The sequence below is a fragment of the Dendrobates tinctorius genome, unplaced genomic scaffold, assembly GCF_039654945.1.
Source record: "Dendrobates tinctorius isolate UK_male_01 unplaced genomic scaffold, ASM3965494v1 ptg000483l, whole genome shotgun sequence".
Taxonomy (NCBI): domain Eukaryota; kingdom Metazoa; phylum Chordata; class Amphibia; order Anura; family Dendrobatidae; genus Dendrobates; species Dendrobates tinctorius.
Genome location: NW_027362144.1, coordinates 25,268 through 169,446, shown reverse-complemented (window position 1 = coordinate 169,446; position 144,179 = coordinate 25,268).

Here is a 144,179-nt window from a genome sequence, read left to right as displayed (position 1 = left end):
TTGCTGTGTGTTACCCTAGTTATTGACACCAGATATTAGGTACAGGCCAGATATTTTACAGTGTGGTATCTCCGTCAGACGCCTCACCTGTCTGTGGGCTACAAATTGTGTCATATCAGGCCTACATTCCACTGTATTTGCTGTGTGTTACCCTAGTTATTGACACCAGATATTAGCTACAGGCCAGATATTTTACAGTGTGGTATCTCCGTCAGACGCCTCACCTGTCTGTGGGCTACAAATTGTGTCATATCAGGCCTACATTCCACTGTATTTGCTGTGTGTTACCCTAGTTATTGACACCAGATATTAGGTACAGGCCAGATATTTTACAGTGTGGTATCTCCGTCAGACGCCTCACCTGTCTGTGGGCTACAAATTGTGACATATCAGGCCTACATTCCACTGTATTTGCTGTGTGTTACCCTAGTTATTGACACCAGATATTAGCTACAGGCCAGATATTTTACAGTGCGGTATCTCCGTCAGACGCCTCACCTGTCTGTGGGCTACAAATTGTGACATATCAGGCCTACATTCCACTGTATTTGCTGCGTGTTATCCTAGTTATTGACACCAGATATTAGCTACAGGCCATATATTTTACAGTGTGGTATCTCTGTCAGACGCCTCACATGTCTGTGGGCTACAAATTGTGTCATATCAGGCCTACATTCCACTGTATTTGCTGCGTGTTATCCTAGTTATTGACACCAGATATTAGCTACAGGCCAGATATTTTACAGTGTGGTATCTCCGTCAGATGCCTCACCTGTCTGTGGGCTACAAATTGTGACATATCAGGCCTACATTCCACTGTATTTGCTGCGTGTTATCCTAGTTATTGACACCAGATATTAGCTACAAGCCAGATATTTTACAGTGTGGTATCTCTGTCAGACGCCTCACCTGTCTGTGGGCTACAAATTGTGATATATCAGGCCTACATTCCACTGTATTTGCTGCGTGTTATCCTAGTTATTGACACCAGATATTAGCTACAGGCCATATATTTTACAGTGTGGTATCTCTGTCAGACGCCTCACCTGTCTGTGGGCTACAAATTGTGTCATATCAGGCCTACATTCCACTGTATTTGCTGCGTGTTATCCTAGTTATTGACACCAGATATTAGCTACAGGCCAGATATTTTACAGTGTGGTATCTCCGTCAGATGCCTCACCTGTCTGTGGGCTACAAATTGTGACATATCAGGCCTACATTCCACTGTATTTGCTGCGTGTTATCCTAGTTATTGACACCAGATATTAGCTACAGGCCATATATTTTACAGTGTGGTATCTCTGTCAGACGCCTCACCTGTCTGTGGGCTACAAATTGTGATATATCAGGCCTACATTCCACTGTATTTGCTGCGTGTTATCCTAGTTATTGACACCAGATATTAGGTACAGGCCAGATATTTTACAGTGTGGTATCTCCGTCAGATGCCTCACCTGTCTGTGGGCTACAAATTGTGACATATCAGGCCTACATTCCACTGTATTTGCTGCGTGTTATCCTAGTTATGGACACCAGATATTAGCTACAAGCCAGATATTTTACAGTGTGGTATCTCCGTCAGACGCCTCACCTGTCTGTGGACTACAAATTGTGTCATATCAGGCCTACATTCCACTGTATTTGCTGTGTGTTACCCTAGTTATTCACACCAGATATTAGCTACAGGCCAGATATTTTACAGTGTGGTATCTCCGTCAGACGCCTCACCTATCTGTGGGCTACAAATTGTGACATATCAGGCCTACATTCCACTGTATTTGCTGTGTGTTACCCTAGTTATTGACACCAGAAATTAGATACAGGCCAGATATTTTACAGTGTGGTATCTCCGTCAGACGCCTCACCTGTCTGTGGGCTACAAATTGTGTCATATCAGGCCTACATTCCACTGTATTTGCTGTGTGTTATCCCAGTTATTGACACCAGATATTAGCTACAGGCCAGATATTTTACAGTGTGGTATCTCTGTCAGACGCCTCACCTGTCTGTGGGCTACAAATTGTGACATATCAGGCCTACATTCCACTGTATTTGCTGTGTGTTACCCTAGTTATTGACACCAGATATTAGGTACAGGCCAGATATTTTACAGTGCGGTATCTCCGTCAGACGCCTCACCTGTCTGTGGGCTACAAATTGTGACATATCAGGCCTACATTCCACTGTATTTGCTGCGTGTTATCCTAGTTATTGACACCAGATATTAGGTACAGGCCAGATATTTTACAGTGCGGTATCTCCGTCAGACGCCTCACCTGTCTGTGGGCTACAAATTGTGACATATCAGGCCTACATTCCACTGTATTTGCTGTGTGTTACCCTAGTTATTGACACCAGATATTAGATACAGGCCAGATATTTTACAGTGTGGTATCTCTGTCAGACGCCTCACCTGTCTGTGGGCTACAAATTGTGACATATCAGGCCTACATTCCACTGTATTTGCTGTGTGTTACCCTAGTTATTGACACCAGATATTAGATACAGTCCAGATATTTTACAGTGTGGTATCTCCGTCAGACGCCTCACCTGTCTGTGGGCTACAAATTGTGACATATCAGGCCTACATTCCACTGTATTTGCTGTGTGTTACCCTAGTTATTGACACCAGATATTAGATACAGGCCAGATATTTTACAGTGTGGTATCTCTGTCAGACGCCTCACTTGTCTGTGGGCTACAAATTGTGACATATCAGGCCTACATTCCACTGTATTTGCTGCGTGTTATCCTAGTTATTGACACCAGATATTAGCTACAGGCCAGATATTTTACAGTGTGGTATCTCCGTCAGACACCTCACCTGTCTGTGGGCTACAAATTGTGACATATCAGGCCTACATTCCACTGTATTTGCTGTGTGTTACCCTAGTTATTGACACCAGATATTAGATACAGTCCAGATATTTTACAGTGTGGTATCTCCGTCAGACGCCTCACCTGTCTGTGGGCTACAAATTGTGACATATCAGGCCTACATTCCACTGTATTTGCTGTGTGTTACCCTAGTTATTGACACCAGATATTAGATACAGTCCAGATATTTTACAGTGTGGTATCTCCGTCAGACGCCTCACCTGTCTGTGGGCTACAAATTGTGACATATCAGGCCTACATTCCACTGTATTTGCTGTGTGTTACCCTAGTTATTGACACCAGATATTAGATACAGGCCAGATATTTTACAGTGTGGTATCTCTGTCAGACGCCTCACTTGTCTGTGGGCTACAAATTGTGTCATATCAGGCCTACATTCCACTGTATTTGCTGCGTGTTATCCTAGTTATTGACACCAGATATTAGCTACAGGCCAGATATTTTACAGTGTGGTATCTCCGTCAGACACCTCACCTGTCTGTGGGCTACAAATTGTGACATATCAGGCCTACATTCCACTGTATTTGCTGTGTGTTACCCTAGTTATTGACACCAGATATTAGATACAGGCCAGATATTTTACAGTGTGGTATCTCTGTCAGACGCCTCACTTGTCTGTGGGCTACAAATTGTGACATATCAGGCCTACATTCCACTGTATTTGCTGTGTGTTACCCTAGCTATTGACACCAGATATTAGATACAGGCCAGATATTTTACAGTGTGGTATCTCCGTCAGACGCCTCACCTGTCTGTGGGCTACAAATTGTGTCATATCAGACCTACATTCCACTGTATTTGCTGCGTGTTACCCTAGTTATTGACACCAGATATTAGCTACAGGCCAGATATTTTACAGTGTGGTATCTCCGTCAGACGCCTCACCTGTCTGTGGGCTACAAATTGTGTCATATCAGGCCTACATTCCACTGTATTTGCTGAGCGTTACCCTAGTTATTGACACCAGATATTAGCTACAGGCCAGATATTTTACAGTGTGGTATCTCTGTCAGATGCCTCACCTGTCTGTGGGCTACAAATTGTGTCATATCAGGCCTACATTCCACTGTATTTGCTGAGCGTTACCCTAGTTATTGACACCAGATATTAGCTACAGGCCAGATATTTTACAGTGTGGTATCTCTGTCAGACGCCTCACCTGTCTGTGGGCTACAAATTGTGTCATATCAGGCCTACATTCCACTGTATTTGCTGAGTGTTACCCTAGTTATTGACACCAGATATTAGCTACAGGCCAGATATTTTACAGTGTGGTATCTCCGTCAGATGCCTCACCTGTCTGTGGGCTACAAATTGTGACATATCAGGCCTACATTCCACTGTATTTGCTGTGTGTTACCCTAGTTATTGACACCAGATATTAGCTACAGGCCAGATATTTTACAGTGTGGTATCTCTGTCAGACGCCTCACCTGTCTGTGGGCTACAAATTGTGTCATATCAGGCCTACATTCCACTGTATTTGCTGTGTGTTACCCTAGCTATTGACACCAGATATTAGGTACAGGCCAGATATTTTACAGTGTGGTATCTCCGTCAGACGCCTCACCTGTCTGTGGGCTACAAATTGTGTCATATCAGGCCTACATTCCACTGTATTTGCTGTGTGTTACCCTAGTTATTGACACCAGATATTAGCTACAGGCCAGATATTTTACAGTGTGGTATCTCCGTCAGACGCCTCACCTGTCTGTGGGCTACAAATTGTGACATATCAGGCCTACATTCCACTGTATTTGCTGTGTGTTACCCTAGTTATTGACACAAGATATTAGCTACAGGCCAGATATTTTACAGTGTGGTATCTCTGTCAGACGCCTCACCTGTCTGTGGGCTACAAATTGTGACATATCAGGCCTACATTCCACTGTATTTGCTGTGTGTTACCCTAGTTATTGACACCAGATATTAGCTACAGGCCAGATATTTTACAGTGTGGTATCTCCGTCAGACGCCTCACCTGTCTGTGGGCTACAAATTGTGTCATATCAGGCCTACATTCCACTGTATTTGCTGTGTGTTACCCTAGTTATTGACACCAGATATTAGCTACAGGCCAGATATTTTACAGTGTGGTATCTCCGTCAGATGCCTCACCTGTCTGTGGGCTACAAATTGTGTCATATCAGGCCTACATTCCACTGTATTTGCTGTGTGTTACCCTAGTTATTGACACCTGATATTAGCTACAGGCCAAATATTTTACAGTGTGGTATCTCCGTCAGACGCCTCACCTGTCTGTGGGCTACAAATTGTGACATATCAGGCCTACATTCCACTGTATTTGCTGTGTGTTATCCTAGTTATTGACACCTGATATTAGCTACAGGCCAAATATTTTACAGTGTGGTATCTCCGTCAGACGCCTCACCTGTCTGTGGGCTACAAATTGTGACATATCAGGCCTACATTCCACTGTATTTGCTGTGTGTTACCCTAGTTATTGACACCAGATATTAGCTACAGGTCAGATATTTTACAGTGTGGTATCTCTGTCAGACGCCTCACCTGTCTGTGGGCTACAAATTGTGACATATCAGTCCTACATTCCACTGTATTTGCTGTGTGTTACCCTAGTTATTGACACCAGATATTAGCTACAGGCCAGATATTTTACAGTGTGGTATCTCCGTCAGACGCCTCACCTGTCTGTGGGCTACAAATTGTGACATATCAGGCCTACATTCCACTGTATTTGTTGTGTGTTACCCTAGTTATTGACACCAGATATCAGCTACAGGCCAGATATTTTACAGTGTGGTATCTCTGTCAGACGCCTCACCTGTCTGTGGGCTACAAATTGTGACATATCAGGCCTACATTCCACTGTATTTGCTGTGTGTTACCCTAGTTATTGACACCAGATATCAGCTACAGGCCAGATATTTTACAGTGTGGTATCTCCGTCAGACGCCTCACCTGTCTGTAGACAACAAATTGTGACATATCAGGCCTGCATTCCACTGTATTTGCTGTGTGTTACCCTAGTTATTGACACCAGATATTAGCTACAGGCCAGATATTTTACAGTGTGGTATCTCCGTCAGACGCCTCACCTGTCTGTAGACTACAAATTGTGACATATCAGGCCTACATTCCACTGTATTTGCTGTGTGTTATCCTAGTTATTGACACCAGATATTAGCTACAGGCCAGATATTTTACAGTGTGGTATCTCTGTCAGACGCCTCACCTGTCTGTGGGCTACAAATTGTGACATATCAGGCCTACATTCCACTGTATTTGCTGTGTGTTACCCTAGTTATTAACACCAGATATTAGCTACAGGCCAGATATTTTACAGTGTAGTATCTCTGTCAGACACCTCACCTATCTGTGGGCTACAAATTGTGACATATCAGGCCTACATTCCACTGTATTTGCTGTGTGTTACCCTAGTTATTGACACCAGATATTAGCTACAGGCCAGATATTTTACAGTGTGGTATCTCCGTCAGACACCTCACCTGTCTGTGGGCTGCAAATTGTGACATATCAGGCCTACATTCCACTGTATTTGCTGTGTGTTACCCTCGATATTGACACCAGATATTAGCTACAGACCAGATACTTTACAGTGTGGTATCTCTGTCAGACGCCTCACCTGTCTGTGGGCTACAAATTGTGACATATCAGGCCTACATTCCACTGTATTTGCTGTGTGTTACCCTAGTTATTGACACCAGATATTAGCTACAGGCCAGATATTTTACAGTGTGGTATCTCTGTCAGACGCCTCACCTGTCTGTGGGCTGCAAATTGTGACATATCAGGCCTATATTCCACTGTATTTGCTGTGTGTTACCCTCGATATTGACACCAGATATTAGCTACAGACCAGATACTTTACAGTGTGGTATCTCTGTCAGACGCCTCACCTGTCTGTGGGCTACAAATTGTGACATATCAGGCCTACATTCCACTGTATTTGCTGTGTGTTACCCTAGTTATTGACACCAGATATTAGCTACAGGCCAGATATTTTACAGTGTGGTATCTCCGTCAGACGCCTCACCTGTCTGTGGGCTACAAATTGTGACATATCAGGCCTACATTCCACTGTATTTGCTGTGTGTTACCCTAGTTATTGACACCAGATATTAGCTACAGCCCAGATATTTTACAGTGTGGTATCTCTGTCAGACGCCTCACCTGTCTGTGGGCTACAAATTGTGACATATCAGGCCTACATTCCACTGTATTTGCTGTGTGTTACCCTAGTTACTGACACCAGATATTAGCTACAGCCCAGATATTTTACAGTGTGGTATCTCTGTCAGACGCCTCACCTGTCTGTGGGCTACAAATTGTGACATATCAGGCCTACATTCCACTGTATTTGCTGTGTGTTACCCTAGTTATTGACACCAGATATTAGCTACAGGCCAGATATTTTACAGTGTGGTATCTCCGTCAGACGCCTCACCTGTCTGTGGGCTACAAATTGTGACATATCAGGCCTACATTCCACTGTATTTGCTGTGTGTTACCCTAGTTATTGACACCAGATATTAGCTACAGCCCAGATATTTTACAGTGTGGTATCTCTGTCAGACGCCTCACCTGTCTGTGGGCTACAAATTGTGACATATCAGGCCTACATTCCACTGTATTTGCTGTGTGTTACCCTAGTTACTGACACCAGATATTACCTACAGGCCAGATATTTTACAGTGTGGTATCTCCGTCAGACGCCTCACCTGTCTGTGGGCTACAAATTGTGACATATCAGGCCTACATTCCACTGTATTTGCTGTGTGTTACCCTAGTTACTGACACCAGATATTAGCTACAGGCCAGATATTTTACAGTGCGGTATCTTCGTCAGACGCCTCACGTGTCTGTGGGCTACAAATTGTGACATATCAGGCCTACATTCCACTGTATTTGCTGTGTGTTACCCTAGTTACTGACACCAGATATTAGCTACATGCCAGATATTTTACAGTGTGGTATCTCTGTCAGACGCCTCACCTGTCTGTGGGCTACAAATTGTGACATATCAGGCCTACATTCCACTGTATTTGCTGTGTGTTACCCTAGTTATTGACACCAGATATTAGCTACAGCCCAGATATTTTACAGTGTGGTATCTCTGTCAGACGCCTCACCTGTCTGTGGGCTACAAATTGTGACATATCAGGCCTACATTCCACTGTATTTGCTGTGTGTTACCCTAGTTACTGACACCAGATATTAGCTACAGGCCAGATATTTTACAGTGCGGTATCTTCGTCAGACGCCTCACGTGTCTGTGGGCTACAAATTGTGACATATCAGGCCTACATTCCACTGTATTTGCTGTGTGTTACCCTAGTTACTGACACCAGATATTAGCTACAGGCCAGATATTTTACAGTGTGGTATCTCCATCAGATGCCTCACCTGTCTGTGGGCTACAAATTGTGACATATCAGGCCTACATTCCACTGTATTTGCTGTTTGTTACCCTAGTTACTGACACCAGATATTAGCTACAGGCCAGATATTTTAGAGTGTGGTATCTCTATCAGACGCCTCACCTGTCTGTAGACTACAAATTGTGACATATCAGGCCTACATTCCACTGTATTTGCTGTGTGTTACCCTAGTTATTGACACCAGATATTAGCTACAGGCCAGATATTTTACAGTGTGGTATCTCCGTCAGACGCCTCACCTGTCTGTGGGCTACAAATTGTGTCATATCAGGCCTACATTCCACTGTATTTGCTGTGTGTTTCCCTAGTTATTAACACCAGATATTAGCTACAGGCCAGATATTTTACAGTGTAGTATCTCCGTCAGACGCCTCACCTGTCTGTGGGCTACAAATTGTGTCATATCAGGCCTACATTCCACTGTATTTGCTGTGTGTTTCCCTAGTTATTAACACCAGATATTAGCTACAGGCCAGATATTTTACAGTGTGGTATCTCTGTCAGACGCCTCACCTGTCTGTGGGCTACAAATTGTGACATATCAGGTCTACATTCCACTGAATTTGCTGTGTGTTACCCTAGTTATTGACACCAGATATTAGCTACAGGCCAGATATTTTACAGTGTGGTATCTCCGTCAGATGCCTCACCTGTCTGTGGGCTACAAATTGTGTCATATCAGGTCTACATTCCACTGTATTTGCTGTGTGTTACCCTAGTTATTGACACCAGATATTAGCTACAGGCCAGATATTTTACAGTGTGGTATCTCCGTCAGACGCCTCACCTGTCTGTGGGCTACAAATTGTGACATATCAGGCCTACATTCCACTGTATTTGCTGTGTGTTATCCTAGTTATTGACACCAGATATTAGCTACAGGCCAGATATTTTACAGTGTGGTATCTCCGTCAGATGCCTCACCTGTCTGTGGGCTACAAATTGTGACATATCAGGCCTACATTCCACTGTATTTGCTGTGTGTTATCCTAGTTATTCACACCAGATATTAGCTACAGGCCAGATATTTTACAGTGTGGTATCTCTGTCAGACGCCTCACCTGTCTGTGGGCTACAAATTGTGACATATCAGGCCTACATTCCACTGTATTTGCTGTGTGTTACCCTAGTTATTGACACCAGATATCAGCTACAGGCCAGATATTTTACAGTGTGGTATCTCCGTCAGACGCCTCACCTGCCTGTAGACTACAAATTGTGACATATCAGGCCTACATTCCACTGTATTTGCTGTGTGTTACCCTAGTTATTGACACCAGATATTAGCTACAGGCCAGATATTTTACAGTGTGGTATCTCCGTCAGACGCCTCACCTGTCTGTGGGCTACAAATTGTGACACATCAGGCCTACATTCCACTGTATTTGCTGTGTGTTACCCTAGTTATTGACACCAGATATCAGCTACAGGCCAGATATTTTACAGTGTGGTATCTCCATCAGACGCCTCACCTGCCTGTAGACTACAAATTGTGACATATCAGGCCTACATTCCACTGTATTTGCTGTGTGTTACCCTAGTTATTGACACCAGATATTAGCTACAGCCCAGATATTTTACAGTGTGGTATCTCCATCAGACGCCTCACCTGCCTGTAGACTACAAATTGTGACATATCAGGCCTACATTCCACTGTATTTGCTGTGTGTTACCCTAGTTATTGACACCAGATATTAGCTACAGCCCAGATATTTTACAGTGTGGTATCTCCGTCAGACGCCTCACCTGTCTGTGGGCTACAAATTGTGACACATCAGGCCTACATTCCACTGTATTTGCTGTGTGTTACCCTAGTTATTGACACCAGATATCAGCTACAGGCCAGATATTTTACAGTGTGGTATCTCCATCAGACGCCTCACCTGCCTGTAGACTACAAATTGTGACATATCAGGCCTACATTCCACTGTATTTGCTGTGTGTTACCCTAGTTATTGACACCAGATATTAGCTACAGCCCAGATATTTTACAGTGTGGTTTCTCCGTCAGACGCCTCACCTGCCTGTAGACTACAAATTGTCACATATCAGGCCTACATTCCACTGTATTTGCTGTGTGTTACCCTAGTTATTGACACCAGATATTAGCTACAGCCCAGATATTTTACAGTGTGGTTTCTCCGTCAGACGCCTCACCTGTCTGTAGACTACAAATTGTGACATATCAGGCCTACATTCCACTGTATTTGCTGTGTGTTATCCTAGTTATTGACACCAGATATTAGCTACAGGCCAGATATTTTACAGTGTGGTATCTCTGTCAGACGCCTCACCTGTCTGTGGGCTACAAATTGTGACATATCAGGCCTACATTCCACTGTATTTGCTGTGTGTTACCCTAGTTATTAACACCAGATATTAGCTACAGGCCAGATATTTTACAGTGTAGTATCTCTGTCAGACACCTCACCTGTCTGTGGGCTACAAATTGTGACATATCAGGCCTACATTCCACTGTATTTGCTGTGTGTTACCCTAGTTACTGACACCAGATATTAGCTACATGCCAGATATTTTACAGTGTGGTATCTCTGTCAGACGCCTCACCTGTCTGTAGACTACAAATTGTGTCATATCAGGCCTACATTCCACTGTATTTGCTGTGTGTTACCCTAGTTATTGACACCAGATATTAGCTACAGGCCAGATATTTTACAGTGTGGTATCTCCGTCAGATGCCTCACCTGTCTGTGGGCTACAAATTGTGTCATATCAGGCCTACATTCCACTGTATTTGCTGTGTGTTACCCTAGTTATTGACACCAGATATTAGCTACAGGCCAGATATTTTACAGTGTGATATCTCCGTCAGACGCCTCACCTGTCTGTGGGCTACAAATTGTGACATATCAGGCCTACATTCCACTGTATTTGCTGTTTGTTACCATAGTTACTGACACCAGATATTAGCTACAGGCCAGATATTTTACAGTGTGGTATCTCTATCAGACGCCTTACCTGTCTGTAGACTACAAATTGTGACATATCAGGCCTACATTCCACTGTATTTGCTGTGTGTTACCCTAGTTATTGACACCAGATATTAGCTACAGGCCAGATATTTTACAGTGTGGTATTTCCGTCAGACGCCTCACCTGTCTGTGGGCTACAAATTGTGACATATCAGGTCTACATTCCACTGTATTTGCTGTGTGTTACCCTAGTTATTGACACCGGATATTAGCTACAGGCCAGATATTTTACAGTGTGGTATCTCCGTCAGATGCCTCACCTGTCTGTGGGCTACAAATTGTGTCATATCAGGTCTACATTCCACTGTATTTGCTGTGTGTTACCCTAGTTATTGACACCAGATATTAGCTACAGGCCAGATATTTTACAGTGTGGTATCTCCGTCAGATGCCTCACCTGTCTGTGGGCTACAAATTGTGACATATCAGGCCTACATTCCACTGTATTTGCTGTGTGTTATCCTAGTTATTGACACCAGATATTAGCTACAGGCCAGATATTTTACAGTGTGGTATCTCCGTCAGATGCCTCACCTGTCTGTGGGCTACAAATTGTGACATATCAGGCCTACATTCCACTGTATTTGCTGTGTGTTACCCTAGTTATTGACACCAGATATTAGCTACAGGCCAGATATTTTACAGTGTGGTATCTCCGTCAGACGCCTCACCTGTCTGTGGGCTACAAATTGTGACATATCAGGTCTACATTCCACTGTATTTGCTGTGTGTTACCCTAGTTATTGACACCGGATATTAGCTACAGGCCAGATATTTTACAGTGTGGTATCTCCGTCAGATGCCTCACCTGTCTGTGGGCTACAAATTGTGTCATATCAGGTCTACATTCCACTGTATTTGCTGTGTGTTACCCTAGTTATTGACACCAGATATTAGCTACAGGCCAGATATTTTACAGTGTGGTATCTCCGTCAGATGCCTCACCTGTCTGTGGGCTACAAATTGTGACATATCAGGCCTACATTCCACTGTATTTGCTGTGTGTTATCCTAGTTATTGACACCAGATATTAGCTACAGGCCAGATATTTTACAGTGTGGTATCTCCGTCAGATGCCTCACCTGTCTGTGGGCTACCAATTGTGACATATCAGGCCTACATTCCACTGTATTTGCTATGTTTTATCCTAGTTATTGACACCAGATATTAGCTAGAGGCCAGATATTTTACAGTGTGGTATCTCTGTCAGACGCCTCACCTGTCTGTGGGCTACAAATTGTGACATATCAGGCCTACATTCCACTGTATTTGCTGTGTGTTACCCTAGTTATTGACACCAGATATCAGCTACAGGCCAGATATTTTACAGTGTGGTATCTCCGTCAGACGCCTCACCTGTCTGTAGACTACAAATTGTGACATATCAGGCCTGCATTCCACTGTATTTGCTGTGTGTTACCCTAGTTATTGACACCAGATATTAGCTACAGGCCAGATATTTTACAGTGTGGTATCTCCGTCAGACGCCTCACCTGTCTGTGGGCTACAAATTGTGACATATCAGGCCTACATTCCACTGTATTTGCTGTGTGTTACCCTAGTTATTGACACCAGATATCAGCTACAGGCCAGATATTTTACAGTGTGGTATCTCCGTCAGACGCCTCACCTGTCTGTAGACAACAAATTGTGACATATCAGGCCTGCATTCCACTGTATTTGCTGTGTGTTACCCTAGTTATTGACACCAGATATTAGCTACAGGCCAGATATTTTACAGTGTGGTATCTCCGTCAGACGCCTCACCTGTCTGTAGACTACAAATTGTGACATATCAGGCCTACATTCCACTGTATTTGCTGTGTGTTATCCTAGTTATTGACACCAGATATTAGCTACAGGCCAGATATTTTACAGTGTGGTATCTCTGTCAGACGCCTCACCTGTCTGTGGGCTACAAATTGTGACATATCAGGCCTACATTCCACTGTATTTGCTGTGTGTTACCCTAGTTATTAACACCAGATATTAGCTACAGGCCAGATATTTTACAGTGTAGTATCTCTGTCAGACACCTAACCTGTCTGTGGGCTACAAATTGTGACATATCAGGCCTACATTCCACTGTATTTGCTGTGTGTTACCCTAGTTATTGACACCAGATATTAGGTACAGGCCAGATATTTTACAGTTTGGTATTTCCGTCAGACACCTCACCTGTCTGTGGGCTGCAAATTGTGACATATCAGGCCTATATTCCACTGTATTTGCTCTGTGTTACCCTCGATATTGACACCAGATATTAGCTACAGACCAGATACTTTACAGTGTGGTATCTCTGTCAGACGCCTCACCTGTCTGTGGGCTACAAATTGTGACATATCAGGCCTACATTCCACTGTATTTGCTGTGTGTTACCCTAGTTATTGACACCAGATATTAGCTACAGGCCAGATATTTTACAGTGTGGTATCTCCGTCAGACGCCTCACCTGTCTGTGGGCTACAAATTGTGACATATCAGGCCTACATTCCACTGTATTTGCTGTGTGTTACCCTAGTTATTGACACCAGATATTAGCTACAGCCCAGATATTTTACAGTGTGGTATCTCTGTCAGACGCCTCACCTGTCTGTGGGCTACAAATTGTGACATATCAGGCCTACATTCCACTGTATTTGCTGCGTGTTATCCTAGTTATTGACACCAGATATTAGCTACAGGCCGGATATTTTACAGTGCGGTATCTGCGTCAGACGCCTCACCTGTCTGTGGGCTACAAATTGTGACATATCAGGCCTACATTCCACTGTATTTGCTGTGTGTTACCCTAGTTACTGACACCAGATATTAGCTACAGGCCAGATATTTTACAGTGCGGTATCTTCGTCAGACGCCTCACCTGTCTGTGGGCTACAAATTGTGACATATCAGGCCTACATTCCACTGTATTTGCTGTGTTTTACCCTAGTTACTGACACCAGATATTAGCTACATGCCAGATATTTTACAGTGTGGTATCTCTGTCAGACGCCTCACCTGTCTGTAGACTACAAATTGTGTCATATCAGGCCTACATTCCACTGTATTTGCTGTGTGTTACCCTAGTTATTGACACCAGATATTAGCTACAGGCCAGATATTTTACAGTGTGGTATCTCCGTCAGACGCCTCACCTGTCTGTGGGCTACAAATTGTGTCATATCAGGCCTACATTCCACTGTATTTGCTGTGTGTTACCCTAGTTATTGACACCAGATATTAGCTACAGCCCAGATATTTTACAGTGTGGTATCTCCGTCAGACGCCTCACCTGTCTGTAGACTACAAATTGTGTCATATCAGGCCTACATTCCACTGTATTTGCTGTGTGTTACCCTAGTTATTGACACCAGATATTAGCTACAGGCCGGATATTTTACAGTGTGGTATCTCCGTCAGATGCCTCACCTGTCTGTGGGCTACAAATTGTGTCATATCAGGTCTACATTCCACTGTATTTGCTGTGTGTTACCCTAGTTATTGACACCAGATATTAGCTACAGCCCAGATATTTTACAGTGTGGTATCTCCGTCAGACGCCTCACCTGTCTGTAGACTACAAATTGTGACATATCAGGCCTACATTCCACTGTATTTGCTGTGTGTTATCCTAGTTATTGACACCAGATATTAGCTACAGGCCAGATATTTTACAGTGTGGTATCTCTGTCAGACGCCTCACCTGTCTGTGGGCTACAAATTGTGACATATCAGGACTACATTCCACTGTATTTGCTGTGTGTTACCCTAGTTATTAACACCAGATATTAGCTACAGGCCAGATATTTTACAGTGTAGTATCTCTGTCAGACACCTCACCTGTCTGTGGGCTACAAATTGTGACATATCAGGCCTACATTCCACTGTATTTGCTGTGTGTTACCCTAGTTACTGACACCAGATATTAGCTACATGCCAGATATTTTACAGTGTGGTATCTCTGTCAGACGCCTCACCTGTCTGTAGACTACAAATTGTGTCATATCAGGCCTACATTCCACTGTATTTGCTGTGTGTTACCCTAGTTATTGACACCAGATATTAGATACAGTCCAGATATTTTACAGTGTGGTATCTCTGTCAGACGCCTCACCTGTCTGTGGGCTACAAATTGTGACATATCAGGCCTACATTCCACTGTATTTGCTGTGTGTTACCCTAGTTATTGACACCAGATATTAGCTACAGGCCAGATATTTTACAGTGTGGTATCTCCGTCAGACGCCTCACCTGTCTGTGGGCTACAAATTGTGTCATATCAGGCCTACATTCCACTGTATTTGCTGTGTGTTACCCTAGTTATTGACACCAGATATTAGCTACAGGCCAGATATTTTACAGTGTGGTATCTCCGTCAGACGCCTCACCTGTCTGTGGGCTACAAATTGTGTCATATCAGGCCTACATTCCACTGTATTTGCTGTGTGTTACCCTAGTTATTGACACCAGATATTAGATACAGTCCAGATATTTTACAGTGTGGTATCTCTGTCAGACGCCTCACCTGTCTGTGGGCTACAAATTGTGACATATCAGGCCTACATTCCACTGTATTTGCTGTGTGTTACCCTAGTTATTGACACCAGATATTAGCTACAGGCCAGATATTTTACAGTGTGGTATCTCTGTCAGACGCCTCACCTGTCTGTGGGCTACAAATTGTGACATATCAGGCCTACATTCCACTGTATTTGCTGTGTGTTACCCTAGTTATTGACACCAGATATTAGCTACAGGCCAGATATTTTACAGTGTGGTATCTCCGTCAGATGCCTCACCTGTCTGTGGGCTACAAATTGTGACATATCAGGCCTACATTCCACTGTATTTGCTGTTTGTTACCATAGTTACTGACACCAGATATTAGCTACAGGCCAGATATTTTACAGTGTGGTATCTCTATCAGACGCCTTACCTGTCTGTAGACTACAAATTGTGACATATCAGGCCTACATTCCACTGTATTTGCTGTGTGTTACCCTAGTTATTGACACCAGATATTAGCTACAGGCCAGATATTTTACAGTGTGGTATCTCCGTCAGACGCCTCACCTGTCTGTGGGCTACAAATTGTGACATATCAGGTGTACATTCCACTGTATTTGCTGTGTGTTACACTAGTTATTGACACCGGATATTAGCTACAGGCCAGATATTTTACAGTGTGGTATCTCCGTCAGATGCCTCACCTGTCTGTGGGCTACAAATTGTGTCATATCAGGTCTACATTCCACTGTATTTGCTGTGTGTTACCCTAGTTATTGACACCAGATATTAGCTACAGGCCAGATATTTTACAGTGTGGTATCTCCGTCAGATGCCTCACCTGTCTGTGGGCTACAAATTGTGACATATCAGGCCTACATTCCACTGTATTTGCTGTGTGTTATCCTAGTTATTGACACCAGATATTAGCTACAGGCCAGATATTTTACAGTGTGGTATCTCCGTCAGATGCCTCACCTGTCTGTGGGCTACAAATTGTGACATATCAGGCCTACATTCCACTGTATTTGCTGTGTGTTACCCTAGTTATTGACACCAGATATTAGCTACAGGCCAGATATTTTACAGTGTGGTATCTCCGTCAGACGCCTCACCTGTCTGTGGGCTACAAATTGTGACATATCAGGTCTACATTCCACTGTATTTGCTGTGTGTTACCCTAGTTATTGACACCGGATATTAGCTACAGGCCAGATATTTTACAGTGTGGTATCTCCGTCAGATGCCTCACCTGTCTGTGGGCTACAAATTGTGTCATATCAGGTCTACATTCCACTGTATTTGCTGTGTGTTACCCTAGTTATTGACACCAGATATTAGCTACAGGCCAGATATTTTACAGTGTGGTATCTCCATCAGATGCCTCACCTGTCTGTGGGCTACAAATTGTGACATATCAGGCCTACATTCCACTGTATTTGCTGTGTGTTATCCTAGTTATTGACACCAGATATTAGCTACAGGCCAGATATTTTACAGTGTGGTATCTCCGTCAGATGCCTCACCTGTCTGTGGGCTACCAATTGTGACATATCAGGCCTACATTCCACTGTATTTGCTATGTTTTATCCTAGTTATTGAAACCAGATATTAGCTACAGGCCAGATATTTTACAGTGTGGTATCTCTGTCAGACGCCTCACCTGTCTGTGGGCTACAAATTGTGACATATCAGGCCTACATTCCACTGTATTTGCTGTGTGTTACCCTAGTTATTGACACCAGATATCAGCTACAGGCCAGATATTTTACAGTGTGGTATCTCCGTCAGACGCCTCACCTGTCTGTAGACTACAAATTGTGACATATCAGGCCTGCATTCCACTGTATTTGCTGTGTGTTACCCTAGTTATTGACACCAGATATTAGCTACAGGCCAGATATTTTACAGTGTGGTATCTCCGTCAGACGCCTCACCTGTCTGTAGACTACAAATTGTGACATATCAGGCCTACATTCCACTGTATTTGCTGTGTGTTATCCTAGTTATTGACACCAGATATTAGCTACAGGCCAGATATTTTACAGTGTGGTATCTCTGTCAGACGCCTCACCTGTCTGTGGGCTACAAATTGTGACATATCAGGCCTACATTCCACTGTATTTGCTGTGTGTTACCCTAGTTATTAACACCAGATATTAGCTACAGGCCAGATATTTTACAGTGTAGTATCTCTGTCAGACACCTAACCTGTCTGTGGGCTACAAATTGTGACATATCAGGCCTACATTCCACTGTATTTGCTGTGTGTTACCCTAGTTATTGACACCAGATATTAGCTACAGGCCAGATATTTTACAGTTTGGTATCTCCGTCAGACACCTCACCTGTCTGTGGGCTGCAAATTGTGACATATCAGGCCTATATTCCACTGTATTTGCTCTGTGTTACCCTCGATATTGACACCAGATATTAGCTACAGACCAGATACTTTACAGTGTGGTATCTCTGTCAGACGCCTCACCTGTCTGTGGGCTACAAATTGTGACATATCAGGCCTACATTCCACTGTATTTGCTGTGTGTTACCCTAGTTATTGACACCAGATATTAGCTACAGGCCAGATATTTTACAGTGTGGTATCTCCGTCAGACGCCTCACCTGTCTGTGGGCTACAAATTGTGACATATCAGGCCTACATTCCACTGTATTTGCTGTGTGTTACCCTAGTTATTGACACCAGATATTAGCTACAGCCCAGATATTTTACAGTGTGGTATCTCTGTCAGACGCCTCACCTGTCTGTGGGCTACAAATTGTGACATATCAGGCCTACATTCCACTGTATTTGCTGCGTGTTATCCTAGTTATTGACACCAGATATTAGCTACAGGCCGGATATTTTACAGTGCGGTATCTGCGTCAGACGCCTCACCTGTCTGTGGGCTACAAATTGTGACATATCAGGCCTACATTCCACTGTATTTGCTGTGTGTTACCCTAGTTACTGACACCAGATATTAGCTACAGGCCAGATATTTTACAGTGCGGCATCTTCGTCAGACGCCTCACCTGTCTGTGGGCTACAAATTGTGACATATCAGGCCTACATTCCACTGTATTTGCTGTGTTTTACCCTAGTTACTGACACCAGATATTAGCTACATGCCAGATATTTTACAGTGTGGTATCTCTGTCAGACGCCTCACCTGTCTGTAGACTACAAATTGTGTCATATCAGGCCTACATTCCACTGTATTTGCTGTGTGTTACCCTAGTTATTGACACCAGATATTAGCTACAGGCCAGATATTTTACAGTGTGGTATCTCCGTCAGACGCCTCACCTGTCTGTGGGCTACAAATTGTGTCATATCAGGCCTACATTCCACAGTATTTGCTGTGTGTTATCCTAGTATCCTAGTTATTGACACCAGATATTAGCTACAGGCCAGATATTTTACAGTGTGGTATCTCCGTCAGACGCCTCAACTGTCTGTGGGCTACAAATTGTGACATATCAGACCTACATTCCACTGTATTTGCTGTGTGTTACCCTAGTTATTGACACCAAATATTAGCTACAGGCCAGATATTTTACAGTGTGGTATCTCTGTCAGACGCCTCACCTGTCTGTGGGCTACAAATTGTGACATATCAGGCCTACATTCCACTGTATTTGCTGTGTGTTATCCTAGTTATTGACACCAAATATTAGCTACAGGCCAGATATTTTACAGTGTGGTATCTCTGTCAGACGCCTCACCTGTCTGTGGGCTACAAATTGTGACATATCAGGCCTACATTCCACTGTATTTGCTGTGTGTTACCGTAGTTATTGACACCAGATATTAGATACAGGCCAGATATTTTACAGTGTGGTATCTCCGTCAGACACCTCACCTGTCTGTGGGCTACAAAATGTGTCATATCAGGCCTACATTCCACTGTATTTACTACGTGTTATCCTAGTTGTGGACACCAGATATTAGCTACAGGCCAGATATTTTACAGTGTGGTGTCTCCGTCAGATGCCTCACCTATCTGTGGGCTACAAATTGTGTCATATCAGGCCTACATTCCACTGTATTTGCTGTGTGTTACCCTAGTTATTGACACCAGATATTAGCTACAGGCCAGATATTTTACAGTGTGGTATCTATGTCAGATGCCTCACCTATCTGTGGGCTACAAATTGTGTCATATCAGGCCTACATTCCACTGTATTTGCTGTGTGTTACCCTAGTTATTGACACCAGACATTAGCTACAGGCCAGATATTTTACAGTGTGGTATCTATGTCAGATGCCTCTCCTATCTGTGGGATACAAATTGTGTCATATCAGGCCTACATTCCACTGTATTTGCTGTGTGTTACCCTAGTTATTGACACCAGATATTAGCTACAGGCCAGATATTTTACAGTGTGGTATCTCCGTCAGATGCCTCACCTATCTGTGGGCTACAAATTGTGACATATCAGGCCTACATTCCACTGTATTTGCTGTGTGTTACCCTAGTTATTGACACCAGATATTAGCTACAGGCCAGATATTTTACAGTGTGGTATCTATGTCAGACGCCTCACCTGTCTGTGGGCTACAAATTGTGACATATCAGGCCTACATTCCACTGTATTTGCTGTGTGTTATCCTAGTTTTTGACACCAGATATTAGCTACAGGCCAGATATTTTACAGTGTGGTATCTATGTCAGACGCCTCACCTGTCTGTGGGCTACAAATTGTGACATATCAGGCCTACATTCCACTGTATTTGCTGTGTGTTACCCTAGTTATTGACACCAGATATTAGCTACAGGCCAGATATTTTACAGTGTGGTATCTCCGTCAGACGCCTCACCTGTCTGTGGGCTACAAATTGTGACATATCAGGCCTACATTCCACTGTATTTGCTGTGTGTTACCCTAGTTATTGACACCAGATATTAGCTACAGGCCAGATATTTTACAGTGTGGTATCTCCGTCAGACGCCTCACCTGTCTGTGGGCTACAAATTGTGACATATCAGGCCTACATTCCACTGTATTTGCTGTGTGTTATCCTAGTTATTGACACCAGATATTAGCTACAGCCCAGATATTTTACAGTGTGGTATCTCTGTCAGACGCCTCACCTGTCTGTAGACTACAAATTGTGACATATCAGGCCTACATTCCACTGTATTTGCTGTGTGTTACCCTAGTTATTGACACCAGATATTAGCTACAGGCCAGATATTTTACAGTGTGGTATCTCCGTCAGACGCCTCACCTGTCTGTGGGCTACAAATTGTGTCATATCAGGCCTACATTCCACAGTATTTGCTGTGTGTTATCCTAGTATCCTAGTTATTGACACCAGATATTAGCTACAGGCCAGATATTTTACAGTGTGGTATCTCCGTCAGACGCCTCAACTGTCTGTGGGCTACAAATTGTGACATATCAGACCTACATTCCACTGTATTTGCTGTGTGTTACCCTAGTTATTGACACCAAATATTAGCTACAGGCCAGATATTTTACAGTGTGGTATCTCTGTCAGACGCCTCACCTGTCTGTGGGCTACAAATTGTGACATATCAGGCCTACATTCCACTGTATTTGCTGTGTGTTATCCTAGTTATTGACACCAAATATTAGCTACAGGCCAGATATTTTACAGTGTGGTATCTCTGTCAGACGCCTCACCTGTCTGTGGGCTACAAATTGTGACATATCAGGCCTACATTCCACTGTATTTGCTGTGTGTTACCGTAGTTATTGACACCAGATATTAGATACAGGCCAGATATTTTACAGTGTGGTATCTCCGTCAGACACCTCACCTGTCTGTGGGCTACAAAATGTGTCATATCAGGCCTACATTCCACTGTATTTACTACGTGTTATCCTAGTTGTGGACACCAGATATTAGCTACAGGCCAGATATTTTACAGTGTGGTGTCTCCGTCAGATGCCTCACCTATCTGTGGGCTACAAATTGTGTCATATCAGGCCTACATTCCACTGTATTTGCTGTGTGTTACCCTAGTTATTGACACCAGATATTAGCTACAGGCCAGATATTTTACAGTGTGGTATCTATGTCAGATGCCTCACCTATCTGTGGGCTACAAATTGTGTCATATCAGGCCTACATTCCACTGTATTTGCTGTGTGTTACCCTAGTTATTGACACCAGATATTAGCTACAGGCCAGATATTTTACAGTGTGGTATCTATGTCAGATGCCTCTCCTATCTGTGGGATACGAATTGTGTCATATCAGGCCTACATTCCACTGTATTTGCTGTGTGTTACCCTAGTTATTGACACCAGATATTAGCTACAGGCCAGATATTTTACAGTGTGGTATCTCCATCAGATGCCTCACCTATCTGTGGGCTACAAATTGTGACATATCAGGCCTACATTCCACTGTATTTGCTGTGTGTTACCCTAGTTATTGACACCAGATATTAGCTACAGGCCAGATATTTTACAGTGTGGTATCTATGTCAGACGCCTCACCTGTCTGTGGGCTACAAATTGTGACATATCAGGCCTACATTCCACTGTATTTGCTGTGTGTTATCCTAGTTATTGACACCAGATATTAGCTACAGGCCAGATATTTTACAGTGTGGTATCTATGTCAGACGCCTCACCTGTCTGTGGGCTACAAATTGTGACATATCAGGCCTACATTCCACTGTATTTGCTGTGTGTTACCCTAGTTATTGACACCAGATATTAGCTACAGGCCAGATATTTTACAGTGTGGTATCTCCGTCAGACGCCTCACCTGTCTGTGGGCTACAAATTGTGACATATCAGGCCTACATTCCACTGTATTTGCTGTGTGTTACCCTAGTTATTGACACCAGATATTAGCTACAGGCCAGATATTTTACAGTGTGGTATCTCCGTCAGACGCCTCACCTGTCTGTGGGCTACAAATTGTGACATATCAGGCCTACATTCCACTGTATTTGCTGTGTGTTATCCTAGTTATTGACACCAGATATTAGCTACAGCCCAGATATTTTACAGTGTGGTATCTCTGTCAGACGCCTCACCTGTCTGTAGACTACAAATTGTGACATATCAGGCCTACATTCCACTGTATTTGCTGTGTGTTACCCTAGTTATTGACACCAGATATTAGCTACAGGCCGGATATTTTACATTGTGGTATCTCCGTCAGACGCCTCACCTATCTGTGGGCTACAAATTGTGTCATATCAGGCATACATTCCACTGTATTTGCTGTGTGTTATCCTAGTTATTGACACCAGATATTAGCTACAGGCCAGATATTTTACAGTGTGGTATCTCCGTCAGACGCCTCACCTGTCTGTGGGCTACAAATTGTGACATATCAGGCCTACATTCCACTGTATTTGCTGTGTGTTACCCTAGTTATTAACACCAGATATTAGCTACAGGCCAGATATTTTACAGTTTAGTATCTCTGTCAGACACCTCACCTGTCTGTGGGCTACAAATTGTGACATATCAGGCCTACATTCCACTGTATTTGCTGTGTGTTACACTAGTGATTGACACCAGATATTAGCTACAGGCCAGATATTTTACAGTGTGGTATCTCTGTCAGACACCTCACCTGTCTGTGGGCTACAAATTGTGACATATCAGGCCTACATTCCACTGTATTTGCTGTGTGTTACCCTAGTTATTGACACCAGATATTAGCTACAGGCCAGATATTTTACAGTGTGGTATCTCTGTCAGACGCCTCACCTGTCTGTGGGCTACAAATTGTGACATATCAGGCCTACATTCCACTGTATTTGCTGTGTGTTACACTAGTTATTGACACCAGATATTAGCTACAGGCCAGATATTTTACAGTGTGGTATCTCTGTCAGACACCTCACCTGTCTGTGGGCTACAAATTGTGACATATCAGGCCTACATTCCACTGTATTTGCTGTGTGTTACCCTAGTTATTGACACCAGATATTAGCTACAGGCCAGATATTTTACAGTGTGGTATCTCTGTCAGACACCTCACCTGTCTGTGGGCTACAAATTGTGACATATCAGGCCTACATTCCACTGTATTTGCTGTGTGTTACCCTAGTTATTGACACCAGATATTAGCTACAGGCCAGATATTTTACAGTTTAGTATCTCTGTCAGACGCCTCACCGGTCTGTGGGCTACAAATTGTGACATATCAGGCCTACATTCCACTGTATTTGCTGTGTGTTACACTAGTTATTGACACCAGATATTAGCTACAGGCCAGATATTTTACAGTGTGGTATCTCTGTCAGACACCTCACCTGTCTGTGGGCTACAAATTGTGACATATCAGGCCTACATTCCACTGTATTTGCTGTGTGTTACCCTAGTTATTGACACCAGATATTAGCTACAGGCCAGATATTTTACAGTGTGGTATCTCTGTCAGACGCCTCACCTGTCTGTGGGCTACAAATTGTGACATATCAAGCCTACATTCCACTGTATTTGCTGTGTGTTACCCTAGTTATTGACACCAGATATTAGCTACAGGCCAGATATTTTACAGTGTGGTATCTCCGTCAGACACCTCACCTGTCTGTGGGCTACAAATTGTGACATATCAGGCCTACATTCCACTGTATTTGCTGTGTGTTACCCTAGTTATTGACACCAGATATTAGCTACAGGCCAGATATTTTACAGTGTGGTATCTCCGTCAGACGCCTCACCTGTCTGTGGGCTACAAATTGTGTCATATCTGGCCTACATTCTACTGTATTTGCTGTGTGTTACCCTAGTTATTGACACCAGATATTAGCTACAGGCCAGATATTTTACAGTGTGGTATCTCCGTCAGACGCCTCACCTGTCTGTGGGCTACAAATTGTGTCATATCAGGCCTACATTCCACTGTATTTGCTGTGTGTTACCCTAGTTATTGACACCAGATATTAGGTACAGGCCAGATATTTTACAGTGTGGTATCTCCGTCAGACGCCTCACCTGTCTGTGGGCTACAAATTGTGACATATCAGGCCTACATTCCACTGTATTTGCTGTGTGTTACCCTAGTTATTGACACCAGATATTAGGTACAGGCCAGATATTTTACAGTGTGGTATCTCCGTCAGACGCCTCACCTGTCTGTGGGCTACAAATTGTGACTTATCAGGTCTACATTCCGCTGTATTTGCTGTGTGTTACCCTAGTTATTGACACCAGATATTAGCTACAGGCCAGATATTTTACAGTGCGGTATCTCCGTCAGACGCCTCACCTGTCTGTGGGCTACAAATTGTGACTTATCAGGTCTACATTCTGCTGTATTTGCTGTGTGTTACCCTAGTTATTGACACCAGATATTAGCTACAGGCCAGATATTTTACAGTGTGGTATCTCCGTCAGACGACTCACCTGTCTGTGGGCTACAAATTGTGACTTATCAGGTCTACATTCCGCTGCATTTGCTGTGTGTTACCCTAGTTATTGACACCAGATATTAGCTACAGGCCAGATATTTTACAGTGTGGTATCTCCGTCAGACGCCTCACCTGTCTGTGGGCTACAAATTGTGTCATATCAGGCCTACATTCCACTGTATTTGCTGCGTGTTATCCTAGTTATTGACACCAGATATTAGCTACAGGCCAGACATTTTACTGTGTGGTATCTCTGTCAGACGCCTCACCTGTCTGTGGGCTACAAATTGTGTCATATCAGGCCTACATTCCACTGTATTTGCTGCGTGTTATCCTAGTTGTGGACACCAGATATTAGCTACAGGCCAGATATTTTACAGTGTGGTATCTCCGTCAGATGCCTCACCTGTCTGAGGGCTACAAATTGTGTCATATCAGGCCTACATTCCACTGTATTTGATGTGTGTTACCCTAGTTATTGACACCAGATATTAGCTACAGGCCAGATATTTTACAGTGTCGTATCTCTGTCAGACGCCTCACCTGTCTGTGGGCTACAAATTGTGACATATCAGGCCTACATTCCACTGTATTTGCTGTGTGTTACCCTAGTTATTGACACCAGATATTAGCTACAGGCCAGATATTTTACAGTGTGGTATCTCCGTCAGATGCCTCACCTGTCTGTGGGCTACAAATTGTGACATATCAGGCCTACATTCCACTGTATTTGCTGCGTGTTATCCTAGTTATGGACACCAGATATTAGCTACAGGCCGGATATTTTACAATGTGGTATCTCCGTCAGACGCCTCACCTGTCTGTGGGCTACAAATTGTGACATATCAGGCCTACATTCCACTGTATTTGCTGTGTGTTACCCTAGTTATTGACACCAGATATTAGCTACAGGCCAGATATTTTACAGTGTGGTATCTCTGTCAGACGCCTCACCTGTCTGTGGGCTACAAATTGTGACATATCAGGCCTACATTCCACTGTATTTGCTGTGTGTTACCGTAGTTATTGACACCAGATATTAGATACAGGCCAGATATTTTACAGTGTGGTATCTCCGTCAGACACCTCACCTGTCTGTGGGCTACAAAATGTGTCATATCAGGCCTACATTCCACTGTATTTACTACGTGTTATCCTAGTTGTGGACACCAGATATTAGCTACAGGCCAGATATTTTACAGTGTGGTGTCTCCGTCAGATGCCTCACCTATCTGTGGGCTACAAATTGTGTCATATCAGGCCTACATTCCACTGTATTTGCTGTGTGTTACCCTAGTTATTGACACCAGATATTAGCTACAGGCCAGATATTTTACAGTGTGGTATCTATGTCAGATGCCTCACCTATCTGTGGGCTACAAATTGTGTCATATCAGGCCTACATTCCACTGTATTTGCTGTGTGTTACCCTAGTTATTGACACCAGATATTAGCTACAGGCCAGATATTTTACAGTGTGGTATCTATGTCAGATGCCTCTCCTATCTGTGGGATACAAATTGTGTCATATCAGGCCTACATTCCACTGTATTTGCTGTGTGTTACCCTAGTTATTGACACCAGATATTAGCTACAGGCCAGATATTTTACAGTGTGGTATCTCCGTCAGATGCCTCACCTATCTGTGGGCTACAAATTGTGACATATCAGGCCTACATTCCACTGTATTTGCTGTGTGTTACCCTAGTTATTGACACCAGATATTAGCTACAGGCCAGATATTTTACAGTGTGGTATCTATGTCAGACGCCTCACCTGTCTGTGGGCTACAAATTGTGACATATCAGGCCTACATTCCACTGTATTTGCTGTGTGTTATCCTAGTTATTGACACCAGATATTAGCTACAGGCCAGATATTTTACAGTGTGGTATCTATGTCAGACGCCTCACCTGTCTGTGGGCTACAAATTGTGACATATCAGGCCTACATTCCACTGTATTTGCTGTGTGTTACCCTAGTTATTGACACCAGATATTAGCTACAGGCCAGATATTTTACAGTGTGGTATCTCCGTCAGACGCCTCACCTGTCTGTGGGCTACAAATTGTGACATATCAGGCCTACATTCCACTGTATTTGCTGTGTGTTACCCTAGTTATTGACACCAGATATTAGCTACAGGCCAGATATTTTACAGTGTGGTATCTCCGTCAGACGCCTCACCTGTCTGTGGGCTACAAATTGTGACATATCAGGCCTACATTCCACTGTATTTGCTGTGTGTTATCCTAGTTATTGACACCAGATATTAGCTACAGCCCAGATATTTTACAGTGTGGTATCTCTGTCAGACGCCTCACCTGTCTGTAGACTACAAATTGTGACATATCAGGCCTACATTCCACTGTATTTGCTGTGTGTTACCCTAGTTATTGACACCAGATATTAGCTACAGGCCAGATATTTTACATTGTGGTATCTCCGTCAGACGCCTCACCTATCTGTGGGCTACAAATTGTGTCATATCAGGCCTACATTCCACTGTATTTGCTGTGTGTTATCCTAGTTATTGACACCAGATATTAGCTACAGGCCAGATATTTTACAGTGTGGTATCTCCGTCAGACGCCTCACCTGTCTGTGGGCTACAAATTGTGACATATCAGGCCTACATTCCACTGTATTTGCTGTGTGTTACCCTAGTTATTAACACCAGATATTAGCTACAGGCCAGATATTTTACAGTTTAGTATCTCTGTCAGACACCTCACCTGTCTGTGGGCTACAAATTGTGACATATCAGGCCTACATTCCACTGTATTTGCTGTGTGTTACACTAGTGATTGACACCAGATATTAGCTACAGGCCAGATATTTTACAGTGTGGTATCTCTGTCAGACACCTCACCTGTCTGTGGGCTACAAATTGTGACATATCAGGCCTACATTCCACTGTATTTGCTGTGTGTTACCCTAGTTATTGACACCAGATATTAGCTACAGGCCAGATATTTTACAGTGTGGTATCTCTGTCAGACGCCTCACCTGTCTGTGGGCTACAAATTGTGACATATCAGGCCTACATTCCACTGTATTTGCTGTGTGTTACACTAGTTATTGACACCAGATATTAGCTACAGGCCAGATATTTTACAGTGTGGTATCTCTGTCAGACACCTCACCTGTCTGTGGGCTACAAATTGTGACATATCAGGCCTACATTCCACTGTATTTGCTGTGTGTTACCCTAGTTATTGACACCAGATATTAGCTACAGGCCAGATATTTTACAGTGTGGTATCTCTGTCAGACACCTCACCTGTCTGTGGGCTACAAATTGTGACATATCAGGCCTACATTCCACTGTATTTGCTGTGTGTTACCCTAGTTATTGACACCAGATATTAGCTACAGGCCAGATATTTTACAGTTTAGTATCTCTGTCAGACGCCTCACCGGTCTGTGGGCTACAAATTGTGACATATCAGGCCTACATTCCACTGTATTTGCTGTGTGTTACACTAGTTATTGACACCAGATATTAGCTACAGGCCAGATATTTTACAGTGTGGTATCTCTGTCAGACACCTCACCTGTCTGTGGGCTACAAATTGTGACATATCAGGCCTACATTCCACTGTATTTGCTGTGTGTTACCCTAGTTATTGACACCAGATATTAGCTACAGGCCAGATATTTTACAGTGTGGTATCTCTGTCAGACGCCTCACCTGTCTGTGGGCTACAAATTGTGACATATCAGGCCTACATTCCACTGTATTTGCTGTGTGTTACCCTAGTTATTGACACCAGATATTAGCTACAGGCCAGATATTTTACAGTGTGGTATCTCTGTCAGACACCTCACCTGTCTGTGGGCTACAAATTGTGACATATCAGGCCTACATTCCACTGTATTTGCTGTGTGTTACCCTAGTTATTGACACCAGATATTAGCTACAGGCCAGATATTTTACAGTTTAGTATCTCTGTCAGACGCCTCACCGGTCTGTGGGCTACAAATTGTGACATATCAGGCCTACATTCCACTGTATTTGCTGTGTGTTACACTAGTTATTGACACCAGATATTAGCTACAGGCCAGATATTTTACAGTGTGGTATCTCTGTCAGACACCTCACCTGTCTGTGGGCTACAAATTGTGACATATCAGGCCTACATTCCACTGTATTTGCTGTGTGTTACCCTAGTTATTGACACCAGATATTAGCTACAGGCCAGATATTTTACAGTGTGGTATCTCTGTCAGACGCCTCACCTGTCTGTGGGCTACAAATTGTGACATATCAAGCCTACATTCCACTGTATTTGCTGTGTGTTACCCTAGTTATTGACACCAGATATTAGCTACAGACCAGATATTTTACAGCGTGGTATCTCTGTCAGACACCTCACCTGTCTGTGGGCTACAAATTGTGACATATCAGGCCTACATTCCACTGTATTTGCTGTGTGTTACCCTAGTTATTGACACCAGATATTAGCTACAGGCCAGATATTTTACAGTGTGGTATCTCCGTCAGACGCCTCACCTGTCTGTGGGCTACAAATTGTGTCATATCTGGCCTACATTCTACTGTATTTGCTGTGTGTTACCCTAGTTATTGACACCAGATATTAGCTACAGGCCAGATATTTTACAGTGTGGTATCTCCGTCAGACGCCTCACCTGTCTGTGGGCTACAAATTGTGTCATATCAGGCCTACATTCCACTGTATTTGCTGTGTGTTACCCTAGTTATTGACACCAGATATTAGGTACAGGCCAGATATTTTACAGTGTGGTATCTCCGTCAGACGCCTCACCTGTCTGTGGGCTACAAATTGTGACATATCAGGCCTACATTCCACTGTATTTGCTGTGTGTTACCCTAGTTATTGACACCAGATATTAGGTACAGGCCAGATATTTTACAGTGTGGTATCTCCGTCAGACGCCTCACCTGTCTGTGGGCTACAAATTGTGACTTATCAGGTCTACATTCCGCTGTATTTGCTGTGTGTTACCCTAGTTATTGACACCAGATATTAGCTACAGGCCAGATATTTTACAGTGCGGTATCTCCGTCAGACGCCTCACCTGTCTGTGGGCTACAAATTGTGACTTATCAGGTCTACATTCTGCTGTATTTGCTGTGTGTTACCCTAGTTATTGACACCAGATATTAGCTACAGGCCAGATATTTTACAGTGTGGTATCTCCGTCAGACGACTCACCTGTCTGTGGGCTACAAATTGTGACTTATCAGGTCTACATTCCGCTGCATTTGCTGTGTGTTACCCTAGTTATTGACACCAGATATTAGCTACAGGCCAGATATTTTACAGTGTGGTATCTCCGTCAGACGCCTCACCTGTCTGTGGGCTACAAATTGTGTCATATCAGGCCTACATTCCACTGTATTTGCTGCGTGTTATCCTAGTTATTGACACCAGATATTAGCTACAGGCCAGACATTTTACTGTGTGGTATCTCTGTCAGACGCCTCTCCTGTCTGTGGGCTACAAATTGTGTCATATCAGGCCTACATTCCACTGTATTTGCTGCGTGTTATCCTAGTTGTGGACACCAGATATTAGCTACAGGCCAGATATTTTACAGTGTGGTATCTCCGTCAGATGCCTCACCTGTCTGTGGGCTACAAATTGTGTCATATCAGGCCTACATTCCACTGTATTTGATGTGTGTTACCCTAGTTATTGACACCAGATATTAGCTACAGGCCAGATATTTTACAGTGTCGTATCTCTGTCAGACGCCTCACCTGTCTGTGGGCTACAAATTGTGACATATCAGGCCTACATTCCACTGTATTTGCTGTGTGTTACCCTAGTTATTGACACCAGATATTAGCTACAGGCCAGATATTTTACAGTGTGGTATCTCCGTCAGATGCCTCACCTGTCTGTGGGCTACAAATTGTGACATATCAGGCCTACATTCCACTGTATTTGCTGCGTGTTATCCTAGTTATGGACACCAGATATTAGCTACAGGCCGGATATTTTACAATGTGGTATCTCCGTCAGACGCCTCACCTGTCTGTGGGCTACAAATTGTGACATATCAGACCTACATTCCACTGTATTTGCTGTGTGTTACTCTAGTTATTGACACCAGATATTAGCTACAGGCCAGATATTTTACAGTGTGGTATCTCCGTCAGACGCCTCACCTGTCTGTGGGCTACAAATTGTGACATATCAGACCTACATTCCACTGTATTTGCTGTGTGTTACCCTCGTTATTGACACCAGATATTAGCTACAGGCCAGATATTTTACAGTGTGGTATCTCTGTCAGACGCCTCACCTGTCTGTGGGCTACAAATTGTGACATATCAGGCCTACATTCCACTGTATTTGCTGTGTGTTACTCTAGTTATTGACACCAAATATTAGCTACAGGCCAGATATTTTACAGTGTGGTATCTCTGTCAGACGCCTCACCTGTCTGTGGGCTACAAATTGTGACATATCAGGCCTACATTCCACTGTATTTGCTGTGTGTTACCGTAGTTATTGACACCAGATATTAGATACAGGCCAGATATTTTACAGTGTGGTATCTCCGTCAGACGCCTCACCTGTCTGTGGGCTACAAATTGTGTCATATCAGGCACACATTCCACTGTATTTGCTGTGTGTTACCCTAGTTATTGACACCAGATATTAGCTACAGGCCAGATATTTTACAGTGTGGTATCTCTGTCAGACGCCTCACCTGTCTGTGGGCTACAAATTGTGACATATCAGGCCTACATTCCACTGTATTTGCTGTGTGTTACCCTAGTTATTGACACCAGATATTAGCTACAGGCCAGATATTTTACAGTGTGGTATCTCCGTCAGACGCCTCACCTGTCTGTGGGCTACAAATTGTGACATATCAGTCCTACATTCCACTGTATTTGCTGTGTGTTACCCTAGTTATTGACACCAGATTTTAGCTACAGGCCAGATATTTTACAGTGTGGTATCTCTGTCAGACGCCTCTCCTGTCTGTGGGCTACAAATTGTGACATATCAGGCCTACATTCTACTGTATTTGCTGTGTGTTACCCTCGTTATTGACACCAGATTTTAGCTACAGGCTGGATATTTTACAGTGTGGTATCTCCGTCAGACGCCTCACCTGTCTGTGGGCTACAAATTGTGACATATCAGGCCTACATTCCACTGTATTTGCTGTGTGTTATCCTAGTTATTGACACCAGATATTAGCTACAGGCCAGATATTTTACAGTGTGGTATCTCCGTCAGACGCCTCACCTGTCTGTGGGCTACAAATTGTGACATATCAGGCCTACATTCCACTCTATTTGCTGTGTGTTATCCTAGTTATTGACACCAGATATTAGCTACAGGCCAGATATTTTACAGTGTGGTATCTCCGTCAGATGCCTCACCTGTCTGTGGGCTACAAATTGTGACATATCAGGCCTACATTCCACTGTATTTGCTGTGTGTTACCCTAGTTATTGACACCAGATATTAGCTACAGGCCGGATATTTTACTGTGTGGTATCTCCGTCAGACGCCTCACCTGTCTGTGGGCTACAAATTGTGACATATCAGGCCTACATTCCACTGTATTTGCTGTGTGTTACCCTAGTTATTAACACCAGATATTAGCTACAGGCCAGATATTTTACAGTGTAGTATCTCTGTCAGACACCTAACCTGTCTGTGGGCTACAAATTGTGACATATCAGGCCTACATTCCACTGTATTTGCTGTGTGTTACCCTAGTTATTGACACCAGATATTAGCTACAGGCCAGATATTTTACAGTTTGGTATCTCCGTCAGACACCTCACCTGTCTGTGGGCTGCAAATTGTGACATATCAGGCCTATATTCCACTGTATTTGCTCTGTGTTACCCTCGATATTGACACCAGATATTAGCTACAGACCAGATACTTTACAGTGTGGTATCTCTGTCAGACGCCTCACCTGTCTGTGGGCTACAAATTGTGACATATCAGGCCTACATTCCACTGTATTTGCTGTGTGTTACCCTAGTTATTGACACCAGATATTAGCTACAGGCCAGATATTTTACAGTGTGGTATCTCCGTCAGACGCCTCACCTGTCTGTGGGCTACAAATTGTGACATATCAGGCCTACATTCCACTGTATTTGCTGTGTGTTACCCTAGTTATTGACACCAGATATTAGCTACAGCCCAGATATTTTACAGTGTGGTATCTCTGTCAGACGCCTCACCTGTCTGTGGGCTACAAATTGTGACATATCAGGCCTACATTCCACTGTATTTGCTGCGTGTTATCCTAGTTATTGACACCAGATATTAGCTACAGGCCGGATATTTTACAGTGCGGTATCTGCGTCAGACGCCTCACCTGTCTGTGGGCTACAAATTGTGACATATCAGGCCTACATTCCACTGTATTTGCTGTGTGTTACCCTAGTTACTGACACCAGATATTAGCTACAGGCCAGATATTTTACAGTGCGGCATCTTCGTCAGACGCCTCACCTGTCTGTGGGCTACAAATTGTGACATATCAGGCCTACATTCCACTGTATTTGCTGTGTTTTACCCTAGTTACTGACACCAGATATTAGCTACAGGCCAGATATTTTACAGTGTGGTATCTCCGTCAGACGCCTCACCTGTCTGTAGACTACAAATTGTGTCATATCAGGCCTACATTCCACTGTATTTGCTGTGTGTTACCCTAGTTATTGACACCAGATATTAGCTACAGGCCAGATATTTTACAGTGTGGTATCTCCGTCAGACGCCTCACCTGTCTGTGGGCTACAAATTGTGTCATATCAGGCCTACATTCCACAGTATTTGCTGTGTGTTATCCTAGTATCCTAGTTATTGACACCAGATATTAGCTACAGGCCAGATATTTTACAGTGTGGTATCTCCGTCAGACGCCTCAACTGTCTGTGGGCTACAAATTGTGACATATCAGACCTACATTCCACTGTATTTGCTGTGTGTTACCCTAGTTATTGACACCAAATATTAGCTACAGGCCAGATATTTTACAGTGTGGTATCTCTGTCAGACGCCTCACCTGTCTGTGGGCTACAAATTGTGACATATCAGGCCTACATTCCACTGTATTTGCTGTGTGTTATCCTAGTTATTGACACCAAATATTAGCTACAGGCCAGATATTTTACAGTGTGGTATCTCTGTCAGACGCCTCACCTGTCTGTGGGCTACAAATTGTGACATATCAGGCCTACATTCCACTGTATTTGCTGCGTGTTATCCTAGTTATTGACACCAGATATTAGCTACAGGCCGGATATTTTACAGTGCGGTATCTGCGTCAGACGCCTCACCTGTCTGTGGGCTACAAATTGTGACATATCAGGCCTACATTCCACTGTATTTGCTGTGTGTTACCCTAGTTACTGACACCAGATATTAGCTACAGGCCAGATATTTTACAGTGCGGCATCTTCGTCAGACGCCTCACCTGTCTGTGGGCTACAAATTGTGACATATCAGGCCTACATTCCACTGTATTTGCTGTGGTTTACCCTAGTTACTGACACCAGATATTAGCTACAGGCCAGATATTTTACAGTGTGGTATCTCCGTCAGACGCCTCACCTGTCTGTAGACTACAAATTGTGTCATATCAGGCCTACATTCCACTGTATTTGCTGTGTGTTACCCTAGTTATTGACACCAGATATTAGCTACAGGCCAGATATTTTACAGTGTGGTATCTCCGTCAGACGCCTCACCTGTCTGTGGGCTACAAATTGTGTCATATCAGGCCTACATTCCACAGTATTTGCTGTGTGTTATCCTAGTATCCTAGTTATTGACACCAGATATTAGCTACAGGCCAGATATTTTACAGTGTGGTATCTCCGTCAGACGCCTCAACTGTCTGTGGGCTACAAATTGTGACATATCAGACCTACATTCCACTGTATTTGCTGTGTGTTACCCTAGTTATTGACACCAAATATTAGCTACAGGCCAGATATTTTACAGTGTGGTATCTCTGTCAGACGCCTCACCTGTCTGTGGGCTACAAATTGTGACATATCAGGCCTACATTCCACTGTATTTGCTGTGTGTTATCCTAGTTATTGACACCAAATATTAGCTACAGGCCAGATATTTTACAGTGTGGTATCTCTGTCAGACGCCTCACCTGTCTGTGGGCTACAAATTGTGACATATCAGGCCTACATTCCACTGTATTTGCTGTGTGTTACCGTAGTTATTGACACCAGATATTAGATACAGGCCAGATATTTTACAGTGTGGTATCTCCGTCAGACACCTCACCTGTCTGTGGGCTACAAAATGTGTCATATCAGGCCTACATTCCACTGTATTTACTACGTGTTATCCTAGTTGTGGACACCAGATATTAGCTACAGGCCAGATATTTTACAGTGTGGTGTCTCCGTCAGATGCCTCACCTATCTGTGGGCTACAAATTGTGTCATATCAGGCCTACATTCCACTGTATTTGCTGTGTGTTACCCTAGTTATTGACACCAGATATTAGCTACAGGCCAGATATTTTACAGTGTGGTATCTATGTCAGATGCCTCACCTATCTGTGGGCTACAAATTGTGTCATATCAGGCCTACATTCCACTGTATTTGCTGTGTGTTACCCTAGTTATTGACACCAGATATTAGCTACAGGCCAGATATTTTACAGTGTGGTATCTATGTCAGATGCCTCTCCTATCTGTGGGATACAAATTGTGTCATATCAGGCCTACATTCCACTGTATTTGCTGTGTGTTACCCTAGTTATTGACACCAGATATTAGCTACAGGCCAGATATTTTACAGTGTGGTATCTATGTCAGACACCTCACCTATCTGTGGGCTACAAATTGTGTCATATCAGGCCTACATTCCACTGTATTTGCTGTGTGTTACCCTAGTTATTGACACCAGATATTAGCTACAGGCCAGATATTTTACAGTGTGGTATCTATGTCAGATGCCTCTCCTATCTGTGGGATACAAATTGTGTCATATCAGGCCTACATTCCACTGTATTTGCTGTGTGTTACCCTAGTTATTGACACCAGATATTAGCTACAGGCCAGATATTTTACAGTGTGGTATCTCCGTCAGATGCCTCTCCTATCTGTGGGCTACAAATTGTGACATATCAGGCCTACATTCCACTGTATTTGCTGTGTGTTACCCTAGTTATTGACACCAGATATTAGCTACAGGCCAGATATTTTACAGTGTGGTATCTATGTCAGACGCCTCACCTGTCTGTGGGCTACAAATTGTGACATATCAGGCCTACATTCCACTGTATTTGCTGTGTGTTATCCTAGTTATTGACACCAGATATTAGCTACAGGCCAGATATTTTACAGTGTGGTATCTATGTCAGACGCCTCACCTGTCTGTGGGCTACAAATTGTGACATATCAGGCCTACATTCCACTGTATTTGCTGTGTGTTACCCTAGTTATTGACACCAGATATTAGCTACAGGCCAGATATTTTACAGTGTGGTATCTCCGTCAGACGCCTCACCTGTCTGTGGGCTACAAATTGTGACATATCAGGCCTACATTCCACTGTATTTGCTGTGTGTTACCCTAGTTATTGACACCAGATATTAGCTACAGGCCAGATATTTTACAGTGTGGTATCTCCGTCAGACGCCTCACCTGTCTGTGGGCTACAAATTGTGACATATCAGGCCTACATTCCACTGTATTTGCTGTGTGTTATCCTAGTTATTGACAGCAGATATTAGCTACAGCCCAGATATTTTACAGTGTGGTATCTCTGTCAGACGCCTCACCTGTCTGTAGACTACAAATTGTGACATATCAGGCCTACATTCCACTGTATTTGCTGTGTGTTACCCTAGTTATTGACACCAGATATTAGCTACAGGCCAGATATTTTACATTGTGGTATCTCCGTCAGACGCCTCACCTATCTGTGGGCTACAAATTGTGTCATATCAGGCCTACATTCCACTGTATTTGCTGTGTGTTATCCTAGTTATTGACACCAGATATTAGCTACAGGCCAGATATTTTACAGTGTGGTATCTATGTCAGATGCCTCTCCTATCTGTGGGATACAAATTGTGTCATATCAGGCCTACATTCCACTGTATTTGCTGTGTGTTACCCTAGTTATTGACACCAGATATTAGCTACAGGCCAGATATTTTACAGTGTGGTATCTCCGTCAGATGCCTCACCTATCTGTGGGCTACAAATTGTGACATATCAGGCCTACATTCCACTGTATTTGCTGTGTGTTACCCTAGTTATTGACACCAGATATTAGCTACAGGCCAGATATTTTACAGTGTGGTATCTATGTCAGACGCCTCACCTGTCTGTGGGCTACAAATTGTGACATATCAGGCCTACATTCCACTGTATTTGCTGTGTGTTATCCTAGTTATTGACACCAGATATTAGCTACAGGCCAGATATTTTACAGTGTGGTATCTATGTCAGACGCCTCACCTGTCTGTGGGCTACAAATTGTGACATATCAGGCCTACATTCCACTGTATTTGCTGTGTGTTACCCTAGTTATTGACACCAGATATTAGCTACAGGCCAGATATTTTACAGTGTGGTATCTCCGTCAGACGCCTCACCTGTCTGTGGGCTACAAATTGTGACATATCAGGCCTACATTCCACTGTATTTGCTGTGTGTTACCCTAGTTATTGACACCAGATATTAGCTACAGGCCAGATATTTTACAGTGTGGTATCTCCGTCAGACGCCTCACCTGTCTGTGGGCTACAAATTGTGACATATCAGGCCTACATTCCACTGTATTTGCTGTGTGTTATCCTAGTTATTGACACCAGATATTAGCTACAGCCCAGATATTTTACAGTGTGGTATCTCTGTCAGACGCCTCACCTGTCTGTAGACTACAAATTGTGACATATCAGGCCTACATTCCACTGTATTTGCTGTGTGTTACCCTAGTTATTGACACCAGATATTAGCTACAGGCCAGATATTTTACATTGTGGTATCTCTGTCAGACGCCTCACCTATCTGTGGGCTACAAATTGTGTCATATCAGGCCTACATTCCACTGTATTTGCTGTGTGTTATCCTAGTTATTGACACCAGATATTAGCTACAGGCCAGATATTTTACAGTGTGGTATCTCCGTCAGACGCCTCACCTGTCTGTGGGCTACAAATTGTGACATATCAGGCCTACATTCCACTGTATTTGCTGTGTGTTACCCTAGTTATTAACACCAGATATTAGCTACAGGCCAGATATTTTACAGTTTAGTATCTCTGTCAGACGCCTCACCTGTCTGTGGGCTACAAATTGTGACATATCAGGCCTACATTCCACTGTATTTGCTGTGTGTTACACTAGTGATTGACACCAGATATTAGCTACAGGCCAGATATTTTACAGTGTGGTATCTCTGTCAGACACCTCACCTGTCTGTGGGCTACAAATTGTGACATATCAGGCCTACATTCCACTGTATTTGCTGTGTGTTACCCTAGTTATTGACACCAGATATTAGCTACAGGCCAGATATTTTACAGTGTGGTATCTCTGTCAGACGCCTCACCTGTCTGTGGGCTACAAATTGTGACATATCAGGCCTACATTCCACTGTATTTGCTGTGTGTTACACTAGTTATTGACACCAGATATTAGCTACAGGCCAGATATTTTACAGTGTGGTATCTCTGTCAGACACCTCACCTGTCTGTGGGCTACAAATTGTGACATATCAGGCCTACATTCCACTGTATTTGCTGTGTGTTACCCTAGTTATTGACACCAGATATTAGCTACAGGCCAGATATTTTACAGTGTGGTATCTCTGTCAGACGCCTCACCTGTCTGTGGGCTACAAATTGTGACATATCAAGCCTACATTCCACTGTATTTGCTGTGTGTTACCCTAGTTATTGACACCAGATATTAGCTACAGGCCAGATATTTTACAGTGTGGTATCTCCGTCAGACACCTCACCTGTCTGTGGGCTACAAATTGTGACATATCAGGCCTACATTCCACTGTATTTGCTGTGTGTTACCCTAGTTATTGACACCAGATATTAGCTACAGGCCAGATATTTTACAGTGTGGTATCTCCGTCAGACGCCTCACCTGTCTGTGGGCTACAAATTGTGTCATATCTGGCCTACATTCTACTGTATTTGCTGTGTGTTACCCTAGTTATTGACACCAGATATTAGCTACAGGCCAGATATTTTACAGTGTGGTATCTCCGTCAGACGCCTCACCTGTCTGTGGGCTACAAATTGTGTCATATCAGGCCTACATTCCACTGTATTTGCTGTGTGTTACCCTAGTTATTGACACCAGATATTAGCTACAGGCCAGATATTTTACAGTGTGGTATCTCCGTCAGACGCCTCACCTGTCTGTGGGCTACAAATTGTGACATATCAGGCCTACATTCCACTGTATTTGCTGTGTGTTACCCTAGTTATTGACACCAGATATTAGGTACAGGCCAGATATTTTACAGTGTGGTATCTCCGTCAGACGCCTCACCTGTCTGTGGGCTACAAATTGTGACTTATCAGGTCTACATTCCGCTGTATTTGCTGTGTGTTACCCTAGTTATTGACACCAGATATTAGCTACAGGCCAGATATTTTACAGTGCGGTATCTCCGTCAGACGCCTCACCTGTCTGTGGGCTACAAATTGTGACTTATCAGGTCTACATTCTGCTGTATTTGCTGTGTGTTACCCTAGTTATTGACACCAGATATTAGCTACAGGCCAGATATTTTACAGTGTGGTATCTCCGTCAGACGACTCACCTGTCTGTGGGCTACAAATTGTGACTTATCAGGTCTACATTCTGCTGTATTTGCTGTGTGTTACCCTAGTTATTGACACCAGATATTAGCTACAGGCCAGATATTTTACAGTGTGGTATCTCCGTCAGACGACTCACCTGTCTGTGGGCTACAAATTGTGACTTATCAGGTCTACATTCCGCTGCATTTGCTGTGTGTTACCCTAGTTATTGACACCAGATATTAGCTACAGGCCAGATATTTTACAGTGTGGTATCTCCGTCAGACGCCTCACCTGTCTGTGGGCTACAAATTGTGTCATATCAGGCCTACATTCCACTGTATTTGCTGCGTGTTATCCTAGTTATTGACACCAGATATTAGCTACAGGCCAGATATTTTACAGTGCGGTATCTCCGTCAGACGCCTCACCTGTCTGTGGGCTACAAATTGTGACTTATCAGGTCTACATTCTGCTGTATTTGCTGTGTGTTACCCTAGTTATTGACACCAGATATTAGCTACAGGCCAGATATTTTACAGTGTGGTATCTCCGTCAGACGACTCACCTGTCTGTGGGCTACAAATTGTGACTTATCAGGTCTACATTCTGCTGTATTTGCTGTGTGTTACCCTAGTTATTGACACCAGATATTAGCTACAGGCCAGATATTTTACAGTGTGGTATCTCCGTCAGACGACTCACCTGTCTGTGGGCTACAAATTGTGACTTATCAGGTCTACATTCCGCTGCATTTGCTGTGTGTTACCCTAGTTATTGACACCAGATATTAGCTACAGGCCAGATATTTTACAGTGTGGTATCTCCGTCAGACGCCTCACCTGTCTGTGGGCTACAAATTGTGTCATATCAGGCCTACATTCCACTGTATTTGCTGTGTGTTACCCTAGTTATTGACACCAGATATTAGCTACAGGCCAGATATTTTACAGTGTGGTATCTCCGTCAGACGCCTCACCTGTCTGTGGGCTACAAATTGTGTCATATCTGGCCTACATTCTACTGTATTTGCTGTGTGTTACCCTAGTTATTGACACCAGATATTAGCTACAGGCCAGATATTTTACAGTGTGGTATCTCCGTCAGACGCCTCACCTGTCTGTGGGCTACAAATTGTGTCATATCAGGCCTACATTCCACTGTATTTGCTGTGTGTTACCCTAGTTATTGACACCAGATATTAGGTACAGGCCAGATATTTTACAGTGTGGTATCTCCGTCAGACGCCTCACCTGTCTGTGGGCTACAAATTGTGACATATCAGGCCTACATTCCACTGTATTTGCTGTGTGTTACCCTAGTTATTGACACCAGATATTAGGTACAGGCCAGATATTTTACAGTGTGGTATCTCCGTCAGACGCCTCACCTGTCTGTGGGCTACAAATTGTGACTTATCAGGTCTACATTCCGCTGTATTTGCTGTGTGTTACCCTAGTTATTGACACCAGATATTAGCTACAGGCCAGATATTTTACAGTGCGGTATCTCCGTCAGACGCCTCACCTGTCTGTGGGCTACAAATTGTGACTTATCAGGTCTACATTCTGCTGTATTTGCTGTGTGTTACCCTAGTTATTGACACCAGATATTAGCTACAGGCCAGATATTTTACAGTGTGGTATCTCCGTCAGACGACTCACCTGTCTGTGGGCTACAAATTGTGACTTATCAGGTCTACATTCTGCTGTATTTGCTGTGTGTTACCCTAGTTATTGACACCAGATATTAGCTACAGGCCAGATATTTTACAGTGTGGTATCTCCGTCAGACGACTCACCTGTCTGTGGGCTACAAATTGTGACTTATCAGGTCTACATTCCGCTGCATTTGCTGTGTGTTACCCTAGTTATTGACACCAGATATTAGCTACAGGCCAGATATTTTACAGTGTGGTATCTCCGTCAGACGCCTCACCTGTCTGTGGGCTACAAATTGTGTCATATCAGGCCTACATTCCACTGTATTTGCTGCGTGTTATCCTAGTTATTGACACCAGATATTAGCTACAGGCCAGACATTTTACTGTGTGGTATCTCTGTCAGACGCCTCACCTGTCTGTGGGCTACAAATTGTGTCATATCAGGCCTACATTCCACTGTATTTGCTGCGTGTTACCCTAGTTATTGACACCAGATATTAGCTACAGGCCAGATATTTTACAGTGTGGTATCTCCGTCAGATGCCTCACCTGTCTGTGGGCTACAAATTGTGACATATCAGGCCTACATTCCACTGTATTTGCTGCGTGTTATCCTAGTTATGGACACCAGATATTAGCTACAGGCCGGATATTTTACAGTGTGGTATCTCCGTCAGACGCCTCACCTGTCTGTGGGCTACAAATTGTGTCATATCAGGCCTACATTCCACTGTATTTGCTGTGTGTTACTCTAGTTATTGACACCAGATATTAGCTACAGGCCAGATATTTTACAGTGTGGTATCTCCGTCAGACGCCTCACCTGTCTGTGGGCTACAAATTGTGACATATCAGACCTACATTCCACTGTATTTGCTGTGTGTTACCCTCGTTATTGACACCAGATATTAGCTACAGGCCAGATATTTTACAGTGTGGTATCTCTGTCAGACGCCTCACCTGTCTGTGGGCTACAAATTGTGACATATCAGGCCTACATTCCACTGTATTTGCTGTGTGTTACTCTAGTTATTGACACCAAATATTAGCTACAGGCCAGATATTTTACAGTGTGGTATCTCTGTCAGACGCCTCACCTGTCTGTGGGCTACAAATTGTGACATATCAGGCCTACATTCCACTGTATTTGCTGTGTGTTACCGTAGTTATTGACACCAGATATTAGATACAGGCCAGATATTTTACAGTGTGGTATCTCCGTCAGACGCCTCACCTGTCTGTGGGCTACAAATTGTGTCATATCAGGCACACATTCCACTGTATTTGCTGTGTGTTACCCTAGTTATTGACACCAGATATTAGCTACAGGCCAGATATTTTACAGTGTGGTATCTCTGTCAGACGCCTCACCTGTCTGTGGGCTACAAATTGTGACATATCAGGCCTACATTCCACTGTATTTGCTGTGTTTTACCCTAGTTATTGACACCAGATATTAGCTACAGGCCAGATATTTTACAGTGTGGTATCTCCGTCAGACGCCTCACCTGTCTGTGGGCTACAAATTGTGACATATCAGTCCTACATTCCACTGTATTTGCTGTGTGTTACCCTAGTTATTGACACCAGATTTTAGCTACAGGCCAGATATTTTACAGTGTGGTATCTCTGTCAGACGCCTCTCCTGTCTGTGGGCTACAAATTGTGACATATCAGGCCTACATTCTACTGTATTTGCTGTGTGTTACCCTCGTTATTGACACCAGATTTTAGCTACAGGCTGGATATTTTACAGTGTGGTATCTCCGTCAGACGCCTCACCTGTCTGTGGGCTACAAATTGTGACATATCAGGCCTACATTCCACTGTATTTGCTGTGTGTTATCCTAGTTATTGACACCAGATATTAGCTACAGGCCAGATATTTTACAGTGTGGTATCTCCGTCAGACGCCTCACCTGTCTGTGGGCTACAAATTGTGACATATCAGGCCTACATTCCACTCTATTTGCTGTGTGTTATCCTAGTTATTGACACCAGATATTAGCTACAGGCCAGATATTTTACAGTGTGGTATCTCCGTCAGATGCCTCACCTGTCTGTGGGCTACAAATTGTGACATATCAGGCCTACATTCCACTGTATTTGCTGTGTGTTACCCTAGTTATTGACACCAGATATTAGCTACAGGCCGGATATTTTACTGTGTGGTATCTCCGTCAGACGCCTCACCTGTCTGTGGGCTACAAATTGTGACATATCAGGCCTACATTCCACTGTATTTGCTGTGTGTTATCCTACTTATTGACAACTGATATTAGCTACAGGCCAGATATTTTACAGTGTGCTATCTCCGTCAGACGCCTCACCTGTCTGTGGGCTACAAATTGTGACATATCAGGCCTACATTCCACTGTATTTGCTGTGTGTTACCCTAGTTATTGACACCAGATATTAGCTACAGGCCAGATATTTTACAGTGTGGTATCTCCGTCAGACGCCTCACCTGTCTGTGGGCTACAAATTGTGACATATCAGGCCTACATTCCACTGTATTTGCTGTGTGTTACCCTAGTTATTGACACCAGATATTAGCTACAGGCCAGATATTTTACAGTGTGGTATCTCTGTCAGACGCCTCTCCTGTCTGTTGGCTACAAATTGTGACATATCAGGCCTATATTCCACTGTATTTGCTGTGTGTTACCCTAGTTATTGACACCAGATATTAGCTACAGGCCAGATATTTTACAGTGTGGTATCTCTGTCAGACGCCTCACCTGTCTGTGGGCTACAAATTGTGACATATCAGGCCTACATTCCACTGTATTTGCTGTATGTTACCCTAGTTATTGACACCAGATATTAGCTACAGGCCAGATATTTTACAGTGTGGTATCTCTGTCAGACACCTCACCTGTCTGTGGGCTACAAATTGTGTCATATCAGGCCTACATTCCACTGTATTTGCTGTGTGTTACCCTAGTTATTGACACCAGATATTAGCTACAGCCCAGATATTTTACAGTGTGGTATCTCTGTCAGACGCCTCACCTGTCTGTAGACTACAAATTGTGACATATCAGGCCTACATTCCACTGTATTTGCTGTGTGTTAAACTAGTTATTGACACCAGATATTAGCTACAGCCCAGATATTTTACAGTGTGGTATCTCTGTCAGACACCTCACCTGTCTGTGGGCTACAAATTGTGTCATATCAGGCCTACATTCCACTGTATTTGCAGTGTGTTACCCTAGTTATTGACACCAGATATTAGCTACAGGCCAGATATTTTACATTGTGGTATCTGCGTCAGACGCCTCACCTATCTGTGGGCTACAAATTGTGTCATATCAGGCCTACATTCCACTGTATTTGCTGTGTGTTACCCTAGTTATTAACACCAGATATTAGCTACAGGCCAGATATTTTACATTGTGGTATCTGCGTCAGACGCCTCACCTATCTGTGGGCTACAAATTGTGTCATATCAGGCCTACATTCCACTGTATTTGCTGTGTGTTACCCTAGTTATTGACACCAGATATTAGCTACAGGCCAGATATTTTACAGTGTGGTATCTCCGTCAGACGCCTCACCTGTCTGTGGGCTAGAAATTGTGACATATAAGGCCTACATTCCACTGTATTTGCTGTGTGTTACCCTAGTTATTAACACCAGATATTAGCTACAGGCCAGATATTTTACAGTTTAGTATCTCTGTCAGACACCTCACCTGTCTGTGGGCTACAAATTGTGACATATCAGGCCTACATTCCACTGTATTTGCTGTGTGTTACACTAGTTATTGACACCAGATATTAGCTACAGGCCAGATATTTTACAGTGTGGTATCTCTGTCAGGCACCTCACCTGTCTGTGGGCTACAAATTGTGACATATCAGGCCTACATTCCACTGTATTTGCTGTGTGTTACCCTAGTTATTGACACCAGATATTAGCTACAGGCCAGATATTTTACAGTGTGGTATCTCTGTCAGACGCCTCACCTGTCTGTGGGCTACAAATTGTGACATATCAAGCCTACATTCCACTGTATTTGCTGTGTGTTACCCTAGTTATTGACACCAGATATTAGCTACAGGCCAGATATTTTACAGTGTGGTATCTCCGTCAGACACCTCACCTGTCTGTGGGCTACAAATTGTGACATATCAGGCCTACATTCCACTATATTTGCTGTGTGTTACCCTAGTTATTGACACCAGATATTAGCTACAGGCCAGATATTTTACAGTGTGGTATCTCCGTCAGACGCCTCACCTGTCTGTGGGCTACAAATTGTGTCATATCAGGCCTACATTCCACAGTATTTGCTGTGTGTTACCCTAGTTATTGACACCAGATATTAGGTACAGGCCAGATATTTTACAGTGTGGTATCTCCGTCAGACGCCTCACCTGTCTGTGGGCTACAAATTGTGACATATCAGGCCTACATTCCACTGTATTTGCTGTGTGTTACCCTAGTTATTGACACCAGATATTAGGTACAGGCCAGATATTTTACAGTGTGGTATCTCCGTCAGACGCCTCACCTGTCTGTGGGCTACAAATTGTGACTTATCAGGTCTACAGTCCACTGTATTTGCTGTGTGTTACCCTAGTTATTGACACCAGATATTAGCTACAGGCCAGATATTTTACAGTGCGGTATCTTCGTCAGAAGCCTCACCTGTCTGTGGGCTACAAATTGTGACTTATCAGGTCTACATTCTGCTGTATTTGCTGTGTGTTACCCTAGTTATTGACACCAGATATTAGCTACAGGCCAGATATTTTACAGTGCGGTATCTTCGTCAGAAGCCTCACCTGTCTGTGGGCTACAAATTGTGACATATCAGGCCTACATTCCACTGTATTTGCTGTGTGTTACCCTAGTTATTGACACCAGATATTAGCTACAGGCCAGATATTTTACAGTGTGGTATCTCCGTCAGACGCCTCACCTGTCTGTGGGCTACAAATTGTGACTTATCAGGTCTACATTCCGCTGTATTTGCTGTGTGTTACCCTAGTTATTGACACCAGATATTAGCTACAGGCCAGATATTTTACAGTGTGGTATCTCCGTCAGACGCCTCACCTGTCTGTGGGCTACAAATTGTGTCATATCAGGCCTACATTCCACTGTATTTGCTGCGTGTTATCCTAGTTATTGACACCACATATTAGCTACAGGCCAGATATTTTACAGTGTGGTATCTCTGTCAGACGCCTCACCTGTCTGTGGGCTACAAATTGTGTCATATCAGGCCTACATTCCACTGTATTTGCTGCGTGTTATCCTAGTTGTGGACACCAGATATTAGCTACAGGCCAGATATTTTACAGTGTGGTATCTCCGTCAGATGCCTCACCTGTCTGTGGGCTACAAATTGTGTCATATCAGGCCTACATTCCACTGTATTTGCTGCGTGTTATCCTAGTTGTGGACACCAGATATTAGCTACAGGCCAGATATTTTACAGTGTGGTATCTCCGTCAGACACCTCACCTGTCTGTGGGCTACAAATTGTGTCATATCAGGCCTACATTCCACTGTATTTGATGTGTGTTACCCTAGTTATTGACACCAGATATTAGCTACAGGCCAGATATTTTACAGTGTCGTATCTCTGTCAGACGCCTCACCTGTCTGTGGGCTACAAATTGTGACATATCAGGCCTACATTCCACTGTATTTGCTGTGTGTTACCCTAGTTATTGACACCAGATATTAGCTACAGGCCAGATATTTTACAGTGTGGTATCTCCGTCAGATGCCTCACCTGTCTGTGGGCTACAAATTGTGACATATCAGGCCTACATTCCACTGTATTTGCTGCGTGTTATCCTAGTTATGGACACCAGATATTAGCTACAGGCCGGATATTTTACAGTGTGGTATCTCCGTCAGACGCCTCACCTGTCTGTGGGCTACAAATTGTGTCATATCAGGCCTACATTCCACTGTATTTGCTGTGTGTTACCCTAGTTATTGACACCAGATATTAGCTACAGGCCAGATATTTTACAGTGTGGTATCTCCGTCAGACGCCTCACCTGTCTGTGGGCTACAAATTGTGACATATCAGACCTACATTCCACTGTATTTGCTGTGTGTTACCCTAGTTATTGACACCAAATATTAGCTACAGGCCAGATATTTTACAGTGTGGTATCTCTGTCAGACGCCTCACCTGTCTGTGGGCTACAAATTGTGACATATCAGGCCTACATTCCACTGTATTTGCTGTGTGTTACCGTAGTTATTGACACCAGATATTAGATACAGGCCAGATATTTTACAGTGTGGTATCTCCGTCAGACGCCTCACCTGTCTGTGGGCTACAAATTGTGTCATATCAGGCCTACATTCCACTGTATTTGCTGTGTGTTACCCTAGTTATTGACACCAGATATTAGCTACAGGCCAGATATTTTACAGTGTGGTATCTCTGTCAGACGCCTCACCTGTCTGTGGGCTACAAATTGTGACATATCAGGCCTACATTCCACTGTATTTGCTGTGTGTTACCCTAGTTATTGACACCGGATATTAGCTACAGGCCAGATATTTTACAGTGTGGTATCTCTGTCAGACGCCTCACCTGTCTGTGGGCTACAAATTGTGACATATCAGGCCTACATTCCACTGTATTTGCTGTGTGTTACCGTAGTTATTGACACCAAATATTAGCTACAGGCCAGATATTTTACAGTGTGGTATCTCTGTCAGACGCCTCACCTGTCTGTGGGCTACAAATTGTGACATATCAGGCCTACATTCCACTGTATTTGCTGTGTGTTACCGTAGTTATTGACACCAGATATTAGATACAGGCCAGATATTTTACAGTGTGGTATCTCCGTCAGACGCCTCACCTGTCTGTGGGCTACAAATTGTGTCATATCAGGCACACATTCCACTGTATTTGCTGTGTGTTACCCTAGTTATTGACACCAGATATTAGCTACAGGCCAGATATTTTACAGTGTGGTATCTCTGTCAGACGCCTCACCTGTCTGTGGGCTACAAATTGTGACATATCAGGCCTACATTCCACTGTATTTGCTGTGTGTTACCCTAGTTATTGACACCAGATATTAGCTACAGGCCAGATATTTTACAGTGTGGTATCTCCGTCAGACGCCTCACCTGTCTGTGGGCTATAAATTGTGACATATCAGTCCTACATTCCACTGTATTTGCTGTGTGTTACCCTAGTTATTGACACCAGATATTAGCTACAGGCCAGATATTTTACAGTGTGGTATCTCTGTCAGACGCCTCTCCTGTCTGTGGGCTACAAATTGTGACATATCAGGTCTACATTCCACTGTATTTGCTGTGTGTTACCCTCGTTATTGACACCAGATTTTAGCTACAGGCTGGATATTTTACAGTGTGGTATCTCCGTCAGACGCCTCACCTGTCTGTGGGCTACAAATTGTGACATATCAGGCCTACATTCTACTGTATTTGCTGTGTGTTACCCTCGTTATTGACACCAGATTTTAGCTACAGGCTGGATATTTTACAGTGTGGTATCTCCGTCAGACGCCTCACCTGTCTGTGGGCTACAAATTGTGACATATCAGGCCTAAATTCCACTCTATTTGCTGTGTGTTATCCTAGTTATTGACACCAGATATTAGCTACAGGCCAGATATTTTACAGTGTGGTATCTCCGTCAGATGCCTCACCTGTCTGTGGGCTACAAATTGTGACATATCAGGCCTACATTCCACTGTATTTGCTGTGTGTTACCCTAGTTATTGACACCAGATATTAGCTACAGGCCGGATATTTTACTGTGTGGTATGTCCGTCAGACGCCTCACCTGTCTGTGGGCTACAAATTGTGACATATCAGGCCTACATTCCACTGTATTTGCTGTGTGTTATCCTACTTATTGACACCTGATATTAGCTACAGGCCAGATATTTTACAGTGTGCTATCTCCGTCAGACGCCTCACCTGTCTGTGGGCTACAAATTGTGACATATCAGGCCTACATTCCACTGTATTTGCTGTGTGTTACCCTAGTTATTGACACCAGATATTAGCTACAGGCCAGATATTTTACAGTGTGGTATCTCCGTCAGACGCCTCACCTGTCTGTGGGCTACAAATTGTGACATATCAGGCCTACATTCCACTGTATTTGCTGTGTGTTACCCTAGTTATTGACACCAGATATTAGCTACAGGCCAGATATTTTACAGTGTGGTATCTCTGTCAGACGCCTCTCCTGTCTGTTGGCTACAAATTGTGACATATCAGGCCTATATTCCACTGTATTTGCTGTGTGTTACCCTAGTTATTGACACCAGATATTAGCTACAGGCCAGATATTTTACAGTGTGGTATCTCTGTCAGACGCCTCACCTGTCTGTGGGCTACAAATTGTGACATATCAGGCCTACATTCCACTGCATTTGCTGTGTGTTATCCTAGTTATTGACACCAGATATTAGCTACAGGCCAGATATTTTACAGTGTGGTATCTCCGTCAGACGCCTCACCTGTCTGTGGGCTACAAATTGTGACATATCAGGCCTACATTCCACTGTATTTGCTGTGTGTTACCCTAGTTATTGACACCAGATATTAGCTACAGGCCAGATATTTTACAGTGTGGTATCTCCGTCAGACGCCTCACCTGTCTGTGGGCTACAAATTGTGTCATATCAGGCCTACATTCCACTGTATTTGCTGTGTGTTACCCTAGTTATTGACACCAGATATTAGCTACAGGCCGGATATTTTACAGTGTGGCATCTCCGTCAGATGCCTCACCTGTCTGTGGGCTACAAATTGTGTCATATCAGGCACACATTCCACTGTATTTGCTGTGTGTTACCCTAGTTATTGACACCAGATATTAGCTACAGGCCGGATATTTTACAGTGTGGTATCTCCGTCAGACGCCTCACCTGTCTGAGGGCTACAAATTGTGACATATCAGGCCCACATTCCACTGTATTTGCTGTGTGTTATCCTAGTTATTGACACCAGATATTAGCTACAGGCCAGATATTTTACAGTGTGGTATCTCCGTCAGACGCCTCACCTGTCTGTGGGCTACAAATTGTGTCATATCAGGCCTACATTCCACTGTATTTGCTGTGTGTTACCCTAGTTATTGACACCAGATATTAGCTACAGGCCAGATAGTTTACAGTGTGGTATCTCTGTCAGATGCTTCACCTGTCTGTGGGCTACAAATTGTGTCATATCAGGCCTACATTCCACTGTATTTGCTGTGTGTTATCCTAGTTATTGACACCTGATATTAGCTACAGGCCAGATATTTTACAGTGTGGTATCTCCGTCAGACGCCTCACCTGTCTGTGGGCTACAAATTGTGACATATCAGGCCTACATTCCACTGTATTTGCTGTGTGTTACCCTAGTTATTGACACCAGATATTAGCTACAGGCCAGATATTTTACAGTGTGGTATCTCCGTCAGACGCCTCACCTGTCTGTGGGCTACAAATTGTGTCATATCAGGCCTACATTCCACTGTATTTGCTGTGTGTTACCCTAGTTATTGACACCAGATATTAGCTACAGGCCAGATATTTTACAGTGTGGTATCTCCGTCAGACGCCTCACCTGTCTGTGGGCTACAAATTGTGACATATCAGGCCTACATTCCACTGTATTTGCTGTGTGTTACCCTAGTTATTGACACCTGATATTAGCTACAGGCCAGATATTTTACAGTGTGGTATCTCCGTCAGACGCCTCACCTGTCTGTGGGCTACTAATTGTGACATATCAGGCCTACATTCCACTGTATTTGCTGTGTGTTACCCTAGTTATTGACACCAGATATTAGCTACAGGCCAGATATTTTACAGTGTGGTATCTCCGTCAGACGCCTCACCTGTCTGTGGGCTACAAATTGTGTCATATCAGGCCTACATTCCACTGTATTTGCTGTGTGTTACCCTAGTTATTGACACCAGATATTAGCTACAGGCTGGATATTTTACAGTGTGGTATCTCCGTCAGACGCCTCACCTGTCTGTGGGCTACAAATTGTGACATATCAGGCCTACATTCCACTGTATTTGCTGTGTGTTACCCTAGTTATTGACACCAGATATTAGCTACAGGCCAGATAGTTTACAGTGTGGTATCTCTGTCAGACGCTTCACCTGTCTGTGGGCTACAAATTGTGTCATATCAGGCCTACATTCCACTGTATTTGCTGTGTGTTATCCTAGTTATTGACACCTGATATTAGCTACAGGCCAGATATTTTACAGTGTGGTATCTCCGTCAGATGCCTCACCTGTCTGTGGGCTACAAATTGTGACACATCAGGCCTACATTCCACTGTATTTGGTGTGTTACCCTAGTTATTGACACCAGATATTAGCTACAGGCCAGATATTTTACAGTGTGGTATCTCCGTCAGACGCCTCACCTGTCTGTGGGCTACAAATTGTGACATATCAGGCCTACATTCCACTGTATTTGCTGTGTGTTACCCTAGTTATTGACACCAGATATTAGCTACAGGCCAGATATTTTACAGTGTGGTATCTCCGTCAGACACCTCACCTGTCTGTGGGCTACAAATTGTGACATATCAGGCCTACATTCCACTGTATTTGCTGTGTGTTACCCTAGTTATTGACACCAGATATTAGCTACAGGCCAGATATTTTACAGTGTGGTATCTCCGTCAGACGCCTCACCTGTCTGTGGGCTACAAATTGTGTCATATCAGGCCTACATTCCACTGTATTTGCTGTGTGTTACCGTAGTTATTGACACCAGATATTAGCTACATGCCAGATATTTTACAGTGTGGTATCTCCGTCAGACGCCTCACCTGTCTGAGGGCTACAAATTGTGACATATCAGGCCTACATTCCACTGTATTTGCTGTGTGTTACCCTAGTTATTGACACCAGATATTAGCTACAGGCCAGATATTTTACAGTGTGGTATCTCTGTCAGACGCCTCACCTGTCTGTGGGCTACAAATTGTGACATATCAGGCCTACATTCCACTGTATTTGCTGTGTGTTACCGTAGTTATTGACACCAGATATTAGCTACAGGCCAGATATTTTACAGTGTGGTATCTCTGTCAGACGCCTCACCTGTCTGTGGGCTACAAATTGTGACATATCAGGCCTACATTCCACTGTATTTGCTGTGTGTTACCCTAGTTACTGACACCAGATATTAGCTACAGGCCAGATATTTTACAGTGTGGTATCTCCGTCAGACACCTCACCTGTCTGTGGGCTACAAATTGTGACATATCAGGCCTACTTTCCACTGTATTTGCTGTGTGTTACCCTAGTTACTGACACCAGATATTAGCTACATGCCAGATATTTTACAGTGTGGTATCTCCGTCAGACGCCTCACCTGTCTGTGGGCTACAAATTGTGACATATCAGGTCTACATTCCACTGTATTTGCTGTGTGTTACCCTAGTTATTGACACCAGATATTAGCTACAGGCCAGATATTTTACAGTGTGGTATCTCCGTCAGACGCCTCACCTGTCTGTGGGCTACAAATTGTGACATATCAGGCCTACATTCCACTGTATTTGCTGTGTGTTACCCTAGTTATTGACACCTGATATTAGCTACAGGCCAGATATTTTACAGTGTGGTATCTCCGTCAGACGCCTCACCTGTCTGTGGGCTACAAATTGTGACATATCAGGCCTACATTCCACTGTATTTGCTGTGTGTTACCCTAGTTATTGACACCAGATATTAGCTACAGGCCAGATATTTTACAGTGTGGTATCTCCGTCAGACGCCTCACCTGTCTGTGGGCTACAAATTGTGTCATATCAGGCCTACATTCCACTGTATTTGCTGTGTGTTACCCTAGTTATTGACACCAGATATTAGCTACAGGCTGGATATTTTACAGTGTGGTATCTCCGTCAGACGCCTCACCTGTCTGTGGGCTACAAATTGTGACATATCAGGCCTACATTCCACTGTATTTGCTGTGTGTTACCCTAGTTATTGACACCAGATATTAGCTACAGGCCAGATAGTTTACAGTGTGGTATCTCTGTCAGACGCTTCACCTGTCTGTGGGCTACAAATTGTGTCATATCAGGCCTACATTCCACTGTATTTGCTGTGTGTTATCCTAGTTATTGACACCTGATATTAGCTACAGGCCAGATATTTTACAGTGTGGTATCTCCGTCAGATGCCTCACCTGTCTGTGGGCTACAAATTGTGACACATAAGGCCTACATTCCACTGTATTTGGTGTGTTACCCTAGTTATTGACACCAGATATTAGCTACAGGCCAGATATTTTACAGTGTGGTATCTCCGTCAGACGCCTCACCTGTCTGTGGGCTACAAATTGTGACATATCAGGCCTACATTCCACTGTATTTGCTGTGTGTTACCCTAGTTATTGACACCAGATATTAGCTACAGGCCAGATATTTTACAGTGTGGTATCTCCGTCAGACACCTCACCTGTCTGTGGGCTACAAATTGTGACATATCAGGCCTACATTCCACTGTATTTGCTGTGTGTTACCCTAGTTATTGACACCAGATATTAGCTACAGGCCAGATATTTTACAGTGTGGTATCTCCGTCAGACGCCTCACCTGTCTGTGGGCTACAAATTGTGTCATATCAGGCCTACATTCCACTGTATTTGCTGTGTGTTACCGTAGTTATTGACACCAGATATTAGCTACATGCCAGATATTTTACAGTGTGGTATCTCCGTCAGACGCCTCACCTGTCTGAGGGCTACAAATTGTGACATATCAGGCCTACATTCCACTGTATTTGCTGTGTGTTACCCTAGTTATTGACACCAGATATTAGCTACAGGCCAGATATTTTACAGTGTGGTATCTCTGTCAGACGCCTCACCTGTCTGTGGGCTACAAATTGTGACATATCAGGCCTACATTCCACTGTATTTGCTGTGTGTTACCGTAGTTATTGACACCAGATATTAGCTACAGGCCAGATATTTTACAGTGTGGTATCTCTGTCAGACGCCTCACCTGTCTGTGGGCTACAAATTGTGACATATCAGGCCTACATTCCACTGTATTTGCTGTGTGTTACCCTAGTTACTGACACCAGATATTAGCTACAGGCCAGATATTTTACAGTGTGGTATCTCCGTCAGACACCTCACCTGTCTGTGGGCTACAAATTGTGACATATCAGGCCTACTTTCCACTGTATTTGCTGTGTGTTACCCTAGTTACTGACACCAGATATTAGCTACATGCCAGATATTTTACAGTGTGGTATCTCTGTCAGACGCCTCACCTGTCTGTAGACTACAAATTGTGTCATATCAGGCCTACATTCCACTGTATTTGCTGTGTGTTACCCTAGTTATTGACACCAGATATTAGCTACAGGCCAGATATTTTACAGTGTGGTATCTCCGTCAGATGCCTCACCTGTCTGTGGGCTACAAATTGTGACATATCAGGCCTACATTCCACTGTATTTGCTGTGTGTTACCCTAGTTATTGACACCAGATATTAGCTACAGGCCAGATATTTTACAGTGTGGTATCTCTATCAGACGCCTCACCTGTCTGTGGGCTACAAATTGTGACATATCAGGCCTACATTCCACTGTATTTGCTGTGTGTTACCCTAGTTATTGACACCAGATATTAGCTACAGGCCAGATATTTTACAGTGTGGTATCTCCGTCAGATGCCTCACCTGTCTGTGGGCTACAAATTGTGACATATCAGGCCTACATTCCACTGTATTTGCTGTTTGTTACCCAAGTTACTGACACCAGATATTAGCTACAGGCCAGATATTTTACAGTGTGGTATCTCTATCAGACGCCTCACCTGTCTGTAGACTACAAATTGTGACATATCAGGCCTACATTCCACTGTATTTGCTGTGTGTTACCCTAGTTATTGACACCAGATATTAGCTACAGGCCAGATATTTTACAGTGTGGTATCTCCGTCAGACACCTCACCTGTCTGTGGGCTGCAAATTGTGACATATCAGGCCTATATTCCACTGTATTTTCTGTGTGTTACCCTCGATATTGACACCAGATATTAGCTACAGACCAGATACTTTACAGTGTGGTATCTCTGTCAGACGCCTCACCTGTCTGTGGGCTACAAATTGTGACATATCAGGCCTACATTCCACTGTATTTGCTGTGTGTTACCCTAGTTATTGACACCAGATATTAGCTACAGGCCAGATATTTTACAATGTGGTATCTCCGTCAGACGCCTCACCTGTCTGTGGTTTACAAATTGTGACATATGAGGCCTACATTCCACTGTATTTGCTGTGTGTTACCCTTGTTATTGACACCAGATATTAGCTACAGCCCAGATATTTTACAGTGTGGTATCTCTGTCAGACGCCTCACCTGTCTGTGGGCTACAAATTGTGAAATATCAGGCCTACATTCCACTGTATTTGCTGTGTGTTACCCTAGTTATTGACACCAGATATTAGCTACAGGCCAGATATTTTACAGTGTGGCATCTCCGTCAGATGCCTCACCTGTCTGTAGACTACAAATTGTGACATATCAGGCCTACATTCCACTGTATTTGCTGTGTGTTACTTTAGTTATTGATACCAGATATTAGCTACAGGCCAGATATTTTATATTGTGGTATCTCTGTCAGATGCCTCTCCTGTCTGTGGGCTACAAATTGTGTCATATCAGGCCTACATTCCACTGTATTTGCTGTGTGTTATCCTAGTTATTGACACCAGATATTAGCTACAGGCCAGATATTTTATATTGTGGTATCTCCGTCAGATGCCTCTCCTGTCTGTGGGCTACAAATTGTGTCATATCAGGCCTACATTCCACTGTATTTGCTGTGTGTTATCCTAGTTATTGACACCAGATATTAGCTACAGGCCAGATATTTTACAGTGTGGTATCTCCGTCAGACGCCTCACCTGTCTGCGGGCTACAAATTTTGTCATATCAGGCCTACATTCCACTGTATTTGCTGTGTGTTATCCTAGTTATTGACATCAGATATTAGCTACAGGCCAGATATTTTACAGTGTGGTATCTCCGTCAGACGCCTCACCTGTATGTGGGCTACAAATTGTGACATATCAGGCCTACTTTCCACTGTATTTGCTGTGTGTTACCCTAGTTATTAACACCAGATATTAGCTACAGGCCAGATATTTTACAGTGTGGTATCTCTGTCAGACGCCTCACCTGTCTGTGGGCTACAAATTGTGACATATCAGGCCTACATTCCACTGTATTTGCTGTGTGTTACCCTAGTTATTAACACCAGATATTAGCTACAGGCCAGATATTTTACAGTGTGGTATCTCTGTCAGACGCCTCACCTGTCTGTGGGCTACAAATTGTGACATATCAGGCCTACATTCCACTGTATTTGCTGTGTGTTACCCTAGTCATTGACACCAGATATTAGCTACAGGCCAGATATTTTACAGTGTGGTATCTCCGTCAGACACCTCACCTGTCTGTGGGCTGCAAATTGTGACATATCAGGCCTATATTCCACTGTATTTGCTGTGTGTTACCCTAGTTATTGACACCAGATATTAGCTACAGGCCAGATATTTTACAGTGTGGTATCTCTGTCAGACGCCTCACCTGTCTGTGGGCTACAAATTGTGACATATCAGGTCTACATTCCACTGTATTTGCTGTGTGTTATCCTAGTTATTGACACCAGATATTAGCTACAGGCCAGATATTTTACAGTGTGGTATCTCTGTCAGACACCTCACCTGTCTGTGAGCTACAAATTGTGTCATATCAGGCCTACATTCCACTGTATTTGCTGTGTGTTATCCTAGTTATTGACACCAGATATTAGCTACAGGCCAGATATTTTATATTGTGGTATCTCCGTCAGATGCCTCTCCTGTCTGTGGGCTACAAATTGTGTCATATCAGGCCTACATTCCACTGTATTTGCTGTGTGTTATCCTAGTTATTGACACCAGATATTAGCTACAGGCCAGATATTTTACAGTGTGGTATCTCCGTCAGACGCCTCACCTGTCTGCGGGCTACAAATTTTGTCATATCAGGCCTACATTCCACTGTATTTGCTGTGTGTTATCCTAGTTATTGACATCAGATATTAGCTACAGGCCAGATATTTTACAGTGTGGTATCTCCGTCAGACGCCTCACCTGTATGTGGGCTACAAATTGTGACATATCAGGCCTACTTTCCACTGTATTTGCTGTGTGTTACCCTAGTTATTAACACCAGATATTAGCTACAGGCCAGATATTTTACAGTGTGGTATCTCTGTCAGACGCCTCACCTGTCTGTGGGCTACAAATTGTGACATATCAGGCCTACATTCCACTGTATTTGCTGTGTGTTACCCTAGTTATTAACACCAGATATTAGCTACAGGCCAGATATTTTACAGTGTGGTATCTCTGTCAGACGCCTCACCTGTCTGTGGGCTACAAATTGTGACATATCAGGCCTACATTCCACTGTATTTGCTGTGTGTTACCCTAGTCATTGACACCAGATATTAGCTACAGGCCAGATATTTTACAGTGTGGTATCTCCGTCAGACACCTCACCTGTCTGTGGGCTGCAAATTGTGACATATCAGGCCTATATTCCACTGTATTTGCTGTGTGTTACCCTAGTTATTGACACCAGATATTAGCTACAGGCCAGATATTTTACAGTGTGGTATCTCTGTCAGACGCCTCACCTGTCTGTGGGCTACAAATTGTGACATATCAGGTCTACATTCCACTGTATTTGCTGTGTGTTATCCTAGTTATTGACACCAGATATTAGCTACAGGCCAGATATTTTACAGTGTGGTATCTCTGTCAGACACCTCACCTGTCTGTGAGCTACAAATTGTGTCATATCAGGCCTACATTCCACAGTATTTGCTGTGTGTTACCCTAGTTATTGACACCAGATATTAGCTACAGGCCGGATATTTTACAGTGTGGTATCTCTGTCAGACGCCTCACCTGTCTGTGGGCTACAAATTGTGACATATCAGGTCTACATTCCACTGTATTTGCTGTGTGTTATCCTAGTTATTGACACCAGATATTAGCTACAGGCCAGATATTTTACAGTGTGGTATCTCTGTCAGACACCTCACCTGTCTGTGAGCTACAAATTGTGTCATATCAGGCCTACATTCCACTGTATTTGCTGTGTGTTATCCTAGTTATTGACACCAGATATTAGCTATAGGCCAGATATTTTACAGTTTAGTATCTCTGTCAGACACCTCACCTGTCTGTGGGCTACAAATTGTGACATATCAGGCCTACATTCCACTGTATTTGCTGTGTGTTACCCTAGTTATTGCCACCAGATATTAGCTACAGGCCAGATATTTTACAGTGTGGTATCTCCGTCTGACACCTCACCTGTTTGTGGGCTACAAATTGTGACATATCAGGCCTACATTCCACAGTATTTGCTGTGTGTTATCCTTGTTATTGACAACAGATATTAGCTACAGGCCAGATATTTTACAGTGTGGTATCTCTGTCAGACGCCTCACCTGTCTGTGGGCTACAAATTGTGACATATCAGGCCTACATTCCACTGTATTTGCTGTGTGTTACCCTAGTTATTATCACCAGATATTAGCTACAGGCCAGATATTTTAAAGTGTAGTATCTCTGTCAGACACCTCACCTGTCTGTGGGCTACAAATTGTGACATATCAGGCCTACATTCCACTGTATTTGCTGTGTGTTACCCTAGTTATTGACACCAGATATTAGCTACAGGACAGATATTTTACAGTGTGGTATCTCTGTCAGACACCTCACCTGTCTGTGGGCTACAAATTATGACATATTAGGCCTACATTCCACTGTATTTGCTGTGTGTTACCCTAGTTATTGACACCAGATATTAGCTACAGGCCAGATATTTTACAGTGTGGTATCTCCGTCAGATGCCTCACCTGTCTGTGGGCCACAAATTGTGACATATCAGGCCTACATTCCACTGTATTTGCTGTGTGTTACCCTAGTTACTGACACCAGATATGAGCTACAGGCCAGATATTTTACAGTGTGGTATGTCTGTCAGACGCCTCACCTGTCTGTAGACTACAAATTGTGACATATCAGGCCTACATTCCACTGTATTTGCTGTGTGTTATCCTAGTTATTGACACCAGATATTAGCTACAGGCCATATATTTTACAGTGTGGTATCTCTGTCAGACGCCTCACCTGTCTGTGGGCTACAAATTGTGACATATCAGGCCTACATTCCACTGTATTTGCTGTGTGTTATCCTAGTTATTGACACCAGATATTAGCTACAGGCCAGATATTTTACAGTGTGGTATCTCCGTCAGATGCCTCACCTGTCTGTGGGCTACAAATTGTGACATATCAGGCCTACATTCCACTGTATTTGCTGTGTGTTATCCTAGTTATTGACACCAGATATTAGCTACAGGCCAGATATTTTACAGTGTGGTATCTATGTCAGACGCCTCACCTTTCTGTGGGCTACAAATTGTGACATATCAGGCCTACATTCCACTGTATTTGCTGTGTGTTACCCTAGTTACTGACACCAGATATTAGCTACATGCCAGATATTTTACAGTGTGGTATCTCCGTCAGACGCCTCACCTGTCTGTGGGCTACAAATTGTGACATATCAGGTCTACATTCCACTGTATTTGCTGTGTGTTACCCTAGTTATTGACACCAGATATTAGCTACAGGCCAGATATTTTACAGTGTGGTATCTCCGTCAGACGCCTCACCTGTCTGTGGGCTACAAATTGTGACATATAAGGCCTACATTCCACTGTATTTGCTGTGTGTTACCCTAGTTATTAACACCAGATATTAGCTACAGGCCAGATATTTTACAGTGTAGTATCTCTGTCAGACACCTCACCTGTCTGTGGGCTACAAATTGTGACATATCAGGCCTACATTCCACAGTATTTGCTGTGTGTTACACTAGTTATTGACACCAGATATTAGCTACAGGCCAGATATTTTACAGTGTGGTATCTCTGTCAGACACCTCACCTGTCTGTGGGCTACAAATTGTGTCATATCAGGCCTACATTCCACTGTATTTGCTGTGTGTTACCCTAGTTATTGACACCAGATATTAGCTACAGGCTGGATATTTTACAGTGTGGTATCTCCGTCAGACGCCTCACCTGTCTGTGGGCTACAAATTGTGACATATCAGGCCTACATTCCACTGTATTTGCTGTGTGTTACCCTAGTTATTGACACCAGATATTAGCTACAGGCCGGATATTTTACAGTGTGGTATCTCTGTCAGACGCCTCACCTGTCTGTGGGCTACAAATTGTGACATATCAGGCCTACATTCCACTGTATTTGCTGTGTGTTATCCTAGTTATTGACAACAGATATTAGCTACAGGCCAGATATTTTACAGTGTGGTATCTCCGTCAGATGCCTCACCTGTCTGTGGGCTACAAATTGTGTCATATCAGGCCTACATTCCACTGTATTTGCTGTGTGTTACCCTAGTTATTGACACCAGATATTAGCTACAGGCCAGATATTTTACAGTGTGGTATCTTCGTCAGACGCCTCACCTGTCTGTTGGCTACAAATTGTGACATATCAGGCCTACATTCCACTGTATTTGCTGTGTGTTACCCTAGTTATTGACACCAGATATTAGCTACAGGCCAGATATTTTACAGTGTGGTATCTCCGTCAGACACCTCACCTGTCTGTGGGCTACAAATTGTGACATATCAGGCCTACATTCCACTGTATTTGCTGTGTGTTACCCTAGTTATTAACACCAGATATTAGCTACAGGCCAGATATTTTACAGTGTGGTATCTCTGTCAGACGCCTCACCTGTCTGTGGGCTACAAATTGTGACATATCAGGCCTACATTCCACTGTATTTGCTGTGTGTTACCGTAGTTATTGACACCAGATATTAGCTACATGCCAGATATTTTACAGTGTGGTATCTCCGTCAGACGCCTCACCTGTCTGAGGGCTACAAATTGTGACATATCAGGCCTACATTCCACTGTATTTGCTGTGTGTTACCCTAGTTATTGACACCAGATATTAGCTACAGGCCAGATATTTTACAGTGTGGTATCTCTGTCAGACGCCTCACCTGTCTGTGGGCTACAAATTGTGACATATCAGGCCTACATTCCACTGTATTTGCTGTGTGTTACCGTAGTTATTGACACCAGATATTAGCTACAGGCCAGATATTTTACAGTGTGGTATCTCTGTCAGACGCCTCACCTGTCTGTGGGCTACAAATTGTGACATATCAGGCCTACATTCCACTGTATTTGCTGTGTGTTACCCTAGTTACTGACACCAGATATTAGCTACAGGCCAGATATTTTACAGTGTGGTATCTCCGTCAGACACCTCACCTGTCTGTGGGCTACAAATTGTGACATATCAGGCCTACTTTCCACTGTATTTGCTGTGTGTTACCCTAGTTACTGACACCAGATATTAGCTACATGCCAGATATTTTACAGTGTGGTATCTCTGTCAGACGCCTCACCTGTCTGTAGACTACAAATTGTGTCATATCAGGCCTACATTCCACTGTATTTGCTGTGTGTTACCCTAGTTATTGACACCAGATATTAGCTACAGGCCAGATATTTTACAGTGTGGTATCTCCGTCAGATGCCTCACCTGTCTGTGGGCTACAAATTGTGACATATCAGGCCTACATTCCACTGTATTTGCTGTGTGTTACCCTAGTTATTGACACCAGATATTAGCTACAGGCCAGATATTTTACAGTGTGGTATCTCTATCAGACGCCTCACCTGTCTGTGGGCTACAAATTGTGACATATCAGGCCTACATTCCACTGTATTTGCTGTGTGTTACCCTAGTTATTGACACCAGATATTAGCTACAGGCCAGATATTTTACAGTGTGGTATCTCCGTCAGATGCCTCACCTGTCTGTGGGCTACAAATTGTGACATATCAGGCCTACATTCCACTGTATTTGCTGTTTGTTACCCAAGTTACTGACACCAGATATTAGCTACAGGCCAGATATTTTACAGTGTGGTATCTCTATCAGACGCCTCACCTGTCTGTAGACTACAAATTGTGACATATCAGGCCTACATTCCACTGTATTTGCTGTGTGTTACCCTAGTTATTGACACCAGATATTAGCTACAGGCCAGATATTTTACAGTGTGGTATCTCTGTCAGACGCCTCACCTGTCTGTGGGCTACAAATTGTGACATATCAGGCCTACATTCCACTGTATTTGCTGTGTGTTACCCTAGTTATTGACACCAGATATTAGCTACAGGCCAGATATTTTACAATGTGGTATCTCCGTCAGACGCCTCACCTGTCTGTGGTTTACAAATTGTGACATATGAGGCCTACATTCCACTGTATTTGCTGTGTGTTACCCTTGTTATTGACACCAGATATTAGCTACAGCCCAGATATTTTACAGTGTGGTATCTCTGTCAGACGCCTCACCTGTCTGTGGGCTACAAATTGTGAAATATCAGGCCTACATTCCACTGTATTTGCTGTGTGTTACCCTAGTTATTGACACCAGATATTAGCTACAGGCCAGATATTTTACAGTGTGGCATCTCCGTCAGATGCCTCACCTGTCTGTAGACTACAAATTGTGACATATCAGGCCTACATTCCACTGTATTTGCTGTGTGTTACTTTAGTTATTGATACCAGATATTAGCTACAGGCCAGATATTTTATATTGTGGTATCTCTGTCAGATGCCTCTCCTGTCTGTGGGCTACAAATTGTGTCATATCAGGCCTACATTCCACTGTATTTGCTGTGTGTTATCCTAGTTATTGACACCAGATATTAGCTACAGGCCAGATATTTTATATTGTGGTATCTCCGTCAGATGCCTCTCCTGTCTGTGGGCTACAAATTGTGTCATATCAGGCCTACATTCCACTGTATTTGCTGTGTGTTATCCTAGTTATTGACACCAGATATTAGCTACAGGCCAGATATTTTACAGTGTGGTATCTCCGTCAGACGCCTCACCTGTCTGCGGGCTACAAATTTTGTCATATCAGGCCTACATTCCACTGTATTTGCTGTGTGTTATCCTAGTTATTGACATCAGATATTAGCTACAGGCCAGATATTTTACAGTGTGGTATCTCTGTCAGACACCTCACCTGTCTGTGGGCTACAAATTGTGACATATCAGGCCTACATTCCACTGTATTTGCTGTGTGTTACCCTAGTTATTAACACCAGATATTAGCTACAGGCCAGATATTTTACAGTGTGGTATCTCTGTCAGACGCCTCACCTGTCTGTGGGCTACAAATTGTGACATATCAGGCCTACATTCCACTGTATTTGCTGTGTGTTACCCTAGTTATTAACACCAGATATTAGCTACAGGCCAGATATTTTACAGTGTGGTATCTCTGTCAGACGCCTCACCTGTCTGTGGGCTACAAATTGTGACATATCAGGCCTACATTCCACTGTATTTGCTGTGTGTTACCCTAGTCATTGACACCAGATATTAGCTACAGGCCAGATATTTTACAGTGTGGTATCTCCGTCAGACACCTCACCTGTCTGTGGGCTGCAAATTGTGACATATCAGGCCTATATTCCACTGTATTTGCTGTGTGTTACCCTAGTTATTGACACCAGATATTAGCTACAGGCCAGATACTTTACAGTGTGGTATCTCTGTCAGACGCCTCACCTGTCTGTGGGCTACAAATTGTGACATATCAGGCCTACATTCCACAGTATTTGCTGTGTGTTACCCTAGTTATTGACACCAGATATTAGCTACAGGCCGGATATTTTACAGTGTGGTATCTCTGTCAGACGCCTCACCTGTCTGTGGGCTACAAATTGTGACATATCAGGTCTACATTCCACTGTATTTGCTGTGTGTTATCCTAGTTATTGACACCAGATATTAGCTACAGGCCAGATATTTTACAGTGTGGTATCTCTGTCAGACACCTCACCTGTCTGTGAGCTACAAATTGTGTCATATCAGGCCTACATTCCACTGTATTTGCTGTGTGTTATCCTAGTTATTGACACCAGATATTAGCTATAGGCCAGATATTTTACAGTTTAGTATCTCTGTCAGACACCTCACCTGTCTGTGGGCTACAAATTGTGACATATCAGGCCTACATTCCACTGTATTTGCTGTGTGTTACCCTAGTTATTGCCACCAGATATTAGCTACAGGCCAGATATTTTACAGTGTGGTATCTCCGTCTGACACCTCACCTGTCTGTGGGCTACAAATTGTGACATATCAGGCCTACATTCCACAGTATTTGCTGTGTGTTATCCTTGTTATTGACACCAGATATTAGCTACAGGCCAGATATTTTACAGTGTGGTATCTCTGTCAGACGCCTCACCTGTCTGTGGGCTACAAATTGTGACATATCAGGCCTACATTCCACTGTATTTGCTGTGTGTTACCCTAGTTATTATCACCAGATATTAGCTACAGGCCAGATATTTTACAGTTTAGTATCTCTGTCAGACACCTCACCTGTCTGTGGGCTACAAATTGTGACATATCAGGCCTACATTCCACTGTATTTGCTGTGTGTTACCCTAGTTATTGCCACCAGATATTAGCTACAGGCCAGATATTTTAAAGTGTGGTATCTCTGTCAGACACCTCACCTGTCTGTGGGCTACAAATTATGACATATTAGGCCTACATTCCACTGTATTTGCTGTGTGTTACCCTAGTTATTGACACCAGATATTAGCTACAGGCCAGATATTTTACAGTGTGGTATCTCCGTCAGATGCCTCACCTGTCTGTGGGCCACAAATTGTGACATATCAGGCCTACATTCCACTGTATTTGCTGTGTGTTACCCTAGTTACTGACACCAGATATGAGCTACAGGCCAGATATTTTACAGTGTGGTATGTCTGTCAGACGCCTCACCTGTCTGTAGACTACAAATTGTGACATATCAGGCCTACATTCCACTGTATTTGCTGTGTGTTATCCTAGTTATTGACACCAGATATTAGCTACAGGCCATATATTTTACAGTGTGGTATCTCTGTCAGACGCCTCACCTGTCTGTGGGCTACAAATTGTGACATATCAGGCCTACATTCCACTGTATTTGCTGTGTGTTATCCTAGTTATTGACACCAGATATTAGCTACAGGCCAGATATTTTACAGTGTGGTATCTCCGTCAGATGCCTCACCTGTCTGTGGGCTACAAATTGTGACATATCAGGCCTACATTCCACTGTATTTGCTGTGTGTTATCCTAGTTATTGACACCAGATATTAGCTACAGGCCAGATATTTTACAGTGTGGTATCTATGTCAGACGCCTCACCTTTCTGTGGGCTACAAATTGTGACATATCAGGCCTACATTCCACTGTATTTGCTGTGTGTTACCCTAGTTATTGACACCAGATATTAGCTACAGGCCAGATATTTTTCAGTGTGGTATCTCCGTCAAACGCCTCACCTGTCTGTGGGGTACAAATTGTGACATATCAGGCCTACATTCCACTGTATTTGCTGTGTGTTATCCTAGTTATTGACACCAGATATTAGCTACAGCCCAGATATTTTACAGTGTGGTATCTCTGTCAGACGCTTCACCTGTCTGTAGACTACAAATTGTGACATATCAGGCCTACATTCCACTGTATTTGCTGTGTGTTACCCTAGTTATTGACACCAGATATTAGCTACAGGCCAGATATTTTACATTGTGGTATCTCCGTCAGACGCCTCACCTATCTGTGGGCTACAAATTGTGTCATATCAGGCCTACATTCCACTGTATTTGCTGTGTGTTATCCTAGTTATTGACACCAGATATTAGCTACAGGCCAGATATTTTACAGTGTGGTATCTCCGTCAGACGCCTCACCTGTCTGTAGGCTACAAATTGTGACATATAAGGCCTACATTCCACTGTATTTGCTGTGTGTTACCCTAGTTATTAACACCAGATATTAGCTACAGGCCAGATATTTTACAGTGTAGTATCTCTGTCAGACACCTCACCTGTCTGTGGGCTACAAATTGTGACATATCAGGCCTACATTCCACAGTATTTGCTGTGTGTTACACTAGTTATTGACACCAGATATTAGCTACAGGCCAGATATTTTACAGTGTGGTATCTCTGTCAGACACCTCACCTGTCTGTGGGCTACAAATTGTGACATATCAGGCCTACATTCCACTGTATTTGCTGTGTGTTACCCTAGTTATTGACACCAGATATTAGCTACAGGCCAGATATTTTACAGTGTGGTATCTCTGTCAGACGCCTCACCTGTCTGTGGGCTACAAATTGTGACATATCAAGCCTACATTCCACTGTATTTGCTGTGTGTTACCCTAGTTATTGACACCAGATATTAGCTACAGGCCGGATATTTTACAGTGTGGTATCTCTGTCAGACGCCTCACCTGTCTGTGGGCTACAAATTGTGACATATCAGGCCTACATTCCACTGTATTTGCTGTGTGTTACCCTAGTTATTGACAACAGATATTAGCTACAGGCCAGATATTTTACAGTGTGGTATCTCTGTCAGACGCCTCACCTGTCTGTGGGCTACAAATTGTGTCATATCAGGCCTACATTCCACTGTATTTGCTGTGTGTTACCCTAGTTATTGACACCAGATATTAGCTACAGGCCAGATATTTTACAGTGTGGTATCTCTGTCAGACGCCTCACCTGTCTGTTGGCTACAAATTGTGTCATATCAGGCCTACATTCCACTGTATTTGCTGTGTGTTACCCTAGTTATTGACACCAGATATTAGCTACAGGCCAGATATTTTACAGTGTGGTATCTCTGTCAGACGCCTCACCTGTCTGTGGGCTACAAATTGTGACATATCAGGCCTACATTCCACTGTATTTGCTGTGTGTTACCCTAGTTATTAACACCAGATATTAGCTACAGGCCAGATATTTTACAGTGTGGTATCTCTGTCAGACGCCTCACCTGTCTGTGGGCTACAAATTGTGACATATCAGGCCTACATTCCACTGTATTTGCTGTGTGTTACCCTAGTCATTGACACCAGATATTAGCTACAGGCCAGATATTTTACAGTGTGGTATCTCCGTCAGATGCCTCACCTGTCTGTGGGCTACAAATTGTGACATATCAGGCCTACATTCCACTGTATTTGCTGTGTGTTACCCTAGTCATTGACACCAGATATTAGCTACAGGCCAGATATTTTACAGTGTGGTATCTCCGTCAGACACCTCACCTGTCTGTGGGCTGCAAATTGTGACATATCAGGCCTATATTCCACTGTATTTGCTGTGTGTTACCCTAGTTATTGACACCAGATATTAGCTACAGGCCAGATACTTTACAGTGTGGTATCTCTGTCAGACGCCTCACCTGTCTGTGGGCTACAAATTGTGACATATCAGGCCTACATTCCACAGTATTTGCTGTGTGTTACCCTAGTTATTGACACCAGATATTAGCTACAGGCCAGATATTTTACAGTTTAGTATCTCTGTCAGACACCTCACCTGTCTGTGAGCTACAAATTGTGTCATATCAGGCCTACATTCCACTGTATTTGCTGTGTGTTATCCTAGTTATTGACACCAGATATTAGCTACAGGCCAGATATTTTACAGTTTAGTATCTCTGTCAGACACCTCACCTGTCTGTGGGCTACAAATTGTGACATATCAGGCCTACATTCCACTGTATTTGCTGTGTGTTACCCTAGTTATTGCCACCAGATATTAGCTACAGGCCAGATATTTTAAAGTGTGGTATCTCCGTCTGACACCTCACCTGTTTGTGGGCTACAAATTGTGACATATCAGGCCTACATTCCACAGTATTTGCTGTGTGTTATCCTTGTTATTGACAACAGATATTAGCTACAGGCCAGATATTTTACAGTGTGGTATCTCTGTCAGACGCCTCACCTGTCTGTGGGCTACAAATTGTGACATATCAGGCCTACATTCCACTGTATTTGCTGTGTGTTACCCTAGTTATTATCACCAGATATTAGCTACAGGCCAGATATTTTAAAGTGTAGTATCTCTGTCAGACACCTCACCTGTCTGTGGGCTACAAATTGTGACATATCAGGCCTACATTCCACTGTATTTGCTGTGTGTTACCCTAGTTATTGACACCAGATATTAGCTACAGGACAGATATTTTACAGTGTGGTATCTCTGTCAGACACCTCACCTGTCTGTGGGCTACAAATTATGACATATCAGGCCTACATTCCACTGTATTTGCTGTGTGTTACCCTAGTTATTGACACCAGATATTAGCTACAGGCCAGATATTTTACAGTGTGGTATCTCCGTCAGATGCCTCACCTGTCTGTGGGCCACAAATTGTGACATATCAGGCCTACATTCCACTGTATTTGCTGTGTGTTACCCTAGTTACTGACACCAGATATTAGCTACAGGCCAGATATTTTACAGTGTGGTATGTCTGTCAGACGCCTCACCTGTCTGTAGACTACAAATTGTGACATATCAGGCCTACATTCCACTGTATTTGCTGTGTGTTATCCTAGTTATTGACACCAGATATTAGCTACAGGCCATATATTTTACAGTGTGGTATCTCTGTCAGACGCCTCACCTGTCTGTGGGCTACAAATTGTGACATATCAGGCCTACATTCCACTGTATTTGCTGTGTGTTACCCTAGTTATTGACACCAGATATTAGCTACAGGCCAGATATTTTACTGTGTGGTATCTCCGTCAGATGCCTCACCTGTCTGTGGGCTACAAATTGTGACATATCAGGCCTACATTCCACTGTATTTGCTGTGTGTTACCCTAGTTATTGACACCAGATATTAGCTATAGGCCAGATATTTTACAGTGTGGTATCTCTGTCAGACGCCTCACCTGTCTGTGGGCTACAAATTGTGACATATCAGGCCTACATTCCACTGTATTTGCTGTGTGTTACCCTAGTTATTGACACCAGATATTAGCTATAGGCCAGATATTTTACAGTGTGGTATCTCTGTCAGATGCCTCACCTGTCTGTGGGCTACAAATTGTGACATATCAGGCCTACATTCCACTGTATTTGCTGTGTGTTACCCTAGTTATTCACACCAGATATTAGTTACAGGCCAGATATTTTACTGTGTGGTATCTCCGTCAGATGCCTCACCTGTCTGTGGGCTACAAATTGTGACATATCAGGCCTACATTCCACTGTATTTGCTGTGTGTTACCCTAGTTATTGACACCAGATATTAGCTATAGGCCAGATATTTTACAGTGTGGTATCTCTGTCAGACGCCTCACCTGTCTGTGGGCTACAAATTGTGACATATCAGGCCTACATTCCACTGTATTTGCTGTGTGTTACCCTAGTTATTGACACCAGATATTAGCTACAGGCCAGATATTTTACAGTGTGGTATCTCTGTCAGACGCCTCACCTGTCTGTGGGCTACAAATTGTGTCATATCAGGCCTACATTCCACTGTATTTGCTGTGTGTTACCCTAGTTATTGACACCAGATATTAGCTACAGGCCAGATATTTTGCAGTGTGGTATCTCTGTCAGACGCCTCACCTGTCTGTGGGCTACAAATTGTGACATATCAGGCCTACATTCCACTGTATTTGCTGTGTGTTACCCTAGTTATTGACACCAGATATTAGCTACAGGCCAGATATTTTACAGTGTGGTATCTCCGTCAGACGCCTCACCTGTCTGTGGGCTACAAATTGTGTCATATCAGGCCTACATTCCACTGTATTTGCTGTGTGTTACCCTAGTTATTGACACCAGATATTAGCTACAGGCCAGATATTTTACAGTGTGGTATCTCTGTCAGATGCCTCACCTGTCTGTGGGCTACAAATTGTGTCATATCAGGCCTACATTCCACTGTATTTGCTGTGTGTTACCCTAGTTATTGACACCAGATAATAGCTACAGGCCAGATATTTTACAGTGTGGTATCTCTGTCAGACACCTCACCTGTCTGTGGGCTACAAATAGTGTCATATCAGGCCTACATTCCACTGTATTTGCTGTGTGTTACCCTAGTTATTGACACCAGATATTAGCTACAGGCCAGATATTTTGCAGTGTGGTATCTCCGTCAGACGCCTCACCTGTCTGTGGGCTACAAATTGTGACATATCAGGCCTACATTCCACTATATTTGCTGTGTGTTACCCTAGTTATTGACACCAGATATTAGCTACAGGCCAGATATTTTACAGTGTGGTATCTCCGTCAGACGCCTCACCTGTCTGTGGGCTACAAATTGTGTCATATCAGGCCTACATTCCACTGTATTTGCTGTGTGTTACCCTAGTTATTGACACCAGATATTAGCTACAGGCCAGATATTTTACAGTGTGGTATCTCCGTCAGACTCCTCACCTGTCTGTGGGCTACAAATTGTGACATATCAGGTCTACATTCCACTGTATTTGCTGTGTGTTACCCTAGTTATTGACACCAGATATTAGCTACAGGCCAGATATTTTACAGTGTGGTATCTCCGTCAGATGCCTCACCTGTCTGTGGGCTACAAATTGTGACATATCAGGCCTACATTCCACTGTATTTGCTGTGTGTTATCCTAGTTATTGACACCAGATATTAGCTACAGGCCAGATATTTTACAGTGTGGTATCTATGTCAGACGCCTCACCTTTCTGTGGGCTACAAATTGTGACATATCAGGCCTACATTCCACTGTATTTGCTGTGTGTTACCCTAGTTATTGACACCAGATATTAGCTACAGGCCAGATATTTTTCAGTGTGGTATCTCCGTCAAACGCCTCACCTGTCTGTGGGGTACAAATTGTGACATATCAGGCCTACATTCCACTGTATTTGCTGTGTGTTATCCTAGTTATTGACACCAGATATTAGCTACAGCCCAGATATTTTACAGTGTGGTATCTCTGTCAGACGCTTCACCTGTCTGTAGACTACAAATTGTGACATATCAGGCCTACATTCCACTGTATTTGCTGTGTGTTACCCTAGTTATTGACACCAGATATTAGCTACAGGCCAGATATTTTACATTGTGGTATCTCCGTCAGACGCCTCACCTATCTGTGGGCTACAAATTGTGTCATATCAGGCCTACATTCCACTGTATTTGCTGTGTGTTATCCTAGTTATTGACACCAGATATTAGCTACAGGCCAGATATTTTACAGTGTGGTATCTCCGTCAGACGCCTCACCTGTCTGTAGGCTACAAATTGTGACATATAAGGCCTACATTCCACTGTATTTGCTGTGTGTTACCCTAGTTATTAACACCAGATATTAGCTACAGGCCAGATATTTTACAGTGTGGTATCTCCGTCAGACGCCTCACCTGTCTGTAGGCTACAAATTGTGACATATCAGGCCTACATTCCACTGTATTTGCTGTGTGTTATCCTAGTTATTGACACCAGATATTAGCTACAGGCCAGATATTTTACAGTGTAGTATCTCTGTCAGACACCTCACCTGTCTGTGGGCTACAAATTGTGACATATCAGGCCTACATTCCACAGTATTTGCTGTGTGTTACACTAGTTATTGACACCAGATATTAGCTACAGGCCAGATATTTTACAGTGTGGTATCTCTGTCAGACACCTCACCTGTCTGTGGGCTACAAATTGTGACATATCAGGCCTACATTCCACTGTATTTGCTGTGTGTTACCCTAGTTATTGACACCAGATATTAGCTACAGGCCAGATATTTTACAGTGTGGTATCTCTGTCAGACGCCTCACCTGTCTGTGGGCTACAAATTGTGACATATCAAGCCTACATTCCACTGTATTTGCTGTGTGTTACCCTAGTTATTGACACCAGATATTAGCTACAGGCCGGATATTTTACAGTGTGGTATCTCTGTCAGACGCCTCACCTGTCTGTGGGCTACAAATTGTGACATATCAGGCCTACATTCCACTGTATTTGCTGTGTGTTACCCTAGTTATTGACAACAGATATTAGCTACAGGCCAGATATTTTACAGTGTGGTATCTCTGTCAGACGCCTCACCTGTCTGTGGGCTACAAATTGTGTCATATCAGGCCTACATTCCACTGTATTTGCTGTGTGTTACCCTAGTTATTGACACCAGATATTAGCTACAGGCCAGATATTTTACAGTGTGGTATCTCTGTCAGACGCCTCACCTGTCTGTTGGCTACAAATTGTGTCATATCAGGCCTACATTCCACTGTATTTGCTGTGTGTTACCCTAGTTATTGACACCAGATATTAGCTACAGGCCAGATATTTTACAGTGTGGTATCTCTGTCAGACGCCTCACCTGTCTGTGGGCTACAAATTGTGACATATCAAGCCTACATTCCACTGTATTTGCTGTGTGTTACCCTAGTTATTGACACCAGATATTAGCTACAGGCCAGATATTTTACAGTGTGGTATCTCCGTCAGACACCTCACCTGTCTGTGGGCTACAAATTGTGACATATCAGGCCTACATGCTACTGTATTTGCTGCGTGTTATCCTAGTTATTGACACCAGATATTAGCTACAGGCCAGATATTTTACAGTGTGGTATCTCCGTCAGACACCTCACCTGTCTGTGGGCTACAAATTGTGACATATCAGGCCTACATTCCACTGTATTTGCTGTGTGTTACCCTAGTTATTGACACCAGATATTAGCTACAGGCCAGATATTTTACAGTGTGGTATCTCTGTCAGATGCCTCTCCTGTCTGTGGGCTATAAATTGTGTCATATCAGGCCTACATTCCACTGTATTTGCTGTGTGTTACCCTAGTTATTGACACCAGATATTAGCTACAGGCCAGATATTTTACAGTGTGGTATCTCTGTCAGATGCCTCTCCTGTCTGTGGGCTACAAATTGTGACATATCAGGCCTACATTCCACTGTATTTGCTGTGTGTTACCCTAGTTATTGACACCAGATATTAGCTACAGGCCAGATATTTTACAGTGTGGTATCTCCGTCAGACGCCTCACCTGTCTGTGGGCTACAAATTGTGACATATCAGGCCTACATTCCACTGTATTTGCTGTGTGTTACCCTAGTTATTGACACCAGATATTAGCTACAGGCCAGATATTTTACAGTGTGGTATCTCCGTCAGACGCCTCACCTGTCTGTGGGCTACAAATTGTGACATATCAGGCCTACATTCCACTGTATTTGCTGTGTGTTACCCTAGTTATTGACACCAGATATTAGCTACAGGCCAGATATTTTACAGTGTGGTATCTCCGTCAGACGCCTCACCTGTCTGTGGGCTACAAATTGTGACATATCAGGCCTACATTCCACTGTATTTGCTGTGTGTTACCCTAGTTATTGACACCAGATATTAGCTACAGGCCAGATATTTTACAGTGTGGTATCTCCGTCAGACGCCTCACCTGTCTGTGGGCTACAAATTGTGACATATCAGGCCTACATTCCACTGTATTTGCTGTGTGTTACCCTAGTTATTGACACCAGATATTAGCTACAGGCCAGATATTTTACAGTGTGGTATCTCCGTCAGATGCCTCACCTGTCTGTGGGCTACAAATTGTGACATATCAGGCCTACATTCCACTGTATTTGCTGTTTGTTACCCTAGTTACTGACACCAGATATTAGCTACAGGCCAGATATTTTACAGTGTGGTATCTCCGTCAGACGCCTCACCTGTCTGTGGGCTACAAATTGTGTCATATCAGGCCTACATTCCACTGTATTTGCTGTGTGTTACCCTAGTTATTGACACCAGATATTAGCTACAGGCCAGATATTTTACAGTGTGGTATCTCCGTCAGACGCATCACCTGTCTGTGGGCTACAAATTGTGACATATCAGGCCTACATTCCACTGTATTTGCTGTGTGTTACCCTAGTTATTGACACCAGATATTAGCTACAGGCCAGATATTTTACAGTGTGGTATCTCCGTCAGACGCCTCACCTGTCTGTGGGCTACAAATTGTGACATATCAGGCCTACATTCCACTGTATTTGCTGTGTGTTACCCTAGTTATTGACACCAGATATTAGCTACAGGCCAGATATTTTACAGTGTGGTATCTCCGTCAGATGCCTCACCTGTCTGTGGGCTACAAATTGTGACATATCAGGCCTACATTCCACTGTATTTGCTGTTTGTTACCCTAGTTACTGACACCAGATATTAGCTACAGCCCAGATATTTTACAGTGTGGTATCTCTATCAGACGCCTCACCTGTCTGTAGACGACAAATTGTGACATATCAGGCCTACATTCCACTGTATTTGCTGTGTGTTACCCTAGTTATTGACACCAGATATTAGCTACAGGCCAGATATTTTACAGTGTGGTATCTCCGTCAGACACCTCACCTGTCTGTGGGCTGCAAATTGTGACATATCAGGCCTATATTCCACTGTATTTTCTGTGTGTTACCCTCGATATTGACACCAGATATTAGCTACAGACCAGATACTTTACAGTGTGGTATCTCTGTCAGACGCCTCACCTGTCTGTGGGCTACAAATTGTGACATATCAGGCCTACATTCCACTGTATTTGCTGTGTGTTACCCTAGTTATTGACACCAGATATTAGCTACAGGCCAGATATTTTACAATGTGGTATCTCCGTCAGACGCCTCACCTGTCTGTGGTTTACAAATTGTGACATATGAGGCCTACATTCCACTGTATTTGCTGTGTGTTACCCTTGTTATTGACACCAGATATTAGCTACAGCCCAGATATTTTACAGTGTGGTATCTCTGTCAGACGCCTCACCTGTCTGTGGGCTACAAATTGTGAAATATCAGGCCTACATTCCACTGTATTTGCTGTGTGTTACCCTAGTTATTGACACCAGATATTAGCTACAGGCCAGATATTTTACAGTGTGGCATCTCCGTCAGATGCCTCACCTGTCTGTAGACTACAAATTGTGACATATCAGGCCTACATTCCACTGTATTTGCTGTGTGTTACTTTAGTTATTGATACCAGATATTAGCTACAGGCCAGATATTTTATATTGTGGTATCTCTGTCAGATGCCTCTCCTGTCTGTGGGCTACAAATTGTGTCATATCAGGCCTACATTCCACTGTATTTGCTGTGTGTTATCCTAGTTATTGACACCAGATATTAGCTACAGGCCAGATATTTTATATTGTGGTATCTCCGTCAGATGCCTCTCCTGTCTGTGGGCTACAAATTGTGTCATATCAGGCCTACATTCCACTGTATTTGCTGTGTGTTATCCTAGTTATTGACACCAGATATTAGCTACAGGCCAGATATTTTACAGTGTGGTATCTCCGTCAGACGCCTCACCTGTCTGTGGGCTACAAATTTTGTCATATCAGGCCTACATTCCACTGTATTTGCTGTGTGTTATCCTAGTTAGTGACACCAGATATTAGCTACAGGCCAGATATTTTACAGTGTGGTATCTCCGTCAGACGCCTCACCTGTCTGTGGGCTACAAATTGTGACATATCAGGCCTACATTCCACTGTATTTGCTGTGTGTTACCCTAGTTATTAACACCAGATATTAGCTACAGGCCAGATATTTTACAGTGTGGTATCTCTGTCAGACGCCTCACCTGTCTGTGGGCTACAAATTGTGACATATCAGGCCTACATTCCACTGTATTTGCTGTGTGTTACCCTAGTTATTAACACCAGATATTAGCTACAGGCCAGATATTTTACAGTGTGGTATCTCTGTCAGACGCCTCACCTGTCTGTGGGCTACAAATTGTGACATATCAGGCCTACATTCCACTGTATTTGCTGTGTGTTACCCTAGTCATTGACACCAGATATTAGCTACAGGCCAGATATTTTACAGTGTGGTATCTCCGTCAGACACCTCACCTGTCTGTGGGCTGCAAATTGTGACATATCAGGCCTATATTCCACTGTATTTGCTGTGTGTTACCCTAGTTATTGACACCAGATATTAGCTACAGGCCAGATACTTTACAGTGTGGTATCTCTGTCAGACGCCTCACCTGTCTGTGGGCTACAAATTGTGACATATCAGGCCTACATTCCACAGTATTTGCTGTGTGTTACCCTAGTTATTGACACCAGATATTAGCTACAGGCCGGATATTTTACAGTGTGGTATCTCTGTCAGACACCTCACCTGTCTGTGGGCTACAAATTGTGACATATCAGGTCTACATTCCACTGTATTTGCTGTGTGTTATCCTAGTTATTGACACCAGATATTAGCTACAGGCCAGATATTTTACAGTGTGGTATCTCTGTCAGACACCTCACCTGTCTGTGAGCTACAAATTGTGTCATATCAGGCCTACATTCCACTGTATTTGCTGTGTGTTACCCTAGTTATTGCCACCAGATATTAGCTACAGGCCAGATATTTTACAGTGTGGTATCTCCGTCTGACACCTCACCTGTTTGTGGGCTACAAATTGTGACATATCAGGCCTACATTCCACAGTATTTGCTGTGTGTTATCCTTGTTATTGACAACAGATATTAGCTACAGGCCAGATATTTTACAGTGTGGTATCTCTGTCAGACGCCTCACCTGTCTGTGGGCTACAAATTGTGACATATCAGGCCTACATTCCACTGTATTTGCTGTGTGTTACCCTAGTTATTATCACCAGATATTAGCTACAGGCCAGATATTTTAAAGTGTAGTATCTCTGTCAGACACCTCACCTGTCTGTGGGCTACAAATTGTGACATATCAGGCCTACATTCCACTGTATTTGCTGTGTGTTACCCTAGTTATTGACACCAGATATTAGCTACAGGACAGATATTTTACAGTGTGGTATCTCTGTCAGACACCTCACCTGTCTGTGGGCTACAAATTATGACATATCAGGCCTACATTCCACTGTATTTGCTGTGTGTTACCCTAGTTATTGACACCAGATATTAGCTACAGGCCAGATATTTTACAGTGTGGTATCTCCGTCAGATGCCTCACCTGTCTGTGGGCCACAAATTGTGACATATCAGGCCTACATTCCACTGTATTTGCTGTGTGTTACCCTAGTTACTGACACCAGATATTAGCTACAGGCCAGATATTTTACAGTGTAGTATCTCTGTCAGACTCCTCACCTGTCTGTAGACTACAAATTGTGACATATCAGGCCTACATTCCACTGTATTTGCTGTGTGTTATCCTAGTTATTGACACCAGATATTAGCTACAGGCCATATATTTTACAGTGTGGTATCTCTGTCAGACGCCTCACCTGTCTGTGGGCTACAAATTGTGACATATCAGGCCTACATTCCACTGTATTTGCTGTGTGTTACCCTAGTTATTGACACCAGATATTAGCTACAGGCCAGATATTTTACTGTGTGGTATCTCCGTCAGATGCCTCACCTGTCTGTGGGCTACAAATTGTGACATATCAGGCCTACATTCCACTGTATTTGCTGTGTGTTACCCTAGTTATTGACACCAGATATTAGCTATAGGCCAGATATTTTACAGTGTGGTATCTCTGTCAGACGCCTCACCTGTCTGTGGGCTACAAATTGTGACATATCAGGCCTACATTCCACTGTATTTGCTGTGTGTTACCCTAGTTATTGACACCAGATATTAGCTACAGGCTGGATATTTTACAGTGTGGTATCTCTGTCAGACGCCTCACCTGTCTGTGGGCTACAAATTGTGACATATCAGGCCTACATTCCACTGTATTTGCTGTGTGTTACCCTAGTTATTGACACCAGATATTAGCTACAGGCCAGATATTTTACAGTGTGGTATCTCCGTCAGACGCCTCACCTGTCTGTGGGCTACAAATTGTGTCATATCAGGCCTACATTCCACTGTATTTGCTGTGTGTTACCCTAGTTATTGACACCAGATATTAGCTACAGGCCAGATATTTTACAGTGTGGTATCTCTGTCAGATGCCTCACCTGTCTGTGGGCTACAAATTGTGTCATATCAGGCCTACATTCCACTGTATTTGCTGTGTGTTACCCTAGTTATTGACACCAGATATTAGCTACAGGCCAGATATTTTTCAGTGTGGTATCTCCGTCAAACGCCTCACCTGTCTGTGGGGTACAAATTGTGACATATCAGGCCTACATTCCACTGTATTTGCTGTGTGTTATCCTAGTTATTGACACCAGATATTAGCTACAGCCCAGATATTTTACAGTGTGGTATCTCTGTCAGACGCTTCACCTGTCTGTAGACTACAAATTGTGACATATCAGGCCTACATTCCACTGTATTTGCTGTGTGTTACCCTAGTTATTGACACCAGATATTAGCTACAGGCCAGATATTTTACATTGTGGTATCTCCGTCAGACGCCTCACCTATCTGTGGGCTACAAATTGTGTCATATCAGGCCTACATTCCACTGTATTTGCTGTGTGTTATCCTAGTTATTGACACCAGATATTAGCTACAGGCCAGATATTTTACAGTGTGGTATCTCCGTCAGACGCCTCACCTGTCTGTAGGCTACAAATTGTGACATATAAGGCCTACATTCCACTGTATTTGCTGTGTGTTACCCTAGTTATTAACACCAGATATTAGCTACAGGCCAGATATTTTACAGTGTAGTATCTCTGTCAGACACCTCACCTGTCTGTGGGCTACAAATTGTGACATATCAGGCCTACATTCCACAGTATTTGCTGTGTGTTACACTAGTTATTGACACCAGATATTAGCTACAGGCCAGATATTTTACAGTGTGGTATCTCTGTCAGACACCTCACCTGTCTGTGGGCTACAAATTGTGACATATCAGGCCTACATTCCACTGTATTTGCTGTGTGTTACCCTAGTTATTGACACCAGATATTAGCTACAGGCCAGATATTTTACAGTGTGGTATCTCTGTCAGACGCCTCACCTGTCTGTGGGCTACAAATTGTGACATATCAAGCCTACATTCCACTGTATTTGCTGTGTGTTACCCTAGTTATTGACACCAGATATTAGCTACAGGCCGGATATTTTACAGTGTGGTATCTCTGTCAGACGCCTCACCTGTCTGTGGGCTACAAATTGTGACATATCAGGCCTACATTCCACTGTATTTGCTGTGTGTTACCCTAGTTATTGACAACAGATATTAGCTACAGGCCAGATATTTTACAGTGTGGTATCTCTGTCAGACGCCTCACCTGTCTGTGGGCTACAAATTGTGTCATATCAGGCCTACATTCCACTGTATTTGCTGTGTGTTACCCTAGTTATTGACACCAGATATTAGCTACAGGCCAGATATTTTACAGTGTGGTATCTCTGTCAGACGCCTCACCTGTCTGTTGGCTACAAATTGTGTCATATCAGGCCTACATTCCACTGTATTTGCTGTGTGTTACCCTAGTTATTGACACCAGATATTAGCTACAGGCCAGATATTTTACAGTGTGGTATCTCCGTCAGACACCTCACCTGTCTGTGGGCTACAAATTGTGACATATCAGGCCTACATTCCACTGTATTTGCTGTGTGTTACCCTAGTTATTGACACCAGATATTAGCTACAGGCCAGATATTTTACAGTGTGGTATCTCCGTCAGACGCCTCACCTGTCTGTGGGCTACAAATTGTGACATATCAGGCCTACATGCTACTGTATTTGCTGCGTGTTATCCTAGTTATTGACACCAGATATTAGCTACAGGCCAGATATTTTACAGTGTGGTATCTCCGTCAGACACCTCACCTGTCTGTGGGCTACAAATTGTGACATATCAGGCCTACATTCCACTGTATTTGCTGTGTGTTACCCTAGTTATTGACACCAGATATTAGCTACAGGCCAGATATTTTACAGTGTGGTATCTCTGTCAGATGCCTCTCCTGTCTGTGGGCTATAAATTGTGTCATATCAGGCCTACATTCCACTGTATTTGCTGTGTGTTACCCTAGTTATTGACACCAGATATTAGCTACAGGCCAGATATTTTACAGTGTGGTATCTCTGTCAGATGCCTCTCCTGTCTGTGGGCTATAAATTGTGTCATATCAGGCCTACATTCCACTGTATTTGCTGTTTGTTACCCTTGTTATTGACACCAGATATTAGCTACAGGCCAGATATTTTACAGTGTGGTATCTCCGTCAGACGCCTCACCTGTCTGTGGGCTACAAATTGTGACATATCAGGCCTACATTCCACTGTATTTGCTGTGTGTTACCCTAGTTATTGACACCAGATATTAGCTACAGGCCATATATTTTACAGTGTGGTATCTCTGTCAGACGCCTCACCTGTCTGTGGGCTACAAATTGTGACATATCAGGCCCACATTCCACTGTATTTGCTGTGTGTTATCCTAGTTATTGACACCAGATATTAGCTACAGGCCAGATATTTTATAGTGTGGTATCTCCGTCAGATGCCTCACCTGTCTGTGGGCTACAAATTGTGACATATCAGGTCTACATTCCACTGTATTTGCTGTGTGTTACCCTAGTTATTGACACCAGATATTAGCTACAGGCCAGATATTTTACAGTGTGGTATCTCTGTCAGACGCCTCACCTGTCTGTGGGCTACAAATTGTGACATATCAGGCCTACATTCCACTGTATTTGCTGTGTGTTACCCTAGTTATTAACACCAGATATTAGCTACAGACCAGATATTTTACAGTGCGGTATCTCTGTCAGACGCCTCACCTGTCTGTGGGCTACAAATTGTGACATATCAGGTCTACATTCCACTGTATTTGCTGTGTGTTACCCTAGTTATTGACACCAGATATTAGCTACAGGCCAGATATTTTACAGTGTGGTATCTCTGTCAGACGCCTCACCTGTCTGTGGGCTACAAATTGTGACATATCAGGCCTACATTCCACTGTATTTGCTGTGTGTTACCCTAGTTATTGACACCAGATATTAGCTACAGGCCAGATATTTTACAGTGTGGTATCTCCGTCAGACACCTCACCTGTCTGTGGGCTACAAATTGTGTCATATCAGGCCTACATTCCACTGTATTTGCTGTGTGTTACCTTAGTTATTGACACCAGATATTAGCTACAGGCCAGATATTTTACGGTGTGGTATCTCTGTCAGACGCCTCACCTGTCTGTGGGCTACAAATTGTGACATATCAGGCCTACATTCCACTGTATTTGCTGTGTGTTACGCTACTTATTGACACCAGATATTAGCTACAGGCCAGATATTTTACAGTGTGGTATCTCCGTCAGACGCCTCACCTGTCTGTGGGCTACAAATTGTGTCATATCAGGCCTACATTCCACTGTATTTGCTGTGTGTTACCCTAGTTATTGACACCAGATATTAGATACAGGCCAGATATTTTACAGTGTGGTATCTCCGTCAGACGCTTCACCTGTCTGTGGGCTACAAATTGTGACATATCAGGCCTACATTCCACTGTATTTGCTGTGTGTTATCCTAGTTATTGACACCTGATATTAGATACAGGCCAGATATTTTACAGTGTGGTATCTCCGTCAGACGCCTCACCTGTCTGTGGGCTACAAATTGTGTCATATCAGGCCTACATTCTACTGTATTTGCTGTGTGTTACCCTAGTTATTGACACCAGATATTAGCTACAGGCCAGATATTTTACAGTGTGGTATCTCCGTCAGACGCCTCACCTGTCTGTGGGCTACAAATTGTGTCATATCAGGCCTACATTCCACTGTATTTGCTGTGTGTTACCCTAGTTATTGACACCAGATATTAGATACAGGCCAGATATTTTACAGTGTGGTATCTCCGTCAGACGCCTCACCTGTCTGTGGGCTACAAATTGTGACATATCAGGCCTACATTCCACTGTATTTGCTGTGTGTTACCCTAGTTATTGACACCTGATATTAGATACAGGCCAGATATTTTACAGTGTGGTATCTCCGTCAGACGCCTCACCTGTCTGTGGGCTACAAATTGTGACATATCAGGCCTACATTCCACTGTATTTGCTGTGTGTTACCCTAGTTATTGACACCAGATATTAGGTACAGGCCAGATATTTTATAGTGTGGTATCTCCGTCAGACGCCTCACCTGTCTGTGGGCTACAAATTGTGTCATATCAGGCCTACATTCTACTGTATTTGCTGTGTGTTACCCTAGTTATTGACACCAGATATTAGCTACAGGCCAGATATTTTACAGTGTGGTATCTCCGTCAGACGCCTCACCTGTCTGTGGGCTACAAATTGTGTCATATCAGGCCTACATTCCACTGTATTTGCTGTGTGTTACCCTAGTTATTGACACCAGATATTAGGTACAGGCCAGATATTTTACAGTGTGGTATCTCCGTCAGACGCCTCACCTGTCTGTGGGCTACAAATTGTGTCATATCAGGCCTACATTCCACTGTATTTGCTGTGTGTTACCCTAGTTATTGACACCAGATATTAGCTACAGGCCAGATATTTTACAGTGTGGTATCTCCGTCAGACGCCTCACCTGTCTGTGGGCTACAAATTGTGTCATATCAGGCCTACATTCCACTGTATTTGCTGTGTGTTACCCTAGTTATTGACACCAGATATTAGCTACAGGCCAGATATTTTACAGTGTGGTATCTCCGTCAGACGCCTCACCTGTCTGTGGGCTACAAATTGTGACATATCAGGCCTACATTCCACTGTATTTGCTGTGTGTTATCCTAGTTATTGACACCAGATATTAGCTACAGGCCAGATATTTTACAGTGCGGTATCTCCGTCAGACGCCTCACCTGTCTGTGGGCTACAAATTGTGTCATATCAGGCCTACATTCCACTGTATTTGCTGCGTGTTATCCTAGTTATTGACACCAGATATTAGCTACAGGCCAGATATTTTACAGTGTGGTATCTCCGTCAGACGCCTCACCTGTCTGTGGGCTACAAATTGTGACATATCAGGCCTACATTCCACTGTATTTGCTGTGTGTTATCCTAGTTATTGACACCAGATATTAGCTACAGGCCAGATATTTTACAGTGCGGTATCTCCGTCAGACGCCTCACCTGTCTGTGGGCTACAAATTATGTCATATCAGGCCTACATTCCACTGTATTTGCTGCGTGTTATCCTAGTTATTGACACCAGATATTAGCTACAGGCCAGATATTTTACAGTGTGGTATCTCCGTCAGATGCCTCACCTGTCTGTGGGCTACAAATTGTGACATATCAGGCCTACATTCCACTGTATTTGCTGCGTGTTATCCTGGTTATTGACACCAGATATTAGCTACAGGCCGGATATTTTACAGTGTGGTATCTCCGTCAGACGCCTCACCTGTCTGTGGACTACAAATTGTGTCATATCAGGCCTACATTCCACTGTATTTGCTGTGTGTTACCCTAGTTATTGACACCAGATATTAGCTACAAGCCAGATATTTTACAGTGTGGTATCTCCGTCAGACGCCTCACCTGTCTGTGGACTACAAATTGTGTCATATCAGGCCTACATTCCACTGTATTTGCTGTGTGTTACCCTAGTTATTCACACCAGATATTAGCTACAGGCCAGATATTTTACAGTGTGGTATCTCCGTCAGACGCCTCACCTATCTGTGGGCTACAAATTGTGACATATCAGGCCTACATTCCACTGTATTTGCTGTGTGTTACCCTAGTTATTGACACCAGAAATTAGATACAGGCCAGATATTTTACAGTGTGGTATCTCCGTCAGACGCCTCACCTGTCTGTGGGCTACAAATTGTGTCATATCAGGCCTACATTCCACTGTATTTGCTGTGTGTTACCCTAGTTATTGACACCAGATATTAGCTACAGGCCAGATATTTTACAGTGTGGTATCTCCGTCAGACGCCTCACCTGTCTGTGGGCTACAAATTGTGACATATCAGGCCTACATTCCACTGTATTTGCTGTGTGTTATCCTAGTTATTGACACCAGATATTAGCTACAGGCCAGATATTTTACAGTGCGGTATCTCCGTCAGACGCCTCACCTGTCTGTGGGCTACAAATTGTGTCATATCAGGCCTACATTCCACTGTATTTGCTGCGTGTTATCCTAGTTATTGACACCAGATATTAGCTACAGGCCAGATATTTTACAGTGTGGTATCTCCGTCAGATGCCTCACCTGTCTGTGGGCTACAAATTGTGACATATCAGGCCTACATTCCACTGTATTTGCTGCGTGTTATCCTGGTTATTGACACCAGATATTAGCTACAGGCCGGATATTTTACAGTGTGGTATCTCCGTCAGACGCCTCACCTGTCTGTGGACTACAAATTGTGTCATATCAGGCCTACATTCCACTGTATTTGCTGTGTGTTACCCTAGTTATTGACACCAGATATTAGCTACAAGCCAGATATTTTACAGTGTGGTATCTCCGTCAGACGCCTCACCTGTCTGTGGACTACAAATTGTGTCATATCAGGCCTACATTCCACTGTATTTGCTGTGTGTTACCCTAGTTATTCACACCAGATATTAGCTACAGGCCAGATATTTTACAGTGTGGTATCTCCGTCAGACGCCTCACCTATCTGTGGGCTACAAATTGTGACATATCAGGCCTACATTCCACTGTATTTGCTGTGTGTTACCCTAGTTATTGACACCAGAAATTAGATACAGGCCAGATATTTTACAGTGTGGTATCTCCGTCAGACGCCTCACCTGTCTGTGGGCTACAAATTGTGTCATATCAGGCCTACATTCCACTGTATTTGCTGTGTGTTACCCTAGTTATTGACACCAGATATTAGCTACAGGCCAGATATTTTACAGTGTGGTATCTCTGTCAGACGCCTCACCTGTCTGTGGGCTACAAATTGTGACATATCAGGCCTACATTCCACTGTATTTGCTGTGTGTTACCCTAGTTATTGACACCAGATATTAGATACAGGCCAGATATTTTACAGTGTGGTATCTCTGTCAGACGCCTCACCTGTCTGTGGGCTACAAATTGTGACATATCAGGCCTACATTCCACTGTATTTGCTGTGTGTTACCCTAGTTATTGACACCAGATATTAGATACAGTCCAGATATTTTACAGTGTGGTATCTCCGTCAGACGCCTCACCTGTCTGTGGGCTACAAATTGTGACATATCAGGCCTACATTCCACTGTATTTGCTGCGTGTTATCCTAGTTATTGACACCAGATATTAGCTACAGGCCAGATATTTTACAGTGTGGTATCTCCGTCAGACACCTCACCTGTCTGTGGGCTACAAATTGTGACATATCAGGCCTACATTCCACTGTATTTGCTGTGTGTTACCCTAGTTATTGACACCAGATATTAGATACAGGCCAGATATTTTACAGTGTGGTATCTCTGTCAGACGCCTCACTTGTCTGTGGGCTACAAATTGTGACATATCAGGCCTACATTCCACTGTATTTGCTGTGTGTTACCCTAGCTATTGACACCAGATATTAGATACAGGCCAGATATTTTACAGTGTGGTATCTCCGTCAGACGCCTCACCTGTCTGTGGGCTACAAATTGTGTCATATCAGACCTACATTCCACTGTATTTGCTGCGTGTTACCCTAGTTATTGACACCAGATATTAGCTACAGGCCAGATATTTTACAGTGTGGTATCTCCGTCAGACGCCTCACCTGTCTGTGGGCTACAAATTGTGTCATATCAGGCCTACATTCCACTGTATTTGCTGAGCGTTACCCTAGTTATTGACACCAGATATTAGCTACAGGCCAGATATTTTACAGTGTGGTATCTCCGTCAGACGCCTCACCTGTCTGTGGGCTACAAATTGTGTCATATCAGGCCTACATTCCACTGTATTTGCTGAGCGTTACCCTAGTTATTGACACCAGATATTAGCTACAGACCAGATATTTTACAGTGTGGTATCTCTGTCAGACGCCTCACCTGTCTGTGGGCTACAAATTGTGTCATATCAGGCCTACATTCCACTGTATTTGCTGAGTGTTACCCTAGTTATTGACACCAGATATTAGCTACAGGCCAGATATTTTACAGTGTGGTATCTCCGTCAGATGCCTCACCTGTCTGTGGGCTACAAATTGTGACATATCAGGCCTACATTCCACTGTATTTGCTGTGTGTTACCCTAGTTATTGACACCAGATATTAGCTACAGGCTGGATATTTTACAGTGTGGTATCTCCGTCAGACGCCTCACCTGTCTGTGGGCTACAAATTGTGTCATATCAGGCCTACATTCCACTGTATTTGCTGTGTGTTACCCTAGTTATTGACACCAGATATTAGCTACAGGCCAGATATTTTACAGTGTGGTATCTCCGTCAGACGCCTCACCTGTCTGTGGGCTACAAATTGTGTCATATCAGGCCTACATTCCACTGTATTTGCTGTGTGATACCCTAGTTATTGACACCAGATATTAGCTACAGGCCGGATATTTTACAGTGTGGTATCTCCGTCAGACGCCTCACCTGTCTGTGGGCTACAAATTGTGTCATATCAGGCCTACATTCCACTGTATTTGCTGTGTGTTACCCTAGTTATTGACACCAATTATTAGCTACAGGCCGGATATTTTACAGTGTGGTATCTCCGTCAGACACCTCACCTGTCTGTGGGCTACAAATTGTGACATATCAGGCCTACATTCCACTGTATTTGCTGTGTGTTACCCTAGTTATTGACACCAGATATTAGCTACAGGCCAGATATTTTACAGTGTGGTATCTCCGTCAGACACCTCACCTGTCTGTGGGCTACAAATTGTGTCATATCAGGCCTACATTCCACTGTATTTGCTGTGTGTTACCCTAGTTATTGACACCAGATATTAGCTACAGGCCAGATATTTTACAGTGTGGTATCTCCGTCAGACGCCTCACCTGTCTGTAGGCTACAAATTGTGACATATAAGGCCTACATTCCACTGTATTTGCTGTGTGTTACCCTAGTTATTAACACCAGATATTAGCTACAGGCCAGATATTTTACAGTGTAGTATCTCTGTCAGACACCTCACCTGTCTGTGGGCTACAAATTGTGACATATCAGGCCTACATTCCACAGTATTTGCTGTGTGTTACACTAGTTATTGACACCAGATATTAGCTACAGGCCAGATATTTTACAGTGTGGTATCTCTGTCAGACACCTCACCTGTCTGTGGGCTACAAATTGTGACATATCAGGCCTACATTCCACTGTATTTGCTGTGTGTTACACTAGTTATTGACACCAGATATTAGCTACAGGCCAGATATTTTACAGTGTGGTATCTCTGTCAGACGCCTCACCTGTCTGTGGGCTACAAATTGTGACATATCAAGCCTACATTCCACTGTATTTGCTGTGTGTTACCCTAGTTATTGACACCAGATATTAGCTACAGGCCGGATATTTTACAGTGTGGTATCTCTGTCAGACGCCTCACCTGTCTGTGGGCTACAAATTGTGACATATCAGGCCTACATTCCACTGTATTTGCTGTGTGTTACCCTAGTTATTGACAACAGATATTAGCTACAGGCCAGATATTTTACAGTGTGGTATCTCTGTCAGACGCCTCACCTGTCTGTGGGCTACAAATTGTGTCATATCAGGCCTACATTCCACTGTATTTGCTGTGTGTTACCCTAGTTATTGACACCAGATATTAGCTACAGGCCAGATATTTTACAGTGTGGTATCTCTGTCAGACGCCTCACCTGTCTGTTGGCTACAAATTGTGTCATATCAGGCCTACATTCCACTGTATTTGCTGTGTGTTACCCTAGTTATTGACACCAGATATTAGCTACAGGCCAGATATTTTACAGTGTGGTATCTCTGTCAGACGCCTCACCTGTCTGTTGGCTACAAATTGTGTCATATCAGGCCTACATTCCACTGTATTTGCTGTGTGTTACCCTAGTTATTGACACCAGATATTAGCTACAGGCCAGATATTTTACAGTGTGGTATCTCTGTCAGACGCCTCACCTGTCTGTTGGCTACAAATTGTGTCATATCAGGCCTACATTCCACTGTATTTGCTGTGTGTTACCCTAGTTATTGACACCAGATATTAGCTACAGGCCAGATATTTTACAGTGTGGTATCTTCGTCAGACGCCTCACCTGTCTGTGGGCTACAAATTGTGTCATATCAGGCCTACATTCCACTGTATTTGCTGTGTGTTACCCTAGTTATTGACACCAGATATTAGCTACAGGCCAGATATTTTACAGTGTGGTATCTCTGTCAGACGCCTCACCTGTCTGTTGGCTACAAATTGTGTCATATCAGGCCTACATTCCACTGTATTTGCTGTGTGTTACCCTAGTTATTGACACCAGATATTAGCTACAGGCCAGATATTTTACAGTGTGGTATCTCTGTCAGACGCCTCACCTGTCTGTGGGCTACAAATTGTGACATATCAAGCCTACATTCCACTGTATTTGCTGTGTGTTACCCTAGTTATTGACACCAGATATTAGCTACAGGCCAGATATTTTACAGTGTGGTATCTCCGTCAGACACCTCACCTGTCTGTGGGCTACAAATTGTGACATATCAGGCCTACATGCTACTGTATTTGCTGCGTGTTATCCTAGTTATTGACACCAGATATTAGCTACAGGCCAGATATTTTACAGTGTGGTATCTCCGTCAGACACCTCACCTGTCTGTGGGCTACAAATTGTGACATATCAGGCCTACATTCCACTGTATTTGCTGTGTGTTACCCTAGTTATTGACACCAGATATTAGCTACAGGCCAGATATTTTACAGTGTGGTATCTCTGTCAGATGCCTCTCCTGTCTGTGGGCTATAAATTGTGTCATATCAGGCCTACATTCCACTGTATTTGCTGTGTGTTACCCTAGTTATTGACACCAGATATTAGCTACAGGCCAGATATTTTACAGTGTGGTATCTCTGTCAGATGCCTCTCCTGTCTGTGGGCTATAAATTGTGTCATATCAGGCCTACATTCCACTGTATTTGCTGTTTGTTACCCTTGTTATTGACACCAGATATTAGCTACAGGCCAGATATTTTACAGTGTGGTATCTCTGTCAGACGCCTCACCTGTCTGTGGGCTACAAATTGTGACATATCAGGCCTACATTCCACTGTATTTGCTGTGTGTTACCCTAGTTATTGACACCAGATATTAGCTACAGGCCATATATTTTACAGTGTGGTATCTCTGTCAGACGCCTCACCTGTCTGTGGGCTACAAATTGTGACATATCAGGCCCACATTCCACTGTATTTGCTGTGTGTTATCCTAGTTATTGACACCAGATATTAGCTACAGGCCAGATATTTTATAGTGTGGTATCTCCGTCAGATGCCTCACCTGTCTGTGGGCTACAAATTGTGACATATCAGGTCTACATTCCACTGTATTTGCTGTGTGTTACCCTAGTTATTGACACCAGATATTAGCTACAGGCCAGATATTTTACATTGTGTTATCTCCGTCGGACACCTCACCTGTCTGTGGGCTACAAATTGTGACATATCAGGCCTACATTCCACTGTATTTGCTGTGTGTTACCCTAGTTATTGACACCAGATATTAGCTACAGGCCAGATATTTTACAGTGTGTTATCTCCGTCGGACACCTCACCTGTCTGTGGGCTACAAATTGTGACATATCAGGCCTACATTCCACTGTATTTGCTGTGTGTTACCCTAGTTATTGACACCAGATATTAGCTACAGGCCAGATATTTTACAGTGTGGTATCTCTGTCAGACGCCTCACCTGTCTGTGGGCTACAAATTGTGACATATCAGGTCTACATTCCACTGTATTTGCTGTGTGTTACCCTAGTTATTGACACCAGATATTAGCTACAGGCCAGATATTTTACAGTGCGGTATCTCTGTCAGACGCCTCACCTGTCTGTGGGCTACAAATTGTGACATATCAGGTCTACATTCCACTGTATTTGCTGTGTGTTACCCTAGTTATTGACACCAGATATTAGCTACAGGCCAGATATTTTACAGTGTGGTATCTCTGTCAGACGCCTCACCTGTCTGTGGGCTACAAATTGTGACATATCAGGCCTACATTCCACTGTATTTGCTGTGTGTTACCCTAGTTATTAACACCAGATATTAGCTACAGACCAGATATTTTACAGTGCGGTATCTCTGTCAGACGCCTCACCTGTCTGTGGGCTACAAATTGTGACATATCAGGTCTACATTCCACTGTATTTGCTGTGTGTTACCCTAGTTATTGACACCAGATATTAGCTACAGGCCAGATATTTTACAGTGTGGTATCTCTGTCAGACGCCTCACCTGTCTATGGGCTACAAATTGTGACATATCAGGCCTACATTCCACTGTATTTGCTGTGTGTTACCCTAGTTATTGACACCAGATATTAGCTACAGGCCAGATATTTTACAGTGTGGTATCTCCGTCAGACACCTCACCTGTCTGTGGGCTACAAATTGTGTCATATCAGGCCTACATTCCACTGTATTTGCTGTGTGTTACCTTAGTTATTGACACCAGATATTAGCTACAGGCCAGATATTTTACAGTGTGGTATCTCTGTCAGACGCCTCACCTGTCTGTGGGCTACAAATTGTGACATATCAGGCCTACATTCCACTGTATTTGCTGTGTGTTACGCTACTTATTGACACCAGATATTAGCTACAGGCCAGATATTTTACAGTGTGGTATCTCCGTCAGACGCCTCACCTGTCTGTGGGCTACAAATTGTGTCATATCAGGCCTACATTCCACTGTATTTGCTGTGTGTTACCCTAGTTATTGACACCAGATATTAGATACAGGCCAGATATTTTACAGTGTGGTATCTCCGTCAGACGCTTCACCTGTCTGTGGGCTACAAATTGTGACATATCAGGCCTACATTCCACTGTATTTGCTGTGTGTTATCCTAGTTATTGACACCTGATATTAGATACAGGCCAGATATTTTACAGTGTGGTATCTCCGTCAGACGCCTCACCTGTCTGTGGGCTACAAATTGTGTCATATCAGGCCTACATTCTACTGTATTTGCTGTGTGTTACCCTAGTTATTGACACCAGATATTAGCTACAGGCCAGATATTTTACAGTGTGGTATCTCCGTCAGACGCCTCACCTGTCTGTGGGCTACAAATTGTGACATATCAGGCCTACATTCCACTGTATTTGCTGTGTGTTACCCTAGTTATTGACACCAGATATTAGATACAGGCCAGATATTTTACAGTGTGGTATCTCCGTCAGACGCCTCACCTGTCTGTGGGCTACAAATTGTGACATATCAGGCCTACATTCCACTGTATTTGCTGTGTGTTACCCTAGTTATTGACACCTGATATTAGATACAGGCCAGATATTTTACAGTGTGGTATCTCCGTCAGACGCCTCACCTGTCTGTGGGCTACAAATTGTGACATATCAGGCCTACATTCCACTGTATTTGCTGTGTGTTACCCTAGTTATTGACACCAGATATTAGGTACAGGCCAGATATTTTACAGTGTGGTATCTCCGTCAGACGCCTCACCTGTCTGTGGGCTACAAATTGTGTCATATCAGGCCTACATTCTACTGTATTTGCTGTGTGTTACCCTAGTTATTGACACCAGATATTAGCTACAGGCCAGATATTTTACAGTGTGGTATCTCCGTCAGACGCCTCACCTGTCTGTGGGCTACAAATTGTGTCATATCAGGCCTACATTCCACTGTATTTGCTGTGTGTTACCCTAGTTATTGACACCAGATATTAGGTACAGGCCAGATATTTTACAGTGTGGTATCTCCGTCAGACGCCTCACCTGTCTGTGGGCTACAAATTGTGTCATATCAGGCCTACATTCCACTGTATTTGCTGTGTGTTACCCTAGTTATTGACACCAGATATTAGCTACAGGCCAGATATTTTACAGTGTGGTATCTCCGTCAGACGCCTCACCTGTCTGTGGGCTACAAATTGTGTCATATCAGGCCTACATTCCACTGTATTTGCTGTGTGTTACCCTAGTTATTGACACCAGATATTAGCTACAGGCCAGATATTTTACAGTGTGGTATCTCCGTCAGACGCCTCACCTGTCTGTGGGCTACAAATTGTGACATATCAGGCCTACATTCCACTGTATTTGCTGTGTGTTATCCTAGTTATTGACACCAGATATTAGCTACAGGCCAGATATTTTACAGTGCGGTATCTCCGTCAGACGCCTCACCTGTCTGTGGGCTACAAATTGTGTCATATCAGGCCTACATTCCACTGTATTTGCTGCGTGTTATCCTAGTTATTGACACCAGATATTAGCTACAGGCCAGATATTTTACAGTGTGGTATCTCCGTCAGATGCCTCACCTGTCTGTGGGCTACAAATTGTGACATATCAGGCCTACATTCCACTGTATTTGCTGCGTGTTATCCTAGTTATTGACACCAGATATTAGCTACAGGCCGGATATTTTACAGTGTGGTATCTCCGTCAGACGCCTCACCTGTCTGTGGACTACAAATTGTGTCATATCAGGCCTACATTCCACTGTATTTGCTGTGTGTTACCCTAGTTATTGACACCAGATATTAGCTACAGGCCAGATATTTTACAGTGTGGTATCTCCGTCAGACGCCTCACCTGTCTGTGGACTACAAATTGTGTCATATCAGGCCTACATTCCACTGTATTTGCTGTGTGTTATCCTAGTTATTGACACCAGATATTAGCTACAAGCCAGATATTTTACAGTGTGGTATCTCCGTCAGACGCCTCACCTGTCTGTGGACTACAAATTGTGTCATATCAGGCCTACATTCCACTGTATTTGCTGTGTGTTACCCTAGTTATTCACACCAGATATTAGCTACAGGCCAGATATTTTACAGTGTGGTATCTCCGTCAGACGCCTCACCTATCTGTGGGCTACAAATTGTGACATATCAGGCCTACATTCCACTGTATTTGCTGTGTGTTACCCTAGTTATTGACACCAGAAATTAGATACAGGCCAGATATTTTACAGTGTGGTATCTCCGTCAGACGCCTCACCTGTCTGTGGGCTACAAATTGTGTCATATCAGGCCTACATTCCACTGTATTTGCTGTGTGTTACCCTAGTTATTGACACCAGATATTAGCTACAGGCCAGATATTTTACAGTGTGGTATCTCTGTCAGACGCCTCACCTGTCTGTGGGCTACAAATTGTGACATATCAGGCCTACATTCCACTGTATTTGCTGTGTGTTACCCTAGTTATTGACACCAGATATTAGATACAGGCCAGATATTTTACAGTGTGGTATCTCTGTCAGACGCCTCACCTGTCTGTGGGCTACAAATTGTGACATATCAGGCCTAACATTCCACTGTATTTGCTGTGTGTTACCCTAGTTATTGACACCAGATATTAGATACAGTCCAGATATTTTACAGTGTGGTATCTCCGTCAGACGCCTCACCTGTCTGTGGGCTACAAATTGTGACATATCAGGCCTACATTCCACTGTATTTGCTGCGTGTTATCCTAGTTATTGACACCAGATATTAGCTACAGGCCAGATATTTTACAGTGTGGTATCTCCGTCAGACACCTCACCTGTCTGTGGGCTACAAATTGTGACATATCAGGCCTACATTCCACTGTATTTGCTGTGTGTTACCCTAGTTATTGACACCAGATATTAGATACAGGCCAGATATTTTACAGTGTGGTATCTCTGTCAGACGCCTCACTTGTCTGTGGGCTACAAATTGTGACATATCAGGCCTACATTCCACTGTATTTGCTGTGTGTTACCCTAGCTATTGACACCAGATATTAGATACAGGCCAGATATTTTACAGTGTGGTATCTCCGTCAGACGCCTCACCTGTCTGTGGGCTACAAATTGTGTCATATCAGACCTACATTCCACTGTATTTGCTGCGTGTTACCCTAGTTATTGACACCAGATATTAGCTACAGGCCAGATATTTTACAGTGTGGTATCTCCGTCAGACGCCTCACCTGTCTGTGGGCTACAAATTGTGTCATATCAGGCCTACATTCCACTGTATTTGCTGAGCGTTACCCTAGTTATTGACACCAGATATTAGCTACAGGCCAGATATTTTACAGTGTGGTATCTCCGTCAGACGCCTCACCTGTCTGTGGGCTACAAATTGTGTCATATCAGGCCTACATTCCACTGTATTTGCTGAGCGTTACCCTAGTTATTGACACCAGATATTAGCTACAGACCAGATATTTTACAGTGTGGTATCTCTGTCAGACGCCTCACCTGTCTGTGGGCTACAAATTGTGTCATATCAGGCCTACATTCCACTGTATTTGCTGTGTGTTACCCTAGTTATTGACACCAGATATTAGCTACAGGCCAGATATTTTACAGTGTGGTATCTCCGTCAGACGCCTCACCTGTCTGTGGGCTACAAATTGTGTCATATCAGGCCTACATTCCACTGTATTTGCTGTGTGATACCCTAGTTATTGACACCAGATATTAGCTACAGGCCGGATATTTTACAGTGTGGTATCTCCGTCAGACGCCTCACCTGTCTGTGGGCTACAAATTGTGTCATATCAGGCCTACATTCCACTGTATTTGCTGTGTGTTACCCTAGTTATTGACACCAGTTTTTAGCTACAGGCCGGATATTTTACAGTGTGGTATCTCCGTCAGACACCTCACCTGTCTGTGGGCTACAAATTGTGACATATCAGGCCTACATTCCACTGTATTTGCTGTGTGTTACCCTAGTTATTGACACCAGATATTAGCTACAGGCCAGATATTTTACAGTGTGGTATCTCCGTCAGACACCTCACCTGTCTGTGGGCTACAAATTGTGTCATATCAGGCCTACATTCCACTGTATTTGCTGTGTGTTACCCTAGTTATTGACACCAGATATTAGCTACAGCCCAGATATTTTACAGTGTGGTATCTCCGTCAGACGCCTCACCTGTCTGTGGGCTACAAATTGTGACATATCAGGCCTACATTCCACTGTATTTGCTGTGTGTTACCCTAGCTATTGACACCAGATATTAGATACAGGCCAGATATTTTACAGTGTGGTATCTCCGTCAGACGCCTCACCTGTCTGTGGGCTACAAATTGTGTCATATCAGACCTACATTCCACTGTATTTGCTGCGTGTTACCCTAGTTATTGACACCAGATATTAGCTACAGGCCAGATATTTTACAGTGTGGTATCTCCGTCAGACGCCTCAGCTGTCTGTGGGCTACAAATTGTGTCATATCAGGCCTACATTCCACTGTATTTGCTGAGCGTTACCCTAGTTATTGACACCAGATATTAGCTACAGGCCAGATATTTTACAGTGTGGTATCTCCGTCAGACGCCTCAGCTGTCTGTGGGCTACAAATTGTGTCATATCAGGCCTACATTCCACTGTATTTGCTGAGCGTTACCCTAGTTATTGACACCAGATATTAGCTACAGACCAGATATTTTACAGTGTGGTATCTCTGTCAGACGCCTCACCTGTCTGTGGGCTACAAATTGTGTCATATCAGGCCTACATTCCACTGTATTTGCTGTGTGTTACCCTAGTTATTGACACCAGATATTAGCTACAGGCCAGATATTTTACAGTGTGGTATCTCCGTCAGATGCCTCACCTGTCTGTGGGCTACAAATTGTGACATATCAGGCCTACATTCCACTGTATTTGCTGTGTGTTACCCTAGTTATTGACACCAGATATTAGCTACAGGCCAGATATTTTACAGTGTGGTATCTCCGTCAGACACCTCACCTGTCTGTGGGCTACAAATTGTGACATATCAGGCCTACATTCCACTGTATTTGCTGTGTGTTGCCCTAGTTATTGACACCAGATATTAGCTACAGGCCAGATATTTTACAGTGTGGTATCTCCGTCAGACACCTCACCTGTCTGTGGGCTACAAATTGTGACATATCAGGCCTACATTCCACTGTATTTGCTGTGTGTTACCCTAGTTATTGACACCAGATATTAGCTACAGGCCAGATATTTTACAGTGTGGTATCTCCGTCAGACACCTCACCTGTCTGTGGGCTACAAATTGTGTCATATCAGGCCTACATTCCACTGTATTTGCTGTGTGTTACCCTAGTTATTGACACCAGATATTAGCTACAGGCCAGATATTTTACAGTGTGGTATCTCTGTCAGACGCCTCACCTGTCTGTGGGCTACAAATTGTGACATATCAGGCCTACATTCCACTGTATTTGCTGTGTGTTACCCTAGTTATTGACACCAGATATTAGCTACAGGCCAGATATTTTACAGTGTGGTATCTCCGTCAGATGCCTCACCTGTCTGTGGGCTACAAATTGTGTCATATCAGGCCTACATTCCACTGTATTTGCTGTGTGTTACCCTAGTTATTGACACCAGATATTAGCTACAGGCCAGATATTTTACAGTGTGGTATCTCCGTCAGACACCTCACCTGTCTGTGGGCTACAAATTGTGACATATCAGGCCTACATTCCACTGTATTTGCTGTGTGTTACCCTAGTTATTGACACCAGATATTAGCTACAGGCCAGATATTTTACAGTGTGGTATCTCTGTCAGACGCCTCACCTGTCTGTGGGCTACAAATTGTGACATATCAGGCCTACATTCCACTGTATTTGCTGCGTGTTATCCTAGTTATTGACACCTGATATTAGCTACAGGCCAGATATTTTACAGTGTGGTATCTCTGTCAGACGCCTCACCTGTCTGTGGGCTACAAATTGTGACATATCAGGCCTACATTCCACTGTATTTGCTGCGTGTTATCCTAGTTATTGACACCTGATATTAGCTACAGGCCAGATATTTTACAGTGTGGTATCTCTGTCAGACGCCTCACCTGTCTGTAGACTACAAATTGTGACATATCAGGCCTACATTCCACTGTATTTGCTGTGTGTTATCCTAGTTATTGACACCAGATATTAGCTACAGGCCAGATATTTTACAGTGTGGTATCTCTGTCAGACGCCTCACCTGTCTGTGGGCTACAAATTGTGACATATCAGGCCTACATTCCACTGTATTTGCTGTGTGTTATCCTAGTTATTGACACCAGATATTAGCTACAGGCCAGATATTTTACAGTGTGGTATCTCCGTCAGACGCCTCACCTGTCTGTGGGCTACAAATTGTGACATATCAGGCCTACATTCCACTGTATTTGCTGTGTGTTATCCTAGTTATTGACACCAGATATTAGCTACAGGCCAGATATTTTACAGTGTGGTATCTCTGTCAGACGCCTCACCTGTCTGTGGGCTACAAATTGTGACATATCAGGCCTACATTCCACTGTATTTGCTGCGTGTTATCCTAGTTATTGACACCTGATATTAGCTACAGGCTGGATATTTTAAACTGTGGTTTTCCCGCACACAGTTCACATATAAGTTTGCTCCTTTCCCCTCAAGAAATGGAAAAGAAGAAGAGGGAGGAGCGTTAGCTCCTACCAACAATACTATACTTGGTTAGCTTACTCCTTAATTACCCCAGGTGGATTAGGGGTATAGTTCACTCAGAGGCAAATGGAATTTACATGCACCTGTGAACCGTGTATCTTGAGGGGTTGTAGTCTGGTAAAATTAAGGATACATTATAGGGCCAATATGGCCTATCGCAAAAAAACTAAAAAAGCAACACTAAAAAACAACTGACATTCACAGGTAACTACTGTATCTCAGTACAACAACTGTGCAAACAGAAGAAATGTATGAAAACTGCCGGCTCTGTTGATAGCTATAACATCTCTAAACTTGCTCTATTTCATCGTTCAGACCATTCGGCTACTGAGTTTGTAATGATTCCTTTCTGATTAATGTTCGGTTGCGATTCAGCACTCGGGGAGGTGGATTTTCTACTGGTGGTGTGACTGTGATTTGGAATAATTTATTGTGCCGCGATGTTTGTATTGTGGCGGTGTCCATTGATTCTTGCTCTGTTTGTGTTGTGTATATCGGAGGCCGGAGCCACACGTGACGACTAGTGTTGGGCGAGTACCGAGTAGTGGCGAGCGCGTTCGCTCATCCTTTTCTGTGGCCTCCCTGCTAACACCCTCACACCTCTCCAGTCCATCCTTAACTCTGCTGCCCGACTAATTCATCTCTCTCCTCGCTACTCCTCCGCTTCTCCCCTCTGCAAATCTCTTCACTGGCTCCCACTCCCTCAGTGTATCCAGTTCAGATTACTAATACTGACCTACAAGGCCATCTATATCCTGTCTCCTCCATATGTCTCTGAACTAATCTCCCAATACCTTCCCTCACATAATCTCCGGTCCTCCCAAGACCGTCTTTGCTCCTCACCCAACCACCTCCAAGACTTCTCTCGAATATCCCCCATCCTCTGGAATTCTTTGCCCCAACACGTCCAGCTATCAACCACACTCGGATCCTTCAGACGGAACCTGAAAACCCTTCTATTCAGGAAAGCCTACAGCCTGCAATGACCCCTCTACCTCCTCACCACTAGCGGAGCCACCGCCTCACCATCAGTGGAGCCACCGCCTCACCATCACTGGAGCTGCTGCAACCCCCCAACCTACTGTCTCCTTCCCCACCATCCTGTAGCATGTAAGCCCGTAAGGGCAGGGTCCTCTCCCCTCTGTATCAGTCTGTGATTGCTAGTTTGTATACTGTAAGTGATGTCTGTAATTTGTATGTAACCCCTTCTCATGTACAGCACCATGGAATCAATGGTGCTATATAAATCAATAATAATAATAATCACGTGACTATGTAAACCACAGAGTCGGTGTCAAAAGACAGATGCTGATAAATCTTGAGACCCTCCCCAGTGCTGTGTGCAGTGATCGAGCCCCATGGTGTAAAATGTCGCAGGTGCAGCAATCTCTCGGACCACATTTGTGTACACTCGGGGATAAATTCATAGAGACAAGTATTGACGACCTGCAGATAATATCTGTGGGTTCTTAGGTTACTGGTATGACCCCTCCTAAAGGTAAGGCCAAGGTTTTTTTCTGTATAATCGGGTCTTAAATTAAGAGATCCCAACATTTGTCAAGGATGTCTCTTATTCTTTGGGTGCCATTATTACACTGGGTAACGAAGTTAAAGCGCCCGGGTTTGTTTTTCTTGTTTGGTTCTTTGTCAGAGGAGCCCAGGACACGGCCACTCCATTGTTCAGATTACTGATCGTCCCATTTTCTAGGGAACACACTTTTTTCTGATTTTTCAGTGATACGCCGTCAGTCTGAGCTTTTGTCAGATTCTTTTCGTATGCGCCTTGCACTAATTTTTGAGGATATTTTTTCTCCAGAAATCTGGCCTTAAGAATCTCGTATTGTTCCTCATAGTCGCTTCATGGCTGCAATTCTTTCCAATACGTAAAAATTGACTGTGGGAGATTTTGCTTCCATTTACCGGAGTGTGCACGACGGAAATCCAATAAGCCGTTGCTATCCACTTTTCTGATAAAGGTTTTGGTCACCATGCGGCTGTCTTTGTGGCTAACTTCAAGATCTAGGAAAGTGATCTTATTTTTGTCTAAATTTGCAGTAAAAGTGATCCCCCCTTCGTTTGTGTTTAATTTATTAATTAATTCCCATTAATTTCACAGGATCAAGTACGTACCCAGCATGCACATGGGCAGAAGTGTGGACAGCACCAGCACCGGGACTCTGCCGCACACGGCATTGATTCCAGCCAGAGGCAACACTGAAGCCCTCAACCCTGGATCCCCGGATGAACCCTTATACTAAGGGGGAAATGTGTCGGGAATAAGAAGGAGCTAAGGATGGCTGATAAGTCCCAAGGCTGTGTGGAGTCTTCTTTTCATGGATGTTAATATTGAACTATGCACCTATTTATGGATTACTACCTCTATTGTGTGGGGTTTCTGAACGGTGATTTGATGTTCAGGTAATTATCTAACTTTACCTCATCTTACCATGTGAATGTTGTCCCATTAGTGGTTCTTGTGTCACAGGACTCTTGTGGGCGACATTGAGCGTTGATGTTCGTTGCCTGAAGTGTCGGCCCATGATGACCACTACTGAGACCATATACTCTGCCTAGATCATCTCTGTTGGGGTATTAATGTGATCCTGCATTTTGGCTGAATCTCCCCTGGATCATCCAGCAATAACTATGAGGTTTTCATCTCTCTATTAGAGTTTGGGCGCCACCGTCTAATATTGTTGTATGTGTGTTCTTTGTGTAGGATGTTTAGGGCACATTAGGGTCCTTAGGGCTCCCAACGTGGAGCGTGGCAGCATCACGTCTACAACTAGGGGCCAACCTCCGCTGGCCGGTAGGGTGAGATCAGCCCTTAGATAAGTTACTAGACTTTTTTCCCTATTGATCCTTCATTTTTTGCACCTTTTTTAATGATGATCAGGTGTTTTTGACCATTTTAAACACATTTATAAAGGTCCATTTTTAGAAGTCTACTTTTGTTATAATAATTGTAATAAAGTTCTTTCTTTTATGTGTATGTATGTGTATATATATGTGTGTATGTGTATGTGTGTGTGTGTATGTGTGTGTGTATATATATATACACACACACACACACACACATGATTGCATATATGCCATGCTTAGAAACTCTTTTCAGCTGATGTAATAGATGGGTGTAATGCTTAGGTTGCTATCCTTATCTATCGTACAAAATGAAAGTCATACCTCTGCTTCTCTGGCATTGTAGATAAGGATTGCTAACAGCTAAGCATATTGTATGTACTATTTTGCAAACGTAGTATTTTCAATGCCCTCCTCTATTATTATTTAAACTCTAAGAATATGTATGTGGGAGACAGAGGACGGCTCCCACCTGGTGCGGCCGTCATTCTCTCTCCATGTCGGCATGACAAATAAAGAATCTTACTTATTCAGGTATGGACGATTTCTAATTGGAAGACTAAAACTCCACTGACATTTTTCTCTGTTGTTAAATACACTTATAACGTCCCCGTTTTATCAGGAAGGGACGCAGGGTATGACCGGATCCTGACACACCCTTACACGTGGATGTGTGGACCCACTGTGCCACAGGCCTGCCCAGGACAGGGCACAGCAATGCGGCTGCTCACTGGCGCTCCTGATGGTGGAGACAGCCTGGGCTGCAGGTAGACACCCGGCGCCACTCCTGGGCCGATCCCGGTACTGCAGCTGCTGACACTGATTAAGGACTAGGGCTCCATTCAGACTAGTACATTCTGGAACCTCTACAGAACGGTTACTGACACGGATTCAGGCTACGTTCAGACTTGGCTTATTTGGAGACTAGTTCTAGCAGACGGGATAGAAATGGACCAGGGGAACAAGGTTTCAGGCTCTGGCTGCACACGGACCAGGGAAGCTTGTTCAGGTATTGGCTGCACACGGACCAGGGAAGCATGTTCAGGCATTGGCTGCACACGGACCGGGGAAGCATGTTCAGGCATAGGCTGCACACGGACCGGGGAAGCATGTTCAGGCATAGGCTGCACACGGAACGGACCAGGGAAGCATGTTCAGGTATTGGCTGCACACGGACCAGGGAAGCATGTTCAGACATTGGCTGCACACGGACCGGGGAAGCATGTTCAGGCATAGGCTGCACACGGAACGGACCAGGGAAGCATGTTCAGGCATTGGCAGCAAACGGACCAGGGAAGCATGTTCAGGCGTTGGCTGAACATGGACCAGGGAAGCATGTTCAGGCGTTGGCTACACACGGTCCAGGGAAGCATGTTCAGGCGTTGGCTGCACACGGTCCAGGGAAGCATGTTCAGGCGTTGGCTGCACACGGACCAGGGAAGCATGTTCAGGCGTTGGCTGCACAAGGACCAGGGAAGCTGGTTCAGGCGTTGGCTGCACACGGACCAGGGAAGCTGGTTCAGGCATTGGCTGCACACGGACCAGGGAAGCTGGTTCAGGCATTGGCTGCACATGGACCAGGGAAGCTTGTTCAGGCGTTGGCTGCACCCGGACCAGGGAAGCATGTTCAGGCGTTGGCTGAACATGGACCAGGGAAGCATGTTCAGGCGTTGGCTGCACATGGACCAGGGAAACTTGTTCAGGCATTGGCTGCACACGGACCAGGGACGCAGGTTTAGGACTCTGTCCCTTCGCTGGGCATTTTACTCTGTACCTCTTTAAGAAAATGGGGGTGCACGCACACACGGTGTGCTGCCAGGAAGTGCGTCGTGCACAAGCAGGAGACATGCCAGCAGAAGGGGCCGCGGTGCCAGAGCAGTGAGTATTCCAGCGTCCCTGAATGGAGGGTGAAGAACATCACGGTAGGGTTAATCATAAAAGTATATTAACCTGCAGAATAATAAACCCATGGACCAAAGGGCAATCATGAAGAGGCATCAATTACCAAAACAATATTATGGGGTCTTAGTGGAAGGAAAACCAAAACGGAGAAAGAAACCCCTTAAAAAATTAATTTTATTAATATTTATAAAAATACCAAAAAATCCTCTTGTAAGTAAAAAAGGCGTTATGGCGGGCCTAATACAGTTAATCCCAAGAAAATGTCCACTGGGATACAAAAAATAGCGAGTAGGGTTTGGTGCTAGTTAATAACACAAAAGGAAAAGTCTATGGAAGATGTATAGGGCGTCACACGATATGTATACCTTCCTTCCAGCAGAGGCTGGCACCCTGGGTAGCGAAATGGCGCCCCCGCTCTACGTCGACTGACCCTCAGAAGAGACTCCTTACCAGAGCCACCACCACCCCCTACATAACGTGCACGTCCTAGATATATGATGCTAGGTCCCTAGTCAGCAATGAGCCATGCAGGGATAAGAGGAAGGCGATAAGAATCTTTATTTTTATATAGCGCCAACATATTCCGCAGCGCTTTACAGTTTGCGCACATTATCATCACTGTCCCCGATGGGGCTCACAATCTAGATTCCCTTTCAGAGTATCAGGCGATCCTCTGATAAGGACGTAGTTCACATGTTTTTATATAAACGTCATCATGAATAGGAACAGATCGGTGAATTTTACTGACTCACTGCCTGGAAAAGTCCAGAAAACAAAAGCCCTGAGCCTGATGGAGCACCAAGGGGTAAGTGCTCCAGAGCCCGAGCTTCTCATAGCTTCCATTCACTTCAGTGGAGGGCATCTGTATATATGTTGCCCATTATCTCCCGCAGATCACAAGTTTGGTAGGTCACACATACAGACTCCTATAGATGACCCTATAGCGGCATGGTGAGTTATGCTATAATGCCTGTACGCCTCGGATTGTAGGAGTCATGCCCAGCTATGTGGCTAGGAATAGGTTAACTGTCTACATGAAGTACTATCAAACTCCCCAGGAGTCACTTGTGGAGTATAACGAGCTATTCTCCTGTAATCAGGGCAATAATGAGACATTGCTTCTAATTATCTCTCTGCACAGTCTTCCTTTCTTTCCTAATGACATTGAGACCCATTATCCAGGCTCCAAGCTGACGGAGACCAGCTCTTCAGCCAGAGCTAAAAGCAACATCTTCCTCATCACATCCAAAGCCCACTCTCCAGCCTTCAGCCTTGTGTCTTCCTTATTCACCCCAACCTGTGGTTCCGGGCATGCTGCTCATGGATGACCTACCAAACTCCTTGTCCCAACAGAAGATCTGTTTTAGCTCCTTGGTGCTCCTCTACATCTGCCATAACTGTTCCAACCTCATGACAACATCACTGAAACTATTGAAATGGCTTTTTCATTACACTATCAGGTGTGGTCACCCTGAACAGTATTAACCCATCCACCATAATTTCCTGACCACCCCAGACCTCTGATATCACTTATCTGCTTTATCTGTCTCAAGACTTTATCCATTTAACACTCCCACATCCTCACTGCATCCATCTTTATCTACTTGTCCCAAAAAGTGACAATTCTCCCATTGCCATCGTTTACCCCTCAGGCTCTGTGAAGGCCTCCATGTGCATTAGATAATAGTCAGCCAGACCTGACAAATTTACTGACCATAGTAACTCCAGCATTCTCATCTACTGTTCACTAAATCTAAAAGGTCTCCACGCACAATAAATTAACATGGGCTGATGGACGATCACTTGTTTTCATCGATTACAAGCGTTTGTTGTTCAGTTGGTCGAAACGATCATTCATTTCATCTAACAAGCTATTCATTATGGACAAAATTGGCAGTTCTCTATTGTGTGTTCGGGCTTCCTAAGATGCAATTCTTATCAAATGAACTCCTCACATCTGAGCAACTGCCACCTCTTCATCTGCTGATCACTTGATCGGAGATATCTTCCCCATATCATGGACCCCTCAGACCTATGTTAAGCCTACTCCTCATTTTCTAATATTGGGTCGCCCTCCCAGGGCTGTGGGGTACTCGGTACCAGGCCGGTATCAGTGGGATGTGTCACAGCAGCGGTGACCCGGACCGTGGCCCTGGGCGCCCAAGTAATAAAAAGATGTGAATGGTGGAATGTAGTTAGATGAATAGTTCGTGACGCCACCTGTGGTGCTCGGCAAGGGAGGTGTTAAGCCGACGCTGCATGCTGATCCGCTGGGACTGATGGTGTGGCGCAGCAAAGATGTAAAAGCTCCCCACAGGTGAAGCTATAGTCCCAGGGCAGTGTAGATGTGGTTGGCACGGGGGTGTAGCAATGCCGGAAGGGTAGGAAGCAGGAAGGAATGGAGGACACCAGGGAATGTAGTTCCAAAGCTTTACTCACAGTCTGTAGTGCCCGCTTCTGTGCCGTGCCCTCCGGGTCAGGGACTCAGTCAACCTCCAGGCAAGATGGAAAGCTCCCTTCCACACTCGGCCAACTTATGTGCCTTTCCTGAACGTCTCCTCTATAGCGCCTTAAGTGTGAAGATCTTGGGTCGCCCTCCCAGTGCTGTGGGGTACTCAGTACCGGGCCGGTAACAGTGGGATGTGTCACAGCAGCGGTGACCCGGACCGTGGCCCTGGGCGCCCAAGTAATAGGAAGACGTGAATGGTGGAATGTAGTTAGATGAATAGTTCGTGACGCCATCTGTGGTGCTCGGCAAGGGAGTTGTTAAGCCAACGCTGCATGCAGATCCGCTGGGACTGATGGTATGGTGCAGCAAAGATGGAAAAGCTCCCCACAGGTGAAGCTATTGGGTCGCCCTCCCAGGGCTGTTGGTTACTCGGTACCGGGCCGGTGTCAGGGGAATGTGTCACAGCAGCGGTGACCCGGTCCGTGGCCCTGGGCGCCCAAGTAATGGGGGAATGTAGTTAATGGAATAGTTTGTGACGCCACCTGTGGTGTTCAGCAAGGGAGGTGTTAAGCCGACGCTGCAGACAGATCCGCTGGGACTGATGGTGTGGTGCAGCAAGGATGTAAAAGCTCCCCACAGGTGAAGCTATAGTCCCAGGGTAGTGTAGTGGTGGTTGGCACGGGGATGTAGCAGTGCCGTAAGGGTAGGAAGCAGACAAGACACAGCGGGGTGCAATTTCTGTACCTTTACTTGATAACTGCAGTCCAGGGTCCTGATTACAGATGGTAACGGAACAGGCTAGCCTGGAAGCAACTCAGGGATTCTCTCTCAGCAGACGGGCTGTGCAGTCTCCTTCCTAACGCTGGTTTGAATGATGCACTCCAGTACTACGTTACTCTGAAGTTCCTCCTGTCAGATGTTCCCAAGAACCTTACTTGCACGGCAGACAGCTGTAGCCTCTCTCGGGGACTCTTTTCTCTCTCTCAGTCCTGGTTCTCTATCCAAGCTGCTGTTGTGCCTCAAGTCTTAGATGGGAATAGGGTATTTACAGCCTCCTACTCCTCTGGTATCTGCTGTAGGACCGTTAGTATCCGTACAGCCGTGGAGAACAGGCTCCAGTTCATGCACTCTCAAGCTGAGGGAGCTCTCCTTCCTAGCTCAACCTCCAGCTTCTCTCTCCACGTCTGCACACTTCACCCTCCGCAGACTAACTGACTACCCCTTCCTCCTGGCCCTCAGAGAGCACTCCTCCCCTTAATCCTGGATCAGAGTTTCCCCCTGCTGGCCAGGAGTGGAACTTTGTTGCATGTATGGATTGACTGCGAGAGAGACCCATCATTGCCTCCAAGCCTGGCATTACCTTCCCCTGGAGGAAGGCAAAGCCACTGTGGTGGCCATACTCTTGGGGGCGCCACACTATAGTCCCAGGGCAGTGTAGATGTGGTTGGTACGGGGATGTAGCGGTGCCGGAAAGGTAGGAAGCAGACAAGACACAGCGGGGTGCAATTTCTGTACCTATACTTGATATTGGCAGTCCAGGGTCCTGATTACAGATGGTATTGGAGCAGGCTAGCCTGGCAGCAATTCAGGAATTCTCTCTCAGCAGATGGGTTGTGCAGTCTCCTTACTAACGCTTATTTGCGGGATCTCCAGTACCAAGTTACACTGAAGTTCCTCCTGTCAGATGTACTCAAGAACCTCACTTGCACGGCAGACAGCTGTAGCCTATCTCGGGGACTCCTCTACTCCTGAGTCCCGGCTCACTATCCAAGCTGCTGTTGTGCCCTCAAGTCTTAGATGGGAGTAGGGCATTTACAGCCTCCTACTCCTCTGGTGTCTGTTGCAGGACCGTTAGTAGCCATACAACCGTGGAGACCAGGCTCAAGTTCATGCGCTCTCTCCAGAGATGAGCTCTTCCTCTCAGCGCTCCTTCCACACGTCTGCACACTTCACCCTCCACAGACTAACTAACCACTCCTTCCTCTTGGCCCCCAGAGAGCACTCCTCCAATTAATCCCGGTTCAGAGTTCACCCTGCTGGCCTGGAGTGGAACTGTGTTGCATGCATAGATTGACTGCGAGAGAGACCCTTCATTGCCTCCAAGCCTGGCATTACCCTCCCCTGGAGGAAGGCAAAGCCACTGTTGCGACCATACTCCTGGGGGCGCCACATTCCCCCTAGTGCAAGTCAGCACTCCTGGGCTGAACAAAAACATGAACATATAAACAGTTAGACAATAATAATTGTACAAGATTTAAAAATTAAAAAGTTACAAAAACCAAGAGTTTCAAAAATGGTCCGATGATGATAAGTCCAAGCATCAATGTCCATGGTCCATTCCTGGGCAAATGGTGAACTATATACAGGAAAGTTTTTGACCACACAAGTCCTGTGGTACAATGTCCATAAAACAAAACTGGCAAATCTAAAGGAAACTCTTACAGGTTACCTGTAGGCACAAAGCTTGAAAAACAGTACATATATACACATACAATTTCAACATTTACATTTATCTATATGCGATATCTGATGGGTGGTATCCCTTGTGTAATGCGGGTAGACCTGCGTAATACTGGTGTAGTGGGTAATGTACTGGATACACTACTGGGGGTTCTGCATGGCACAGGGATCCTAGATTGTCTGTGAACGCTTAGACTCACCAGGGGCATAACAGGTTCACCGCTGGCAGGGCGAGGGTTCTCTGGCTCCACTGCTGGTGTGGCATCTGCTGCCTGATTTTCCTGATCCTCAGGATTTCCTTGAGTCACATCTTCCTGTGCTACCAATTGGGGAAATGTCAACACCGGCACCCCTATAGCATCATTTACTTTACTCCAATTCGCAGGGAATTCCCCAAGTATTGTGTTGACCTTCTCTTCTTCCTCTGTTGGATGGATATTATCTGGTTCTTCCACTCTTTCCTTCAGCAGGTCAGGACATAGTTTCAGGTGATCTCTTGATATTGCTGCTGAGGTTTCTCCTACATCTTTGCTAAAAGGCATACCTTGGTATTATCAAAGTTTGAGGGCAGAATGGTATAAGGTTCAGCTTCCCATTGATCATCCAATTTGTGGAATCTTCTCTTCCTTTTCAAGATTTGTTCTCCCGGTGACAAAGGAACGGCAGGTGCATTTTGATTGTAAAGCTTTTCCTGCTTTTGTCTTGCCCGAGCTAGACTCTTTTCTATGCTTTCTTGAACTCTTCTGTACTGTTGTTGTCTTTCTGTATCCCAGTCATCATCTGGTGACGTTACTTCGGGCATAAGGACTCCCCTGTCCAAATCAATAGGCAGTTTACCAGGTCTTGCTCTCATTAAGTAGGCTGGGGTACAGTTGGTGGAATTTACTGGAATATGGTTGTAGAGGTCCACCAGATCTGGCAACTTCTCTGGCCACAGATTCCTCTCCTCCAAGGGCAAAGTCTTCAGGAGGTCAATCACTACCTGGTTCATCTTCTCACACATGCCATTGGTCTGTGGGTGGTACGGTGTTGTCCGGATCTTCTTACAACCATACAAGTTACAGAACTCCTGGAACACTTCGCCTCGAAAGCTGGACCTTGATCTGTAAGCACTCTTTCAGGATATCCATGTGGTCTACAGAAGTGCTGTTGGAATGCTCTGGCTGCTGTCCTGGCTGTCTGATCTTTGACAGGCACAACTACCAGGAATCTTGAGTAGTGATCCACAATGGTAAGAGCATAGATGTAGCCTGACCGGTTTGGAGCCAGCTTCACATGGTCCTGGGCTCCCAACTCAAGGGGCTGCTTGGTGATGATTGGCTGTAGAGGAGCTCTCTGGCTGTTTTGATCCTTTCTGCCCAGATAACATTGTCCACACTCCCGGCACCACCTCTAAATGGCTTTCCTCATACCAGCCCAGTAGAACCTCTACCGAAGCAATGCTTCCAACTTCTTCCATCCGAAGTGTCCAGCTCCATTGTGGTATGCTTCCAGGACCATTGATGCCTCTCTCTTTGGGACTATCACCTGCCAAACCAGCTCATGAGTACAGGCATTGATACTCCTCCGACACAGTTTTCCTTCATAGATGAACAGCCAGCCTCTCTCCTTCCACAACTGCTGGGTTTCTTCAGGAGCATCCGACTCTGGACGGGAGTCAGCTTGTGACAGTAGCTCCTTCACCAGGCGGACTGCAGGGTCACTATCTTGCGTTTCTGCCCAGTCATGATGGGGCAAAGGATTCAGGGTGACCTCCTTCAAGCCAGACCATCTGTTTCTCACTCCTTCAGCACGCTGGGCCGCAAGTGGCCGGTGGAAGGGAGGTAACTATTTCTTCAAGAGACTCAGGGTCTTCTCCTTCATCTGGTAGGTTAGGCATTCTGGACAGCGCATCAGCATTGGCATTCTTGTGCCCTGCCCGGTACTTGATGGTAAACTCATAGTTAGATAGCCAATCCATCCATCGCTGTTCCAGTGCACCTAGTTTTGCAGTGTCCAAGTGTGTCAATGGGTTGTTGTCCGTGAAGATAGTGAACTTGGCGGAGGCTAGGTAATGTTTGAACCTTTCGGTGACAGCCCAGACTATGGCAAGGAACTCCAGCTTGAAAGAACTGTAGTTATCAGGGTTCCTTTCAGTGGGGCGCAGCTTCCTGCTGGCGTAGGAGATCACTTTCTTTCCCATTCTGTACCTGCGACAGTACTGCTCCTAGTCCCACGTTGCTGGCATCAGTGTACAGCACAAAGGGTTTGTCATAATCTGGGTAGGCCAGAACTTCATCTCCTGTGAGAGCCATCTTCAATCTGGTGAAGGACCCTTCCAGCTCTTCAGTCCATTCAAAGGTGGAGTTTTTCTGTTTGATCTTCTTGGACTGCCCCACCAGAAGATTTTGCATAGGGGTGGCGATTTCAGTAAAGCCTTTGATGAATCTTCGGTAGTAGCCTTCCAGTCCGAGGAATTGGCGTACTTCATGGAGGTTGCTGGGCTTCGTCCAGTCCTGGATGACTGTGACCTTATCAGAATCATAGAATCATAGAATCGTAGAGTTGGAAGGGACCTCCTGGGCCATCTGGTCCAACCCCCTGCTCAAAGCAGGATTTGCTAAATCATCCCAGTCAGATGTCTGTCCAGCCTCTGTTTGAAGACTTCCATTGAAGGAGAACTCACCACTTCTCGTGGCAGCCTGTTCCACTCATTGATCACTCTGTCAAAAAGTTTTTTCTAATATCTAATCTGTGTCTCCTCCCATTCAGTTTCATCCCATTGCTTCTAGTCTTTCCTTGTGCAAATGAGAATAAAGTTGATCCTTCTACAATGTGACAGCCCTTGAGATATTTGTAGACAGCTATTAAGTCTCCTCTCAGTCTTCTCTTTTGCAAACTAAACATTCCCAAATCCTGCAACCTTTCCTCATAAGACAGGGTTTGCAGACCGGTCACGATTCTGGTCGCTCTTTTCTGAATTTGCTCCAGTTTGTTAATGTCTTTTTTAAAATGTGCCCAAAACTGGACACAATATTCCAGATGAGGTCTGACCAAAGAGGAGTAGAGGGAAATAATGACTTCACGTGATCTAGACTGTATGCTTCTGTTAATACATCCTAGAATTGTATTTGCCTTTTTTGCTGCTGCATCACACTGTTGACTCATATTCAGTCTGTGATCTATTAGTATACCCAAGTCTTTTTCACATGTGCTGTCACTTAGCCCTATTCCTCCCATTCTATATATGCTTTTTTCATTTTTATTGCCCAGATGTAGTACTTTGCATTTCTCCCTGTTAAAAACCATTCTGTTAGTTGCTGCCCACTTCTCCAGTTTATTTAAATCTTTTTGAATCCTCTCTCTCTCTTCTCTAGTATTAGCTATCCCTCCTAGCTTTGTGTCATCAGCAAATTTAATCAGTTTACCCTCAATTCCTTCATCTAAATCGTTGATAAAGATGTTGAACAATACAGGGCCCAGGACAGAGCCCTGTGGTACCCCACTTGAGACATCAGGATCTTGTGCCACACCTTCTGCACTGACCACATGACCGAGGTACTTCACCTTGGGCTTCAGGAGGTGGCACTTGGAGGGCTTCACCTTCAGGCCAAAATTAGACAAAGCTTCAAACACTTCAGCCAGGTGTTCCAGATGATCTTCATAGGTCTAGGAGAAAACAATGACAACATCCAGATACAACAGGACTGTCTCAAAGTTCATGTGTCCCAGGCAGGGCCGCCATCAGGGCATGACAGGCATTACACTTGTATGGGGCCCGGCGCCGCCCCGGTGATTAGGGGGCCCGCTTGGGCCCTGCGGCCGCGGCGGGCCCTGAGCACGCTGGGTGCTGCAGCCTGGTCCGCGCTCGCCACTCGGGTCCCGGCCGGGCCCCCCCTACAATTTGTTCATCGGTTCGGGGCCCCCCGTCCTCCCCCTCAGCCTGCTCTGGTGTTTTACATTCACTGAAGGTCCGACCAGCGCTTGGCTCCTCCTCCTCTCTCCCTCCCCCCCCCAGTGCACCATGGTCAGATGGCCATCCACACTCCAGCACCGCCCCTGGCTCATGTGACGTGACGTCACACGCTGCTCTTCACTTCTTCATTCCTGAGAAAGCAGAAGAGCGGTGTGCACGTGGCGTCGGCGTGGGACCGGGAGCGGCTGCAGGCCTGCAGCAGAGCAGAAGACATCTGTCCTGGACCCTGGGTGACCGTCTTGGTCTGACGGTGCGGTGGACGACCAGCGAGCAGGTAAGTCAAGTGAATATTCTTTTTATGTCTCTCTCATGTGTCTGTATGTGTCTGACTCTGGCTGCAGCCTGCTGATCATGGGGACATTGGGGGCCGGGGGCCTGTTGTTGGACTTGTCTCAGTCTGATCATGGGGGGAAGTCTGGGGGCCCTGGCGCTGGGGGCCGGTTGTCTAATCATGTGGGGGGGAATCTGGGGGCCCGGGGTGGCTGGTTGTGTCTGATCATGGGGGACAAAGAGGGTCCTGTGGGGACCCAGGGGCCTGGCTGATGGTGGGGGACCCAGGGGCCTGCCTGGCTGTCCATGGGGGGTCACCCAGGAGCCCGCCTTACTGTCTGTGGGGGGGTCTAGGGGACCCAGAGGCCTGAGCTGATGATGGGGGGGTCACTCAGGGGCCCGCCCGGCTGTCCGTGGGGGGGTCACCCAGGGGCCCGCCCAGCTGTCCGTGGGGGGTCACCCAGGGGCCCGCCCAGCTGTCCGTGGGGGGGTCACCCAGGGGCCCGCCCGGCTGTCCGTGGAGGGTCACCCAGGGGCCCGCCCGGCTGTCCATGGAGGGTCACCCAGGGGCCCGCCCGGCTGTCCATGGAGGGTCACCCAGGGGCCCGCCCGGCTGTCCGTGGAGGGTCACCCAGGATGATGATGGGGGGGACCCAGGGGCCTGGCTGTTCACAGAGGGGGGGTCTGAAGGGCCCAGCTGATAATGGGGGGGACCCAGGAGGCCCGGCTGATGATGGGGGGGCAGGGGGCTGATGGGGTGAGCCAGGGACCAGGGGGACAGATCTCCTGTGCCAAGATTACTAGGCACATTGTTGACTGTCTCCACCTGCATCTCAGCCCATAGTCCTATCCTTTTCGTCAGCACAGACTGTGCTGCACATGCACAGTACCAGCATGTTGACTGTCTCCACCTGCAGCTCAGCCTGTAGTCTTATCCTTTTAGTCAGCATAGACTGTGCTGACCAGTACCAGCATGTTGACTGTCTCCACCTGCAGCTCAGCCCGTAGTCCTATCCTTTTGGTCAGCACAGACTGTGCTGACCACCCAGTACCAGCATGTTGACTGTCTCCAAATGCAGCTCAGCCTGTAGTCCTATATGGGGTATCAGCCTACTCAGGACAAATTGCACAACTACTGTTAGGGTCCAATTTCTCATGTTACACTTGGGGAAAAACAAACATTGGGGGTGAAAAGATCATTTTTGTGAAAATAAAACTAGATTTTTGATTTTTTTTGCTCTACATTATAAACTGTCAAGCACTTGGGAGTTCAAAGTGCTCACCACACTTCTAGATAAGTTCCTTAAGGGGTCGACTTTACCGTAGCGTTTACTGATCGTTGGAACATACCCTAAAGAGTTTTTGAATTATGACTGTATAAAAGTTAGTAAACTAAATGGGGTGATCTCTCTTGACTCCTATTTTATTTTTTTTACATAATCACTTACAGTTACGTTTTGAGGTGTATTTACGTTCTATAATTTATCGGTTTTTAATAATTACCAATAAAGATATTTTTTTGTAGTGTATAATCAGTGATTATATATGCCATAATATACACTTTCCATTCATTTGGTGGGCAGGCTGAGGCGGCAGCGGTGGGCAGGCTGAGACGACTATTAGATTCTTCTTGACTGGGTGGTGGGCTCGGCAGCAACACCGGCTGTGTGAGTAAGTAACAAGTCCATGTATTCATTTGTCCACCATTTCAGTATGTGATTGTACTTACCGTATATATACATTGCTATTGGGGAGTCGAAGGGGGAGGGGGAAGGAATCATTGTATAAAGATTCCTTCCCCCTCCCCCTTCGACTCCCCAGTAGCAATGTATATATAAGCTACTGGATGATCCTGAGCTGCTGGAAAACCAAATGCCCAATGATAACATAAGGCAGCAGTGCTCAGGATAATCCAGTAGCGTAGAAGTGAAAGGTCGGAGGGATTTTGGAAGGTTTGCGTGGTGGAGGAGGAGTTAGGGTGGAGGTGGAACTTGGGGTGGAGCCTGGGCGGAGTCTCAAGGAGGGGCCCCATATATTTTGCCAGTATGGGGCCCCGAAATTCCTAGTGGCAGCCCTGGTCCCAGGCAGCACTCCATCAACCGTTGAAATGTTCCTGGAGCAGTGCAGAGCCCGAATGGCATATAGTTGAACTCACAGAGACCCATTGGAGTGGTAAATGCTGTTTTCTCCTTGTCTGCCTCTGCCACGGGAACCTGCCAATATCCACTGGTGAGATCCAAGGTGGAAAAGTAATTAGCAGTTTTAAGTGCAGCTAATGATTCCTCAATTCTAGGTAATGGGTAGGCATCTTTATGGGTAATGCTGTTAATTTTCCTGTAATCAACACACATTCTCATGGTACCATCCTTTTTCTTTACAAACACTATTGGAGCTGCCCAGGGGCTACAACTGTCTCTGATAACCCCTGGTTTCTTCATCTCTCTCAACATACTCTTAGCACATTGGTATTGTGTTGGGGGTATAGGTCTGTACCTCTCCTTTATGGGTGGATGGTCTCCGGTGGGGATATGATGTTGAACCCCTTTTGCCTGCCCAAAATCTAGTGGGTGTTTGCTGAATACTCTTGTGTCACTCTGTATACCCCATTTTTCTGGTAGGAGGGCGTAGAGTCAGTTCCCACCTGCAGTTGCTGACACCACTCCTCCATCTGCTTCACAGGGCCATTGTCCTCCACCTGATCGGATGAGACCAAGGGTTCTGCTGCCTGCAAAGAGTTATTAACAGTGAGCAGCTTAGTAACTGTGGCGTACCGAGGTATTGTGGCTTCCTCCTCCCCACAATTCAAAAGGCGTACAGGTACTTTCCCCTTTCGTACATCAACCACCCCTCTGGCTGTCAGGACAGTGGGCCTGCTATCAGAGTATACTGGTTCTACCAATGCCTGGTAATCTCTCCCTCTAAGACCTATAGCTGCCTGACACCAAACCAACATTTCATATCTGGGGGGTATGGCAATGGGGAAAGCATCACTCACTCTGACGCTGCCAATTTCTCCACCAGAGAGTTCTACCTGTTGTCTTTGCATCAGGGCTCGGATCTCCTTCTGCAGGACTCGTTGTTCACTGGACCCAGCATTCTCAGCCACCTGTTGCAACAAGACAATAACCTCGGACAGACAGTTTTCAATTACATTTGTACCAAGAGTCATCATGGGATTACATTCACGTCGATCAATATCAAAAACTATCAGACCTTGAGATTTTAGCTCTACCCGACCCACATTAACAGTAATCTCTTTACATTCTATCTGCGGCAAAGACTGACCATTACTGGCAACTACTGTCAGTTCATCAGTTGGGCCATGGGTAAGTTCTGAATCAGCCCAATACCGGCAAGGGAGGTGTTAAGTCGACGCTGTATGCAGATCCGCTGGGACTCATGGTATAGTGCAGCAAAGATGTAAAAGCTCCCCACAGGTGAAGATATAGTCCCAGGGCAGTGTAGATGTGATTGGCACGGGGATGTAGCAGTGCCGGAAGGGTAGGAAGCAGGAAGGAATGGAGGACACCAGGGCATGTAGTTCCAAAGCTTTACTCACAGTCTGTAGTGCCCGCTTCCGTGCCGTGTCCTCCGGGCCAGGGACTCAGTCAACCTCCAGGCGAGATGAAATGCTCCCTTCCACACTCCGCCAACTTATGTGCCTTTCCTGAACGTCTCCTCTATAGCACCTTAAGTGTGAAGATCTCCTAGTACTGAGTTACACTGCAGTTCCTCCTGTCAGATGTTGCCAAGAACTCTACTTGTACGGCAGACAGCTGTAGCCTGCTTCGGGGACTCTCTACTCCTAAGTCCCGGCTCTCTATCCGTGTTGCTGTTGTGCCCTCAAGTCTTAGATGGGAGTAGTGCATTTACAGCCCACTACTCCACCGGTGTCTGCTGCAGAACCATCAGTGTTCATACAACCTCGGGGACCGGGCCCTGGCCTTGCGCTTAGAACTTCTAGGCAGGGTTCTTCCTCTATCCCACGTCCTCTGTGTTCCCTTTTACTCCTACATTCCGCACTTGTCTTTTCCCTTCTATGAAAGCTCAGGCTAAAGGTCAATGTGCTTCTCCTTCTTTCCTTTCCCGTGCCAGCTGGCTCAGATCACTGAAGCAGCTGCAGCACTCCTTCCTTCATCCCTCTTCCAGGGATCCCCACACCGCTCCGAGTGGCTTCCTTCCTAACTGACCTCCTGTCAGACTGACCCTGTCATCCTAAACCATCCCGCTCATATATATATTCTGAACTCCACCCACCTCCCAGCACGTCTAGTGTTCCAAGCAGGGAACCACTAAAGGTGCTCTGCTTCTCTCTAAACAAGGAACCACACTGTGGTTGTGCTGAACTACTCTATTGTGTGGGGTGCGAGTGTTGGAGCGTGGTCAGGAGCCCCCCAACTTACCTGGATGGTGGGGTGTTATGATTGAGTCACCATAGGAGGCAAAAACAGAAATGCTAGCTAAGTCCAGAAAACCAGAGAGGTTGGCAACTATCGGATTGCAGACCCCTGATCCTATCCACAACAACTAACAGTAGCCGTGGGGGGTTCCTACGATGCCCTAGACCCCTCGATCACAGCAGGAGAATTAAATAGGCCTAAAGAAAGGGGAAATCTAAACTGCCCCAGAGCAGACCCCAAAGCAATAGGCAGCCACCAACATATAATGACGGTGAAGCAAGATGAAAACACTAACACAGACAGAAAGATAGACTGAGCAAAGACGGGGCCCAAGATAACTAGATAGGAAAGGACAGGAAGGCTGCTGTCTGCAATCCATGAAAAACCCTATGAAAATAAGAGCCAACAGACTGACAGTAAAAAAGGCCCTGAAGACACTAGGCTTCAAAAAAGCTATGTCAGTACTCAGGAATATTCTGAAGACAGAGCAACCGGCAAAAGGAGACTCAGCTCACCCCAGCAGGGAATGGCAGAATCCAGAAAAGCAAGGAAAACAAAAACAAAACACAAATGCTAACAGGCAAAGCAGAATACTTGGCTTTAGAGGAGCAGGAATCAGACTGGTGTCCTAGAAGTCCACAGAGAAATCACCCGCAGGGCAGAAGGGCGTCAGCAGCCTTATATCCAGTCCGTGACTCCACTCAGCCAGTCATCCTCATTAGGCTCAGGTGCCTGGTAATCAGGCTCATTACCTTCCTTTACCAGAATAGGGAGTTCACCAGACCTCAGTGACGAAGGGGAAAATGAACTCACAACAGTACCTCCCCCTTGAGGAGGGGTCACCGAACCCTCAACCACGCCACCAGGGCGACCAGGGTGAGCCCGATGAAAGGCACGCACCAATCTTTTGGCATGAATATCAGAGGCAGAGACCCAGGAATTATCCTCCTGACCATAACCCTTCCAACTTAACCAAATACTGGAGTCTCCGTCTAGCCAGACGGGAATCCAGTATTTTCTCTACCTCATATTCCATGTTACCGTCAACCAATACAGGGTCTGGAGGTGCCACCCCAGGAACAACAGGTTCAACAAACCTCTTCAACAAGGACTTATGGAACACATTATGGATCTTAAATGTGACAGGAAGAGCCAAACGAAAAGAGACCGGATTAATAATCTCCAAAATCTTGTAAGGTCCAATAAATCTAGGCTTAAACTTAGGAGAAGCCACCTTCATAGCAATATTTTTTGATGATAACCACACCATATCACCAATCTTAAACTGGGGACCAATGGTCCTATGTCGATTGGAAAACCGCTGGGCCTTTTCCTGGGAGAGAGATAATTGGGCACAATTTTTGCATATCGTGCAAACATGCCAAGAGATGCAAATCATTTACCTCCATGTACACTGGTTTGATTTACAACATCAGGGATTTCATTAATTGTAACACCCCTATTGTTGTTTATCTTATTGAATGTACTTCTTGTTCAATTCAATATGTAGGTTGTACGACTTGTCCTCAAACAGCGGATACGCAGACACATGTCTGATACACTAAATCCTTCCGCAGTGAATGTTTCTGCAGTCTCGAGGCACTTTGTTACTATTCATAATAGGTGCCTGGATTCTCTCACATTCACCGGCATTGAAAAGGTTTACAAACCAGTCAGGGGAGGGGACCACCGCAGAACGATGCTCAATCCAGAGTCTTTCTGGATTTATAAATTGGGCACTAGAATACCGCATGGTATGAACAAGAGGAGAGATCTAATCCTGCAGGATTCTTAGGTATCCCTTTCTCTTGTTCATGCCATTCAAATGTGTGGTCCCTTTTTTTTTTTTTTTTTTTTTTTTTTTCCTCTCCAGTAAATAACTTAGACATTTTCACAGCTAGATATATGAGGGGTACTTAACACAGGGTATATATTTGTACATATATATATCTTTGAAAGAAAATTGTAAATGAATGAAACAATGGTGTTTTTTTTTGTTTTTGTTTTTTTTTTTGCTGCAGTATTTTTCTTTTTCTTTCTTTTTGTTGTAATGCAATCAATTCCCACCATTTGATAACATGCTACGTACAAATTGTTCGCAAATTATAAGATCCTTGTTATAACGCTATCAGAGTACATTATGGCTTCCTTTAAATACCTATATGATTTTTTAACTGCTTTATATGTGATATATCAAGTAAAAAAAAAATTCTTTATAAAACATTTTTTTTTTTTTTTTTTTCCTTGATCTGTTTATTATTATACCCTTCGTATGTGTTGGTTTCCATGCATTGTACACTTTTTTCAAATTTGGTTTTGTCTATGTTAAATGTAATGGGTGTGTTTTTCACCTAATTGAATCACCTGTTTCCTTGACATGTTTTGCACTTAAATATCTGTTTGGAGACCTCCTTTACGCATTCCATGATTAAGCCCTTTCAGGGTGAAACGCGTAGGAAAGTGCTCCCCTCCATACACCTCTTTATGTTCTTTTTACTTGATGGTAAGAAGATTTTATATTTTCAATAAAGCAATTGTTATTTTATCTCCTGGAGACGCTGGAAAATCTTTTTCTATGTTGTGCAGAGACAACTTATCCACCACTTGGTCCCAGATCTGGTGCATTCTCTCCACCACAGTGTCAACACCTGGGCAGGCAGAAGGCTCCACCTGCCCTGAAGAAAATCGAGGATGAAACCCAAAGTTACAAAAAAAAAAAGGTGACATCAAAGTGGCAGAACTAGCTCTATTATTTAAAGCAAACTCGGCCAAAGGCAAAAATAAAACCCAATCATCCTGATCAGCAGAAATAAAACATCTCAAATACGACTCCAAGGTCTGGTTTGTTCTCTCTGTCTGCCCATTGGTCTGAGGGTGAAAAGCAGAGGAGAAGGACAACTGAATTCCCAGCTTGGAACAGAAAGTTCTCCAAAATCTAGACACAAACTGAACTCCTCTGTCAGATACAATGTTCTCAGGAATCCCGTGTAAGCGAACCACCTGTTGCAAAAACAGGGGCACCAACTCAGAGGAAGATGACAACTTAGTGAGTGGTACAAGATGAACCATCTTAGAGAACCTATCATAAATCACCCAAATAACAGTCATTCTTTGAGAGACCGGCATATCAGAGATGAAATCCATTGAAATATGGGTCCATGGCCTCCTGGGGACCGGCAAAGGCATCAACAACCCACTAGAGCGAGAACAAGATTTAGACCGGGAGCAAGTCCCACAGGACTGCACAAAATTCCTGACATCATGAGACAAGGTGGGCCACCAAAAATAGTGACTCACCAGATCTCTAGTACCAAAATACCTGGATGACCAGCCAAAGCAGAGCAATGAACTTCAGACATCACTCTCTTCTTCCACTGGTCAGGAACATACAACTTTCCACTGGGACAACGCTCAGGTTTGTCCTCCTGGAACTCTTGCAGAGCAAGTCTCAAATCGGGCGAGATGGCAGAAAGAACTACCCCCTCGCCTAAGTTGGTAGCAGGCTTGGTCACCACAGGAGAATCAGCAAAGAAACTCCTAGAGAGTGCGTCTGCCTTGACATTCTTAGTTCCAGGAAGAAAAGAGACCACAAAATCAAAACGTGTTAAAAAAAAAGGCCCACCTAGCCTGTCTAGGGTTCAAGCGTTTAGCCGACTCTAGGTAAATCAAATTCTTGTGGTCAGTGAGGACCACAACTTGATGTTTAGCTCCCTCCAAATAATGTCTCCACTCCTCAAATGCCCATTTCATGGCCAACAGTTCCCGATTCCCCACATCATAGTTACGTTCAGATGGAGAGAACTTTCGGGAAAAGAAAGCACAGGGATTCATTTTAGATGTTACAGGATCCTTTTGGGACAAAACAGCTCCTGCACCAATCTCAGAAGCATCCACCTCTACCTGGAACGGGAGTGAGACATCAGGTTGCCGCAAAACCCGGGCGGAGGTAAATCTTCGCTTCAGCTCCTGAAAGGAAGTAACAGCCTCAGGAAACCAATTCAACACATCAGCACCCTTCTTAGTCAGATCAGTCAATGGCTTGGCAATACTAGAAAATTTTGCTATAAATTTCCGATAAAAATTAGCAAAACCCAAAAACTTCTGGAGGGCCATCAAAGAAGTGGGCTGAACCCAATCATAAATGGCCTGTACCTTGGCCGGGTCTATTTCAATAGTTGACGGAGACAAAATAAATCCCAAAAATGAAATCCTCTGTACTCCAAAAAGGCATTTCGATCCTTTGACATACAGGGAATTCTCCCTCAAGATCCGGAACACAGTCCGAATATGTTCCACATGAGAATCCCAATCCTTGGAGAAGACCAAAATATCATCCAGATAGATAATCAAAAATTTATCGACAAAGTCTCGGAAAATATCGTTCATGAAGCACTGGAAGACAGAAGGGGCATTAGTGAGCCCAAAAGACATCACCAGGTACTCAAAATGTCCCTCCGGAGTATTAAACGCCGTCTTCCATTCATCCCCCTGCTTAATGCGGATAAGATTATACGCCCCCCTGAGGTCAAGCTTGGTAAACCAGCAAGCACCTCTAACTCTAGAGAATAGATCCAAAATCAGGGGTAACGGATACTGATATTTAATAGTAATTTTGTTGAGGGCACGATAATCAATACAAGGCCTTAACGAACCATCCTTTTTGGCCACAAAAAAAAACCCGGCACCTAAGGGTGAAGAGGATGGTCTAATATGACCCTTCTCCAACGCCTCCTTAATATAGGACCGCATAGCCTCGTGCTCGGGTACAGATAAATTGAAGAGCCGACCCTTGGGAAATTTACACCCCGGGCTCAGTTCAATTGCACAGTCATAACTCCTATGAGGAGGCAAGGACGCAGACTCATTCTCACTAAATACATCATAAAAGTCCGCCAAATAGTCAGGAACATCATGCGACTGAGGAGAGGTGGAAAAAAACGGAGCCTCACTAAAGGCACACCGACAACCCCAACTCACCACAGACACAGATTTCCAATCCAAAACTGGATTATGAATTTGCAACCAGGGAAACCCCAGAACAACGGCATCATGCAGACCATGCAACACCAAAAATCTGCAATTTTCTTGATGGTCTGGGGTGACCCGCATGACCATCTGGGTTCAAAACTGAGGTTTATTTTTAGCCAAAGGAGTAGCATCAATCCCCCTCAAAGGGATAGGCGTCTGCAGAGGTGTCATCGGAAATCCACAACGTTTAGCAAAATCCAAGTCCACTAGGTTTAGCGCTGCTCCCGAATCCACAAAAGCCTTGGCGGAAAATGTGGACAGGGAGCAGATCAGAGTAATTGCCAGAAGAAACTTAGGTTGAACACCACCAACAGAAAACGTGTGTGCAAAGCATTTCTCTCGTTTAGGACAAACAGAAATAATATGCGAGGCATCTCCACAGAAAAAACACAGCTTATTACGCCTTCTGAACTCCTGACATTGCGACTTAGACAAAACTCTATCACATTGCATAGGTTCAGACGTCTGTTCAACCGGTGGCAACACCTCTCGTGCAATCCTGCGTTCATGTAAACGCCGATCAACCTGAATGGCTAATGACATAGAATCGTCCAGACCAGGGGGAACAGGAAATCCCACCATAGTATCTTTTACGGCTTCTGACAAACCCTTCCGAAAGAGAGCAGCCAAGGCATTATCATTCCAGGTAGTAAGGACCGCCCACTTTCGGAACTTTTGACAGTACAACTCTGCAGAATCTCGACCCTGGTTCAATGCCAACAGGGTCTTTTCAGCCTGATCAATAGCATTAGGTTCGTCATACAACAACCCCAAAGCTTGAAAGAATGCGTTCACATTAGTCAGAATAGGATCATCTGGTTTCAAAGAAAACGCCCAATCCTGGGGATCGCCACGCAGCAAAGAGATGACAATTTTAACCTGCTGCGTGGAGCTCGCTGACGAGTTAGGCTTCAAGGCAAAAAATAATTTACAATTATTTTTGAAACTCAAAAATTTAGATCGATCCCCAAAAAATACATCAGGTGTAGGGATCTTTGGTTCAACAGCATGCGAACGAGCAAGGTAGGCGGAAATTCCCCGCACTTCCGCAGCGAGCTGCTCCACACGATCAGACAATTGCTTTATCTCCATTGAGAGAAAAAAAATTCCCTCTACGGCCTCAGAGATATAGAGGAAAGAATATACACACACTTTTTTTTTTTTTTTAAACACAATTCTTTCCTGCTATTGAGTACCCTAGGATCTGCGGTATGGCGGGTGATTCTGTTATGATTGAGTCACCGTAGGAGGCAAAAACAGAAATGCTAGCTAAGTCCAGAAAACTAGAGAGGTTGGAAGCTATCGGATTGCAGACTCCTGATCCTATCCACAACAACTAACAGTAGCCGTGGGGGGGTTCCTACGATGCCCTAGACCCCTCGATCACAGCCGGAGAATTAAATAGGCCTAAAGAAAGAAAGGGGAAATCTAAACTGCCCCAGAGCAGACCCCAAAGCAATAGGCAGCCCCCAACATATAATGACGGTGAAGCAAGATGAAAACACTAACACAGACTGAAAGATAGACTGAGCAAAGACGGGGCCCAAGCTAACTAGATAGGAAAGGACAGGAAGGCTGCTGTCTGCAATCCGTGAAAAACCCTATGAAAATAAGAGCCAACAGACTGACAGTGAAAAAGGCCCTGAAGACACTAGGCTTCAAAAAAGCTATGTCAGTGCTCAGGAATATTCTGAAGAAAGAGCAACAGGCAAAAGGAGATTCAGCTCACCCCAGCAGGGAATGGCAGAATCCAGAAAAGCAAAGAAAACAAAAACAAAAACACAAATGCTAACAGGCAATGCAGAAAACTTAGCTTTAGAGGAGCAGGAATCAGACTGGTGTCCTAGAAGTCCACAGAGAAATCACCCGCAGGGCAGAAGGGCGTCGGCAGCCTTATATCCAGTCCGTGACTCCATTCAGCCAGTCATCCTCATTAGGCTCAGGTGCCTGGTAATCAGGCTCATTACCTTCCTTTATCAGAATAGGGAGTTCACCAGACCTCATTGACGAAGGGGAAAATGAACTCACAACAGTGGGGCACCACACCTTAGGAGAAGGTGCAGTACCTCTGTGGCAACTGAGCCTCAGGGGCGCCACAATATCATGTCCCAATCAAATGAACTTAGGAAGCCCTCACAACTGTAATAACTTATTCTTCCTATTATTCTAACCCCTGGATATAAGATCACATCCTGATCTCATGAACCTCGCAAACCTTCAGTAATTGTTCCCTTTCCCTCTTTTGATTTCTAGATCCATTCTCCAATTTTTGAACCACTCTCCATAATCTTTGAAAATTCTTGGAGAACAGGAGAAATCCCAGAAGACTGGAGAAGAGCAAATGTTGTTCCTATCTTCAAAAAGGGGAAGAAGGTGGACCCAGGCAACTATAGGCCGGTGAGTCTGACTTCTATACCAGGAAAGATCTTTGAACAAATTATTAAACAACATGTATGTCAATACCTGGATAAGAATGAAGTGATTAACCAGAGTCAGCATGGGTTTGTAACTAATAAGTCATGTCAGACTAACTTAATTTCCTTCTATGACGGAATCACTGATTGGGTGGATCAAGGAAATGCTGTAGATATAGTATATCTTGACTTCAGCAAAGCATTTGACAAAGTCTCTCATACAATCCTTATTGAAAAAATGACTAAGTATGGAATGGACAAGGCAACTGTTAGGTGGATTCATAACTGGCTTAGTGATCGGACCCAAAGAGTGGTCGTAAATGGCTGCACATCCAGTTGGAAGAATGTCTCAAGTGGGGTACCACAGGGCTCTGTCCTGGGCCCTGTATTGTTCAACATCTTTATCAACGATTTAGATGAAGGAATTGAGGGTAAACTGATTAAATTTGCTGATGACACAAAGCTAGGAGGGATAGCTAATACTAGAGAAGAGAGAGAGAGGATTCAAAAAGATTTAAATAAACTGGAGAAGTGGGCAGCAACAAACAGAATGGTTTTTAACAGGGAGAAATGCAAAGTACTACATCTGGGCAATAAAAATGAAAAAAGCATATACAGAATGGGAGGAATAGGCCTAAGCAACAGCACATGTGAAAAAGACTTGGGTATACTAATAGATCACAGACTGAATATGAGTCAACAGTGTGATGCAGCAGCAAAAAAGGCAAATGCAATTCTAGGATGTATTAACAGAAGCATACAGTCTAGATCACGTGAAGTCATTATTTCCCTCTACTCCTCTTTGGTCAGACCTCATCTGGAATATTGTGTCCAGTTTTGGGCACCACATTTTAAAAAAGACATCAACAAACTGGAGCAAGTTCAGAAAAGAGCGACCAGAATGGTGACCGGTCTGCAAACCCTGTCTTATGAGGAAAGGTTGCAGGATTTGGGAATGTTTAGTTTGCAAAAGAGAAGACTGAGAGGAGACTTAATAGCTGTCTACAAATATCTAAAGGGCTGTCACATTGTAGAAGGATCAACTTTATTCTCATTTGCACAAGGAAAGACTAGAAGCAATGGGATGAAACTGAATGGGAGGAGACACAGATTAGATATTCGAAAAAACTTTTTGACAGAGTGATCAATGAGTGGAACAAGCTGCCACGAGAAGTGGTGAGTTCTCCTTCAATGGAAGTCTTCAAACAGAGGCTGGACAGACATCTGACTGGGATGATTTAGCAAATCCTGCTTTGAGCAGGGGGTTGGACGAGATGGCCCAGGAGGTCCCTTCCAACTCTATGATTCCATGTCATGAACTCCTGAAATGTAGTGCCTCCTCCATCTTCACATTCTGACACCTAGATCTAAGATACTGTAAGTGCATTATGTCTGACACTCCTCAGAAATGAAATAAGGCAACCATCCAATTTTTGAACCCCTCATATCTCTCTTATCTTCTAATCATCTAAGACACCTTGGTATCTCAAGAACCCCTTAAGGTCCTGTCACACTTAGTGATTCACCAGTGATCCTGACCAGTGATATGACGCGGTCAGGATCGCTGGTGCATCGCTAAGTGGTCGCTAGTGTGCTGCCACACAGGCAGATCACACCAGCGACATAGCGGGGGTCGGGGATCACTACTTACCTGTCAGACGAGGCGATCCTGCGTCCTCCCGTCCGCGTCCACGCCCAGGCTGTTCTTGTGCGATCAGCGATAACCAGCGGGGGAGCGGTCGGAGGTATCACACATAGCTATATCGCTATAATGTCACAATAACCAGTGACGTTATAGCGATATTGCTAGCAATATCGCTTAGTGTGACAGGGCCTTTAGACTTGTAGTAACTCTTCCATCCTCTGTTTCTGATCACTTCATGAACTTACGATCCCCTCAGACGATCCTCATCTGCTAACCCCTAGACCTAGGATAAGCTGATATCTCTGAAGCCCTCTGGACCTGTTGTGATTTCTCCATCCTAATCTACTAAACCATAGATCTAAGGTAACTTCCCTGTCACATGAATGCATCGGCTTGTCCGTGCTGCTTAGGTGCACAGATCATCATGATACTATTACAATGCGAATAGTGACCAATCATTTGTTCCTGGGGACAGTTTTCAGACCATCTCACTTCATCTCACCAGTAGTCCTTTCTGGATTAATATAGAAATTTACGTATTGTGGTGAGCTACCGCTGTGTCCACTAGGGGGCGTTGTATGGATGTCCCAGGAGAGTGGATGAATGGCAAGATACTGAATAACTGTTATGTACCTCAAGGTGGGTGGCCTTGAGATGGAGACTTATGTATGTGTGTGGATCAGCAATGACATTGCTGCGGTGTTGCTTCTATGTGTCAGGGAGAAGTCTCCAGGCAACTAGAGAGATGGGCGAGCCTGGTTAAACACACCCCCTGTGTGGGTTTGTAAGTAAAGAACACTGTTGTAAAGAGTGTGTAAATGCCTGAAGGACCTGTGATGAGGTCAGAGTCATGTGACCTGGTGGGCGTGGCTATGGACCATATAATGTGGCCAGGGTAGGTCACATGGGGGTGAATGCTGGGATCCGGTTGGTCCAGTGTGGAAGGTCCCGCTGAGATGGGGCTTCCTGCCTGACTGCACGTGTGGACGCTGTGAGTAATGGCTGCAAGTCCCTGAGAGTTCCCTGGAGGGAATGAATGTCTGCAGTATGGAGAAGCAGCCATGAGAACCCTGACGGGGTGAGATATAACTGAGGCTGAAAAGCCTGCGTATTGGACATTGCTGACAGAGTGAAGCTCTGTCATGGACGCTATGCCGTTTATATATTGCTGGTCATGGTTTATGATGTTTAATAAACCGCATGGACTATACTGGTTTATGGAAAACCTGTGCCGGATCTGGTTTTGTGGCTGCTGAGCGAGTGATCCCCTACTTAAATGACAGCGCTACCTCGCAGTATGGACAAATGGATGCATGTCTACAGCTGCCAGGAGCTGACCCTGGCATTCGGCCGCTTTATGAGGATGACCGCTGTGGAATATTCCATAGTCATGAGGTCATTCAGAAGAAGGGTCTCATTGCGAGGAGACGTGCACAGGGCTAGCGTGAGACAGACCCCTGGAGGAAACGTGCAGGGCCGGCCTATAATCACAGCAGTCAGGACGCAGACACCCAATTCAATTATCCAGTTCAGCTGATTTGATAATGTGCATGTGGAAGGAGCGAGCTGGCGGGACGGACATAATGAAGCCCTTAATCACAGGCCAATTATCCTTATTACCAGCAGTTTACAGGGAAAACCTGCAATAATGGGTTTACCCAGAGCAATTGTACATGTATAAAATGACTCATTATAATTCATGAACAATTCATACTTCTAAAAGAGAGCGGGACGCATGTCCACCCCTCATGTATGAAAGACCGTAAAACCTGGACATATAACGTGCTTAATAAAAAAAGTACACATTTCATGTTACTGTGTAAAATATAAAACATCCACATATCACAGGATGTGGAGAATACAGGAGGTGTGTGATACATGAGGAGGTACAGTACATACAGTGTAGAGGGTACAGGAGGTGTATGATACATGAGGAGGTACAGTACATACAGTGTAGAGGGTACAGGAGGTGTGTGATACATGAGGAGGTACAGTACATACAGTGTAGAGGGTACAGGAGGTGTGTGATACATGAGGAGGTACAGTACATACAGTGTAGAGGGTACAGGAGGTGTATGATACAGGAGGAGGAATAGTACATACAGTGTAGAGGGTACAGGAGGTGTATGATACATGAGGAGGTGCAGTACATACAGTGTAGAGGGTACAGGAGGTGTATGATACAGGAGGAGGTGCAGTACATACAGTGTAGAGGGTACAGGAGGTGTACGATACATGAGGAGGTACAGTACATACAGTGTAGAGGGTACAGGAGGTGTATGATACAGGAGGAGGAATAGTACATACAGTGTAGAGGGTACAGGAGGTGTATGATACATGAGGAGGTGCAGTACATACAGTGTAGAGGGTACAGGAGGTGTATGATACAGGAGGAGGTGCAGTACATACAGTGTAGAGGGTACAGGAGGTGTACGATACATGAGGAGGTACAGTACATACAGTGTAGAGGGTACAGGAGGTGTATGATACATGAGGAGGTACAGTACATACAGTGTAGAGGATACAGGAGGTGTATGATACATGAGAAGGTGCAGTACATACAGTGTAGAGGGTACAGGAGGTGTACGATACATGAGGAGGTACAGTACATACAGTGTAGAGGGTACAGGAGGTGTATGATACATGAGGAGGTACAGTACATACAGTGTAGAGGATACAGGAGGTGTATGATACATGAGAAGGTGCAGTACATACAGTGTAGAGGGTACAGGAGGTGTACGATACATGAGGAGGTACAGTACATACAGTGTAGAGGGTACAGGAGGTGTGTGATACATGAGGAGGTACAGTACATACAGTGTAGAGGGTACAGGAGGTGTGTGATACATGAGGAGGTACAGTACATACAGTGTAGAGGGTACAGGAGGTGTGTGATACATGAGGAGGTACAGTACATACAGTGTAGAGGGTACAGGAGGTGTATGATACAGGAGGAGGTGCAGTACATACAGTGTAGAGGGTACAGGAGGTGTACGATACATGAGGAGGTACAGTACATACAGTGTAGAGGGTACAGGAGGTGTACGATACATGAGGAGGTACAGTACATACAGTGTAGAGGGTACAGGAGGTGTATGATACATGAGGAGGTACAGTACATACAGTGTAGAGGATACAGGAGGTGTATGATACATGAGAAGGTGCAGTACATACAGTGTAGAGGGTACAGGAGGTGTACGATACATGAGGAGGTACAGTACATACAGTGTAGAGGGTACAGGAGGTGTACGATACATGAGGAGGTACAGTACATACAGTGTAGAGGATACAGGAGGTGTACGATACATGAGGAGGTACAGTACATACAGTGTAGAGGGTACAGGAGGTGTATGATACATGAGAAGGTGCAGTACATACAGTGTAGAGGGTACAGGAGGTGTACGATACATGAGGAGGTACAGTACATACAGTGTAGAGGGTACAGGAGGTGTACGATACATGAGGAGGTGCAGTACATACAGTGTAGAGGGTACAGGAGGTGTGTGATACATGAGGAGGTACAGTACATACAGTGTAGAGGGTACAGGAGGTGTGTGATACATGAGGAGGTACAGTACATACAGTGTAGAGGGTACAGGAGGTGTGTGATACATGAGGAGGTACAGTACATACAGTGTAGAGGGTACAGGAGGTGTATGATACATGAGGAGGTACAGTACATACAGTGTAGAGGGTACAGGAGGTGTGTGATACATGAGGAGGTACAGTACATACAGTGTAGAGGGTACAGGAGTTGTATGATACATGAGGAGGTACAGTACATACAGTGTAGAGGGTACAGGAGGTGTACGATACAGGAGGAGGTGCAGTACATACAGTGTAGAGGGTACAGGAGGTGTACGATACATGAGGAGGTACAGTACATACAGTGTAGAGGGTACAGGAGGTGTACGATACATGAGGAGGTACAGTACATACAGTGTAGAGGGTACAGGAGGTGTACGATACATGAGGAGGTACAGTACATACAGTGTAGAGGGTACAGGAGGTGTACGATACAGGAGGAGGTGCAGTACATACAGTGTAGAGGGTACAGGAGGTGTACGATACATGAGGAGGTACAGTACATACAGTGTAGAGGGTACAGGAGGTGTATGATACAGGAGGAGGTGCAGTACATACAGTGTAGAGGGTACAGGAGGTGTACGATACATGAGGAGGTACAGTACATACAGTGTAGAGGGTACAGGAGGTGTATGATACATGAGGAGGTACAGTACATACAGTGTAGAGGGTACAGGAGGTGTATGATACAGGAGGAGGTGCAGTACATACAGTGTAGAGGGTACAGGAGGTGTACGATACATGAGGAGGTACAGTACATACAGTGTAGAGGGTACAGGAGGTGTATGATACATGAGGAGGTACAGTACATAAAGTGTAGAGGGTACAGGAGGTGTATGATACATGAGGAGGTACAGTACATAAAGTGTAGAGGGTACAGGAGGTGTATGATACATGAGGAGGTACAGTACATACAGTGTAGAGGGTACAGGAGGTGTATGATACATGAGGAGGTACAGTACATACACTGTAGAGGGTACAGGAGGTGTATGATACATGAGGAGGTACAGTACATACAGTGTAGAGGGTACAGGAGGTGTACGATACATGAGGAGGTACAGTACATACAGTGTAGAGGGTACAGGAGGTGTATGATACATGAGGAGGTACAGTACATACAGTGTAGAGGGTACAGGAGGTGTATGATACATGAGGAGGTACAGTACATACAGTGTAGAGGGTACAGGAGGTGTATGATACATGAGGAGGTACAGTACATACAGTGTAGAGGGTACAGGAGGTGTATGATACATGAGGAGGTACAGTACATACAGTGTAGAGGGTACAGGAGGTGTATGATACATGAGGAGGTACAGTACATACAGTGTAGAGGGTACAGGAGGTGTATGATACATGAGGAGGTACAGTACATACAGTGTAGAGGGTACAGGAGGTGTATGATACATGAGGAGGTACAGTACATACACTGTAGAGGGTACAGGAGGTGTATGATACATGAGGAGGTGCAGTACATACAGTGTAGAGGGTACAGGAGGTGTACGATACATGAGGAGGTACAGTACATACAGTGTAGAGGGTACAGGAGGTGTACGATACATGAGGAGGTACAGTACATACAGTGTAGAGGGTACAGGAGGTGTGTGATACATGAGGAGGTACAGTACATAGTGTAGAGGGTACAGGAGGTGTATGATACATGAGGAGGTACAGTACATACACTGTAGAGGGTACAGGAGGTGTATGATACATGAGGTACAGTACATACAGTGTAGAGGGTACAGGAGGTGTATGATACATGAGGAGGTACAGTACATACAGTGTAGAGGGTACAGGAGGTGTATGATACATGAGGAGGTACAGTACATACAGTGTAGAGGGTACAGGAGGTGTATGATACATGAGGAGGTACAGTACATACAGTGTAGAGGGTACAGGAGGTGTATGATACATGAGGAGGTGCAGTACATACAGTGTAGAGGGTACAGGAGGTGTACGATACATGAGGAGGTACAGTACATACAGTGTAGAGGGTACAGGAGGTGTACGATACATGAGGAGGTACAGTACATACAGTGTAGAGGGTACAGGAGGTGTGTGATACATGAGGAGGTACAGTACATAGTGTAGAGGGTACAGGAGTTGTATGATACATGAGGAGGTACAGTACATACACTGTAGAGGGTACAGGAGGTGTATGATACATGAGGAGGTACAGTACATACAGTGTAGAGGGTACAGGAGGTGTATGATACATGAGGAGGTACAGTACATACAGTGTAGAGGGTACAGGAGGTGTATGATACATGAGGAGGTACAGTACATACAGTGTAGAGGGTACAGGAGGTGTATGATACATGAGGAGGTACAGTACATACAGTGTAGAGGGTACAGGAGGTGTATGATACATGAGGAGGTGCAGTACATACAGTGTAGAGGGTGCAGGAGGCGTATGATACATGAGGAGGTACAGTACATACAGTGTAGAGGGCACAGGAGGTGTATGATACATGAGGAGGTACAGTACATACAGTGTAGAGGGTACAGGAGGCGTGTGATACATGAGGAGGTGCAGTACATACAGTGTAGAGGGCGCAGGAGGCGTATGATACATGAGGAGGTACAGTACATACAGTGTAGAGGGCACAGGAGGTGTATGATACATGAGGAGGTACAGTACATACAGTGTAGAGGGTACAGGAGGTGTGTGATACATGAGGAGGTACAGTACATACAGTGTAGAGGGTACAGGAGGTGTATGATACATGAGGAGGTACAGTACATACAGTGTAGAGGGTACAGGAGGTGTATGATACATGAGGAGGTACAGTACATACAGTGTAGAGGATACAGGAGGTGTATGATACAGGAGGAGGTGCAGTACATACAGTGTAGAGGGTACAGGAGGTGTATGATACATGAGGAGGTACAGTACATACAGTGTAGAGGGTACAGGAGGTGTATGATTCATGAGTAGGTACAGTACATACAGTGTAGAGGGTACAGGAGGTGTATGATACATGAGGAGGTACAGTACATACAGTGTAGAGGGTACAGGAGGTGTATGATACATGAGTAGGTACAGTACATACAGTGTAGAGGGTACAGGAGGTGTATGATACATGAGGAGGTACAGTACATACAGTGTAGAGGATACAGGAGGTGTATGATACAGGAGGAGGTGCAGTACATACAGTGTAGAGGGTACAGGAGGTGTATGATACATGAGGAGGTACAGTACATACAGTGTAGAGGGTACAGGAGGTGTATGATACATGAGGAGGTACAGTACATACAGTGTAGAGGGTACAGGAGGTGTATGATACATGAGGAGGTACAGTATATACGGTGTAGAAGGTACAGGAGGTGTATGATACATGAGGAGGTACAGTACATACAGTGTAGAGGGTACAGGAGGTGTATGATACATGAGGAGGTGCAGTACATACAGTGTAGAGGGTACAGGAGGTGTATGATACATGAGGAGGTACAGTACATACAGTGTAGAGGGTACAGGAGGTGTATGATACATGAGGAGGTGCAGTACATACAGTGTAGAGAGTACAGGAGGTGTATGATACATGAGGAGGTACAGTACATACAGTGTAGAGGGTACAGGAGGTGTATGATACATGAGGAGGTACAGTACATACAGTGTAGAGGGTACAGGAGGTGTATGATACATGAGGAGGTACAGTACATACAGTGTAGAGGGTACAGGAGGTATATGATACATGAGGAGCTACAGTACATACAGTGTAGAGGGTACAGGAGGTGTATGATACATGAGGAGGTACAGTACATACAGTGTAGAGGGTACAGGAGGTGTATGATACATGAGGAGGTACAGTACATACAGTGTAGAGGGTACAGGAGGTGTGTGATACATGAGGAGGTACAGTACATAGTGTAGAGGGTACAGGAGGAGTATGATACATGATGAGGTACAGTACATACAGTGTAGAGGGTACAGGAGGTGTGTGATACATGAGGAGGTACAGTACATACAGTGTAGAGGGTACAGGAGGTGTATGATACATGAGGAGGTACAGTACATACAGTGTAGAGGGTAAAGGAGGTGTATGATACATGAGGAGGTACAGTACATACAGTGTAGAGGGTACAGGAGGTGTATGATACATGAGGAGGTACAGTACATACAGTGTAGAGGGTACAGGAGGTGTATGATACATGAGGAGGTACAGTACATACAGTGTAGAGGGTACAGGAGGAGTATGATACATGATGAGGTACAGTACATACAGTGTAGAGGGTACAGGAGGTGTGTGATACATGAGGAGGTACAGTACATACAGTGTAGAGGGTACAGGAGGTGTATGATACATGAGGAGGTACAGTACATACAGTGTAGAGGGTAAAGGAGGTGTATGATACATGAGGTACAGTACATACAGTGCAGAGAGTACAGGAGGTGTATGATACATGAGGAGGTACAGTACATACAGTGTAGAGGGTACAGGAGGTGTATGATACATGAGGAGGTACAGTACATACAGTGTAGAGGGTACAGGAGGTGTATGATACATGAGGAGGTACAGTACATACAGTGTAGAGGGTACAGGAGGTGTATGATACATGAGGAGGTACAGTACATACAGTGTAGAGGGTACAGGAGGTGTATGATACATGAGGAGGTACAGTACATACAGTGTAGAGGGTACAGGAGGTGTATGATACATGAGGAGGTACAGTATATACAGTGTAGAGGGTACAGGAGGTGTATGATACATGAGGAGGTACAGTACATACAGTGTAGAGGGTACAGGAGGTGTATGATACATGAGGAGGTACAGTACATACAGTGTAGAGGATACAGGAGGTGTATGATACATGAGAAGGTGCAGTACATACAGTGTAGAGAGTACAGGAGGTGTATGATACATGAGGAGGTACAGTACATACAGTGTAGAGGGTACAGGAGGTGTATGATACATGAGGAGGTACAGTACATACAGTGTAGAGGGTACAGGAGGTGTGTGATACATGACGAGGTACAGTACATACAGTGTAGAGGGTACAGGAGGTGTATGATACATGAGGAGGTACAGTACATACAGTGTAGAGGGTACAGGAGGTGTATGATACATGAGGAGGTACAGTACATAGTGTAGAGGGTACATGAGGTGTATGATACATGAGGAGGTACAGTATATACAGTGTAGAGGGTACAGGAGGTGTATGATACATGAGGAGGTACAGTACATACAGTGTAGAGGGTACAGGTGGTGTATGATACATGAGGAGGTACAATACATACAGTGTAGAGGGTACAGGAGGTGTATGATACATGAGGAGGTACAGTACATAGTGTAGAGGGTACATGAGATGTATGATACATGAGGAGGTACAGTATATACAGTGTAGAGGGTACAGGAGGTGTATGATACATGAGGAGGTGCAGTACATACAGTGTAGAGGATACAGGAGGTGTATGATACATGAGGAGGTGCAGTACATACAGTGTAGAGGGTACAGGAGGTGTATGATACATGAGGAGGTACAGTACATAGTGTAGAGGGTAAAGGAGATGTATGATACATGAGGAGGTGCAGTACATACAGTGTAGAGAGTACAGGAGGTGTATGATACATGAGGAGGTACAGTACATACAGTGTAGAGGGTACAGGAGGTGTATGATACATGAGGTACAGTATATAGTGTAGAGGGTACAGGAGGTGTATGATACATGAGGAGGTACAGTACATACGGTGTAGAGGGTACAGGAGGTGTATGATACATGAGGAGGTACAGTACATACAGTGTAGAGGGTACAGGAGGTGTATGATACATGAGGAGGTACAGTACATACAGTGTAGTGGGTACAGGAGGTGTATGATACATGAGGTACAGTATATAGTGTAGAGGGTACAGGAGGTGTATGATACATGAGGAGGTACAATACATACAGTGAAGAGGGTACAGAAGGTGTATGATACATGAGGAGGTACAGTACATAGTGTAGAGGGTACAGGAGGTGTATGATACATGAGGAGGTACAGTACATATAGTGTAGAGGGTACAGGAGGTATATGATACATGAGGAGGTACAGTACATACAGTGTAGTGGGTACAGGAGGTGTATGATACATGAGGTACAGTATATAGTGTAGAGGGTACAGGAGGTGTATGATACATGAGGAGGTACAGTACATACAGTGTAGAGGGTACAGGAGGTGTATGATACATGAGGAGGTACAGTACATACAGTGTAGTGGGTACAGGAGGTGTATGATACATGAGGTACAGTATATAGTGTAGAGGGTACAGGAGGTGTATGATACATGAGGAGGTACAATACATACAGTGAAGAGGGTACAGAAGGTGTATGATACATGAGGAGGTACAGTACATAGTGTAGAGGGTACAGGAGGTGTATGATACATGAGGAGGTACAGTACATACAGTGTAGAGGGTACAGGAGGTATATGATACATGAGGAGGTACAGTACATACAGTGTAGAGGGTACAGGAGGTGTGAGATACATGAGGAGGTACAGTACATACGGTGTAGAGGGTACAGGAGGTGTATGATACATGAGGAGGTACAGTACATACGGTGTAGAGGGTACAGGAGGTACAGTACATACAGTGTAGAGGGTACAGGAGGTGTATGATACATGAGGAGGTACAGTACATACAGTGTAGAGGGTACAGGAGGCGTATGATACATGAGGAGGTACAGTACAGTGTACAGGGTACAGGAGGTATATGATACATGAGGAGGTACAGTACATACAGTGTAGAGGGTACAGGAGGTGTATGATACATGAGGTACAGTACATACAGTGTAGAGGGTACAGGAGGTGTGTGATACATGAGGTACAGTACAGTGTAGAGGGTACAGGAGGTGTATGATACATGAGGAAGTACAGTACATACAGTGTAGAGGGTACAGGAGGTGTATGATACATGAGGTACAGTATATAGTGTAGAGGGTACAGGAGGTGTGATACATGAGGAGGTACAGTACATACAGTGTAGAGGGTACAGGAGGTGTATGATACATGAGGAGGTGCAGTACATACAGTGTAGAGAGTACAGGAGGTGTATGATACATGAGGAGGTACAGTACATACAGTGTAGAGGGTACAGGAGGTGTATGATACATGAGGAGGTACAGTACAGTGTACAGGGTACAGGAGGTATATGATACATGAGGAGGTACAGTACATACAGTGTAGAGGGTACAGGAGGTGTATGATACATGAGGTACAGTACATACAGTGTAGAGGGTACAGGAGGTGTGTGATACATGAGGTACAGTACAGTGTAGAGGGTACAGGAGGTGTATGATACATGAGGAAGTACAGTACATACAGTGTAGAGGGTACAGGAGGTGTATGATACATGAGGTACAGTATATAGTGTAGAGGGTACAGGAGGTGTGTGATACATGAGGAGGTACAGTACATACAGTGTAGAGGGTACAGGAGGTGTATGATACATGAGGAGGTGCAGTACATACAGTGTAGAGGGTACAGGAGGTGTATGATACATGAGGAGGTACAGTACATACAGTGTAGAGGGTACAGGAGGTGTATGATACATGAGGAGGTGCAGTACATACAGTGTAGAGAGTACAGGAGGTGTATGATACATGAGGAGGTACAGTACATACAGTGTAGAGGGTACAGGAGGTGTATGATACATGAGGAGGTACAGTACATAGTGTAGAGGGTACAGGAGGTGTATGATACATGAGGAGGTACAGTACATACAGTGTAGAGGGTACAGGAGGTGTATGATACATGAGGAGGTACAGTACATAGTGTAGAGGGTACAGGAGGTGTATGATACATGAGGAGGTACATTACATACAGTGAAGAGGGTACAGGAGGTGTATGATACATGAGGAGGTACAGTACATAGTGTAGAGGGTACAGGAGGTGTGTGATACATGAGGAGGTACAGTACATACAGTGTAGAGGGTACAGTAGGTGTATGATACATGAGGAGGTACAGTACATACAGTGTAGAGGGTACAGGAGGTGTATGATACATGAGGAGGTACAGTACATACAGTGTAGAGGGTACAGGAGGTGTATGATATAGAAGGAGGTGCAGTACATACAGTGTAGAGGGTATAGGAGGTGAATGATACATGAGGAGGTACAGTACATACAGTGTAGAGGATACAGGAGGTGTATGATACATGAGGAGGTACAGTACATACAGTGTAGAGGGTACAGGAGGTGTATGATACAGAAGGAGGTGCAGTACATACAGTGTAGAGGGTACAGGAGGTGTATGATACATGAGGAGGTACAGTACATACAGTGTAGAGGGTACAGGAGGTGTATGATACATGAGAAGGTACAGTACATACAGTGTAGAGGGTATAGGTGTATGATACATGAGGAGGTACAGTACATACAGTGTAGAGGGTACAGAAGGTGTATGATACATGAGGAGGTACAGTACATACAGTGTAGAGGGTACAGGAGGTGTATGATACATGAGGAGGTACAGTACATACAGTGTAGAGGGTATAGGCGGTGTATGATACATGAGGAGGTACAGTACATACAGTGTAGAGGGTACAGGAGGTGTATGATACAGAAGGAGGTGCAGTACATACAGTGTAGAGGGTACAGGAGGTGTATGATACATGAGGAGGTACAGTACATACAGTGTAGAGGATACAGGAGGTGTATGATACATGAGGAGGTACAGTACATACAGTGTAGAGGGTACAGGAGGTGTATGATACATGAGGAGGTGCAGTATATACAGTGTAGAGGGTACAGGAGGTGTATGATACATGAGGAGGTACAGTACATACAGTGTAGAGGGTACAGGAGGTGTATGATACATGAGGAGGTACAGTACATACAGTGTAGAGGGTACAGGAGGTGTATGATACATGAGGAGGTACAGTACAGTGTAGAGGGTACAGGAGGTGTATGATACATGAGGAGGTACAGTACATACAGTGTAGAGGGTACAGGAGGTGTATGATACATAAGGAGGTACAGTACATACAGTGTAGAGGGTACAGGAGGTGTATGATACATGAGGAGGTGCAGTACATACAGTGTAGAGGGTACAGGAGGTGTGTGATACATGAGGAGGTACAGTACATACAGTACAGTACATAGTGTAGAGGGTACAGGAGGTGTATGATACATGAGGAGGTACAGTACATACAGTGTAGAGGGTACAGGAGGTGTATGATACATGAGGAGGTACAGTACATACAGTGTAGAGGGTACAGGAGGTGTGTGATACATGAGGAGGTACAGTACATACAGTGTAGAGGGTACAGGAGATGTATGATACATGAGGAGGTGCAGTACATACACTGTAGAGGGTACAGGAGGTGTATGATACATGAGGAGGTACAGTACATACAGTGTAGAGGGTACAGGAGGTGTATGATACATGAGGAGGTACAGTACATACAGTGTAGAGGGTACAGGAGGTGTATGATACATGAGGAGGTACAGTACATACAGTGAAGAGGGTACAGGAGGCGTATGATACATGAGGAGTTACAGTACATACAGTGTAGAGGGTACAGGAGGTGTATGATACATGAGGAGGTACAGTACATACAGTGTAGAGGGTACAGGAGGCGTATGATACATGAGGAGGTGCAGTACATACAGTGTAGAGGGTACAGGAGGTGTATGATACATGAGGTACAGTACATACAGTGTAGAGGGTACAGGAGGTGTATGATACATGAGGAGTTACAGTACATACAGTGAAGAGGGTACAGGAGGCGTATGATACATGAGGAGGTACAGTACATACAGTGTAGAGGGTACAGGAGGTGTATGATACATGAGGAGGTACAGTACATACAGTGTAGAGGGTACAGGAGGCGTATGATACATGAGGAGGTACAGTACATACAGTGTAGAGGGTACAGGAGGTGTATGATACATGAGGAGGTACAGTACATACAGTGTAGAGGGTACAGGAGGTGTGTGATACATGAGGAGGTACAGTACATACGGTGTAGAGGGTACAGGAGGTGTGTGATACATGAGGAGGTACAGTACATACGGTGTAGAGGGTACAGGAGGTGTATGATACATGAGGAGGTACAGTACATACGGTGTAGAGGGTACAGGAGGTACAGTACATACAGTGTAGAGGGTACAGGAGGTGTATGATACATGAGGAGGTGCAGTACATACACTGTAGAGGGTACAGGAGGTGTGTGATACATGAGGAGGTACAGTACAGTGTAGAGGGTACAGGAGGTGTATGATACATGAGGAGGTACAGTACATACAGTGTAGAGGGTACAGGAGGTGTGTGATACATGAGGTACAGTACAGTGTAGAGGGTACAGGAGGTGTATGATACATGAGGAGGTACAGTACATACAGTGTAGAGGGTACAGGAGGTGTATGATACATGAGGTACAGTACATAGTGTAGAGGGTACAGGAGGTGTATGATACATGAGGAGGTACAGTACATACAGTGAAGAGGGTACAGAAGGTTTATGATACATGAGGAGGTACAGTACATAGTGCAGAGGGTACAGGAGGTGTATGATACATGAGGAGGTACAGTACATAGTGTAGAGGGTACAGGAGGTGTATGATACATGAGGAGGTACATTACATACAGTGAAGAGGGTACAGGAGGTGTATGATACATGAGGAGGTACAGTACATAGTGTAGAGGGTACAGGAGGTGTGTGATACATGAGGAGGTACAGTACATACAGTGTAGAGGGTACAGGAGGTGTATGATACATGAGGAGGTACAGTACATACAGTGTAGAGGGTACAGGAGGTGTATGATACATGAGGAGGTACAGTACATACAGTGTAGAGGGTACAGGAGGCGTATGATAAAGAAGGAGGTGCAGTACATACAGTGTAGAGGGTACAGGAGGTGTATGATACATGAGGAGGTACAGTACATACAGTGTAGAGGATACAGGAGGTGTATGATACATGAGGAGGTACAGTACATACAGTGTAGAGGATACAGGAGGTGTATGATACATGAGGAGGTGCAGTATATACAGTGTAGAGGGTACAGGAGGTGTATGATACATGAGGAGGTACAGTACATACAGTGTAGAGGGTACAGGAGGTGTATGATACATGAGGAGGTACAGTACATACAGTGTAGAGGGTACAGGAGGTGTATGATACATAAGGAGGTACAGTACATACAGTGTAGAGGGTACAGGAGGTGTATGATACATGAGGAGGTACAGTACATACAGTGTAGAGGGTACAGGAGGTGTATGATACATGAGGAGGTGCAGTACATACAGTGTAGAGGGTACAGGAGGTGTATGATACATGAGGAGGTACAGTACATACAGTGTAGAGGGTACAGGAGGTGTATGATACATGAGGAGGTACAGTACCTACAGTGTAGAGGGTACAGGATGTGTATGATACATGAGGAGGAACAGTACATACAGTGTAGAGGGTACAGGAGGTGTATCATACATGAGGAGGTACAGTACAGTACAGTGTAGAGGGTACAGGAGGTGTACGATACATGAGGAGGTGCAGTACATACAGTGTAGAGGGTACAGGAGGTGTACGATACATGAGGAGGTGCAGTACATACAGTGTAGAGGGTACAGGAGGTGTACGATACATGAGGAGGTGCAATACATACAGTGTAGAGGGTACAGGAGGTGTATGATACATGAGGAGGTACAGTACATACAGTGTAGAGGTTACAGGAGATGTATGATACATGAGGAGGTACAGTACATACGGTGTAGAGGCTACAGGAGGTGTATGATACATGAGGAGGTACAGTACATACAGTGTAGAGGGTACAGGAGGTGTATGATACATGAGGAGGTACAGTACATACAGTGTAGAGGTTACAGGAGATGTATGATACATGAGGAGGTACAGTACATACGGTGTAGAGGCTACAGGAGGTGTACGATACATGAGGAGGTACAGTACATACAGTGTAGAGGGTACAGGAGGTGTATGATACATGAGGAGGTACAGTACATACAGTGTAGAGGTTACAGGAGATGTATGATACATGAGGAGGTACAGTACATACGGTGTAGAGGCTACAGGAGGTGTATGATACATGAGGAGGTACAGTACATACGGTGTAGAGGCTACAGGAGGTGTATGATACATGAGGAGGTACAGTACATACGGTGTAGAGGGTACAGGACGTGTATGATACATGAGGAGGTACAGTACATACAGTGTAGAGGCTACAGGAGGTGTATGATACATGAGGAGGTGCAGTACATACACTGTAGAGGGTACAGGAGGTGTGTGATACATGAGGAGGTACAGTACATACAGTGTACAGGGTACAAGAGGTGTATGATACATGAGGAGGTGCAGTACATACAGTGTAGAGGGTATAGGAGGTGTATGATACATGAGGAGGTACAGTACATACAGTGTAGAGGGTACAGGAGGTGTATGATACATGAGGAGGTACAGTACATACAGTGTAGAGGGTACAGGAGGTGTATGATACATGAGGAGGTGCAGTACATACAGTGTAGAGGGTACAGGAGGTGTATGATACATGAGGAGGTGCAGTACAGTGTAGAGGGTACAGGAGGTGTATGATACATGAGGAGGTACAGTACATACAGTGTAGAGTGTACAGGATGTGTATGATACATGAGGAGGTACAGTACATACAGTGTAGAGGGTACAGGAGGTGTATGATACATGAGGAGGTACAGTACATACAGTGTAGAGGGTACAGGAGGTGTATGATACATGAGGAGGTACAGTACATACAGTGTAGAGGGTACAGGAGGTGTATGATACATGAGGAGGTACAGTACATACAGTGTAGAGGGTACAGGAGGTGTATGATACATGAGGAGGTACAGTACATACAGTGTAGAGGGTACAGGAGGTGTATGATACATGAGGAGGTACAGTACATACAGTGTAGAGTGTACAGGATGTGTATGATACATGAGGAGGTACAGTACATACAGTGTAGAGGGTACAGGAGGTGTATGATACATGAGGAGGTACAGTACATACAGTGTAGAGGGTACAGGAGGTGTATGATACATGAGGAGGTACAGTACATACAGTGTAGAGGGTACAGGAGGTGTATGATACATGAGGAGGTACAGTACATACCGTGTAGAGGGTACAGGACGTGTATGATACATGAGGAGGTACAGTACATACAGTGTAGAGGGTACAGGAGGTGTGTGATACATGAGGAGGTACAGTACATACAGTGTAGAGGGTACAGGAGGTGTATGATACATGAGGAGGTACAGTACATACAGTGTAGAGGGTACAGGAGTTGTATGATACATGAGGAGGTGCAGTACATACAGTGTAGAGGGTACAGGAGGTGTGTGATACATGAGGAGGTACAGTACATACAGTGTAGAGGGTACAGGAGGTGTATGATACATGAGGAGGTGCAGTACATACAGTGTAGAGGGTACAGGAGGTGTATGATACATGAGGAGGTGCAGTACATACAGTGTAGAGGGTACAGGAGGTGTATGATACATGAGGAGGTACAGTACATACAGTGTAGAGGGTACAGGAGGTGTATGATACATGAGGAGGTACAGTACATACAGTGTAGAGGGTACAGGAGGTGTATGATACATGAGGAGGTGCAGTACATACAGTGTAGAGGGTACAGGAGGTGTATGATACATGAGGAGGTACAGTACATACAGTGTAGAGGGTACAGGATGTGTATGATACATGAGGAGGTACAGTACATACAGTGTAGAGGGTACAGGAGGTGTGTGATACATGAGGAGGTACAGTACATACAGTGTAGAGGGTACAGGAGGTGTATGATACATGAGGAGGTACAGTACATACAGTGTAGAGGGTACAGGAGGTGTATGATACATGAGGAGGTACAGTACATACAGTGTAGAGGGTACAGGAGGTGTATGATACATGAGGAGGTACAGTACATACAGTGTAGAGGGTACAGGAGGTGTATGATACAAGAGGAGGTACAGTACATACAGTGTAGAGGGTACAGGAGGTGTATGATACATGAGGAGGTACAGTACATACAGTGTAGAGGGTACAGGAGGTGTATGATACATGAGGAGGTACAGTACATACAGTGTAGAGGGTACAGGAGGAGGTACAGTACAGTACAAAAGTCTTTTACGGTCTTTTACGGTGTCTTTTACGGTACAGTACTCAGCAGTGAGGGACACTCACATCTCTTCCCGGATTTCACCACCATGAAGGAGGAAGAGAAAGCATACATCCTGCTGGTGGAAGAAGAGAGAGCAGTGGAGATAGCAGCGCAATATGTGAACGAATGCCATAGACTGCGAGAAAGAGAACTATGATATGCCATGGACTTCTATGGCACCCACCCTGGATATACCCCAATCCCCCATCCACCTTCCCTATGCCATGGACTTCTATAGCCCCATCCTGGATCTGCCCCATCCACCTTTCCTACAGCCCCTTCCCAACATCCCTACAGTCCCTATCCCTATTCCCTTCTGTACACTTGCTTTGGCAAAACTAATGTGTATTTATTTAGTCCTGCCAATAAAGCTTCTTTGAATCTTGAATCAGTACATACAGTGTAGAGGGTACAGGAGTTGTATGATACATGAGGAGGTACAGTACATACAGTGTAGAGGGTACAGGAGGTGTGTGATACATGAGGAGGTACAGTACATACAGTGTAGAGGGTACAGGAGGTGTATGATACATGAGGAGGTGCAGTACATACAGTGTAGAGGGTACAGGAGGTGTATGATACATGAGGAGGTACAGTACATACAGTGTAGAGGGTACAGGAGGTGTATGATACATGAGAAGGTACAGTACATACAGTGTAGAGGGTACAGGAGGTGTATGATACATGAGGAGGTACAGTACATACAGTGTAGAGGGTACAGGAGGTGTGTGATACATGAGGAGGTACAGTACATACAGTGTAGAGGGTACAGGAGATGTATGATACATGAGGAGGTGCAGTACATACAGTGTAGAGGGTACAGGAGGTGTATGATACATGAGGAGGTGCAGTATATACAGTGTAGAGGGTACAGGAGGTGTATGATACATGAGAAGGTACAGTACATACAGTGTAGAGGGTACAGGAGGTGTATGATACATGAGGAGGTACAGTACATACAG